Below are 104,428 nucleotides of genomic sequence, written 5' to 3'. Positions count from 1 at the left end.
TTTTATTTGAGAGAGAGGGTGAGACAGAGAGCACAAGCTAGGGGAGAGGCAGAGGGAGAGAGAGAGAAGCAGGTCCCCCACTGAGTAGGGAGCCCAATGTGGGGCTCAATCCCAGGACTCCGGGATCATGACTTGAGCCAAAGGCAGACACTTAATGACTGAGCCACCCAGGTGCCCCTCTTTTTCCTTCTTTTAATGAACATAAAATATATATGTACAGTTTAACAAATGATTATAAAGTGAGTGCCCATGTAACTTCTATCCAGGTCAAGAAATCAAACACCGTTCAGGAGCGTGGCTGGCTCAGTTGATAGAGCATGTGGCTCTTGACCTCGGGGTCATGAGTTTGAGCCCCATATTGGGTGTAGAGATTATTTAAAAATAAAACCTTAAATAAGAAAAAAGAAAAGAAAGCAAACGTTGTTAGCAGTTTGGAAGACACCCCCAAACCAGACGCCTTTCTCTCGACCACCTCTTCTTCATCCACCGAGAATTAAACCAGGGCTGGTACTGAGCTCGCATACTCTGATGAGGTATAAAAGCTTCTGTCTATTTGGATTAGCCAAGGTTTGTGTCATAACAGCTGTTAAAATTTTTGAAGATCATTCCTGTACATAACCACTATCTTGACTTCTGTGTTACCCATTTTGTTGCTTTTCTTTATAGTTTTGCCAATTACAGATGCAGCCATAAATGCCTTTGCCTGTTTTTCAACTTTCTATGAATGACCTCATACAGTATTCACTCTTTTGTATCTTGCTCATTTCACTCAATATTATGTCACTCATATAGCTGTATATAACTGTCATTTTCTTTGATGCATAATATTTCATTGTATCAATACATCACAATTCATTCATTCTCCTGTTGATGGACATTGAAATGGTTTCAAGTATTTGGCTATTATAAATAAAACCTACTATGGGGGGGCGCCTGGGTGGCTCAGTGGGTTAAGCCGCTGCCTTCGGCTCGGGTCATGATCTCAGAGTCCTGGGATCGAGTCCCACATCGGGCTCTCTGCTCAGCAGGGTGCCTGCTTCCTCCTCTCTCTCTGCCTGCCTCTCTGCCTACTTGTGATCTCTCTCTGTCAAATAAATAAAATCTTTAAAAAAAAAACCTACTATGGACACTCTTGTATATGGGTTTTGGTGCACATATGATTATTTTCTAGGATATATTATCCTGGTGGAATTACTAGGCCAAGGTGTTGCAATTTGGGCTCTCCAGAAACAAAAGCTGAGATGGAGTATTGAGTGCAAGATGTTTATTAGGGACTAACACTTGTGGAAGAAAGGTGAAGGAAGCAGGATTGAGCAGTGGAAGAAGATGAACTGAGATACAAGTCTGACAAAGCTTGAGCTGACTTGGTGTGGAACTTGGGAATAAGTAGTGCCCATCTGTGTGTTCTGCTTCAAACCTCACTCAGTTACTCTCTTGCCTTACTCATTCACCTTAGGAAGAGCATGACTTTGAGTAAGGCATCTCTCTGCGGCTAAGGCCGACCCTCAGGGAGCTGGCAGCTTGAGGCTATCTGTTGATGCATTCCCCATACCTGTGCAGAATGTCCTTCCTTGAAGGGGAATCGGAGTGGCTTCTCTGTTTCTCTACCACAATCCATCATAGGGTACATACGTGTTCAGTTCTAGGTAATGATACCAAACTGGTTTCCAAAGTGGTTGTACAACTTACACTCTCAGTTGCACTATATGAGAGTTCCTATTGCTTCTCATCCTTGTCAACTCTTGGTGTGGTTAATCTTGAAAACATTTTAGCCATTCTAGTGGATGTGTACCAGTATCTCATTGTGGCTTCAATTTGAATTTCCTTGAGGACTACTGAGGTTAAAATCTTCTCATACATTTATTGCTTTGTTATGTCTCTTTTTCCCATGTGTATTTGTTTTGTCTTCCCTAGATAATGAGCCTTTTTCAGGTAGGAATCAGCGAACACAGCCTGATGCCAATATTTGTATGCCTCAATCTAATAATGGTTTTCATATTTTTAAATTGTCCAAAAAAAATCAAAGGAGGAATAATACTTCATTATATGAAATTCAAATTTCAGTGTCCCTAAATAAAGCTTTATTGGACCCCATTTATTGTCATGTGTCTACCTATTGTCTTTGGATGTTTTCATGCTACCCCATTAGAGGTTATTGTGACAAAGACCTTGAGGACCACGATGTCTGAAATATTTACTATCTGGCCTTTAACAGAAAAAGTTTGCTGATCTCTAGTCTAGGTTACTGGTTCTAAAGTGTGATCCCTGGGCCAGTAGTATCATTATCACCTGGGAACTTGTTAGAAAGGAAAATTCCAGGGCGCCTGGGTGGCTCAGTTGGTTAAGTGTCTGCCTTTAACTCCAGTCATGATCCTAGATCCTGGGGTCAATTCCTGCGTTGAGCCCCTCATTGAGCCCTGCCTTGAGCCCCACAAGGAGCCCTGTGTCGGGTTCCCTGTTCATTGGGGAGCCTGCTTCTCCCTTTCCCTCTGCTGGTCCCCATGCTGGGGCTCCCTGCTCAGTGGAGAGCTGCTTCTCCCTCTCCCTCTGCTGCTCCCCCAGTTTGTGCTTTCTCTTGCTCTCTGTCAAATAAAAAAATAAAATCTTAAAAAAAAAAAAAAGAAAGAAAGAAAGCATGGGAGCCTGGGTGGCTCAGTCATTTGAGTGTCTGCCTTCGGTTCCCATCATGATCCCAGGGTCCTGGTATCCAGCCCTGACTGGACTCCCTGCTCAGCAGGAAGCCTGCTTCTTCCTCTCCCACTCCCCCCTGCCTGTGTTCCCTTTCTTGCTGTGTCTCTCTGTCAAATAAATAAATAAAATCCTAAAAAAAGAAAAGAAAAGAAAAGAAAGGCAAATTCAGGGTCCTGGGATCGAGTCCCGCATCGGGCTCTCTGCTCAGCAGGGAGCCTGCTTCCCTCTCTCTCTCTCTGCCTGCCTCTCCATCTACTTGTGATTTCTCTCTGTCAAATAAATAAATAAAATCTTAAAAAAAAAAAAAAAAAAAGAAACTCTGCGATTGGGGCACGCTACCTGAGTTTTAACAAGCCCTCCAGGTAATGCTGATGTGTTCAAGTTTGAGACAATTGGTCTAGGCGCTGGACAAGGACCTAATCCATTTTCTTTGCAAGTCATCATAGTCCTTCATGTTTTGTTCTACCCATAGTGGGCAAGCTATAAAAGAGCCTTCAAAAGTGTCCTATAAATATATTTTTGTGCATGTGAAATCTGGCCAAAATAGACACCTAAGTCAAACTTAGAGGAGGAAAAATGGGAGAAACCACAGAAGGCAACATAAAACCTGAAGGATATATGTGGAGGGTGGAGGCTAGGGAACCAGCCCCTGGGCCTCTTTCCTTCCACCTCATTTCATGCAGCCTTTTAACAAACATGAATCAGGTATGGTCCCTGTCCTCAAGGAGGTCATGTTCTATGTAGGGTTCTATATATGTGCTGATCCTCTTCTCCCTCATTGACTGCTTCTCCTCAAAACTTACCTTTGATGAAGTGTAATTGCACCAAATTGTTGACCCTAATAGATGATAATGAACAGAAAAAATTAACTTGGCGAACAACAGCTTTGCTTTATTCTCACTTTAGTTCAGGACTGACTTCTAGACTGACTTTCTTATGTCCTGGCTTTTCCCTTGGCTTAGTCTGATGTTGTTTTTTTTCTTCTTGTTAACCACCAGCCATTGCATGCAAATGGCATGCTAAGACAATGTTAAATGTTTTACATGTATTTTTACATTAAATCCTCATAAAGTCACTCTGAATTAGTTTTTTTAATTGTTAATTTAATTCCAGTTAGGTTTGAGTTACATATTATATCCATTTTACAGATGTAAATCTGAGGCTTAGAGAGGTTAAATAATTTGGTAGCATTTGAACTCCAAATCTTTCTGACTCTAGAGGCCTACGTTGGTAATAATTATGTTATTCTGCTTCTAATAATATTCACCATGTGCTTTTAGCAAACCCAATTCAGATTACTTAGCATGTGTTACATATTTTAACACACTTTGGTGTACAGAATTCCAGGTTGGGAAGTGTTTAGAAAATCGACTATATCTTTTTTCAGAGCCAGGATTTGTGTGATAATTTTTATTTTTTTAAGAGATTTTATTTATTTGACAGAGATCACAAGTAGGCAGAGAGGCAGGCAGAGAGAGAAGGGAGGAAGCAGTCTCCCTGCTGGGCAGAGAGCCCAAGCTCATCCCAGGACCCTGGGGTCATGACCTTTGCCAAAAGCAGAGGCTTTAACCCACTGAGCCACCCTGGCGCACCTGTGTGATAATTTTTTTTAAAAGATTTTATTTATTTATCAGAGAGAGAGAGGGGGAGAGAGCGAGCACAGGCAGACAGAATGGCAGGCAGAGGGAGAAGCAGGCTCCCTGCTGAGCAAGGAGCCCGATGTGGGACTCGATCCCAGGACTCTGGGATCATGACCTGAGCCGAAGGCAGCTGCTTAACCCACTGAGACACCCAGGCGTCCCTGTGTGATAATTTTTAAGAGTAGAAGAATTCTTTTACATACAACTTAAAATGATAATGTCAAAAATAGCTCCTTTTTTTAAAAAGATTTTTTATTTTATTTATTTGACAGACAGATCACAAGTAGGCAGAGAGGCAGGCAGAGAGAGGAGGAAGCAGGCTCCCCGCTATGACCCGAGCTGAAGGCAGAGGCTTTAATCCACTGAGCCATCCAGGCGCCCCTCAAAAATAGCTCCTTAGCCAGGTAACATTGTAAATAGCCCAGTAATTTATATTCCTTCTCTTATTTTACACATTAAATAACTACCTTGTGTCTTTGGTATGAAACTGTTCTTTCCCTTTTTTGACTCATCCTGTCTACTTGTTCCTACTCCATCTGTTAGAGATTATTTCAACCTGCCTCATTTTGAGCAATATTTTTCAATTAATCTTTAAAATGTTATTTATTCACTGTATAAGTATAAACACCCTCATCAAGGAAAATTAGAAATCATAGAGGGACAAAAATAAGGAAAAAGTTCATCCATAATCCCACCACCTTCCTACAACTACTGTTAACATTTGGAGTAGAACCTTTGAGACCTTTTCCTTTGTGGAAATCTATTCGTGTAAACAGTTTCTTCCTTCCTTTCTTTCTCTTCAAAAATGTGATCATTCTATTTTTTTTTGCTTGCCTTTTTTCACTTAACAGTATATTAGGGACCTCTGTCACCACGACTGCAAAGGAACAGGGAGCAAGAGGGTCACAAATTGGCTCTTACACAACTGGCCTAGGAGAGAGACATCTATTCTACTCTTATCCTATTAGGCAGAATTTGTCATATTGACTTGCCTTGATGAAAATAACTTGGGAAATGGGGAGAGACACATGATTATATAACGTGAAGCTATAAACATCCGAAAGACTACTAATATAATATAGAGTGATCTCCACTAAATGTGGAGAATATGACATAGCCAGCTTTTTGGTCTAAAAATGGGAAATACAACCAAAAAGAATACTGAAGTGGCTACTTGTTAGAAGCAGGAAAAAGATAAGGCAGTGTTGCAGTAGAGGTTTAATGAATATATATTTTAACATGATTTCGACTGTTGAGACTCAAATACTTTATTTTTTTCAAATACTTTATATACACATAATGAAACAAATAAAATGAAAAACTAAAAAAATGGGGAAAAAAGATGTTAGCAGCATATTTGCATGCCAACAGATACGTATTTCCATAATCCTTCATAATGATTGCATAGTATTCCATTTATGAATGTTTTGCACATTTTGCAAACAATTCCTCTTGCACATTTCTATTGTTTCAGTTAGTTTTTCCCCAACCCTGTACTGAGTCCTAAGTCCCATCACTCTTCTGAGAATTTACTTTGGGTACAGGCCATGCAAGAATCCCAAGTTATTCTCTAACCTCCACCTTACAGCAACTTTTCTGTGGAGCTAAAGAAATTATCTGGCTGTGCATACTATCAGAGCCTTAAGAGGGACAGTGCCTCCTCATAAATCCAGAGGGAACACTATGGAGACAGATGGCAGAAATATTTTTCAATAATTTTCCCAATATGATTTCTACTGTCAAGGAGGAAGCCCTGTGAAGAACAGAGAACTTAATAAAGGCAAAGTGGAGGGGTGCCTGTGTGGCTCAGTCAGTTAGGTGTCTGCCTTCGGCTCAGGTCATGATCCCAGAGTCCTAGGATTGAGTCCTGCACGGCTCCTTGCTCAGCAGGGAGCCTGCTTCTGCCTGCTGTTTTCACTGCTTGTGCTCGCTCTCTTGCTCTCTCTCTCTGACAAATAAATAAAATCTTTAAAAAAAATAAAGGTGAAGTAGAAAGATGAAGTTTGGAGCCAGCTGGTCTGGGATTTGAATCTGGGTTTTGTCACTCACTAGCTGTGAGAACTTAGATAAGTTATATAACCTCAGTCTCCATTTTCTGATCTGTAAAACAGGGATCATGACATTTATTTCATAAAATCACCAGCAGGATTAGCAATATTCTACATAAGGAACCTAGCACAGTGCTTAAGAAATTGTGGATGCATACTGGCTATTACGATTACCTTTTCCTTAACATACAGAGCACCAAGGAAATATCACATTTTCAGAAATTCCACTATCATAAATGTCTTCAAGAAGAATGGTGAGAAAGCTTACTGCTGTGAACAGAATTGTTACTATAGTTGTAAGCAAGATACTGTGACCAGAATCCCTTGTACCAGCTTCTGAACAACATTGATAAGTGGAATTACAATGTAGTTTTAAGTCATACTGTGGTTTCAATGTAAGAGAATGAACACCAAGTCTTTGACCTTGCCTTCATGAACTTTATAAAAGTACTTAAATCAGGGCGCCTGGGTGGCTCAGTGGTTAAGCCGCTGCCTTCGGCTCAGGTCATGATCTCAGGGTCCTGGGATCGAGTCCCGCATCGGGCTCTCTGCTCAGCAGGGAGCCTGCTTCCTCCTCTCTCTCTCTCTACCTGCCTCTCTGCCTACTTGTGATTTCTCTCTGTCAAATAAATAAATAAAAATCTTTAAAAGTACTTAAATCACCACTGCACATGCATTCTGGCAGCTACTGACAAGTTTGGCTATATAAAAATGACTACTGAATAAATTCTGCAATATTCACAACTCGACAGAATGGATATATTGTTCAGTAGATTAAGATTGGTCTTGAGGTTCTCAAATATGGCCCCAATGTCCTCTATAAAAGTTTGCTTTGTTTTCCTACCTTACTGGAGTATAGCAATTTCAAATGAAAAGACAAAATAGGAGAAAGCAGTAGCAGATAGAGCAAGGTGTTGAGTAGGTTCAGAAACGAGGTGACTCTTGTTGAACAGAGTCTATAGATCATGAATTTTAGGCAGATTTGCAAATAAGGATAGCACATGCTCTGTAAATAGCAGCTGTTGCCACAAGCCAAAGGGCAATATTTACATGAATCCTGAAGCAAGGTCTACGGACCAAGCATTGACCTTTCCAACCAAACGCACTACTTGGTAGCAGTTTCAGCAATGTCATGCTGAAAAAGGAAGGATCACATTATACATACATGGAAAATAGCCAAAATACAAATATGTTCTGTCCCCCAAATTAATTTCTAAATTTTTTTTGGAACTTGGAACACATTTCCACAGAAAAGCTATTATAAAGAAATGTGAGTTTCCCAGATGTCCTCATAAAAGTACATTTAGCTCAGGATGTAACCAAAATACCCTACATTGGCAATGAGAAATACAATGTAACAAAGTATTTTCACTAGCAGGAACACACCAGTACATAACAAGTATTTACTGACCCTCCTTTTCATCTGAAACCCCAGGCAAGGAAAGGTGAATTCTATCCCCCATAGCTACAGTTTGGTGAAAAAGAAATCTTCCATCCTGCTTGTCTAAAAGTATCCTTCTCAAGTCAGGTAAATGGACGAATTGCAGAATCCTTCTCTTTTTGTCCTTCCTGAACGGAATTCCCCACCGAATGACTTTTAATGACTGAGGAGACAGAACCAATGGTGGGGAAGGGGTAGGGCGTCTAACTGGAAGTCTCAAGCTTTTATTTGGAGACAGTTCCAACTCTGTAGCTCATTCCTTAATACATCTGCACATTTAATAGAAAAAACAGTGTTTTAAGTGATCAGTTAAGTGACTTAATTCCATCCCACTTTTTGACTAAGGCTGATGTTCCAGAAATATGAACCATTGTTATACAGAGAATCCCTATACCCATTGTATAGTACACAGGTGTACTTCAGGATGGGAAACAAGGGAAAATGATAAGAACATAATAAAAGCAAATCAGAGCAAAGCTAGCACCACCATTCTCAGTGACACACTCCTTCAGTCACCAGTGTCTTGCTCCTTTCCTCTAAAAACTTCTCTGGGTAAAACCAGTCCCTGGATGGGACCTCACACTCCTTCATGCTAAGGTCTAAATGACCCATAGAAACTAAAATGTCACAAGGATTTTGCATACTAAGGAGTGGCAGGTTTAAAACAAAGGAATTTAGGCTACTGTCCCCAGGAAAAAGAGATATTTGGGGGACAATTGTGTGCTTTCCTCCCATTCACATAAATCATACTTGACTTTAGTTGGTAATTTGTGTTGAGGGAAATTAATCATGATTTTTTTATACTTTGAAAAGCATTTGTTTCATTTTGGAAATTACAGATCTTGTGATCCTGGTTTGGTCTGCTATTTTTTTTTTAAGATTTTATTTATTTATTTGACAGACAGAGATCACAAGTAGGCAGAGGCAGGGAGAGAGAGAGACAGAGAGGAGGAATCAGGCTCCCTGCAGAGTGGTCTGCTATTTTTGATGTGTTTTCTGTGTTTCCTACCTAATGACTGAAATTTAAAAACTAAGATGTAAATCTTCCCATTTTTGATCAAAATAAATAGAAATAGAAACAATAATATTTAATAATTGACCTTGCATAATGTTCCACCCTTTACAAAATTCTTTCATATCCATGATCACGCATATTATTGGTGTTTAATTACTACTTAATAACAGGGGTACAAAAGGAACACACACCAATAAACTCACAGTAATTCAATCCAATTACTAATATTGGGTACCTACCATGATTTGCCCCACGTTCTGTGAGGCCCTTCACTTTGTCTCCCTGCAGGGGTTTTAAAATTCAGTAGTGAAGGCAAAAGAAGGGCTCCTGCACATTGGCCATCTGAGAAGTATCAGAGTTGCAAATAGAGCAATATACATAAAACCGAAAAGTCACGCTTTGCCTTGTAAGAGAATGTTTGCAGCTGCAATTAGGAGATTCAAGGAGTTCTTCTGCAGAATTTATAAAGGTGGGAATAGCACCACCAATCCCTCTTTGGAGACCTGGGAAAGGGCAGTCCCCGGAGGGGTTCTGGGCTTTGCAAATGGTGAGAAAGACCTTTTGCCTTGCAGTTACTAGCAGAGGAAAAGTTCTTTGTGCAAGAAGAGGAGAGCGCCTCGAGGTACAAAGAGCAGATTTAAGGGAAAGAGGATTCCTTTTGCACACATCTGCGAGGGGAGCTCAGGCTGACTGTTGGGGGCGTGTGGGAAAGGAGATTTTTAGGGAGCCGCGGGCTTGTGGGTTCCCGCCTCCACCCCAGTCCGCGCCCCACACTCAGGCAACAGTTGGTCGTGCGGGGCCGGCCCGGGCTCTGGGTGGGGAGGGGGAGTCTCGCGATCGTTGAGGGGGGGGGTGGAGGAAGGGGGGAGGGTGACGGGGGGAGGCCATGACGTAGGGTGGGTGGACGGAAGTGGGGCAGGGTTGAGGGTTATTTAAAGAAGGGGGGGCTGAGCGAAGGGGTTGGAAGCGGAGTGATTCCCCACCCCTGCTCCATCTAGCTCTTTCCAGTGCAGCCACTGCCGCCGCCCAGGAGCCCTCGTCCCCTTCCTCGTCCCCCTTCTCATTCCCGCTCCAACGCCATGGAGCCGGACTCCGCTGCAGTGGCAGCCACCGTGGCACCCGCTAATGCGACCGCCACAATCGTGGTCATAGAGGACGAGCAGCCGGGGCCATCCACCTCTAAGGAGGAGGGAGCGGCCGCCGCGGCCACCGAAGCCACCGTGGCCACGGAGAAGGGCGAGAAGAAGAAGGAGGTAAATAGGAAGGGGGTGTGTGTGTGTGTGTGTGTGGTGAACAAATCCTGAGTCGGGCCCCTCCGAGGGGCCCAAGCCCTGACCTTTTGGCGCCGACAGGTACCGGCGGAGCTCCGCGGGGATGGGGGCCGAGGGCGCGCTGGGGGTGGGGGGCGGCGGAACAGTCTAGCATTCGTTCCCCTCCCCCTTTCCTCCTTGCCGCCTGGAGGGCGGGGCTGGGCACGGGCGCGGCGCGGGGTGGAGGGTGCCCGTTATCCTGGGAGCTGGGGGCTTTGGAGCCCCTCGACAGCCCCCGGCCCCATTCACATTCCCGGAACTGGGGTAACAGGGTGGGGGATGGGGCTGTGCAGGAAAAAGCCTCCGCCTCTCCCTCTCCTCTAGCTCGCTCCCTCTCCCCCCCTTCCCGTCGGCCTCTGCCTGGGAAATCTGGGCCCTTCAATCCCACACCCGCGCAAAAGGGGTTCTGCTGGGGCTTTTTTTTTTTTTTTTTAAATTTGAATTTTAAGGTGCTGGTGGTTGGGAGGGGGAGGACGATAGGAGAGGCTTGTTTTTTTGAATGGCAATGTCGGCCTTTTAGGTGGCAGCAAAAAAATCATCCCTTGTTCGTTTGGTCCCTGCCTGCTGAAGCGGGGCTGTCACCCCGAGAAAATGAGCTCTCCGCATCCTAGCCCCCCTTCCCCCGCAATCCAAACCCCAAACTGAGGAATCGTGGACGCTGGCTTAGGAAAATTTCCAACGTGTGCACCCTCACCCTCTCCTGCCCCGCCCCCGACGGTATAGTGTTTCACTCCAGGGCCACCCAAATGGTCCCCCAATCCGGCCCCAAGCCTTCCAGGCTTCCGCCTCCCTCTCCTAGTGGGCGCTGCTGGCTCCTGGACACACGCAGGCTTTTTATTTTTTTTATTTTTTAATTTTTCTTTAACCCAGCGTCGCTAGGATGAGCTGCTTCTAACATACGTAAGGGAACCGCTTAGACACATTATTAAAGCCAAATCCAGAAAATATGTATTATTTCCATAAGGCATATCTCATATGGACCAAGACATTCAAATAGAACTATGAAACACGTTCAGATTTGAAATAAAAAATAGGATGGGACATAAGGATTGTTGATGTATAATGAAATTGTAGAATGGATCGTTTATGGGTGGATTTCTTTCTGTTTATGAGTAGACGTATCACAATTAAAAAAACGGTAGGTAATTAAAATTATGCTTTAGAGATCTCAAGTGGCTTTGTCTGAATCATTATCTGATAGGATACGACCAAATGAAAAGCTTTTGAGGGAAAGTAACACCTTTTGCCGTGAATTAGAGTGATTTTGAATGCAGCAGTTGTTTAAGTGACATATTTTACTGTTATAAGGTTGACTAAACAGAAAGACAATTGTAGTGTTAAGTGAAAACCATAGAAAACATGCACATTTTAAGATCTATGTGGTACTTGGATCAATAAGACAATATTGTAGAGATGGGTCAAATGCCAAGTGTCAATACAAAATCACATATTGGAGAATTCAGACATGAGTCTAGGTGCTTTTTATTCGTTAGACTGGGCAGAGGTAGGGGCTAAACTTTCACATGGCAGTGAAGGTTGCTGAATTTCAAGATTGTGTAAATTTTTTGAATTGTGAGAAGATTGGGAGTCAATAAAAAACCCCGTGTAACAAACACTGAGCTGATACATATCTATTAATGAATTAGGTAACCTCATCAGAAATTGCCCTGATAATACCTCATTTGTCTGCTCAGCTTAGGGAAATGAGATGTTGGATGGCAGGAACTTTCTGAGTACCTGAAGTTTATTACTCTAGTCACCAAATCTTTTTTATTTTTCCTGAAAAAGCTAAAGACTACTAAAACATCTACTTAAGTTCTTTCATTTGTATCATTCCTTCAAATAAAGTAATTTGGCAAACATACCCCCCAAATCTAAATAGATTGCTCACTCCCTTGACTCCTTAAGTGATGTACTGAAAGTGCAGATTAACCTGTTCCTCATGTTCATTAGTTATTGTGCTCTGGAAGTTTATGCAGGAGGCTGTTTCCCCTCAATTAAATAACCGCTTCCCAGACATTTCCAGTATTGTGTTGATTCTCTTAATGATTTTTCTCTCTCCTCCTCCAATTGTAAGGCTGTTAGCTATCATTCTTTAAACACTTCATCTACTTTGATCAGAAAGAATTTATAATAAAGGACATCGATGTTACAAAACCATAAAACCATTTAAAACTGTAAAAATACAAAGAGACAGAAGTACAAGTGATGCAGTAGGTAGAGGGAAATCATTAGCCCTGTGTGTAAGGAAAAGGGATGTTACTGTGGTGGACTCATGTTTTAGTCCTGGGTTTCTGCCATCCCTTCTTGCTTTTACATTGTGTCTTCTTCTAGTGATCTTTCCCATGTCATTTGCTGCTGCTTTTATTCTCTGTAGTATAGCAAGCCAGATTATCAAACTTGCTAGAATTGTCTATCAAATAAAGAAAATAGGCTCTGAAGAAGTGCCTCTTGTGATGCGTAATATAGATGAGATTTTGTAGATTGACCTGTGACATTCAGCTACAGAAAGGCATTTTTGCTTACCTTCTGGTTCTAGAATTTACTTGGTTTAAGTGATAGTTGGATAACCTAACACTGGAAGTTGGAGTTGCTGTTTTTGGTAATGAAAGCATCAAGAAAATGGTCATGGTCTTTAAGACAGGGCATCTTGATGACCTTTTGGTATATTCTTATGGCATCTAAACTACCAGATAATAAAATCCATAAGAAATTCATTAGATTATTTTAGTCACTATTTTATCTTGTGTGAGAAGTGTACTTTTGAAAATATACAAAGGAGGTTTAGAAGGTAGGTATTTTAAAATTTGTTGTGGAAGATAGTGCCAATTAAGTAATTACCTACAGCTTTTAATAGCACTGCTCAAGATTAGGAATTTTAATCAGCATATAATTAAATTTTATAGTATTCTACCACAAGGTAGACAAGAGTATTGAGTGAAATTTTTTCTAATTAAAGCTTTAATTTTTCTATGAGTAAAATCTATGTCCTACATTATTAGATATACACTTGTGTATATGAGGGGAAGTAATTTTGACTGTTTTGAAAGTTGAAAACTGGACTTTATACAGCTTTTCAAGTAATGGTAAAGGTGTGTGTGTGTGTGTGTGTGTGTGTTTACCCAGTTTTTCTTTACTTGTTGCTTTGAAAATAAAATCAGATTTAGAGTATATGTGACAGTTTGAAAGTGTGGGGTTGAGGGAATTTTAGCAGTTTTCTGTTCTTGCCCATCCAGGATTATATTAAAAACACCCCACATAGACGATATATACATATGAGGTGCTTAAATCAAGATGGCTATTATTTGGGTTAAGAATAATTGAACAGTACCTGATCAGTGCTTCAAAGTGGAACTCTGACAAGGGTCAAATTCCATAATCTTTGTTTGGATTTTCTCAAAATAGAAATTTCAGTAAATGTTGGAAGACATACTCATTAACTATCGGAGTCATGTCTTTCTTACATTTAAGATCACATTTTGTTGATTTAGAACCTAAATTTTTGGAAACTGGTCGACAAAAAGTCATGATAAAATGGCTTTAGTTTTCACAGATTTGTGTTTTGATTTGTGCAGTCTGTGTTAAAACAAATGCTCTTGGTTCTGGTACTAAGAGGTAGATTTGTGTTTTTATTATTTTATTTCTCCATTTCTTACAGGAAATGTGGTGTATTTTATATGCCTATTTGTATTTACAAGGACAAGTTTATCTTTACGAAGGATGGTGTGCATAAAATAACCCTCCAGATAATTTCAGTATTTTTAAGAAGCTGACTTATGCCAGTTTTCACTAAATTACAACTTTTTAAATATCAAAAGTTAATAGTTGATAACCTTGAGAAACTGCTTCTATGAAATGTTTATGTAATATGGTTGAAAATACTTTTCTTTCCAGTTGGAGAAAATTAACATAAACCAAAAGTTAGAAACTGTACTGTTTTATTATTTAAATAGGAATGAACACATTGCATTACATTAAAAAGTTTTAAAGTTCTGATTAGAATATGAAAACAATAAAAACGTGTCTTTTCAGGAACAGAAACCACAGTCTTCTTCTGAGAGTCTGGCTTGTTTCCATTACATAAAGAAGTGTTTCTGAGAATTAATATTTACTTTCCTTCAATATTTTGGTTTGTGGTTGATAATATTAGCATATTCTAGATTTTGAATCTTCTATTCAATGGTCATAGGCTTTTTTATGCTTTAAATTAAAAAAAGGTGAAAAAGGTCAGTGTTTCACCTTTTGGTGTTTAATTAATGTTATTTCTCTGGCTTTAACAAGTCAGATTTTTTCATTGGACCTCAGCTGCACGGAACTGGATTAATTATAAGCCCTGCTTCATGACATGCTCTCATCCTTGGTCTATGTGTTGTCCAGTTTCATTTATTTATTATTTAATTACTTTCACTTTCTTCAGATGCAAATGTTGACCACTTTTAAGATCTTGCTTTGTAATTTGATGGCTTATTTTTTTTTGAAATTTTAGAAAAACGTTTCTTCATTTCAACTCAAACTTGCTGCTAAAGCTTCTAAATCTGAAAAGGAAATGGACCCAGAATATGAAGAGAAAATGGTAAATATATTCTTGGGTAGGATAGTAAATTACCATAGTTGGTTTTTTCCTTATTGAAGAAACTCAGTCTTAAATTAGTTTCACCATAGTTGCTTTTTACAGAGGAGATGTGAAAGATTGAAAAAGTATCAGTGTATGTATAATGAATATAGGGTCCTAGATTTTAGAATTGGAAAGTAATTTAATATATAATCAATTATAATGGATTTAAAAAATATATTTTTTTTTATTTGAGAGAGACAGAGCACAAGCTAGGGGGAGGGGCAGAGCAAGAAGGAGAGGGACAAGCAGACTCTCTGCTGGGTGGGGAGCCTAATGCTGGCCTTGGGGCTTGAGGTTTGATCCCAGGACTCAGAGGTCATGACCTGAGCCAAAGTCAGACATCCAATGAACTGAGCCACCTAGACAGCCCCATCATAATAGAATTTTTATTGAATAAATGAATCTCTTTGTTTTCATATGAAAGAATAAGGATCAGAGAAACTATGTGGACTAGTTGGGAAGAGAAGTCTCATCTCTTTACTTTTGTTAAGTGCTCTTTATCCCATAATAAGATTTTTAAAAATATTTTATTTATTTGAGAGAGAGTGCAAGAGAGAGTATGAGAGGGCACAGAGGAGTGAGAGGGTGAGGGTGAAGCCGACTCCCCGCTGAGCAGGGAGCCCATCTGAGATGATCCCAGGACCCTGGGATGATGACCTGAGCTGAAGGCAGATGCTTAAGCAACTGAGCCACATAGCTGCCCCCAAGATATTTTTTTAAAGATTATTTGAGGGGTGGGGGAGGGAGAAGGAGAGAATCCTCAAGCCAACTCCCTGCTGAGCCCAGAAGCTGGTGTGAGCTCCATTCCAGGACCCTGAGATCATGACCTGAGCTGAATCAAGAGTCAGACACTTAACTGACTGAGCCACGCTGCCACCTCCATCATAAGATGTTTTAAGCTAAAAATACTGTCTCCACTAAGTGAACATAATCAGTGGCAGCATCAGTATGGCTGAAAGAAAGCAGGTCACAAAGCCAGACTGATATTTTTTTTCTTCTTCTCTTCTTGCTTTGGATATATTAATGTTATACATTGTAAAGCATGTAATATAGTAATACATTTTCTGGAGGAAAGGAGATTAGCCCAATACCTGGAAACATTACATATTTAAGCAGTATAATCTCAGTTATGCCCACCTACTGCTTTGCCATAGATTTAAATTAGTTTTTATTAAAAAAAAATTTTATTCACTAAAATCCATATTTTAGGGGTGCCTGGGTGGCCCAGTGGGTTAGCCCTCTACCTTTGGCTCAGGTCATGATCTCAGGATCCTGGGATGGAGCCCTGCATGGGGCTCTCTGCTTAGTGGGGAGCCTGCTTCCCCCTCTCTCTGTGCCTGCCTCTTGTCTACTTGTGTTCTCTCTCTCTCTTGTCAAATAAGCAAAATCTTAAAAGATAAAATCCATACTTTAGCTTTCATTTTAGTTGGAACTGAACTTTTTGGTTGAGGGGTTGTTTTTGCAATAATATAAAAATAAGTAGAGATGAAGTCTATTTTTTGGCTGTTCCTAGTGATTTTACCAAACTCCATGCCTAAATGTCTAAGGTCACGTCTGATGCAGACAGTTAATGTTTTAACAACTCTAAAAACAACATTCCAGTGAGGGTAACATAAAATGGAAAAGTTTGGCCTCCTTCCAACTTCTGGTCTGAATGTACTTGTCTAATTCTTGTGTTTATGTTAAAGAACTCTTGTACTTTTCTGGTGTTATTAGTTATGCAGCCTTCATTAGCAATCAAATATTCTCTTTCCTGTGGTGAGAAAGTGATTGGGAATTAAAAAATCATTTTCATTTTTTTCTTTATTTAGAACGATGTATATATCTTCTGGTTTTCTAAGATTTTTTTATTGAAGTTCTATTTCATTAATGTGGTATAAGTTATACATCCTTTTATAATTTATTGAGAAATTATAAAACACACCAATTTTTAACAGTTAATATATATTAACTATTTTTACTTACATGTGTGTATATATTTTTCCTCCAAATTGTGCTCACTTTTTATATTATTAGCATAAAGTACAATTTTCCAGGGGCACCTGTGTGGCTCAATCATTTAAATGTCTTGACTCTTGCTCAGGTCATGAACTCGGGGTCCTGGGATCAAGGCCCACATTGGGCTCCATGTGGGGAGTCTGCTTGTCCCTCTGGCCCTTTCCCCACGCTTGCACTCTCTCTCTCTCAAATAAATAAAATCTTTAAGAAAGTGCAATTTTCCAGATCACTGTAATTGAAGGGAGAAATATTTATTACATTATTTTACCATGCATTCACAGTATTTTGAGATAAGATGATGCTGTATTCTAAGATATTAATTATTCCTAGATGCATAGCTAATAATTTATATTTCTGTATTTAGAATATAGTTTATATTATGATGCTTTATTTTGTTCACTAGGAAAAGAAAATCGTTATGTTTTGGAAAGAAGATTTGCTTTTTGGCCCTGATTCTTTAAGCAGGGTACTTTTAATTGGGACATTTACTGCTGTTAGATCACTTGGCTTCTCTCCAGACTGTCTGAAAACGTCATTTTCAAATTCTGCTTACTAGCTATGGGAACTTGGGCAAGTTAGTTACCCTCTCCCTACTTTACTTTTATCATCTGTAAAATGGAGATAATATTAGTACCCACCTCATAAGTTTACTAAGAAAATTAAATGAGCTGTATGTTTAAAGTGCTTAGAACATAGTGCAAAGTAGCAGGGCAATTTAAGTGTTTGTTAAATAACTTCGAATAAGAAAGAGAGTCATTACTTGTTCTTTTGTTTTGTACATTAGAAAGCAGACCGAGCGAAGAGATTTGAATTTTTATTAAAGCAGACAGAACTTTTTGCACATTTCATTCAACCTTCAGCACAGAAATCTCCAACATCTCCTCTGAACATGAAATTGGGACGTCCCCGAATAAAGAAAGATGACAAGCAGAGCTTAATTTCTGCTGGAGAGTATGTTGGCATCTCTCTCTACTTTATTCCCTCTCTTCCTCCTGTTTCCACCTGTCCCTCCTCTTATATTCTCATTCCGTCTTTTCTTATTCAGTATAATTCTGTATTTAAAAAATAAGGTTATTGTCAGTATAAATAAGTTTTGGAAGCAACAATTTTTCCTCACTAGAAATCAATAAAAATGTATGCTGGTTCTATCAACTTCTAAGCAAGACCTTAGAACTCACTTTTGTTTTCATGACAGACATTAACAGTGTACAGTAGTAGCTTAATTGACAGCTTAATATTTGGGATGAATATAAGGATATTTCTTTTCATTTCAGCTACCGCCACAGGCGCACAGAACAAGAAGAAGATGAAGAGCTACTCTCAGAGAGTCGGAAAACATCTAATGTGTGTGTTAGATTTGAGGTGTCACCTTCATGTAAGTATCTCATTATGTTGGTATTTTTTTTCTAGTTTGGTCTTAGAAAAATTATTCTTGATTGTATTTTTTTTAAGATTTTATTTATTTATTTGACAGAGAGAAATCACAAGTAGATGGAGAGGCAGGCAGAGAGAGAGAGGGAAGCAGGCTCCCTGCCGAGCAGAGAGCCCGATGCGGGACTCGATCCCAGGACCCTGAGATCATGACCTGAGCCGAAGGCAGCGGCTTAACCCACTGAGCCACCCAGGCGCCCTCCTGATTGTATTTTTAAAAATATTTTATTTATATATTTGAGAGAAAGATCACGCATGAGAGAGCACGAGGAAGGGGGCAGAGGAAGAAGCAGACTCCTCACTGAGCAGGGAGCCACCAAGGGGGCTCAATCCCAGGACCCCAGGATCATGACCTGAGCTGAAGGCAGAGGCTTAACCAGCTGAACAACCCAGGCACCCCTGTATTTGACTGTATTAATGAAAGTATGAGACATTTTGATTTCTTTTTCAGATGTGAAAGGAGGACCACTGAGAGATTATCAGATTCGAGGGCTGAACTGGTTGATCTCTTTGTATGAAAATGGAGTCAATGGTATCTTGGCAGATGAAATGGTAAGGAGTCGATAGCTAAAAGCACAATATCGGTTTTCAATTTTTAAGTAAATTTGAAATACCTGAGCTGTATTGCCTGCCCCCCTCCCCTGCCCTGAAGGCTAACTGCTTTATTTAGTTACAATGTAAAAGGCATTTGTAAAGTCTAGAATTGTTTCTTTAAGTAACCTCAAGAACATCTACTTTCACAGGCTACAAAATTCTTAGTGCATTTTCCCCATATGGTTTAAAAGACCTCCTTGTACTTTTGTTTTTGTTTTGTTTGCACTTTGGCTTCCAGGAAACTCAGAGCCAAAATGAATGCCAAAATGGAGACCCTGTGTGACATAATGGCCAGCCCTTCTTTATTTCTATTTTATTATTAACGTTCCATGTTTTCATTGTAGGCCACCTGAAACCTATTTTCTTTGTAGGTGACCTGAAATCCTTTTGGTAATGAGGTGGGGTATATAAACCAAACACTAAATGAGTGGATGAATAAACCAAACAATAAATGATGAAAGTATGAATGAATGAATATAAGCACCTCAATATGTGAGCAGTCAGAAAGTGAATAGATAGAATAAAAAGAAGAGCAATGTTGGGTCCTGATATAGCAGAGTCCTGATATACCAGGTAGGACCTGGGAAATAAGGAATAATGGGTATATAAACAAAATGACCAAAGAGAAAAAGTAAGGCATTTAAGATGCTAATTCAGCAGATCAGGGGAATACATGAAGGCCTAGATTGGTATTTTAAGACCAAATGAATAAGATAGGATTAAGGGGGAGGAGTTCTAGATCTTTATGACCCAGTGATACTCATATTTATGTGACTCTGGAGCCATATTTGTAATTACTCTTATCCAGAAGAGCCATATGACAATTTATGGCCTATAATATGTAGTGTAGTAGTTGATCCCATAGATGCTGAGGAACTGTTAGATGTGTGGCAGGAGGTCCTTTAAATCAAGGGTCTGTAGGTCCTTATATTTAGTATTCTGGGTTGGAGACTACAGTTAGCTCAGAGGAGGAGGAGCTTGGTTAATTGGATAACAGAAAGACCGTGATTACTTGCCCCAAGCTCCTCTTGGCTGCAGGTTGTCTACCGGATCTAAAGATCCTTAATACTGAAATTATGCTGACACCAGATTCTTTTTAATTATTAAAATTAGGAAAAAAAAATCAAGAAAAAAATTGAAAGTAAATCATAATTATGCTACATAGAAATAATCACAGTTGACATTTTGGCATATTTCATTTAGTATTTTAAGTCCAAATGTATTTATTTTATATAGTTGAGATCATATTTTACATATAATATGATCCTCTAATTTCTTCACATTCACACATTTTCTACATAATTCAAATATTTGTAAAAATAATTGTTAGTTCTATAATAATTAATCATGGGAAGTTACCATGGTTCTATTCATCTTCTCCCTTATTGCAGGTCATCTGGATGGATGTGTAGTATAGATATTGTATATTTAATATATATGGGTTGATATATATGTACATATGGTATGTAATAATACTGTTTTGAGAGCCCTTGTAATTTAGTTTCTCTGCACCTTTCAAATTATTTCCAGAGGATTCCTAAAAATGGAATTACATGATAAAAGAATTTTAAATATTTTAAAGTTTTGATGCATCTCATTAAGTGAAACATTAGATGGGATAAACCCTATAAAAATAGTTTAAGTCTGGGTTTATGAAAGCAAATATATACCTTGCATAGAGATAAAGCCAGAAACTCTTTTAAAAGACCACACATCATAGAACATCATTCCCTTTCTTATCAGTTAGGTGGTGGGTTTGTGGCGTTCAGTATGCTGTTTTTTAAAAAGTTCACCAGACCCGGTGATCTCTAAGGCCCTTTCTGGCTGCAGAGTTGTTTTATGTTCTGTTCTTTTATGGTTCCATAGGTCTTCAAGGGTGTGAGGTATAAGTACAGAGAGCCACAAGTCCCTTGAAATGCATAGTCTGAATATTTCACAATATATAATATATAATATCATATATAATAATGTTGGGAACAATGGGAAAGAAAGACTAGTATCTAAGCAGGCTGGTAAAGGAAATGAGTGTGAAACATACACAAAATTCCTAATTTTGCCTCTAGAAAAAATTATAAAGTAGACTCCTTTAAGAGGAGTAACAAAGAGCTTTCTAACTGCAAGTCCCCTGGTTTCTTTTTGTACACACAGTAAGTACAAATTGGAATTGTTATTCACTTAAAAAAACAAAAGTCTTTAAATTTTTCCCTATGTGACATAGTTGACAAATGTCTTTTGTAATGTTATTATAATAAAATGTTTTCATTAAATAAACACTTACGAATTTTTTTTTCTTTGTAATGATAATGCAGGGTCTTGGTAAGACTTTACAAACGATTGCTTTGCTCGGTTACCTGAAACATTACCGAAACATTCCTGGACCTCACATGGTTTTAGTTCCAAAGTCTACTTTATACAACTGGATGAATGAATTTAAACGATGGGTCCCATCCCTCCGCGTTATTTGTTTCGTTGGAGACAAGGATGTGAGAGTAAGTGAGAAATAGGTTTAAAGAGGCCATCGAGAATAACATCATTTCTGGGGTTAAGTTGTATGCTATTAACCATAAAAGACATTGAAGTTGACTGCTACTAGTAAGTAACTCTATGTTAGGCTCTGTTGTAAGTGCGTTGTAAGTGCCTTTTATGTATTAATTAATTCTCACAACACTCCTGTGAAGTAGATGTGTTGCTTATTAATAACAGACAGTCCATTACTTTTTAAAAAGATATTTATTTATTTGACAGAGAGAGACACAGGGAGAGAGGGAACACAAGCAAGGAGAGTGTCAGAGGGAGAAGCAGGCTTCCCCCGGAGCCCAGTGCGGCACTTGATCTGGGAACTCTAGGATCATGACCTGAGCTGAAGGCAGTTGTTTAACCAGCTGAGCCATCCAGGCGCCCTAGGAACTTGGTCTTTGTAGCTGAGTTTCGCCAGAACTACAGTAACTGAAAGCCAGAATGAAACAGAGTTAACTTGAGTCTAAGAAAACGACTTTGTGACATTAGTATAGACTAGAGGGAGAAGCAGGCCACCCTGGGATCGCCACCTGAGCCGAAGACACACGCTTAACAGCTGAGCCACCCAGGTGCCCCCAGACAATCCATTACTATGCTTATCCGCATTTAATTTCAACTAGGTCATTAACCTCAACATTCTTGAGTTGCATTTTGAATAATTTTTTATAAAGGAATTCCTTATCTACAGTGTGTCTTTTCAGTGACTCTATCATTTATGCTGTTTTGACACCAAAACTGTAAATTTGCATGACTTAATTTATGCTTAAATTTTTCACTTTTGACTTTGACTTGGTATATATGTATACCTGTAGTGGAATCTTTTCTTTATACCTTGGAATCTTTTCTATTTGTACAGAGAGCCTTGTGTTTTGTGTTTATGCGTAGACACAACTTTCAGTTTTGGTCTTTGAATAGAAAAATACATATCTGCATACATTCTTAGATATTAGAAATTCTGAGCTCTTGCTTAAATTATCCATTTGTCAATGTAGTAGGCTACAATTATTTAGGACTGTAGAATTAATCTAAAAGAAATAAATTATGCAAAAATATCAAAATGAATAATCAGCTTAGAAAGCATATTATTAAACTTTGCCTTTATTTTGCCTACAGAGGACATAGTTTAGAGTAAATTCAATTTTACATATTTAGTTAGGTTATCAAAAGATATCCTCAAAAGAATGGTAACATAGGGGTGCCTGGGTGGCTCAGTGGGTTAAAGCCTCTGCCTTCGGCTCAGGTCATGATCCCAGGGTCCTGGGATCAAGCCCTGCATCAAGCCTGCTTCCTCCTCTCTCTCTGCCTGCCTCTCTGCATACTCATGATCTCTGTCTGTCAAATAAATAAAAAATAAAATCTTTAAAAAAAAAGAATGGTAACATAATGAATTATGTAATTTTATTCTTATCATTTTGTTTGAAGAAAAATTACTTAAATTTATTTAAATTTAACTTATAAATAATTTAAATATTGAAATAATGAGCTCATAAATTTAGAATTACAGGCCTGATTCTTCCCTATGCCTAATATTTTTCAGTGGCGAATTAGTCACTCAGAGCTCGCTCTTATCACTGCTGTTCTTTTTTCCTATTCTTTTAAAGATTTTATTTATTTATTTGAGAGAGAGACAGTGAGAGAGAGCATGAGAGGGGAGGTCAGAGGAAGAAGCAGACTCCCTTGGAGCTGGGAGTCCGTGTGGGACTTGATCCCAGGACTCCAGGATCATGACCTGAGCCGAAGGCAGTTGCTTAACTAACTGAGCCACTCAGTCACCCTCTTTTCTTAAAAAAAAAAAAAAAAAATTCTTTATTAGAGAAAGAGAACAGGAGTGGCAGGGGGAGGGACAGCGGGAGAGGGAGTAAGAGAAGCAGACTTCCTGCTGAGTAGAGAGCCAGAAACAAGGCTCTATCCCAGGACCTGGAGATCTCAACCTGAGCCAAAGGCAGACACTCAGGTGCCTCTCACTGCTGTTCTTTGATGTAATGCCAATCCTTATAAAACTTTACATTTCTAAAGTACTGATTTTTGGCTGAAATTATTTCTTGAAGATCATAAACAAAAGGGAAATATGCTATGCTTGTGTTTTCATGTGTCTTAGTAAAATTGTCAGTTGTTTTCAACTATCTTATATGGAATCCAAGGATTTCATGAAATACCTCTGAGTGTTTTGAAGAAAGAGTGGATGTATTTAATTTGTGACTGTCCTATCTCTACCCCAGGGGAGACTGGAATTTTACTGGCAGCTTCAAAATTTTTTAACCTTGAAAACCAATCTTCAAAGTCAGTGTTTTTCATATTGCTACTTGTTAATATCGGGAATTCATGTTGGTGGTGACAATTTTTTAAAACATTGAGATACAATAGAATGGAAAATGGCACAGTGTTTCACACATGGTGGGGATATGTACTGCTCCTTTTTTTAAGAATTGCAACCTAAACTATAATTTTACTCTGGGCCATGGGCGAAAGAGTTTGTAAACTGGTAATTATTAATAACATAAATAATGTACTATATTCAACATTTAGAGATTGATGTCAGTATGTATAGAGAAAATCCAGATTATTACTTATAGATAGATTTTGAATCTTGGTGCCATATGGGATAGATATATTGGGTCTTTATAGTTCCTGGTCTTTTGTAAACATTTTATGAGGTCAATATTTTATTAAAATTTGATGTCGATTATAACAGGTATTTGATTGAGTTGGGTAATTCTTAGTAATACTGTTGATCCAGTTTGATGCTAATGTAGTCCTCAAGTATATAGAGGTATGAATCCCAAGTAGGGTTTTTACATATTTTTTAAGTAGGCTCCACATTCCAGTGTGGGACTTGATCTCATAACCTTGAGATCAAGAGTTGCATGCTCTACCAACTGAGCCAGCTAGACACCCCCTAACTTGAGTTTTGGCCCCTTCCTTTTCTACTCCGGAGTCATCAAAGATCTTGGACATGGAAACAGGAGATCTGGTTTTAGTTCGAGAGTTGCCGTTGACTGTGTGACGTTGAGTGACTCTTGAAGGGCCTTAATTTTGTCACTTATAAAGAGAGCTTTTGGATTATATGATACTAAATATTCTGTCACACAAATTCAAAGTAGGGGTAATTTAATTTAAAAATATGCATATGTTTTCATGAAACTATAGGAGGAACCATTAAACTGAGTGTTTCGCAAAATCAAAGAAAGATAAAGTGTTGGCAAGACTAAAAGCGGTCTAGCACCCTGGTTCTCTCTATGTTGCTCCCAGTTCCCTAATGTCTTAATTACCTTTTTAAATATGACCACTTCCCAGAGTGCAACCTAGACCTCTAGAAAGGCCTTTTTTTGTTCTTTACTTTAGTCCAGGCGATTCTTTTATATATATGGGCATTCAGTAAATACTTGTTGAATGAGTCCACAGTGTGTTTGGTGTGTAACTGACTTTATGAAATAATGAGTTTGCAGTGAACAGTTATTTTGTTTTTGCACTGTAATTTCAGATTTACAGTACTAATCAGAACTTTCTCAATATAGATTTGGCTGCTCCCTGTTAACTTCTGTGGTTTTATTTTGACCTGTAACATCTGGAATTCAGTTTGTACAAGTTGAAAATGCTCTCAGTCAGCTTGGCTACTATTTTGGCCACTGTCTGGAAAGATTTAAAAATAGTTCTAAATAGTATCACTATTTTAAATAGTCTCCTGTACTAGATAGAGCAAGTCCCCTTTATAAAATCATACCTGTAGCCTCAAAACAACATCAGGAAGTTCACAAAAGCATTGATGGGCTTTCATAACCTTAACAAAATATGTGACTCATTCCTGCTAGAAAGGGAAGGAACATATTAAGAGATTTCAAAATGTTGAAATCACTCATGTATATTAAGTTCCTTTCATTTGTTAATCTGTGTTGGTAATAGTTGGTAATGCTTGGCTCTTGGTAAGAACATGGTTTTCAGAAGGCAGTTTACTTTGCCCATTTCTTTTTAGACTGTCTTATGAAGAGAGCTTAGTAATGTAGTCCTCTTCTGGTGATAAGATTTTCTCTGGTTCATTGGATATGCTGTAGTCATTTTAGGGAAGCATTTGCTTCCTTTGTTAACGAATGGATTAATATTAATGAGTTATTAATTAATGTTAATGAATGTATTAATATGTCATCTAGATAATTGCCCACAGATGTGTCTTTGGGCCTTGGTTTTTCTATCTTTAAAATGGATGAGACTAAATGATTCCCAAGTCTCTTAGAATTATTAATATTCTCTTGATGTTTTAATTCTGTGACCATCTTATCAGTGTGTTTTAATATGAGGAACTTTGTTTTGCATTAGGCTGCTTTTATTCGTGATGAAATGATGCCAGGAGAATGGGATGTTTGTGTTACTTCTTATGAGATGGTAATTAAAGAAAAATCTGTATTCAAAAAGTTTCATTGGCGATACCTAGTCATTGACGAGGCTCATAGAATAAAGAATGAAAAATCTAAGGTAAGCCAGTTTTCAATATCATTGTTAAAGTTTTCTTTTAACTACCATATCTGTTTGTTTGCTTCTGTGTATTCAGCATTAAAAAAGGTTGGAAGATTGTGATTTTATTCACAGAATATGAATGAAGTTAGTTTTAAAAATTTTTTTTAAAGTTTAAATTATTGAATATGAGGCAAATGAAGATTGAGCACAGTTTTTAATATAAAGAAAATTAAGTGTTCATTTGCTATATCTGTTGCAGCCTAACTCTGTTGTGATACAGTATTTTAGTATTTTGGTAATATTTGGTGTACAAAAGTTATTTGCATTGATTTGGCTTTTATTGAGGAGCCTACCAGCTTATATGTATTCATAAGGATTAGAAAAAAGCATTCGTGGAGTTATCTGATTTCTGTGAATTAGAGTATGGTGTTAATTTTTTTTTTTTTTTTTTTTTTTTTTTTTTTTTTTTTTAAAGATTTTATTTATTTATTTGACAGAGAGAGATCACAGTAGACAGAGAGGCAGGCAGAGAGAGAGAGAGGGAAGCAGGCTCCCTGCTGAGCAGAGAGCCCGATGCGGGACTCGATCCCAGGACCCTGAGATCATGACCCGAGCCGAAGGCAGCGGCTCAACCACTGAGCCACCCAGGCACCCGAGTATGGTGTTAATTTTGAAAAATATCAATATTTCTTGCCATTCAACTCCATCAACAGTAGGAAAAGCATCAGTTATTACGATGAATCTCTCTTTGGATCACTGGGCTACTTTGGGAGAAACAGGGACAGAACTGGAGGAAAACCACCAGGTGGATGATACTAATTTCAAATTGAAACTAATACCCAATAAAAAAAGATGCATGTTAGTGAATAATTGTTTGAGTGTTATAAAAATGTGCATTTTTTATTGATAAGGTTGTTGTTCTTTTATGCTTTTGTGCTTTGATTTTCATAGTCTTATATTTAGAAAGTTAAACTAAGATAGGAAAAATGGGTGCAGCTCTGGTGTTTAAAAACTGTCACCAGGCCAAGTTAGAACTTGGCTAGGTATGTAGATGAACATGATTGGCAGGGAGAAGGAGATATTATTGTGTCAAGTGACTAGTCTGGATTCCATGGAGTTTTGACTGTTTCTGTGGACCCAAAATGGAGAAATACATTTTTTGAAGTGAGGGAGGGGTCTTAGGTAAGACTATGATTTGCATTCTTGTAGGTGTAGAAATGCCTAGAATATTTTGTTTAGTTGTGATTGATTATGGCAATGTCACCTGAGCTAGGATATTTTTCTATAGAAAAATAATGTTCAAGTTTTGTTTTATTCAAAACATGGTTGGATACAGAACTGAATTTTGAGAATTCTAATAAATAAAGTAATGTTAACATAACTGTTATTTTTCTAGCTTTCAGAGATTGTTCGTGAGTTCAAGTCAACCAACCGCTTGCTCCTAACTGGAACGCCTTTGCAGAATAACCTGCATGAACTCTGGGCTTTACTCAACTTTTTATTGCCTGATGTCTTTAATTCTGCAGATGTAAGTTTAAGTCATATGTTTTAAATATAATTTTCTTATGTTCATAGACTTCTGTTTTCAAAGCATAGAATGTAGATTGAAATTTATAATTTTTTCATTTTTAATTCTTTGTGTGTTTCAGTTTTCTCAGAAAAAAGCATTCTTAAGCACAAATATTTTAAATGGGGTTATTTAGAGGAATAATATTTCTTTTCTTTGAGATTATTCTGCCTGTTAAACTTTGCCTATATTGCACTACTGTCACAACTTCTGAAATGAGATAGGCTGAGTTCATAATTGTAAATTCAAAATTTTCTTTTAATTAAATTGGAAAGGCTTTTTATATACTAGTTTGGCAGGTGGAGTCTTTAAAATGGTCTTTGATTATTGTAGTCATTAACATTTGGTGAGTACTAAAGAGCTCATAATTAATGTGTGATTCAAAAAAACAATATTTTGTAAATGTGTGATTTACATTGTTTTTATCATTAAAATAAGGTTAAGTTAGTGCAGCAAACTGAATTGAATGATGTAAGGACTTTGGAGCCTTATTTTCCTCATTACTGATATTAATTGGTAATAAAAAGTACCAAGTTCTGTTATCCATTGATTTATATACCTTATCTTGCTTTGATTTATTTTTATTGTTTAAAATTTTTGTTGTCATTATGTGCCTTCAATTTTATATTCTTACTTCTACTCCAAACTCTTTTTAAAAAATTACTGTGGCATGTTAGTCACTATACAGTAACTTTTAACTAGATGTAATGGTACTATGGTATGCGGAAGCCTAATAAAAGTATTTTAAGGAAACAGTGCTGGTGGAGTTCAAATTTTAACTCCCTCAGTATTTTAGCTATTTTTGAGAAATAAATAATATTGACCATCACAGTAAACGTATTTTTGAAAGTGTTTTTAAAATTAAATACTGTTGTGTCATTTTACAGGAATTTATACAGTATCGAGTTTATTTAAAAACAAAAACAAAAACAAAAAACCAGCCAACCACCTGTGTGCTTACTGCAGTATTTTCACTCTTCCACAGGACTTTGACTCTTGGTTTGACACTAAAAATTGTCTTGGTGATCAAAAACTTGTGGAAAGACTTCACGCAGTAAGTAATAGGCAAGAAAATTTAGTAATTAAATATATATTCCAAGCTAGAAAACAAACTGCCATAGAATCTGAACTTGTAGGTTTACCTCCTGGCTCAGTCTCACTGTGTCTCCCTCACAGTCATTCTGACAGCCTCTTTGGGAAATAAACTCTGCTCTCTTTTTAGCCTGTCTAGGAAAGAGCCTTTTTGCTTTAGCTCTTCTGCATGGATAATGTGGTCCTCTCCAGTAGAGGCTGTTCATATTCCCATACCCCACAGGTGCTTAAGATGGCATCTGTATTTTCCTAGTTCCCCAGTGCCACTTGTAAGCCACTAGTTCTTCACCATCATGTATAGAACTTATCCTTTAAGGTGAAGTTATCTTGCAGATCCCCCTTCCACCCTCTTCTCTGTCATCCACTCTTCTTCAGGTCACCCCTCACATTCATTAAATACCAGTTTTCAATTCTTTGATAACAACTTCTTGTCTCCTTTTTTTAGCTCTTTCACGCATGTTACTCCCTTCTGTACTTATTCTATTACCTTACAGAGACCTCCAGTCCTTGGATCCCTGCTTTTTCTCATCCATCACCTTATTTCAGACTTTACTTTTTAAGTAATCTCTATACTAAACATAGGGCTTGAACTCACAACCCCAAGATCAAGAGTTGCAGACTCCACCAACTGAGGGAGTCAGGTGCTCCTGTTGTTATTTTGTTATTTTCTTCTCTATCAGACAATGAGTCCATTTTCTATCCCTGGAACCATGCTTTTGCCAATACTCCCAAACTTTCTTGTCCATCTGCCATTTCTTCCTGGAAGCCCGAAACCAGAATACTGCAATGTCTTTGTCAATCTGGGTTAGGATTCTGCTTCTACCACTTACTAGCAAAGTGACTTGTTCTGTACTGGGGCTGTTCAACACTGATAAAGAAAGATATACAATTGTACATGTTGGAACAACTCCAGTTTCATGTTCTATAACATAAGGTGGTGTTTGATGATGTCAGCAATCCTTGAACATGGCCTTCTACAGCATTCTTTCCCATTTCCAGTAACAGCTGCTTCAGACCTTTCCCAATCACTCCAAGGCTTCTATCCCAGATACTCTCTGCTCCCCCTCCATTTTCAGTAAATTACATCATTATTTTCTCAAAGAAAAAGAAAAAGGAAAAGTTACTAGGTAGGAACTCCTTCAAGGATATCCCCCTTCCAAGGATATATGCCTTTGTGTTACCTTCTTTCCGAAGGGAAGAGGTATTTTCTTTGGTCACTAGCTAAGTCTTCCGACATGAACTCTGGATCTCATTTCTCCCTGTTTCCTTATGGGACCTTTCCCCAAAATTTATCCATTTTACTGACTGATTTTTCTAGCTTTCACTCTATATTGACTCTTTGTACTAAAATGTAAACATGCTCAAGTATGTGCTGTGTTATAATCCAAACCCATACCCATACACACGCACACTCATGCATGTACAAAATAGTACTCTCTTCACACTGTGTGTCTCTAGCTGTGATTCTGGTGTCTTCCCTTGATAGCTAAGCTTCTTGAAGAAGTGGTTTATTTTCTCCATCTCCACTACCTAATCTCCTATTTACTCTTGCCTCATTGACCACTGGCTTCTATCCATCCTACACAACTGAAACTTATCTTGGAAGGTCTTTAATCATTTTCTGGTTGCTGAATTCAGGGTATACTTTTTGCTAGGTATTTTGGCTTCTCTGCACTGGTTAGCACTTCTATCCACTCCTGCATGAAACCCTTTCCTACCTGGTTTCTGGTAGGAATTAGATTCTCTTCTTGGATTTTCTCTTACCTTTTTGGCCACTCATATTATTCCTCTTTATGGGCTTTTCTTTCTCAGTCTGCCCCTGAAAGGTTAGTGTTTTGTAGGGCTTTGTCCTTGACTTTCTTTTTCATATGTGCTCTCCCTGGGGATCCACTCCTATGGTTACAGCTACCACCTATCTACTTATAACTCCCAAATTTATCTTTCCATTATTTCTTGTCTAGTTCCTGTATATCCTACTGCCTTCTAAGTCTTTCTCTCTAAATGTCTCACAGGCAGTTTAACTCATAAGGAATCTCTCTTGGACAATTTTAGGAGGCTCAAACCAGAGATCAGAAGTTGTCTTTCACTCTTTCCTTTTCCTTACCTCCCATAGATCTCTAATAGTAGTGGCTACTGTTTACTAACGTCTACTGTGGTTAAGCTCTACACAAATACTACTATAAATTTTCATGGCAGCTTTGGAAATAGGTATCATTATCCTCATTTTAAAATGCTTGTAATAGACATATACCATAATTTTTTCTAATGAATGGATTAGGAAACAGACTCAGAAAAGTTAAGGAACTTGTCCATGCTTACAACGGCTAACCAGGGACTGAGCTGTTTGTAGAATCGGTTTGATCTGATTTGAATTTGACTTCTACCACTTACTAGCAAAATGACTTCAGTTAAATTAATAAAATTGAAGGGTGCCTGGGTGGCTCAGTCATTTGGGCATTTGGCTCTTGGTTTCAGCTCAGGTCATGATCTCAGGGTTGTGAGACTGAGCCCCACTTTGGGCTCCTCACTGAATGCAGAGTCTGCTTGAGATTCTCTACCTCTTCCTCTGCCCCTTCCCTTGCTTGTGCTCTCTCTTTCTCCCTCTAAAATAAATAAATAAAATCTTAAAAAAAATAATCACATTTCCCTTAAAGATTTATTGTAAGGATTTAGTACTCTGGATTGTAAAGTTCATAGTGCACCGTCTGCCACACTGCACATACTCTACCGGTGATGGTAGCTCTATTATTTTCCTGTGATAGAATTTGTCTCGCAGGTATATACTGATTATTTCATCTTTTTTCTCTAGTCATCCATATCTTCCTTAATACTGAACCATTATCTCTTAAATCATATGTTTAACTATTTTGAAATGGCCTGCATTTTTATCTCACTTCTAGAGACTCTCTGATCCGTACTCTGACTTAGATTTCCTCTAAGATTCAAAAATATTATTGTTTCACTTAGTGTAATACCTTCTGGGTCCATTCATGTCGTTACAAATGGCAAGATCTCATCCTTTTTATGGCTGAGTAACATTCCATTGTGTGTGTGTGTGTGTGTGTATGTAATGTGTGTATATATAATATATATTCATACACACATATATACACATGTATACATACATATACATGTGTGTATGTATGAATATATGTATACACACGTATATATATAGAGACCATATCTTCTTTATCTATTTATCTGTCAATGGATACTTAGGTGTTGCTTCTGTATCTTGGTTATTATAAATAATGCTACAATAAACATAGGGGTGCATATATGTTTTCAAATTAGTGGTTTCTTTTTCTATGGGTAAATACCCAGGAGTGGAATTACTGGATCACATGGTATTTCTATTTTTATTTTTTTGAGGAACCTCCACACTGTTTTCCACAGTATCTGCACCAATTTTTTTTCCAACAGTGTATGAGGGTTTCTTTTCTCCACATCCTTGCCAGCTCTTAATATTTCTTGTTTTTTTGATACTAGCCATTCTGATAGATGTAAGGTGATATCTCATTGCAATTTTGATTTGCCTTTCCCTGATTATGAGTGATGTTGAGCATCTTTTCTTCATGTGTCTGTTGGTCATCTGGATGTCTTTTCTGGAAAAATTTCTGTTACCATCAAAATTATTTCTATACAGAGGGGCACCTGGGTGGCTCAGTGGGTTAAAGCCTCTGCCTTCAGCTCAGGTCATGATCCCAGGGTCCTGGGATCGAGCCCCATGTTGGGCTCTCTGCTTTGCAGGGAGCCTGCTTCCTCCTCTCTCTCTCTCTGCCTGCCTCTCTGCCTACTTGTGATCTCTGTCAAATAAATAAATAAAATCTTAAAAAAAATATTTCTATACAGAATAAAGAAGCAAATGTTGTATGGCAGTAACCTTTTTTTTTAAAAAAAAGATGCTTTCATGCTTATTCAATAGTTAATTATCTTGTTGTCTTACATTTTAATGTATTTTGTGCCATCAAATTATGAATATCTAATTTAGGGCCCCTGTTCTGATTTTTTAATGGGCCATTTGTTCTTTTTTATTGAGAAAATTGGCAACTGGTATTGATAGTGTTTTTCAGGTTATGCACTGGGAAGTAAATTTTGCATTAGGGTGCTGTGGTTTAAATATTAAATATCTTACAAACTTTTATAAAAACTATCACTTTTTTAGGTTTTAAAACCATTTTTGTTACGTCGTATAAAAACTGATGTAGAGAAGAGCCTGCCTCCTAAAAAAGAAATAAAGATTTACTTGGGACTGAGTAAAATGCAACGAGAATGGTAAGCTATTTTATTTCCAAGGAATTCATTTATGTGTAAAGATTTATTAAAATCTAGCTTTGTAGCTTTCTCCAAAGCTAAATTTAAAAGAAATTTTAGTTGTGCCTTTAGATCAAAATTTACATTTTCTATTTGAATAACAAGTTAAGTAGTTCAAATATTTTGATAAAAAATTGGTATTCACCAAAAACATTCATTTTATTTAGCCTTTGGGAAGGAGCATGGGCTTTGAGTCTATAGAACTGTAATTTGTTTTTTTAAAGTAATTTTTAATTTAAATTTAATTAATTAAATGTTATTGGTTTCAGAGGTAGAGGTCAGTGATTAATCAGTCTTATACAATACCCAGTTCTCATTATATCACATGCCCTCGTTAATTATAAGACCTGTATTTGAATCACATACTTTGCCCCTTTGTAGCTATTTAGCTTGGGTAAATTATATAACTTCAGTTTCCCTTCTATAAAATGGGGATAATAGTACTTAGTTTGTCGAGTCAATGTTAGGATTAAAGAGGCTAATGTCACTTGCGCATTTTTTTGGTATTGCTTTTTCCATCAGTGTAAGTAGTAATAACCATAATAATAAACATCAGTAAGATGGGTGAGAGTAGTGATTGTAGATATTATAAAAATAGATGCTGAATTGGTTTGATAAATACAGGCAAAGCAGGAAAATGACAAGAGAAGATACAAAGAACCCTAAATTAGACATGCTTATGTAATAATGCTGCTAAAAGAAGCAAAATGTTGTGGGGCACCTGGGTGACTCAGTTGGTTAGGCATCTGACTCTTGATCTCAGCTCAGGTCTTGATTTCAGAGTCATGAGTTCAAGTACTGTGTTGGGCATGGAGCCTACTTAAAAAAAAAGAAGAAAAATGTTGCTGATATAAACAAAATTAGATCACTTATAATATGTAATGACTTCTCTACTATTGAAACCAGTATAGGATGGTGGTGAAGAGTATATTTCTCTAAATTCAGATATAAGATCAAACTCTGACTTTTTCCCTTTCTGTGGCCCTGAGTAGGTTTTTTTTTTTCCTTCTCTTACTACTGCCTGAATTTCCATTCATAAAGTAGGAGTGATTCTAGTACATACCTGGGAGTTGTTGTGAAGATTTAACAAGATGATTTATATAAAGCCCTTCACATGGTACCTGGCACTTTCATTCAATACAAGTTGGCAGTTATTATAATTAAATATTAATCACTGTTCAGGTGGATACATAGGTCTATTTTTACCTGGGTAAAGGTCAACAAAAGAGAATGAAAAATGTTTATGGATCAGAAAAAAATGCCTTATAAAAATTAGGTATAAGAAATTGTGATTGTTTTTAGTTCAAACAAGTAAAAGTTGGATGCCAACTTTCAGCAAATATTTATTTATTGAATAATTAATTATCAGATATGGTTATCTGAATAGTTAATCAGTTGATAGCAATTTGTAGCAATGACTAAAGCAGGAAGAAACAGGTTTGTAGGCAACATACAAGTTAAAATGTTCAAGAGTTTCTTAGTTTTGCTGATCAGATTTAGTCTCAAAGTTGAATTTGTTGTTTATCCTAGATAGGACTCTATGCTGATCACCAAAAGCATGTTGCTTGATGTCACTGAACTTTTTTTAGATTGCTGTAACTTTTAGTATTACAAACAGTGCTGTGATGAACATTATTCCACTTATATTGCTATCTACAAAGGACAAAGTTGCAGATGTAGAATATTCACATTTTAAAACTTTTTATCTATCTTGTCAAATTGCCCTTCAGAAAGAGTGTACTAACATATCCATGTCAGTTTATAAGATCTTCCTATTTCACCACATGTTCACCAAAACTATTTTTTACTTTTTCTTTTCAAATTTTTATTTAAATTCCTATTGGTTAATATATAGTATAATATTGGTTTCAGCAGTAGAATTTAGTGATTCATCAACTACATATAATAAATGATTAATTATAGTTAAAAATTTTAGGTATACAAAAATCCTGATGAAAGATATTGATGTGTTAAACTCTGCTGGCAAGATGGACAAGATGCGACTCTTAAACATTCTGATGCAGCTTCGGAAGTGTTGTAACCATCCTTATTTGTTCGATGGTGCTGAACCTGGTCCACCTTATACCACTGATGAGCACATTGTCAGCAACAGTGGTAAAATGGTAGTTCTTGATAAACTGTTGGCCAAACTCAAAGAACAGGGTGAGTTACAAATCTATACATTAACATGAAATGACTTTTTATATTAGTGCCTTGTGTATGAATAACATTTTCCATATCATCATTCATTGATTCATTCACTCCTTCAGCAAATATTGAGTACTTACTATCTGCTAGGAATCGTCTTGGCCTTGGACAAACTCACAGTGTAGTGAGGAGGAACAGTTGTAGTTCATTGTGATAAGTGCCATATGTTGAGAAACTGAGAGTTGGGGAAATCTTCAAAAAAGCGACATTTGTAGTGAGCCTGGGAGAATGTCTAGGAGTAAATCACGGGAAGAATGAGAGGGAAGCATTTCACAGGACAATGAAACAGAAGCATGAAAAAAGGGAATGCAGAGTTTACAGTATTTGGGGTAGAGTGGCAGTTGATGAATCTGGAAAGCTGGATGGAGCCAGATTATGAAAGGCCTTTTCAACATGCTTTAAAGTGTGGACTGTTTAGAAGGTGGGGAGGAAGGTTTGTTATAGAAGATTTTGCTGTGTCAGCTGACACAATCAGACTTGTATGTTTGGAGGAGAACCTTTGAAGCAGTACAGGACTTCTACTGAGGATGAGAGTTGAGAAACAGGAGACTAGTTGGGAGACTATTGCAGTAGTCTAGTAAAAGGTTGTGTGTCCCGATCACATCCTCAGGACAGAGAAAAGGCAGACTTTAAATCATCTCAGTACGTGTGGAAGGTTTTGAAATCCTTAAACATGCATAACTTAGCAATGTAGAATTCTGTAGAGCTTTCCTCGAAGGTGTATGTGTATGTGTTTCATGAAGTGTTCATGTACTATATATTTATATTACATGTGACGTTTGCTTATGTGTTTGTAATTTTCAAATTAGTTTTTATACAAGTTGAATAACTTGCTTTTTTGGGGGAAATGTTTTAGGTTCAAGGGTTCTCATTTTTAGCCAGATGACTCGCTTGCTGGACATTTTGGAGGATTATTGTATGTGGCGTGGTTATGAGTATTGTCGACTGGATGGACAAACCCCACATGAAGAAAGAGAGGTGAGGAAAAGAAAATAAAACTTCAAAAATCAGAGTTAAGTTAAGCCATGTTTCTCATCATTACATAGTTTTGAACTTTGGCCTTTTAATAAAAGAGCTAGGTGTGTTGAATTTCTCCCTAACACCTCTCTGTCTCTCTCAGATCTTCAGTTTGGCTTGCATTATACTGACTCTTTACAAAGCATCCTTTTCAAGGTCTTCAAAGACATCCTTATCTAAATGATACTATACCATTACACCCTTAACTCTTCTAACTACTGCTATCTCTGACCTTCTGGTTACTGTTTCTCATTCTACTATGTAATCTCTGATTCTTCCATTTTCTTTTCTTGATTTGCTTCCTACAGTAGACCCTCGCCATTTGTGGAGTTTAACAGTTGAGATTTTTCCAGTTTATGAGCAACCATAAAGACTCATGAAACAATAATTTGTAAAGGAAATAATCTCAGTGTTAGATTTTTGTAAAACCGAAATTGGACAACATAGGTATAGGTGCTTATCATGCATTTGTATCTTGGAATACCAAAAGGCTGGTGTATAGGACTGAGTTACTTAGCCAGTGAGGAATCCTAGCTAGCACCCAGTGTCTTTCTCAAATTTGGGAGTTCTTACAGATCTTTAGATTATCCCTCACGAATGTCACGGGTCTAATGTTAAATACTTTTTTGGGGGGAGGGCTTTGCTAATTTAGCTTCACTTTTCTGTGGTCCTTCAAGGCTCTGTCTTTGGTCTCTCTTTTAAGTCTATCCTCATGCTCTGGGCAAATATTGTGATTTCCTGGTATAGTGGAAAATGCATTGAACTTGGTTTCAGAAGACCTAAATTTCAGTACCAGCTCTACCACTTTGTAGTATATGCAAGCTATTTAATTCTCTGAGCCTTAGTATCTTTATTATCTAGGCTTCTTTTTTGACAATATTGTGAGGATTGTTGGGTATAATAGATATGAATGCAGTTTTAATTTTTTTTATTTTTAAAAATTTTTAAAAAGATTTTATTTATTTATTTGACAGAGATCACAAGTAGACAGAGAGACAGGCAGAGAGAGGAAGGGAAGCAGGCTCCCTGCTGAGCAGAGAGCCCGATGCGGGGCTCGATCCTAGAACCCTGGGATCATGACCTGAGCTGAAGGCAGAGGCTTAACCCACTGAGCCACCCAGGTGCCCCTGAATGCAGTTTTTTTTTTTTTTAAAGATTTTATTTATTTATTTGAGAGAGAGACTGAGAGAGAACATGAGCGAGGAGAAGGTCAGAGGGAGAAGCAGACTCCCCATGGAGCTGGGAGTCCGATGTGGGACTCGATCCCCGGACTCCAGGATCATGACCTGAGCCGAAGGCAGTTGTCCAACCAACTGAGCCACCCAGGTGCCCTGCTGAATGCAGTTTTTAAACTGTAGTTTAGAATATACTGCATGTCATGAAATTGCACACAGGCCTTTTACCTCTCAGCTTTAGGGCCCCATTTCAGGCTGCAGACTTAGTCCATGTCCCTGTCCTTCTCTAACTTCAGTGAGCACTCTGTCCCTTGTGTGCTTCCTTATTGAAGCTTGGTTATAGTATAGGATAAGGTCCATAGCAGGCATACAGGCACTTTTCATACTAAGGGTTTCCCTGCTACCCATTTTGGGGAAATTTTTTTTTAAGATTTTATTTATTTATTTGACAGAGAGAGAGACACACACACACAGCAAGAGAGGGAACACAAGTAGGTGGAGTGGGAGAGGGAGAAGCAGTCTTCCTGCTGAGCATGAAGCCTGATGCGGGGCTTGATCCCAGGATCCTGGGATCATGACCTGAGCCCAAGGCAGATGCTTAACAACTGAGCCACCCAGGTGCCCTAGGGAAATATTTTTGATAACGTTTACAAATAGGGGGTGTTTCAAACTTTACACTGGTTCCTGCTCTATAATAGTTCACTTTTTCTAAAATCGTAACTTGAAGCTTGATTGGCTTTTGCTAATTTATTCTTCAGAATGGGTTTCTCCAAATCCACATTAAGCACAAGCCATACAGTGGTATTCAAAATGACCCTTTTTCCTGGAATGAAGATGTTACTAAGGCAGAAAAGTAGGTGCTTTCTGACCTCAAATAGCCAATTTACATTTCTGACTGATCTCCCTGCTTATGAGCAATGTGGACTTCACCAAATTATACCCAAATTTTTCTGGTTTCTTAAAATTTCAAATAATTTCTCCCTTCAGAGATATTGAATTAAATATGTTAACTTTAGGTACAGCAAAGTCAGAGCTGTTATTTTATTTTCTTTCTTTTGTTCATTCTTCCTTTTTTTTTTTTTTGAAATGCCCCACTTTTCCATTATACTTTTGTCCACATAGTCATTTTGTCTATTTTCCTATTAAGAAGGGGAAGCCACATTTGATTCCTTAATCTAATTATTTGCCAGCAGTTCCTTTTCAGTAGTTCTCAGATTTGCCCTTTCTTCATTGCTACAGCTAAATTCAGCTGGCTGAGTCTCTCGTCATCCTCTGACTCAGTTCCTATAACCTTTACTTAATTGGCTTCCTCACTTTTATAGAGAAAGGATCTAACATTTGTCAAGCAATGACTCTAAGCTAGGCAATGTATAGTTCCAATTGAATTCTCCTAGCAGCTCAGTAAAGTATAATTTACTAGTATTTTTTTCTACTTGAAACTGTCTCAGAGAGGTTAAAAGCTTGCTTAGAAACACATATATAATAAATGGTAATGATTAACACCAGGTTTTTGCTATTTCCTCTACACCAAATTGCCTCTCACTACACCATGCTGCTTTCTGTACTGTGCCCTCTACATGCTATATGGACTGTGGCAGTGTCACCTTCTCTGCTGCAACTTTCGACCATGCCATTCCATTCATTAAAAATTTGACTTCCTGTATTTTCTGATCATAAAAGTAACATATGATTACTGAAGGAAATTTGCAAAATAAAAGTATTTCTGGCCAATCTATTTTTGTATATATAATTTATATAAGTAAGCTGATATTATATTATATATACTATATGTAAAGTTTGGTAACATTTTTACTCGGCATTATGTTGTTCTTTCCTATACCAATAATAAAATTTATTGTAAAAATAATTTAAATATATTACATCCAGTGGACATACTATAAATAATTTGTCTCCCAATTGTTGATCATTTAGGTTGTTTCCAATTTTTCACTATTATAAATAATGGTAAAGTGAAAGTCCTTATACATAAATCTTTGTGCACATTTCTGATTATTTCCTTAGGATAAATTCCTAGAAGTGGAATTACTGGGTCAAAGGGTATGAACATTTTTAAGACTCTTGATGCATATTGCCAAATTGCTTTCCAGAAAGGTTGTACCAATTTCCATTCCCTGCAGCAATGTATGAGAGTGCCCGTCTCACCGCCCCCTCGTCAACATTGAGTATTATAATTTTTTAATCTTCAAAAAATGGTATTATGTTTTAATTTACATTTATTTGATTACTAGTGAGATTGAACATTATTTTTGTATTTATTAGCCATTCGTATTTGTTCTTCTGTGAATTGTCTGTTCTTTTTTTCCTATTTTTTTGTTCATTCTTTTATTGGGGTCTTAGTGTTTCTTTCTAATTAATTTGTATGAGCTCTTTATATAGTAAGGATATTAACATCCCATTAATTTTAAGACTCTTTACTAAATTTCCCTGGATTACCTTATTGAATTTCTTCATTACTTTCCTGTTTGCCTCTTGTCATCATATGGAAATAAATCCGCTTAACCTCCCCTTTATCCAGTTCTCTCATTCACATTTCTGAACATTTTTCTTTCTCGGTTGGTCTTCCAAACTATACCTTCTTTGTTAATACTTTGTAAACTAATGGGAATGAAGTTGAGTTAGCTGACATTTTATCTTCTAGATATTTTTCAGCTCTCCCTCAAAATATTTTCACTGTTGTTGCTTTAAATAATTTAAATGATTTATTGCTTGCCTAGTTAAATTTGTCTATGCGATTGTTCTCAGTTTGTCTCTATTGATGTAAGCTTCTAAATATTAGGAACTTTATGTAATATAATTTCTACAGCAAGTCACACAGTATAGTATATAGATATATGCTTAAGTTTTTGAGATGGAAGAATAGCATAAAGTGGGCTTTTGAACATGTATGTTAAAAATATTTTTTTCTTAAGGACTCTGTTAATATAATTTTATTTTTCTTTGTTTTCTTCCATTTCCTGTATCTATTTAAAAAAGGAAGCAATAGAGGCCTTTAATGTTCCTAATAGTAGCAAATTCATCTTTATGCTGAGTACCAGAGCTGGAGGTCTTGGAATTAACTTGGCAAGTGCTGATGTGGTTATATTATATGATTCAGACTGGAATCCACAGGTTGATCTACAGGCTATGGTTAGTAATCTTTAATGATGTCAGAAATTTATTTTAGCTGGGAATACTACTGTTATTTATGAGGCTCAGATGTAACTTATGATAAAAGGGCAATATTTGGGAGATTTTCTAGATGTTAAAATAGATTATCTTGGAAAACAAAGATACTGTGCTATTAAAAAACAAAAAAGGAAACTAAAGCAAATGCACACACCCCAAATCCAGATACAGCATTTGTGTGTCTATTTTGGCATTTATCATGAAACAAAAATGTGTTTTCCTATTCCTGAATATTGAAGAGGACATACACATATGCCTTAATGAAAAGGGTGACCTGTTGATATTAATTCTTCTGGATAACTAGATATATTAAAATCCTCAGCACTAAAATTGGGAGAGGTATTTCAACTTTTGTAATAAAACACTTTGGATGAGGAAATAAAAAGATAACAAAGGAATATATTCCAGGAAAACATTTGATACCTAAGGACACCATTGGAAAATATCCTATCCTTTTTTTAAAGACAGTTGAAGAAACTATTTCTTTTACCTGTCATCATGCTGTCATTTATTGAAGTAGAGCTACAACTTCTGCCAGTGTGACTCATATTTTGAGATGAAGAAAAGTAATTTCAGAAGTACAAAGATGCAAAATAGCTATGCACTCAAAATCTCAATAATTAATGGGATAAATTACTATTTTTGGAAGCAATTAAAGTCATATGTTAGTGAGGCATAGCTTTAGAAGTCCTTCCTTTTAAAAAATTATATATATATATTTATATTTCTATTTTTTGGTGCTGAAACCTGGGAGGAAACTACCCACCTTCCCCTTTTTTTGGTAACAGAATTAAAAACATTGACCATCAGGACATTTTAATTTTTTATTTTTTTTTTAAAGATTTTATTTATTTATTTGTCAGAGACAGAGGGAGAGAGAGCGAGCAAGCACAGGCAGACAGAGAAGCAGGCAGAGGCAGAGGGAGAAGCAGGCTCCCTGCCGAGCAAGGAGCCCGATATGGGACTTGATGCCAGGACCCTGGGATCATGACCTGAGCCAAAGGCAGCTGCTTAACCAACTGAGCCACCCAGGCGTCCCTAATTTTTTAATTTTTTTTAAAGATTTATTTGTATTTGTAGAGAGAGAGTGCCCACATGTGTGCACATGCATGAGTGGAGTGAGGGGCAGAGGGAGAGAATCTTCAAGCAGACTCCCTACTGAGCACGGAGCCTGATGTGGGGCTCAGTTTTATGACCCATGAGATCATGACCTGAGTGGACACCAAGAGTTGGACGCTTAGCTGACTGAACCACCCAGGCATCCCAGGACATTTTTAAATCACAATGATTTTTTATCATTATTTCAGCATGGTACTAAGCTACCTGTTTAATATGACTCAATAGAAGTAAGTCCCGGTAAGATACAGGGTTACTAAACTGGAAAACTTGATAGCACTTCATTTCATTGAAATTGTATTGAAATTGAAATTGAATTAGTATATCTTTCATGATTTACTGATTTGAGTTTGAAAATTTAAATTTGTGTAGAGGTGTTACATTCTCATTTAGTGTGCCTTGTTGAAATTGTTACTGAGCTCTAGTGTTTTTATATTTAGTTCAAAGGCTGTTTTGAATCTTTCTTCTTTGCTTTGTTTTTCTCACCTGTCCTCCTCCCTTCTCCTATTTGCTCTAGCAGCTTCTGTGTTTTAAAAACACTCCCCCTAGCATTTTTTGTATTGTCAGAACTTGCCATCTGTCACCTTTACCAACTATAAAGCATAGGACTAATTCTAGACCACTATCTAATAAGGATATTAATATACCATTAATTTTTATTACTTTTTATTATATATCCCTGAATTGCCTCCATAAGCAGAAAGAACTGCTTGATTATGCAGACTTTTACCACCATAGCAACACTTGCTAACTACTTTGCCCCTCACAAAGCTACTTGATAGTGTGGAAGATGTTTGCATTCAGTGGCTTAAAGTTGCTTAGTAAACTCCCTCTAGTCCTCGTCTTAAAGGGGCTTTGGCTGTTGCCTTTCTGGAAGTTTTCTATTTCTAGTATAGTATAATACTGGCAGATTTTTTTTTTTTTTTGGTCACAGAGACCTCTAGATAGAACTTTTTCTTTGAAAAAAAAAAAAAAGATTCTACTTATTTGACAGAGAGGAGAGAGAGCACAAGCAGGGGGAGTGGCAGGCCGAGGGAGAGGGAAAAGCAGACTTCCTGCTGAGCAGAGAGCCAGAAGGGGACTTGATCCCAGGACCCTGAGATCATGACCTGAGCCAAAGGCAAACACTTAACTGACTGAGCCACCCAGGCACCTCATAGATATTCTTAATATTCATTATCCTTCTTTAACAAGTGGCATGTCTAGAGAGCTCAGAAACTAATTTTATATTCAGAATTTTATAGCATATTGTGGCTGTACTATATATTTTATCCAAAATACCAGATATCTTATATTAGGATTCTATCTTCTAGGATCGAGCACATCGTATTGGTCAGAAGAAGCCAGTACGTGTGTTCCGTCTCATCACTGATAATACTGTTGAAGAAAGGATTGTAGAAAGAGCAGAGATAAAACTGAGACTTGACTCAATTGTTATACAACAAGGTAATTATACATGTAAACTTAATTAGGTGTTTTTATCCCCCAAACACATGGAATTTTCTTTAAGGGAGATTATTCTTATTTTTTTAAAGATTTACTTATTTATTTTAGAGAGAGAGCAAAGCATGCGTGTTGTGGGGGAAGGGGTAGAGGGAGAGGGAGGCAAGCAGATTCCCTTCTGAGTCAGGAGCACAATGTGTGGCTGCGTTCCAGGACCCTGGAGATCATGACCTGATCTGAAATCGAGTTGGATGCCTAACCAACTGAGCCACCCATGCGCCCCGAGGAGATTACTTCTAAAGTTGACTAAAATTTGCAAACTTACAGGAAAAAAGTCAGTTTTTTAAAAAGTGCTAATTTAGATCTGTTTAATTTAAAGCCTTGCATTCAGTATATGGAATAGATAGCTGAACATCACTAGCTTATAGTTGAATGCTAGTGGCATGTCTCCTGAAGTACCTGATATTATTTAGCAGGTAAAATGTCTTGTTAAAAAATTTTTTAGGGGCACCTGAGTGGCTCAGTGGGTTAAGCCTCTGCCTGTGCCTCAGGTCATGATCTCAGGGTCCTGGAATCGAGCCCTGCTTTGGGCTCTCTGCTCAGCAGGGAGCCTGCTTTCCCCTCTCTCTCTGCCTGCCCCTCTGCCTACTTGTGATCTCTCTCTCTCTCTCTGTGTCAAATAAGTAAAATCTTAAAAAAAGTTATTTTATAGATTTAAGACTATTTATGAGAGAGAGAGGCACTTGCACATACACACACACACACACACACACACACACACACATATGCATGGGCTAGTGGAGGTTGGGGAAGGGCAGAGGGAGAGGGAGAAGTGGAACCTGATGGACATGAGACTCCATCCCAGGACTCTGGGATCATGACCTGAGCTGAAGGCAGACACTTAACTGACTGAGCTACCCAGGCACCCCTAAAATTTTTTAAAACACTTTCTAGAGAGTGCCTGTTAATAGAAAAACATTTGATCTGAAAAATGAATTTTGAAAATGAAAAAAATGTTCTGTTCTTCTGAGTTTTACCTGAATTTTATGGAAGGAAACTCATATTGAAATAGAAGGTATGGTAGAAGAAAAACTTGTAGGTATATTCATTAATAAAACTTCATTTTTTAAAAAAAATTTTTATTTATTTATTTGACAGAGTTCACAAGTAGGCAGAGAGGCAGGCAGAGAGAGAGAGAGGAGGAAGCAGGCTCCCTGCTAAGCAGAGAGCCTGATTCGGGGCTCGATCCAAGGACCCTGGGATTATGACCTGAGCCCAAGGCAGAGGCTTTAACCCACTGAGCCTCCCAGGTGCCCCAATTAATAAAACTTTAAAGCTCACTAATTTTCTCTGCTTATAGAGCTTTACTTATGGTTAAATGTGATAGAGTCTGATTAGAACTATTATGCTATTCTTTCTCTAAAATATAATTGAATGTACACAACTTTTATTTTTATTATTAGGAAGACTCATTGACCAACAGTCTAACAAGCTGGCAAAAGAGGAAATGTTGCAGATGATACGTCATGGAGCCACCCATGTTTTTGCTTCTAAAGAAAGTGAGCTGACAGATGAAGACATTACAACTCTTTTGGAAAGAGGGGAAAAGAAGGTCAGTTTTAAAATGGCATTTGTTTTCATGATGAATTGCTTTAAAATCAAAGTACTTCAGCATGCTTAATTGGATTCGTGTTGTTTCAAATGCATGTTTCAAATGACTCCTATTCTCTCTAAGGATTTGTAGATTTTTATCCAAAGGTAGTTTAGGGTTTTTTAGTTTGATTTTTGGTAAGAAAGACTAAGAACTAGAGTTTAAAATTGAATGACCTTATATCTCATGTTTATTCAAAATAACGTTGGTATTTACTTGAAAGCCAAATAAATTTCATATTCAATCACATATATCAGGACCACATTTTCACAACACACTGGATTACATTGCATTAACTGAAAATCTTTTGTCAACATTTCATGAAATACTAAAGCATTATTTGTTAAAGTGTAATAAACTATTTCAGAATATTGTAATCTTGTGTTGAATTTACTTTTTTTCAAATTATTTTGCATAATTTCAAACATAGTAAAAGAAGACAGAAAATATTATATGGCTACATCTTCAGGGATAAAAGATTTTAAAGAAAGCCTAATTGAGAATACTTGAATAACCACATAAATATTTAAAATACTTGGAGCAAGTTAAATTTATATTCATTTAATGTTAGCCTTGCATTCTTACCTTGTAAATTAACAGAATGGGTATTTCATGTCAAACCTGACTTAAAAAGATAGAGAGCCCACAGATTTTTATAAGTAATTCAGTGATAATTTTCTAATTTCAATGCATTGAACTGTAGACTGCAGAGATGAATGAACGCTTGCAGAAAATGGGAGAGTCTTCTCTGAGAAATTTTAGAATGGACACTGAACAAAGTTTGTACAAGTTTGAAGGAGAAGATTATAGAGAAAAACAGAAGGTAACTTTTTACCCTCAGCCATTAGACTCTCAAATTAGCAATTCTTCCCATAACTATTATTAAAAAACACTGACGGGGGCGCTTGGCTGTCTCAGTCAGTAGAGCGTGTGACTATTGATCTTGGGGTTGTGAGTTCAAACCCAATGTTGGAGGTTGGGTTTACTTAAATAAATAAATTAAATTAAAATAATAATTTAAAAAACCCCACTGGCATTTACCTACTACAGTGTTCTGCTATGGAGTGAAATTTGATGTAGGTCAGATTTCATGTAGTTGCTATCTTTAATAAATTTTGATGGATGGTGATGATGATGATGATGGTGATTACCATCATCCTTCTCATCATTTGTGCTGCCTTTGCTGCTGCTGCTACTATTGTTTTTGAGAAACAGGATAAGATTATGGTGGAATTCCTGGATTTTGAAGCTGAAATCCTAACTGTATCACTAGTTAGGTGACTTTGGGTACTCATTTTTTTCCACTATCAAATGGAGGGTATAGTAATATACTGCATGGACAGCAAAGATCCTTTGAAAAAAATGGGAGTTTTATTTATTTTGTTTGAAATTGTAAGAGCTATAATTAAAAATTTTAATTTTTAAAAGAAATAGACTTTGAAAATGACTTTATTACAAAAAATAGTACAGAGTTCACATATATCTTTCACTGAGCTTCCCCTGATGTTAACAATTTACATAATCATAGTACATTTAAATTAACATGTTTTCTCCCTAACATTCTTTCCCTGTTCCAGGGGATACAATCCAAGATCTCACATTGCAATTTTTAAAAATAGCTTTTTTAAAAATTTTATTTATTTTTTTAAAAGATTTTATGTATTTATTTCAGAGAGAGAGAAAGAGATCACAAATAGGCAGAGAGGCAGGCAGAGCTAGGGGGAAGCAGGCTCCCTGCTGAGCAGAGAGCCTGGTGTGGGACTCGATCCCAGGACCCTGAGATCATGACCTGAGCCAAAGGCAGAGGCTTTAACCCACCGAGCCACCCAGGTGCCCCAAAATAGCTTTATTTTTAAGAGCAGTTCTAGGCTCACAACAAAATAAAGTGGAAAAATTAGAGTTCCCATATCCACCTGCCCCAAATAAACAAAGCCTACTACACTCTCAATATCTCACATCAGAGTGGTACATTTGGTACAATTGAACCTACATTGACACATCATTATCTATCCCCAAAGTCCATCTTTTACGTTAAGGTTCACTCTTGGTATTGTATATTCTGTGGGTTTGGATGAATGTGTAATGACATGTATCCACCATTACAGAATCATACAGAATAGTGTTACTGCCCTAAAAAGTCCTCTGTGCTCTGCCTATTCATTTCTCTCTCTCTATAGCCTCTTACTTTCCATAGTTTTGCCTTTTCCAGAATATCATGTAGTTGGAATCATACAGTATATAGCCTTTTCAGATTGGCTTCTCTCACTTAGGTATATTATATGCATTTAAGATATACTTTCTTGTTTTTTTTCATGGCTTGATAGCTCATTTCTTTTTGGTGCTGAGTAATACTCCATTGTCTGGATGTATCACAATTTATTCATTCATCTATTGAAGGACATCTTGGTTGTCTCCAAGTTTTGGCCATTATGAATAAAGCTGTTAGAAAAATCCATGTGTAGGTTTTTGGGTGGACATAGATTTTTATCTCCTTTGGGTAAATGCCAAGGAGCATGATTGCTGGAGTGTATGATAAGCTTGTGTTTAGTTTTGTAAGAAGCTGCCAACACTTCTTCCAAAGTGGCCATACCATTTTGCATTCCCATGAGCAATGAATGAGAATTCCTGTTGCTCCACATTCTCACTAGCATTTGGTGTTGTCAGTATTCTGGATTTTGGTCATTCTAATAGGTGTGTAGTGGTATCTTGTTCTAATTTGCATTTCACTGACAATAAGATGTTGAGCACATTTTCATTTGCTTATTTCCATCTGTGTATCTTCTTTGGTCAGGCATCTGTTCAGGTCTTTTCCCTTTTTTAAAATCAAATTGTTTTCTTATTGTTGAATTTTAAGAGTTCTTTTTATATTTTGGTAACAGTCCTTTATAAGATGCAGTTTGCAAATATTTTCTTGTCATTCTGTGACTTTTCCTCTCATTCTCTTGCCCCACCTTGTTTTTTTCCTGGCTGTGTCTTCTTAGGCTCTTGAAATTTATGTTAGTTCTCAGTCTTCCTTTGTCTTTCATGATCTTTATACTTGAAGAGTATTGGTCAGTTAGTTTGTAGTTTGTCTCTCATTTTGGGTTTGTCTGACATTGTCTCATGATTGGATTGAGATTATATATTTTTTGGCAACAATGCCATGGCAGGAATGTTAAGTCTTCAGTACATCTTACCAGAGAATAGAAGATGTTGTGTTGTATTACAGGAAATAGTAATCTTGTCACTTAGTTGAGGTGGTGTCTGCTGGGCTTCTTTACTGTAGAGTTACCATTTTCCCCTTTGTCCTTGATAAATATCTTGGGGAATACATTCCTCAAACATATACCCACTGATTTTAGCATATGTTGGTAGCATTTGCCTGCAACAGTTATTGTGGTGTTTGACTAATAGTAATTTTGTATTTCTTTCATTCCATCTACATTTATTAACTGGGATTTTTCTGTAAGGAAGACCTGTCTCTTCTCATTTATTTTGTACTCATTTATATCAGCATGGACTCAATGGATATTTATTTTATTTTTTTGAGTTATAATACAATTTTATCATTGTTTTGTTTGCCGAAATTGTTCTGTAAAGCTGTTATATTTTTAACTCACAGAAATGAATTTTGTTAAAATAAGAAAGCTTATTTTTGGATATTGATTTTACTGAAGAACGAGAGGTGAGCCATTTTAGTTTGCATCGCAACTAGTATGCTGATAATGCTTTGTTGCTATCATTATATTTGGTAGTTTTTAGTGTCTTGACTTACATGTATCTAGTTGTTCTATCTATAACCTTAATTTAGACTGCTTATGTTTTATTCTGATGAGGTGAACATGATGATTTGCATGAAAAGGTAGAAATTGTTTTTGAGATCTCATTGTGTGATACAAATTTTTAAAATTTTACAGTTCTTTCTATCGGGTTATTGGTATTAAGAGTGTTTTATAAAGTGGAAAAATATTAAACAGTGAAGGGTCTAAATATCAGTGGAACTTCTAATCTACATTCTTAGAGTAAATTAGACTTACTAAAATACTTGTCTATGTCTAATATAGCAGGTTTCCTGTGCTTCCAATTCCAGTAAAATAATGTACAAATATAGAGAAATTTTAGTAATAATTATGATTACTTATATTTTTATAATTGAATGACAAAATCAGATTTAAAAATATTCTGACTTGACATTATCTTTTATCTCTGGCTTTTCATATTTTCTAGATAGGTTCTTAAGATAGATTCAAATTATCCTTTGAAGAGAATTGAAACCTACAAAAATATTGTTTATACATAAATCATGGGAATTACAATGAGGTAGATTTTCATATAGGATTTGTTGAACCAGTTGCATATTTTATAACCATGCCTGGTAAATTAAGTCATAATGACTGACATTGATCCTGAAGAAACTGACCTGAATTAGTTTGTATCAATGTACTCTTATCTAAAACAAACTAATTCAGCATGATTTAGTGTATTTGAAAGTTTGGGAATTGGCCCTAAAAACTTATTCCAAATTTGAATACCTAGACCTGCATGTAAGTATGGGTTAAATGGCCAATACATTAAGAACTTAAATTTGACTAAGTTAACTTTAATTATTACTGATTTATTTTCATTCCAGTTGAGACGAATGACGTAATGGTCATCGGTAAATTATCTTTTATATTTCTATCCTCTCACATTAATCCATTTGAGGGAGGGAACAAAACTGCTTTCAGTGCTCTGAGTATTTTTTATTTTATGTGAACTCCCATTATACTATCTCATAGACTCTTAGAGTTAAAATAAACTTAAAGGTCATTTAGTTTAACCTTTTTGTAATTAAGAAATCCCATCTGTAGGGCATTTATCCAGCTTCTATTTGAGTATGGTCATACTGGGAATCTACCTCCTTTTGGGAGAGTTCATGTCACTGTTTTATATTTTTTCGTTCTCAAAAAACTTCTTATTTGACTTATAGGTTCCTTGATGGGAGAGATTATTTCATTCAGCTTTGTATCCCTGACATTGACTTATAAATAATACAATAGGTACTTAAGACATATTTGTTAAATTATGTCGAGTAGCAATCTACTTTCCACATTGGTTTTAACCTTATGGATCAACAGAGAACTGTGTTCTTTTCTAGTTGATACGCTTTTACATATGTGAGTGCCATGATATGTCTGTTTTTAGTCTACTTCTTTGGACACTGTGAGAGTCTGTAGATCTCTAACCATCCTAGTCATCTTAGTTTATCATCCACTCTTAAACTATGATACTAAGGTTGGAATTCCATCCTTAGATAAGATCAAATAGAATGGGATCATTAATTGTAGATTAGTGGCCTCTTTTGTGTGCTGGTACTAGGATAAGCACTGTGAAATCAGGAAAAACACCTGAACTGGAAAACCATCCTTATAGACTCCAGAATTTTGTGTTGTCAGTTTAGCCTATTGGCTTTTAAATTGTATTTTCTAGCTGATACTGGGGTAGAGTTTTGTAGTGCTACCTAATCATCATTGTTCACTCAACTTTGGGTGTTTAATAATAATTTAGGTTTAACTCCTGGCAGTTTATCTAATGCCTTAATTTATGTGGTCACATTTAATCCTCAAAGATAGGTATTACTCTTCCCACTTCACAGAGGGAGGAATTAATCTTCCCCAAGTTATACAACTGGTACAGTGGCAGAATCTGGTTTCAAATTCAGGTCTTTTCTGATTCCACTGACCTTTTCCATAGCTACCTTACCAAGACCTTATTTCAGTTTAAAATTTCTCTTGATTTGAAGGGACATATGCCTGTCGTGTTGATATTCATCATTTACCCCTTTCAGCTACTTTCTAATTCATACACTTAACTCAGTTACCAGAGTCAATGTTAGTCTTCTATATTAAATACTATTTATTTCTCCATAAAATACTAACCAGATTGTGCAAATTCTTCTCAATTACTAAGGAAGAACTAAGTTTTTAATAACAACTAAACTTACTTATTAAAAAAAAGAAAACAAAAGCATCCTTGCACCTAAACTTGGCATATACAGTACAGGGGTTTGGAAATTGGGATGTAAAATTGTGACTTCTAAAGTGCAAGTTTTGCTTTTTCTGAATGGCTTTAGTTTTTCTATGCTTCTACAACCTTGATGTGTTTGATCTTTAAAAACATTTTGGAATAATTAAATTCCTTGTTCTTATGTATAGCTTGGGATGGTGGAATGGATTGAACCTCCTAAACGAGAACGCAAAGCGAACTATGCAGTGGATGCCTACTTTAGAGAGGCTTTACGTGTCAGCGAGCCAAAGGTTCCGAAGGTAAAACATTATGGTAAAACATGTTCTGTGACTTAGATTGACTTATATCAATGCAACATTATAGTCCTTAAAATACAACATTGATGTATAAAATTACTTGATGTGGCCCCACAACATAAAGGGATGTCATTGTATTTATTTTTCTATATATAAAAGAAATAGTAAAAGAAGTATGTTCACTTTATGTATTGAAAACAAATATGTATGTAATGCATTTTTCTCCCATAGGCTCCAAGACCTCCAAAGCAGCCAAATGTCCAGGATTTTCAGTTTTTCCCACCACGTTTATTTGAGCTCCTAGAAAAGGAAATTCTTTATTATAGGAAGACAATAGGCTATAAGGTAATTTTTCAAGTTTTTATTTATTTAATTTATTTAAAAAATTTTTTTAGATTAGTATAATATAATCTTTTAAGCTAATATAATTTATAAACCAGACTAGAAAGCATTCTATTTTAATGTAAGAGAACATAAAAGTAAATCAAAATAGTGATGTTTCTAAAGCTAAAGAGGAGGGGCGCCTGGGTGGCTCATTGGGTTAAGCCTCTGCCTTCCGCTCAAGTTGTGATCTCGGTCCTGGGATGGAACCCTGCATGAAGCTCCCTGCTCATTGGGGAGCCTGCTTCCCCTGCTCTCTCTGCCTGCTGCTCTGTCTATTCGTGATCTCTCTCTCTCTGTCCAATAAATAAATAAAAAAATCTTAAAATAAATTAAAGAGGAGGTTTAATTAGGAGTCAAGCATTAAACTACTAAATCACCAGTAGGAGCATCACAGAATGGGATTAATGGAGAATTATCCAATAATTCAAAAATGATAATAACATATATTATTGTAATAATGCTAAATATTTGAGTAATGAAAGAATGTGTAGAAAGAACGATAGGCATATGTTTAATTAGAAGTGAATATATGATAGATGACAGGAAGTTTTTAATCCTTTTCCTTAAAATGACCAAGGAATAGTACTTTTGTATTTATTGTTCTTGGGTTGATGAAAGCCCTATTGGTAGTTATATTTGATTGTTGCCACTTAGGTGTTCATGATAAGTGTGATAATGAGTTCTATCATTTTAAAATGATCTTTTGGAAATGAAGATTATTATTTATATAGATAGGTAGGAACCTGTTTTTAGTGAGGGGAATGTTTGGCACCCTAAAGGTATCATACTGAGAGATTAAGCATACCTGGTATTTCTATATGCTGAAATTGACTTTCCAGTGAATGGAAAGGGATAACCAAAGGTGTAAAATTCAGTAGTAAAAGCAAAATTATAAAAATATTAATACTATAGTAATTTTATGAAGTTTTCTATTTTATGAATTGGAAGCTGTGTTTTAAAATTTATTTTGTGAACCTTTATCACAAGTGGAACAAAGCCCAATTATTTTGATTAGTAGCTGTAATGTGCCGAGAAAAGCTTCATGTGTATCAGGTACTTAATTCATTTGTATTTTGGAACTAGAGTGGATCTCTAGAGTGTTTGTACTATTTGTCCAGAGTGAGAGCATTACTCTTTGAAATGGAACAAAAAAGGGTTGCTTGCTATTTATGTACCAAATTTCAATATACACATAAATAGGAATAAGAAAGTGAATATAAGTTAGTTATAATCTCTTAGGGATATACAATTACCTTTGAATGTATTTAACCAACATGACTGGATGAAGTCTGTCTTTGGAAGTTGTCAAAGAATAAAAGTACCATGGTTGAACATTCAGACCAGGAATTAAATCACTTTCAAAGAAAGTGAAAATGGTGATATACCAGAAGAAACAGGAAATTGTAGATCCAAAATAAAAATGAAAACAGTAAAAGTTAATAAAGTAGTAATATTTCATGAGGTAAATAAATATGTATTATCCCACTAAAAGTTATATAGATTTTAGGTTTAGATCATTGTTTTGTTACTTTTGTAGATTGCTATTAGTGAGACTTAGAAAAATTGAAATGTTAAGCCCAGTTAGTAGTCAACCAAATATCTGTGTAGAGCATTTTATGATTTATGAAATGCTTTATTACATACATCATTGATTTCTAACAGCCCTGTGAGATAGGTGTTATTATCACCTCCATATAAGAGGTGAGGAGACTGAAGTTCAGAGAGGTACTCGTTCAAGGTCATATAGCTAACAGGAGTGCTGGTCTCCACTCCAGTTTCTCAGTGTTCAAATGTTACGCTCTTTCCACTCAGACATTCTGTGCTATTTCTGCATGTGACATAGCCCTGCTGCTTTTTGCAGCCCTAAATAAGGACTGTGTTTATAGTGGTGTGACTTCTTGTTTGGGAGGTGAGCCAAGTAGTAGTCAAATATCAGCAATAAAAAAAGTCCTCTCTGCCAATATGACTGTTTATGCTCCTTCTTTGGAGATTCTGAGATTCTGTTCCCTGCCATAGTACAGCGCCCACCACATCCTGGCCACAGCTCTGGTTTTAATTCAAGTAGTTCCTTTCATTACAGGCAGTTTGTGGTTAGGGGTGAGGTCTCATAATCACAGTTGAGTGGTGGCCAACTGGAAGGAGATGGAAGAGAGAGAAACCTCAGAAGGGGGAGGAATGAAGGGACAACTGCAAAAGATGACAAGGAGGAGGCAGGTGGAAGAAGGGAGAACAGGGATGAATGAGGAGAGGGAAGACCACATGGAATCGATGCGATGGCACCTGACTCTTTTCTCTTCCTCACCTCCCAGAGATACATGACAGGAAAAGGGTGTATGAGTGAAACAAGGGCTGCTTTTCACTTAAGCCATACTTGTTGAATACTCCTCTGGGTCAGGTCCTAGGCCATGCATTGGTGATAAAGTAGTGAAGAAGAAAGACGAGGTCTCTCAGTGCACGGATTTTGTGCTCTAATGGAGGAGACAGATATTAAGCTGACGCTACAGAGTAATGACATTATTTGTTTTCTGTGCCTACAGAGGGTGCTATGAGGGAGCATGACAGTGTGTATCTAAGGTGGATTGGGAGATCAGGGTGATGGTCCCTAAGGAAGTGTTATTGCACTGAGATCAGAGAGACACACAGGAATTAATCAAGGGAAGTGTGGGAGAGAAGAGCTCGGGCAGGGAGACCATAGGTTGTATTAGGAAGGACAACGGCCCCTTTGGAAACTGAAGGCAGCCCAGTGTTGGTAAGGAGGGAGAGGGGTGAGATGAAGTTGGTGACTGAGTAGTCAGACCATCTGAAGTGCTGAACATTCATTGTAGGTCACATTAATTAGGTTGAACTTTAGCTCTAGAGCAGAGGAAAACCACTATGGTTTTTTTTAAGGCAGATGGATGGGTGGGTGGTAAAATACTAATAGCAGATACTTATTTCGTCCTTACTTGTGTTGCTTTCTGTTCTGAGTTCTTTCAAAAGATTAGCTCATTATCCTCATAACAGCCCGGAAACTACATCCCTGTTCTATAGATGGCGAAACTGAGGCACATAGAGGTCGAGTAATTTGCTCTGGGTCAAACAACTTTTAAATGGTAGAAGAGGATCAGATTTACATTTTTAAAAGATCACTCTGGCTGCAGTACAGAGAATGATGAGTTTATACAGGAAAACCAGCTAGGAGGCTGTTAAAGTGTGAAAAGATGAGAGAAGATGGTGGTGGCTTGGAGTATAGAGATGTGGTGGGGGTGGTGGAAGGCAAATCCAGCCCCTTCCACTCTACTAGCCCTGTGCTCTATCCTCATTTTGAGTTGTCTCTGTATCATCTGAAGACTTGCCTTGTGCTCATATATATGCGTATTTAGCTGAGGATTTATGAGACAAATTAAGAGTACATTCTGGATGTTGGCTCTTTTTGAACCTTGTCTCTTCCATTCTTTACCAGCGGATGCAGACCTGAGCTAAGGTGGGTGCTTTAATTAGGTAGGTGTTGTGTTTGAATTCACAGTAGAGACGGATGAGCATGGCATGCTAGTCATCTGCAAAATCTGCTTTTTTTTTTTCAGGGATGTTGTGATATTGGTAACTCTGATACATATCTTCTCGAAGATACCTAATGTGTTTTTTTTTTTCCCACTATAGCTCCAGAAAACTCACCAGAACCACAGTGTTAATGGAGCAATAGTTTATTCTCAGTTGAACAGAATTGTTACAGTGCAGTTACCTGGTATTCTCTATGCATAGTTAGGTTCTCAGAAAGGGACTCCTTTCCACCCTCTGCTTAAAGGATTGCTAGCTCAAGGGAGAGAGATGTAGTCTTAGAGCTGGGGGTATTATGGTGTATGGTACTGTTCTGTCAATTTTGAGTCCCCATAGCCTTACTCTGTAGTGATTTTGGGTGGGACAGCAACGGGCTCAGTACTTTTTTAAATTTAAATTTAAATTTTAATTAACTAATTAATTAATTAAAAAAGATTTTATTTATTTATTTGACAGAGCGAGATCACAAGTAGGCAGAGAGGCAGGCAGAGAGAGAGAGGAGGAAGCAGGCTCCCTGCCAAGCAGAGAGCCTGTTGCGGGACTTGATCCCAGGACCCTGAGATCACGACCTGAGCGGAAGGCAGAGGCTTAACCCACTGAGCCACCCAGGTGCCCTCAGTACTTTTTTTTTAAAAATAGATTTTATTTTCATTTATTTGAGACAGAGAAAGAGAGAGAGAGAGAGAGAGCGTGCACGTGCGCGTGCGCACGCACACACACACACACACACACACACACACACACATGAGTTGGGGGGGGAGGGACAGAGGTAGAGGAAGAAGTAGACTCCCAGCTGAGCAGGGAGCCTGACCAGGGGCTCAGTCCTAGGACATTGAGGTCATAACCTGAGTCAAAGGCACATGATTAACCTACTGAGCTACCCAAGCACCCTGGGCTTCGTACTTTTGAAGCACTTGGTAAAGAGCATTTTTCTCCAGATCTTGCTTATTTGCATTTTTATTTTCTATTTTGTTTTCCCTCCCTGATATCTAACATAGCAAGGTCACAACTCTATTGCTCATGATAATATCTGGAAATAAGGAGTTTTGTTTTATTTGAGGCTGAGAAGTATTGTTTGTTTTGCCCTAACCACTTGGTGGGTAGCAGTGTATTATGTGTCAATTCTCCTTGCTGTCTAAGCTTTGACCTTGTTGCAAGTTAGACACATTTAGCAGTTTTATTGCTCTTGCAACTTAAAGGAGTTAATGTATTTAATCATTGTGTTCCCTGAAATCTTCTGTTGGAAGAGGAGGACTTAACTGAAATTTCAAGTGTAGAATTTAAAAATCCAGAGGATCTAGATAGAAGTCCCTTGAGAAATCTAAGACCTGGAGTGAAAGGCTTTTGCCATATTTGAAGTGAAGAAAGCTGTAAAACATTCTAACATTTTTCTTCATAAAAAAATTCTTTAGGGACAGATAGAAACATTTGACAAATGGAGGAAGTTTCATAATCTTTGTGAGTTTGGGTAATGTGCCATTGTGAGCCACCTTTTTGCCGTGGTAGAACAGTATAGTGTGTGGATTTCAGTTTGTGTGCTGCCACATTTAATTCATTTTTCCATGTTTCTATGAAATGTTTGCTAAAACTTGTTCTAGCCAAGACCAGAATTTTCTTCTCACTTTTCCATAGAACATAGCTCTTTATTGCAAATTCCTTAGTGTCTGACTAGAAATCCAAGTAATCATTGAGTTGTTTCCTTTTGAAAGGTAACTGATTAAATTGTGGCTGTATTAAGTGTTGCTTGAGATAGCTTTTAGGTATCTCATTAGTATTGTTAGTCTATAATTTGTCTACTTGATTTTTTAAATAAAAGATTTTATTTATTTATTTGACAGAGAGAGATCACAAGTAGGCAGAGAGGTAGGGAGAGAGAGAGAGGAGGAAGCAGGCTCTCTGCTGAGCAGAGAGCCCGATGCGGGGCTCGATCCCAAGACCCTGAGATCATGACCTGAGCCAAAGGCAGAGGCTTTAACCCACTGAGCCACCCTGGCACCCCTGTCTACTTAATTCTTACATAGCACTTTGAAATCACTCCAGGAAGTTTAATGCCGACAACAACCTCATGAAATAAAAAATGAACAGCTTTTAAAAATGATGAATATTAAGAGGTTTTTTTTCTTGTGGGAGGAGGTACAGGAATATAGGGATTTTGATTCATTTCTAGTTTTAGAAATTTTACCAGTTATGTATTTGAATTAAAATAGTTGGCATATCCTGGTGGTGGGTATTAAGGAAGGCATGTATTGCATGGGGCACTGGGTGAGGTGCATAAACAATGAACTGTGGAACACACACACACACAAAAATAAAAAAATGTTAAAAAATTAAAAAAAATAAAATAGTTAACATAACATTGATGAAGTCATTCTAAAGTTTTGTTGTATTAAAAATATGAGCAGTGGATGTGAAAGTAGTAGTCTGCCATGGAGCCTAAAAACTAATGGTATAATATAATATAATATGATTTTGCTTTTATTAAAGTTCAAGGGACAATTTTTAGTATTGGGGTTATGTACATAGGAGTAAACAGTTTATTTTATGTGGGTATGTTTCTAGGTCCATTTATGTTTTCTGGCATAAAGTTCAGTGTTAATGAAATGCTTTGTTAAAATATGGTTTATTGGACATGAAGTATTTGAAGCTATTTGATAGAGAAATACCTTAAAATTAAAGAGGTTTTTCTTCAGTTAACGTTTGAAGCCAAAGTTATTTCACATACCAGCAAGGGTCTGTTAAACTTTTAAAGCTATGCCTATAATTTTTTCCAAACATTTTGTTATGAAAAAAATTGTTAACATACAAGAATATTGAAATAGTTGTATAGTGAAATCTATATACACATCACATATATTTTCCAATAAACATCTTACTGTATTTGCTTTGTCATCTATTTGTCCATTCGTCCAGCCTCTAGCAAATGGATATCCAACTTTTTTAAAAAAGATTTTATTTGTTTATTTGAGAGAGAGTGAGTGAGAGAGAAAGTATGAGAGGGGAGAGGGTCAGAGGGAGAAACAGACCCCGCTGAGCAGTGAAACCCTATGCAGGATTGGATCTCAGGACTCCAGGATTATGACCTGAGCTGAAGGCAGACACCCAACTGAATGAGCCACTTAGGCACTCCTGTCCAACTTTTTAAAATGCATTTCAGAGTTGCAGACATAAGTATATTTCACCCAGAAACACTTCAATGTGCCTATCATTAGCCAGAGTTCAATATTTATTTGATTCTTTTCTTAAGGTAAAATTTGCATATAATGAAATGTATAAACTTTTAAGTGTTTCATTCGATGTATTTTTACAAATGTATATGCTGACATAACTGGAACCTCTAGAAAGATCTCGAACGTTTCTGTCACCCCAGAAATTGCCTCTTCCCAGTCAATATCTAGACCCACTCCCCAGATAGATTAGTTTCTTCCCTAGAATTTCACATGGAATCATACATTATGTGCAAGGTATCTTCCCCTTAACATAATGTTTTTTGAGATGCATTCATGTCCCATTATCAGTGGCTCATTCCTTTTATTGCTGAGTATGATTCCATTGTAAGGCTATACACAGTTTCCTTATCCATTCTCATGTCGGTGGACATCTGGGCTGTTTTATGGTTTTTGGCTATTATAAGTAAAGCTGCTGTGAACATTTTTGCAAAGGTCTTTTTATAGATATACAGGAATGGAATTGCTGGTGTCTCTCTAATTTAAAAATTAAATTTAGTTATTGAAAAAGTTACCCAAGAAAATAAAAGATAAAAGTTATTATTTTTTTAAAGATTTTATTTGACAGAGAGAGAGAGATCACAAGTAGGCAGAGAGGCAGGCAGAGAGAGAGGGGGGAGGCAGGCTTCCTGCTGAGCAGAGAGCCCGATGCGGGCTCGATCCCAGGACCCCGGGATCACGACCTGAGCCGAAGGCAGAGGCTTAACCCACTGAGCCACCCAAGTGCCCCAGATAAAAGTTATTTTTAATTATGCTTATCACTAGCCTGCATTTCATTTTTAATTTATACTTTCTTTTCCATTTCCATTTGTTACCATCCTAGGCCAGGTGGTCATACCTCATTTCTAGATTGTGACCATTCAGCTGGTTCTCTTACCTCTAGTTGCTTCCTTGCTTCAGTCCATCCAGCACAGAGCTTAGAAGTGAAAACACTATGTTTTGGCACTTTAGTCTTTTACTGAAAAATCTCTAGTGGTTGCTGCTGTCTACTGTATAGCTTTTTTTTTTTTAAGTAGGCTCCGTGCCCGGCATGGGGCGCAGTGTAGGGCTTGAATTCACAACACTGAGAGCAAGACCTGAACTGAGATCAAAAGTCAGATGCTTAACCGACTGAGCCACCGAGATGCCCCCACTGCTGTATAATTTCAAAAGCCCCTGTAAATCTATCTCAACCTGGTCTTGTTTCTACTCCTTTTCAATATAAACCCTGTATGGTCCTTCTTGGCTTTGCTTTCACCATTTTTGCTCATACTGTTCCAACCTAGAATGTTGTTTCCGTCTTCTCCATTTCCCCAAGCCCTTAGATTTCAAAATTCCACAACTAGGTTGTGAGCTTCCTGTAGGTAAGGATCATGTCTACTGCTTTTATATTCCAGTGAATACCTGTCATAGTGCTATGGACACAATAGACATTTAATCAGTACTTATTAATTTGTGTGGTACTTATGATTGCAAATGAACGTGTTCTTTCAGTAATTCTTTTAAACCTAGTTAGTTTATATTTATTTATATTTATTTTATATTTATTTATATATTTATATTAATATAAACCCAGGGGTTTATATTTAAAAATCTACTGGATGCAGTCGTTTTAAAAAATATTTTTTTCGGGATGTCTGAGTGGCTCACTTGGTTAAGCGGCTGCCTTCGGCTCAGGTCATGGTCCCAAGGTCTGGGGATCGAGTCCCACATCGGGCTCCCTGCTCCTTGGGGAGCCTACTTCTCCCTCTGCCTGCTGTTCTCCCTCTTGGGCTCACTTGCTCTTTTCTCTCTCTGACAGATAAATAAAATCTTAAAAATTTTTTTTTTCAAGTTGCCATGCTATAGTTTCAAACTCTCTGAAAATGTATATCAATTAGGGAAGTGTACTCTGAAACATAACTACATTGTAGTAAAACCATGACTATCTGATAACTCTAGGGAATGAGGTGTTTGTGGTAGGTGTACATATCAAACAGTGGAAGGCTAATGTCAATCCTTTTCATGTTTAATGGAATCCTATAAAATATACCACACATGTTATGTACCGGCTATCTTTTTTTTAAAGGGTTTTATTTATTTATTTGGCAGAGAGAGATCACAAGTAGTCAGAGAGGCAGGCAGAGAGAGAGGGGGAAACAAGCTCCCTGCCGATCAGAGAGCCCGATGCAGGGCTCGATCCCAGGACCCTGATCATGACCCGAGCTGAAGGCAGAGAAGCTTAACCCACTAAGCCACCCAGGTGCCCCTGTACCTGCTATCTTAAATCAAGGGTGCTACATTGTTACTGCAGGTGCACATTAGAAATGATGTGAGGCTTTGGCCTGAGTGACTTAGTTTGTCCCTGCCTACAATGAATGCTGTTCCGTATTGCTGAGCTGTAATGGTTGTCTGTGTTCACTGTGCCACATGGAACATAGGGGCCACAGCTTTGGGATACAGGTGAATGGCTTATTGCTTACCTATTTGGAGAGCTGAGTTTCTGTCCTCAGTCTTTTGGACTTGAGCTCTCTTCTCAGTTGGCAGTGTATTTGTAGTTCTGTATCTAAAACACTAGAGTTTCTGTTGGTCACTGCTACTGTAGCTTTTTCTCTTGATTGCTGGTTCCATCATAACTGTTTGTGTGCTCTGCTACCCTTTCCCTTTTATATATATATTCTCTCTCTCTCTCTCTCTCTCTCTTTTTTTTTGGTTCTTCATTATCTTCTCACTTCTTCCAGTCTTTACTTTTTTTTTTTTTTTTTTTTTTTTTACATTTTATGTGAAGATGCTCTCCCTTTCCATTCCCTGGCAAGCAGTAAAAGCACTTATTTCTTTTTGCATTTTGACCTGATGAGAGCATTCAATACATACTTCAGGTGCATTGCACTGCTCTCTCCTGGTCTGTATTGCCAGGTGAATATGGGCTCTTTTTATACCGCAAAACTTTTTGTTTGTTCTGGGCTTGAGATTTTATTATATAATGTTGGTGTTGGCATAATGCCATTATTGTTACTACCCTATATTACAATATTACAATGATGTATTTTGTTCCACAGTTATAATTACTTTTAAAAATATTTTATTTATTTATTTGTCAGTGAGAAAGAGCACAGGCAGGAAGAGTGGCAGGTGGAGGCAGAGGGAGAAGCAGGCTCCCCGCCAAGCAAGGTGCCCGATATGGGACTCGATCCCAGGACGCTGGGATCATGGCCTGTGCCGAAGGCAGCCGCTTAACCAACTGAGCCACCCAGGTGTCCCCACAGTTATAATTAAATCTAGAATATAATGTGGCAATTAGCAAGGGGTTTAACCCTAAAATACCATGCAGCACGTTAAGAATGGTTTTTATCTTGGTAATATAATTGTACTTAGATGTGGAGAAGATTATATGTCATTCTGGTATGACTTTATATTGTTTACTGTTGAAATAACTCTAAGATTGATATATAAATATACACTGTTAATTAATTTTTCTCAACAGTTTACTTATAATTCATCTCTTGATTTATAGGTCCCAAGGAATCCCGATATTCCAAATCCAGCTGTGGCTCAAAGAGAGGAGCAAAAAAAGATTGATGCAGCTGAACCTCTTACACCAGAAGAGACTGAAGAAAAAGAAAAACTTCTTACCCAAGTAAAATATTTTAAGTGACTGAAGTGTTTCTAATTAACTGGTAGAAAAAAAAATACAGAACACATTTACCTTTTATTGTATGGGCTGATTAGACACATCAACCACACACAGGGCTATTTTGTAAACATACATTTACATCAGCTATTCCTATTTTTTATCCTGTTTATAGAATACACCCATTTGGAAATGCTAGGAAATACATAAATGCAAAATATAAGTGTCAGTTATTTCTATGAAGTCATACATTTTATCAATTATGTTAACCATGTAAGACTCCTGATAAGCAATAAGTACTAGAATATTCTTGAAAGTTTACATTTATTTTATTGATTGTAAACTGTCCTCTGAAATTATACTCTACTAATCTTTTATTTAATTTTCAAAATGCCTTTTATCTTGTCTTGGAAAGAGCTTTAATGTAACAGTGAGAGAGTTCTGAAACTTTGTAAGGTGATTATTGTATAATTAAAAGCTAATAGTTACTAAATATGGAACGTTTTCATTTGAGCAAAATAATAATGCTTTCTGGTCATTGTGGCTTTAATAAGTCTTATGAGTGTAGAAACAATATACAAATAATCTATAGAAGATGAATAATCCATAGGAGATTAAAAAATTATAGCTTAAAAAACTTTTGCAAGATAATAAACAAACATGTATACTGTATGAAACCACCTTAGTGTAGAAAGATGCCAGCAAGATTTATTTATTCAACAAATTCTTTTGAACAATATGCAAGGCACAGTGCTAGGAAAGTTGCCACATTAATTATTGAGAGGTAGTTTTTGTATTTATGTCTTATTTATTATATAGGTTTCTTCTTTGTTATGATGTGTAATTTTACTGAATGAATTTTTACAAATTATATTCATAAGTTTTTGAGCCAAATGCCTGGAAGTTGTAAAGTTTAGTTTGCAAATGTAATTGCAGTTGGCCATTAGGACTTACTGCAGAATAAAATAAAACATTTAAATATTCATGTTTTATTTTCACGATTTATTTCCTGAACATAAAAATAAAGTTATGGTCTTAGAATGCTACTTGGCTTGCAGTATATGGTGAATGTATACTATATTGTGAATATACAGTATCAACTGAGAAATTGCTCTAGTTTGTAATTAGAAGTAAAATCAATTTTTTTGCCCCTCCTAGTAGTTGAATTCACCTTTAAACACTTTCTCTGGTGACTTAAACAATTAATCTTTTAAAAATACCATGGCAAAGATACAAAATGTGGGGTCATCTGAAATCTTCATCAGCTAAAGGCTTGAGATAGAGTCTTGAACAGCCAGGGAGGGATATCACATTGTTATGGGTTTGGATATAAGGAATGGAAAAAAATTCTTGGTTTTATGACTTCACAGACATACTAATAATACCAAAGAGATTTAGGACATGATTGGTTAAACTGTTCTGTCTTTTAATAAAGAAAGTGAGTGGGATCAATAATATTCTGTTTATAGAAATTCTATTTATGAATACAATTTTGAATAGAAATGATTTATTCACAGTACAGTTGATCCTAGACAACATGGGAGTTAGGGTGTTGATCCCCTATGTAGCTGAAAAATTTCCTGTAACTTTTGACTTAAATAACATCCTACTGTTGTCTGGAAGCCTTACCGATAGCATAAACAGTTGATTAACACATATTTTTTATGTTACATGTATTGCATACTGTATTCTTACAATAAAGTAAGGTAGAGAAGAGAAAATGGTATTAAGAAGATCATAAGAAAGAGAAGATACATTACAGCACTGCACAGTATTTATTGAAAAACCCATCTATAAGTGGGCCTACACGATTCAGACACATGTTCTTCAAGTCACCTGTAGTTTGGAATGATGTGAAGAAGAGCTTCACATTTTTTTCTGCATTCTTATTTTTTCCTCTGTGTTTTTTGATCTAATGCGATCACATTCCTTTCGTAATTTACATAGGGAACAGATCTTTGAAAAAAACTGCTTAAGTACTAGAATATCAGGGTTTTATTATTTGTATTAGCATTTTTGTATCATTGCATTTGTATTTTAATGTAGGCATCTATTAAATACGGAATTAAAAACTGCACAATATCTTGGAACTACAAATCCATTCATAATACTTGGAGAGAAGTGCATTCTCTTCATGATAGAAAAGCAGTTATTTTTATAGCACTCCACTTCTCTTTCTAAAAAAACCTGGGATTTTGTAAGGAGGGGCACTTTAAGGCTTTTAAACTATTTTTAATGTATCATTGTATAGAAAGTAAAACAATAAATGGGTTTGCTAATTTAAGTTGTATTGATAATGCTTAATTTCTGTTCACAGGGATTCACAAACTGGACTAAGCGAGATTTTAACCAGTTTATTAAAGCTAATGAAAAGTACGGAAGAGATGACATTGATAATATAGCTCGAGAGGTGGAGGGCAAATCCCCTGAGGAGGTCATGGAATATTCAGGTTTGTATATGACCTTAAAAATAGTATTTAACTGTAACCTTATTCATTTCTTTAGTGTCAATTTAATTGTATCATTGTTCAGAGATTTTCTAAACTTTTTACAAATAAAGTGTAAGTGAAAATATAAAATATAATTGTATTTCCACAAAAATGGAAATTATCTAATTATCTAAATTATCTAATTATTGATTAGAATTAGATATTTAGAAATCATCTAAAAAATTATCTAAATGGACTGCTATTATCATCAGTAGTTAGCTAATAGAGATAAGTAAAGCCCTAATGAAACAAAGGTAGCTATTGAATGAGCGTTGAAAAATTTAGTTTCCCACTTTCCCATCTCTGGAATTTGGTCTTCTGGGCAATTCAGATCTGAGACTTTAGGTTCAAAGGATTGGCTTAGTGTCTTTCTAGGTCATCCTTGAAGTAGAAAATTCCTCTCAGGCCATTTTATATCTTCATACACCCTCAGGGTTCCAGTCAACTCCAGGCAGGTCACGTGCATTCCATTAACTTGGGGCAAGCTGGAATAGATCTAAAAAGCCTGGTTGAATAAATCTTTTGATTGGCTCTAGAATCATCTCTCTTTCTTACTCAGCTGTGTCTTTGGTCTTGAAGCATATGGAGTTAATACTAATTCCCATGTCACAGCACATCCAACCTCAGGCTTCTGAAACAAATCTTATTAAAGATAGGTAATTATCTCTAGCAAGTTTTCTATATATAGGATAGCAAGTTTCTAACTTCCAAATAGGTTGAACTTTCACATTTAGTCTGAATATGAACTGTTTAGAGTCTAGAGCATTTTTTCTTATTGAAGCAATAATACAAAGGTTTAGATTTCAGTGTTAACCTCTCAAAGTCTATTTAGCTTAACAACTGAAATTCTGTGTTTTTTTAGTGGTAAAGAGCAGGGAGGAAACGTTATAGTACTAATAATTACACTGACAATTGACACAAGTTAGGAACAGCTTTTAATTTATCTAGAGTGTTAGTGCTTGAAGAAATCCAGGTTCTTTGAGAAAAGATGCTTTTTATTTTAGAAATCTGAAAGGGTTTCTGGTGATTACCAGGGAATTTTGAGGCTGATTATATTGAGTTTTTATTTCATATAACATCAAATTTAAGAACTACCTTTTCCTTGATTCCAGCATAACATTACTATTACTCTTAAGCTTTACCATATAGTTTAGGGCATTTGGGGTCTTAGAGAGGGCAAAAATAGATGAGAGAGAGAAATTCTAGTAGCAAGAATAGAATGAAAAGAGTCTAAGATTTTGTGCAGAGAGATTTTTCTGAAATAGAATTTTCTTTAAAATAGCATCAATGTGTATGAAATTGTAAGAAAACAAGTGATTAAAAAAATACCATGTCAGATGTTCTGGTGGCATGACTACCTCAGGACAGCTTAAATAGGGTCATGTTAGAGAGTAGGGAGATTAGAATGACTTCATGTAGCTTGTTGTAATAAAAGAAAATACAATTGGCTGTTTGTGGGTATATCATACATAGCAGGCATTTATATGATGAGTGAATAAGTAGAATGAAAAATGAACAGAGGTGCTTATGAAAGTCAGAAGGTGCCAGTTCCTCATGTGATGCTGAGATGGGTGGTTAATGTCCAGTGCAAAGAAGAAAATGGCCCACTACGGTACAAATTCTGTGCTCTTGGCTGGATGTTTCCCCCTCAAATTTCTATGTTGAGATCATAACCCTCAGCGTGATGGTATTAGCAGATGGGGGCTTTGGGATAGGTCATAAAAGTAGAGCCCTTATGAATGGAATTAGTGCCCTTATAAAAGACCCCAAAGAGCGCTCTTTCCTTTTCCACCATGTGAGGACACATTGGGAATACGGTCATCTATGAACTAGAGTGTGGGCTCTCACTGGACTTGGCATCTGCCAGCACCTTGATCTTGGAACATCCCAGCTTCTATAACTGTGAAAAATAAATGTTTGTTGTTGAAGCCCCACCCCCACAAAAATAAATAAAAGTCAGAGAGCTCTAACATTCCTTTTATGATAGGCTCTAAAAACGAAAAGTTTGAGAAGGTAGAGTATGGTATTAAAAAATCTTTCACTGAAGTCATAACATGTGATATAATACAGCCAAATTATTTGAATCATACATAAAATTTGGGTGACTTTGTTGGGTTTTTTGTTTTTTGTCTTTAAGAGAAAAGGCTATTTTAAGTAAGTTTAGAAAACAAGATACAGGTCATTGGAAATATTATAAGTATAGTGAGTGGTTCCAAAAGTAAAGCAAGTTTTGGTATAAATTGCTGTTTCTTAGGAAGTTTGAGTAATCTGTTGATAATGGGTTTCATTTTTTTTAAAGATTTTGTTTTTTATTTGATAGGCAGAGATCATAAGTAGGCAGAGAGGCAGGCAGAGAGAGAGGAGGAAGCAGGCTCCCTGCAGAGCAGAGAGCCTGATGCGGGGCTCGATTCCAGGACCCTGGGATCATGACCTGAGCCGAAGGCAGAAGCTTTAACCCACTGAGCCACCCAGGCACCCCAGTGGTTTTCATTTTTGGTTTTGCATGCTGGGAAGCTATGTTCTTTAAGTTTATATGGTCACCGTCTCTTCTTTTTATATGTTTGGTCCTTTCTGTATCATGTTTGAATGAACACATAGCTTAAATTAGTGTCTGTAGTATCTTGAAATTCTAGTCATTTGGTGTTGATAACTAAAAATTCCATATTTCATGAAAAGAAATACATGAATTATTCTTTATTTTTTATTAATTCTTTGTTATCTTAAAGAATTATTAGGGATCTTAATTCTTTGTTTTATAGCTCCTTGGATTCATTTGCTTAAGATGGTAGTAAAGTTACTGAAAAGTAATAATTCTGTTTTTCAGCTGTCTTTTGGGAACGTTGCAATGAATTACAAGACATTGAAAAAATTATGGCTCAGATTGAACGTGGAGAAGCAAGAATTCAACGAAGGATCAGTATCAAGAAAGCCCTGGATGCCAAAGTACTATGTTTCATAATTTTCAAATTATTATTAGACTATTTTAATTGACAGTATGATTAGCTTTGAGTTATTGCACATTTAGCTAAAATCACTATTTTGTTTAAATTTACAGATTGCAAGATACAAGGCTCCATTTCATCAGTTGCGTATTCAGTATGGAACCAGCAAAGGAAAGAACTATACTGAGGAAGAAGATAGATTCTTGATTTGTATGTTACACAAAATGGGCTTTGATAGGGAAAACGTATATGAAGAATTAAGACAGTGTGTACGGAATGCTCCTCAGTTTAGATTTGACTGGTTTATCAAGTCTAGAACTGCCATGGTATGTATTCTTTTCTTACTTATTTCCTTCAACTTTTTATCTTGAAAAATCTCAAATATTGTATATTCTTCATTTAGATTCTCTAATTGTTAACATTTTGTCCTCTGCCCAGATACGTACTTAACATACATGCGTAGAATCTATATATACATATAGAATCTGTATTTTACATTCAGAAATACAGAAATATATCTATATTCAGAAATACAAACCTGTATCTGGTATTCATAAATCTACAAATCTAGATTTCTGAGCCAGTTGGTAAGTTGCAGACATCATGAGTGTTCATCTCTAAATACTTCAGCATTTATCTGCTAAAAATAAGGACCTTTTCTTACATAACCATAATAGCTTTATCCTACCTGACAATGTTAACATTGATTCAGTAATGTCATGTAGTATACATTCCCCGTACAAAATTGTCCAGGTGTTCCCAAGGCGTCTTTCAACTCTTTTTTTAAAATTGATGATCCACGCAAAGTTCACATACTGCATTTAGTTGTTGATTCTCTTCAGTCTCTTTCAATCTACAACTTTTTCTTTTTCTTTTTGTTTTTTATGACAGTGGCTTTTTTAAGGTGCCTGGGCTTATTGTGTTGTAGAATGTCCCACATTAACTCATTTGCTTATTGTTAAATTTAGGTTAAGCATTTGGGGCAAGAATGTACATAAGTGATGTGTACTTACCACATCACATCAGGAGGCTCGTTGACATAGGTTGTCCGCTCTTGGTAATGCTAAGTTTGATCACTTGGTTAATCTGATGACCACCAGAGCTTTAAAGGTACCTTCCCCCTTTGTAATTAGGCAGGTGATACTTGAGGTGGTATGAATGACCTAAGGATTTGTTTTTAATGAGAAGGAATTTTTGTTCAAGTTGAATCTTTAAAAGAATATGATACAAGAGAGAATAATTAAGTAGAAGAGATATTTTAGCTTTGTGCAATTTACTTCATTACTTTCTAACATGAATTCTGTTCCTGTTAAATTCTACTGCTGCTTGACAGTGTTCAAATTGATACTGAACACTTTTTTAAGTGCAACACATTTTTAATGTTAGGATTGTCAGTCTTTTGTCAGCTGAGGTAATTAAGACAAAATAGATTTATATAGCCTAAAAATTAAAAGAACCAGAAACAAACAATTTAAACAATGGACATTTTATTTTAGAGAGGTAGAGAGAGAAATGGGGGGAGAACAAGACAGAGGGAGAGGGAGAGAGAATCTTAAGCAGGCTCTATGTCCAGTGCTGGAGCCCAACGTGGGACTTGATCTCACAACCCTGAGATCGTGACCTGAGCTGAAATCAAGAGTTGGCCGCTTAACTGACTGAGCCACCCAGGTGCCCCTGAACAATGGACATTTTTAGGTAGTTGGTGTTTATCATAAGTGTTTTCTTGGCCTAAAGTGTGAATAGGGGTATGAAACAGTGCTTAATACTTTATTTGATTCATTTTATATTTTCAGTTCAAGCTGAATAAAAGGAAAAGAAAAATCTGAGTTGCTATATTGAAGACACTAATTTGGGTAGATACTTTATAAGATCAAATATTTCTTAAAACTTGAACATAAATTTAGAGTGGTCTTGGATTATTAGAATGTTTATGGAATGCATAATGCTGGAGAGCTAGTAAATACTTTGGATTAAGCCAGGATTCAGAAGGAACTAGAGAAATTGGAATGATGGACAGGTTACGTCTCACAACATGACATTTAATAGGGATAAATTTATTTATTTATTTATTTATTTTGAATGTGTAGAAGAATATTTATTTTTTTAGTTAGTTCAGTTAGCCACTGTATGGTACAAAATTTAAAGTGCTATGCTTGGGGCACCTGGGTGGCTCAGTGGTTTGGGCTGCTGCCTTCAGCTCGGGTCATGATCTCAGGGTCCTGGGATCGAGCCCCGCATCGGGCTCTCTGCTCCGCAGGAAGCCTGCTTCCCCTCTCTCTCTCTCTCTGCCTGCCTCTCTGCCTACTTGTGATCTCTGTCTGTCAAATAAATAAATGGAATCTTTAAAAAAAATAATAAAGTGCTATGCTTACACCAAAGAATATGAAGAGGTATATATGTTAATAAGATATAATAGGAAGATCGAATTAAAAATAAAAAATAATCTGTAGCATGAAAAGCTGATGTTTGAGAGAGGAAAGAGTTGTTTAACAGGGTACTTTAGATGATTGCAATAGATTATTGAGGAACAATGTAAATAGCTTTTCTATTATTTTTGAAAATGAGATTCTCTTTTGACTGAAGACTTTGGCAGTGAGCTAGTTGGTCTTTTAAGGTATCTTCTAGCACAGTGCATTTATGACCATGTTTAGCAGAGAACTCCTTTGAAAAGCCATGAATTTAAAAATTTTAGCCATTTGGAGTTTTATGTGTGTAATGATCTCATGTAGAGCAGCATCAACAGCTTGTAAAAGACAAATGCCTACCTGCATTTGTCAATGAATCATGTTTCAGTTCGTAAGTGCCCTTTTATGTGATAGAACATTTGCTGAATTTTGAGTATTATTTCAATGATATCTTACTCATTTTTTAAAAGGTTGAGAGTTTAATGCTGTTTCCAGTTTCTAGAATAATTAAACTAAAGCAGAGGATGGAACAGATTCAAAAGTGCAAGAAAAACCTTACATTATTTGTAATAAGAACATGGCTATAGAACCACATAACTTTATTTTATTTTCTAAGAAAAAACCCTGGTATATTATTATCAACCACTAGATGTCTCTGAACTCCTTTGTAAAGATTCTTATTTCCCTCTGTCTTCTACAAAGCATTTACTTCTTTCTTTACCAAGAGATTTAAATCTCCAATGTATATTTTCCAAAGAGCAGATATTAACTAATTATGTGATTACACAGTGAAACCTTTATTTTGTCTGTTAATAACGAAGATACCTTTGTCCTTCCGTGAGGTGGAATTTATGATTTCTAAAGAATCTGTAAGAACATATTATGGTTTATTTCATATTTAAATATTTTAATCCAAAGCTTTTTGTTAGTTAACTTTTCTGTCATATTGTTTTTATTTCCCTCCTGTTTAGTGGATAATTTATGTTTATATTTCTGGATTTAGAGTATAGGTAATATATTTTAGAACATGTATATAGTTAGACTGTCTTTTTGGAATATTTCATGGCATTATCAGTCATTAAGGAATTAAAGGAATGGATTATTAATAATTCTAGATGATCCCTTTGCCCTGTTATTTTATTTTATTTTTTAAAGATTTTACTTGTTTATTTGACAGAGAGATACACAGCTAGAGAGGGAACACAAGGAGCGGGAGTGGGAGAGGAAGCAGCAGGCCTCCTGCCGAGTAGGGAGCCCGATGCGGGGCTTGATGTGGGGCTCAATCCCAGGACCCTGGGATTGTGACCTGAGCCCAAGGCAGATGCTTAATGACTGAGCCACCCAGGCACCCCTGCCCTCTTATTTTAAATAATTGCTCCTTTATAGTGAATCACATGCACAGTCTAGGAAGAGGAACTTCCTCTTGAAGAAGGCAGTTGTATTTTCCAAAGTTAATTTGTTTGATTGAAAAATCCTATCTTAGAACTACAAAGGTTGTAATTTGATACATTATGTGAGTGTCACTGTGTTCAAATTAAAATCTTACTGAGTAAACTTTAAACTTAGCTTTACTAAAGGAGCTGTCTTTAAAAAACATAGTTTTCTTAAAGGTGACTCTTTTTCCCAGAGATGCCAATAAATAGTGTGAAATACTTTGGAAAAAAGTGAGAACGTTGATAGTTATATTTTATTCAGCCATTTCAGAGTACTGAATATGTGGCTTCTGACTTAACTAACAGTCTTACAGTGCTTAAAGGCATGAACCTCCTCTTCTAAATATGTCTCACTTTGAAAGCCTTCAGCTAAAGTATGAAGATTTCTTTGAGGCTCTTCTCCATTTAAAAATGCTGGCTATACAAAAGAGAAAATGAGTTTTAGTTCTATTTCTATGTGCTAAAAAGATTGTGATTTTTTTCTCTGAGGACTTGTGTGGTCTTTAAGTAAGTAATCAGTCGCTATTGAGCGTGCATAAACAAGTAGGAAGGATGTGATCAATTTAGATTTTTAAGCTCAGAGCATGTGAATCGCCTTACCATTTTCTTGCTAAGAAAGATGTCTTATAATGGGGTCTTAATCTTAGGACTTTCAAAGATCAGAATTAAAAGGACTTTACTAAGTGACTATTCGGAAATGAATACTCTGTGTTTATGTAGTATCCTTTATGTAATACTTGCCAATCTGTTTACTAACATTAGCTCATTAATTTTTTTGCCATTCCTTTTAGGGAGTGAGTTTCAGGGTATTATCTCCATTCATTTAGTAACAGACTTAATGTGACTGGGAGATGTGAAAAGAATCTGAGAGATTCAAAAGATCTAGCACGTTATTCAAGTTTACTGGAAAGGGCATGTGGAAGATACCCAATGTTTAATTCCTTAGACCTCCTTAGGTGCTTTTAAGGACTTATAGGAGAAAAGGCAGAATTTTAACTCTTTGAGATGAAGAACATTTCTTTTTTTTTTTAAGATTTTATTTATTTATTTGACAGAGAGAGATCACAGGTAGGTAGAGAGACTGGCAGAGAGAGAGAGAGAGCGGGAAGCAGGCTCCCTGCTGAGCAGAAAGCCCCATGTGGGACTCGATCCCAGGACCCTGAGATCATGACCTGAGCCGAAGGCAGCGGCTTAACCCACTGAGCCACCCAGGCGCCCCGAACATTTCTTGATATAGCCATTTATTGCATCATTTGCAGGGTTGCTTTGACTTTTAATTTTAGTCCAAAAACATTCTTGCCTTTTAGCCTCTGAAGAGTTTTTTCTTTCTCCTCTCAGCCACCTCAAGAAGCTGTGTGCTCATTTGCCTGTAGCCATGTACCTTGGAGTTGAATCAAAGTATTAGTAATGAATTGTTTACAGTTACCCTGTCTTAGGTAGTTAAATGAATTTTTCTGATAGCATCTCAGAGAAAGAATTGTACACGGTCATATACACCATAATAAAATTCTACCTTATTACTGTTTGTTTTCAAATCACAACTCTATTATTAATCAAAGTGTTCCTTATTTAAAATTAAGACAATGACATTCCTCATTAGAACTGTAGGAGAAAAAAAATACTTTTTAGAAAATATTGCTATAGCTTTTTATTAGCTTGCTTCCTTTTTATGGATTTATCTATAGCAAATATTAATTAGGTTATTAGTTTGGGACATGATATTTTATAAATTATCTGTCCAATTACAGAGGATTTTTTAAATAGATACTTTAGAAAAATGAAAGTCAAATTCAAAAATTTCCAACTTGTTCTGTAGCAACAATAACACTTTTGTGCTTATGCAACATAGTCCAGGAAATTTCATACATAATGCTGCTTGTGACATTTTATTTTATATATTAGTACTTAATTGTGTGTTAATACCCAATGTTGGTATCTTAGAGCATTACAATGAAATATGAAAATATGATTTAATACACTATTGGTAAAATTGGTAAACTGTAAAATATATTGATGGGTTATTCTTGACTATAGTATTATTAAAATATGAAAAACAAAATATATTTATGCTCATGGGGTAGTGTTCCTCGTGCATCTAAAAGAATAAAATGTTCCTTTTGAGCCTTAATTTTAGAAAAGGTTCTATACAGAGGCATGTATAGGAGAGGTAGTGTTTACCTTTGCCTTGAGGGTTAGGTTAGAGGAACTGCTTCCCAGAAGAGGTCCTTCTTGGATCTGAGTCTTGAAAAACTAGGAGTTGGCCATGGGACTACATTCCAGGTTGTGGAAATATCATATGCAAGGGTATAAGCAAGCACAGCATATTCAGAAATTGCGGGTAGGTTAGTATGGTAGGGTGTGAGGAGGGAAGTCTTGGGCGATGAGGAAATAGTGGGCTGCCACATTATGAAGGGCCTTGGCTGCTGTTCCGTTATTAGTCTAGAGGAAATGGAGGGAGTCACTGAAAGGCTTTACTAGGGCAGTGACAATGATCAGATTAACATTTTAGAAATAGTGTTCTATGGAAATGGGCATATGTCTACCTCAGTTACCACATAAGCTGATAATATCCAAATTTGTATCTCTGTCTTTCCTCTGTTCCTCCAATTTTTTCCCTTCCCTTGGCTAATATATTCACCATCTGCCCCAGAGTCTTTTCTTTTTTTTGTAACTGCTGCTCTCTTAACCTTCAAGTGAAATTAAGTTATATCTAAAGGGACCAGCAGGACACCTTGCACAAAGTAGATATTTAGTGAATAAACGAGCACGGAACTTTTGTGCTTCAGTTGACTTCTATCTCATAAACTCCTATAGTTGGATCAGATTTAGATAGAAAGTAAAGAAATCTAGCAATGGGTTTAAGTTCTCTTCTTTTCATCTACCTTTTCCTAATGATTGTTTTTGTTTGGCTGTCATCCCTGAAGGCTTTATTATTTCATAAGCTTTTTTTTTTTTATTTGTCAGAGAGAGAGCGAGAGCAAGCACAGGCAGACAGAGTGGAAGGCGGAGTCAGAGGGAGAAGCAGGCTCCCTGCGGAGCAAGGAGCCTGATGTGGGACTCGATCCCAGGACGCTGGGATCATGACCTGAGCTGAAGGCAGCGGCTTAACCAACTGAGCCACCCAGGCGCCCCTATTTCATAAGCTTTAATAGCCTGTTATAAATATGTGTTTTTATTAGCAACTGTAGTATGGGATTGAAGACTGAACTGTTCTAACAGTCTGAAATATGATAAATGCACTAATGGGAGTCCGTTTTATGTATTTTTACTTATGTGTTTTCTTGTGAAGAGATGACAATAACATTTTATAAATAATGATGTGTAAATGGCATCAGTTAACTAAAAGTATCATAACGTTGATACTTGTTAGAGAAATATAGAATATATTTACTGGACTATTAACTCCCATTTAACTGCCAGTATGCTTGGGCCCTAAGATTCTAATATAGAGTGCTGTTGCTTTTTCTTAAAGTATGATAGAGGTTCAAAAGTGACAACCTGGAAAATATACCACAGAATGTACAGTTGAAGGTATTGATTCTTAAAGTAAAGCTAAGGGAGTTAATAAAAGAGCAAAGGAGAAAAACACCCATTATGTTTTACTAAGAAGTGTAGAAGAAAATTCTGACTTTATAGAACTACCTACAAATTTAGAGGCACGAATGTGGAGGGCAATTTATTTATTTATTTATTTATTTAATGCCCTTGTTCATTCACCTGCTTTTGACTTTGAACTATATAACAGGCACAGACCTTCTGTCATTCAGACTTAGGTAGGCTGAGTGTCTAGGATTTTAGTATATAGGAAATGTAATGTGGAGCCTCTTTAATCTCTTTCAATAAGTCACTTCAAGTCTACTGATGCTTTCTGTGCCTTTTGAATTGATGCTTTGAAGCTGAGTGTTGGGGCAAAGGATATTTGAACTTGGTGCCTGGCATGATTGATATTCACTGCACAGTAAGGGGCAATGCTGCTTATTGCAAACATTTCATCATTTATTAAGTAAAGGTAGAGATATATATCCTAGTATTCAAAAGTTGGAACTTGGATGACTTTGCATTGAGTAGAATAACAAACGATTAGAAAGGTATGGAAAACTGAGGCAGCATAATTTGTTTAAAGTAAATCTAAAGGGGCGCCTGGGTGGCTCAGTGGGTTAAGCCGCTGCCTTCGGCTCAGGTCATGATCTCAGGGTCCTGGGATCAAGTCCTGCATCGGGCTCTGTGCTCAGCAGGGAGCCTGCTTCCTTCTCTCTCTCTCTCTGCCTGCCTCTCTGCCTACTTGTGATCTCTCTCTGTCGAATAAATAAATAAAATCTTTAAAAAAATAAAGTAAATCTAAAGACTATAGTTTAAAACAGGGTTTGCCAAACTACAGACCCCCTACCCCGACCTGTTTTTCTATGGCCTATAAGCCAAGAGTTATTTTTACATTTTCAAATGGCTGGAAGAAAATTAAAAAACTATTATGTGATATGTGAAAATGATACAAATTTCAAATTTTTGTATCTGTAGATAAGGCTTTATGGGAACACAGCCACACTCACTCATTCGTGTATTGTCTACAGCTGCTTTCATGCTACAGTGGCAGAGCTGAGTAGCTGTGACAGAGACTGTGTGGTCTGCAAAGCCGAAAATACGTACTATTTGGCTTTTCACAGAAAAAATGTGCGCTCTGGTTAAATGAAGGATGGGTAAAGGGAGAGCCTCTTTAGCCTAAAAGAGAGGTGTTTGGGAGGTCTGGTGGTGATTGTGGTGGTGGCCTGAGAGCTGCCTTGTAATATCTGAAGGATTGTCATACAGAAGAGGGAATCAGTTTGTTCTCTGTGACTTCAAAAATTAGACCTAGAACCCATTGTGGGAAATATAAGGCAGTACTGCATTAGGGAACATTTTCAACTTGTCCAAAGGTGGAATACAGAGCCTTGGAAGGTAATCCATTGGTAGTGCCATCATTGGAAGAATTCAGAAAGACCAGCCAATTAACTAGCAGAGACCCAGTAGAATGGATACAGCATCAACTTGAATGATTTTTAAAGATCCTAATCTTGAGAGTCAGTGACTTTATGAACTCATGCTATTGAGAGTCTGTTATCAAGGGAAGATTTCCAAGTACAAAATACATCTTTGATTACATCACCAGTTCTGCTCAAAAATCCATTAATGAGATCCTTTTGTCAGCTAAATTCAGTAAAATTCCTAAGTTCTTCACTGTTAGTGTCTAGGTTCTTTGCCCTTTGATCCAAACTTAGCTTTATCACTCTTACTCTGTACAGCATCTCCCAAGTACTGCCCTGAAGAAATTTGTTTAACTTTTTAAAAATCCAGTATTTCCCACATGTGTAGCAACACAGTACTTTTTTTTTTTTTTGCCACAGATACTAACACCAGTTTTCCATTTGTCATTTTCTTTTTATTTTTTTGAAGATTATATATTTATTTGAGAGAGAGAGAATGAGAAAGAGAGAGAGCATGGGGGAAGAAGGAGTAAAGGGAGAGGGAGAGAATCTCAAGCAGACTTCATGCTGAGCACAGAGCCCAGCACAGGGCTTGACCTCATGGCCTTGAGATCATGAGCCAAAACCAAGTGAGACGCTCAACTGACAGAGCCTCCCAGGCGCCCCCTCCATTTGTCATTTTCTCACCCTCTTCAGTTTTTTTTTAAAGATTTTATTTATTTATTTGACAGAGAGAGATCACAAGTAGGCAGAGAGACAGGCAGAGAGAGAGAGGAGGAAGCAGGCTCCCCGCTGAGCAGAGAGCCTGATGCGGGGCTCCATCCCAGGACACTGGGATTACAACCTGAGCCGAAGGCAGAGGCTTTAACCCACTGAGCCACCCCGGTGCCCCACCCTCTTCAGTTTTTTTATTGTTTTTTACATACTCTCTTCCTCTTGTGTGCTGTTTTTCTTCCTCCAACTTCATTCTTAAGTCCAGCATTGATTGGGAAATGGTAAAAGATAATTAGATCACAGAATTGTGGAAACAGAGACCACAAGAAACATTCCTTGTAGCCCCAGGAAAATAAGAATATAAAGATGTACACGAATTTAGAAGAATGTGGGTGTGAAAGGAGAAATTGTATAAGGTGAAGGTGCTTTTGACATAATGAAATTTTTCATTCACTGAGTTATTCAAAAAGCGAGTCACCATTTTTATTGATAATCTGGCCTTCTGCCTTGTAATTTCTGGTTTTAGCTAGTGTTCTGTTTATGATACCATCCGTTTAGTCAGTCAGTGCTTAAGCATGTGAATAAAAAATGGGGTTGGTATCTGTAAGGAAAGGTGACATTACATATGCTAGGAAGGTAACATCCATACTGTTCCATTCCTTGGTGCCTTTCTCTTGAGAGGGTATTTTTCTGTGTCTGGAGTAGTTAGTGACATGTTAAAAGGAATGAAGATAAGAACTTATTATACAGTCTATTTATAGTCATTTGGAAATGTTCTACTTCCCTGAATATGAGACAGTCTCAAAAGTATTATTTTTTTCCTCTGAATCACCTTATATGAACCATGAACATGTATCTAAAGATAACTGCAGTCACTGGCAACTATTACTTATTGAGAATAATAACAGCCAGAGGGTATAGCTTAATGATTCAAGAATCAGCTTTACATAAAGACTCTATCTAGTCTCCCTAGAAACCAACAATCAAATCTTATCAGGGCCAACCTAACCCTTTTTATAAAAGATAAATTGGATAACATGCTGTTTAATTTGTATGTGTGTTATTGAATGAAGCTATGAAGAGTATTTGGTCTGCATATTAAAGATACCACTATTGTTTTGGTAAGTAAGGATGTTATTTTTCCTGAATTATTTAACCTTGGGTAATTGGGGATGCAGGAGATAACTTGAATGTGCCAGTGTTTTGTAAGGTTATTTTTAATAAATAGTAATTTTTAAAAAAAACATTAAGGAGAATTTGTTTTTCTGGGTAGACTCTCTTTGGTTTTCTGCCTCCTTTTGGGTTTGAAATTTTAGAAAGTAGAACATGCTTGGGTAGTTGATAATCTTTCCATATGTTTCATTTCCTATGTTGTATATCATTTTTTCTGGCTTATAATTTGAAAGTTAAAACCATTTGCCATTTCTTCAAAGCGTATAGGTTGCCCAGGACCTAAATGTTCATTGCAGAAAATTTGGAAAATATAGTCTAGCATGAAAATGAAAATAATAGTTTAGCATTTGTCCTATGTTCAGAGGTAGCTGCTGCTGACTATTCATAATGTTGTAGTTACTATTCTCTTGCTTTTTTTCTCTATACATATATACTGTAAGATGTGTCTGTGTATTCTATTTTCTCTCTCTTTTCTTTAAAGATTTTGTTTGAGAAAGTGAGTGAGTGAGAGAGAGAGAGAGCACAAGTGGGGGAAGGAGCAGAGGGAAAAGGAGAAGTAGACTCCCCACTGAGTGGGGCCCAACATGGTCAGGACTCAATCCTGGGACTCAATCCCGGGACTCTGGGATCCAGACCTAAGCTGAAAACAGATGGCTAACAGAATGAGCACCCTGGTGCCCCTCCACTTTGACATGATCAGAAATTTAGTTCTCAGTATTTCCTGGCTAAAAATAATACTTCTCCAAACATTCTTTTGTAAATTTTTGTATACATCTCTTACTTCCTTCCTTTAAGTTTCTAGGAGTGGAATTGTTAGTTCTAAAGAGGAAATTTTTAAAATGCTCCATTGATATTCCCAAATTGCTTTCTAGAAAGGTATAGAGGTTTTTTTTTTTTTCATTTATTCATTTTCAGGATAACAGTATCATTATTTTTTCACCACACCCAGTGCTCCATGCAATCTGTGCCCTCTATAATACCCACCACCTGGTACCCCAACCTCCCACCCCCCCGCCACTTCAACCCCCTCAGATTGTTTTTCAGAGAGGTATATAGTTTTTTTTTTTTTAACGATTTTATTTTAGTGACCTCCACACCCAAGGTAGGACTCAAACCCACAGCCCAACATCAAGTGTTGCATGCTTCACCAACAGAGCCAGCCAGGTGCCCTGCAAAGTGTAGTGCAGTAGTCTGTTTGGGATGCCATACGGAATACCACAAATGGGGTGGCTTAAACAGAAGTTTTTCCACAGTTTTGGAGACTGGAAGCCCAAGGTCACAGTGCCAGCAGGGTTGGTTAGTGGAGAGGTCTTTCTCCCTGGTTTGTAGATGGTGCCTTCTTACTGTGCTCTCACGTGGTCCTTTCTCTGCACGAGTGTAGAGAAAAGTATCTCTGGGTGCCTCCTTCTCCGCTTGTAAGAACACCAGTCCTGTTGGGTTAGAGCCCTACCCTTACAACCTCATTTAAGTTTTATTACTTCCTTAAAGGTTTTATACTCAAACATAGTCACACTGTGGGAGTGTTAAGCTTAAGCATATAAATTTTGGGGGACTACAATGCAGTCTGTTAACAGGCAGTAACATTGGCATCCCATCATCAGAGAATGAGAGTTCCCATATCCCCATCTTTTTAAAATTTTTATTTATTTATTTTTTAAAAAAGATTTTATTTATTATTTATTTGACAGACAGAGATCACAAGTAGGCAGAGAGGCAGGCAGAGAGAGAGAGGAGGAAGCAGGCTCCCTGCTGAGCAGAGAGCCTGATGTGGGGCTCGATCCCAGGACTCGGGATCATGACCTGAGCCGAAGGCAGAGGCTTTAACCCACTGAGCCACCCAGGCGCCACTCCATCTTTTTTTTAAATGTAGATTTTAAACTTATCTTTTAAAAAAATTTTATTTGAGACAGTGCATACACGCAAGAGAGAGTGAGTGAGCAGGCATGCACAAATAGGGGAAACAGCAGGCAGAGGGAGAAGCAGGCTTCCCACTGAGCAGGGAGTCCAATGTGGGACTTGATCCCAGGACTCTGGGATCATGACCTGAGCTGAAGGCAGATGCTTAATGGACTGAGCCCGTCAGGCAACGCCTGTATCCCCATCTTATTGCCAACACTGGATCTATACAAATACACATGTGTGCACATATCACTGACAATTTAATAAAGATGGCATTATTTTACTTTGCATTTCTTGGATCATTAGTTTCAGTGAAAAATTTTAAAATATTTGGATGTTTTAATTTTCTGTGATTTCTATTATATTTTTTCCATATTTTTGTTGGGGTTCTTAATTGCCAATAAATGGACATTTTCTTCGTGTGTTTAGCTATTTTGTATGTATCAGACATTTTTGCTTATACAGAATAGGAACTATACTTTAAAATATTATTTATCTATGATTTATCTCTAAACACAGCTGAGTATACAGGGTTAATATGTGTGAGTACCTATATTAATGAATCATATGTTTAATGCTCAGCATACATTCATGAAAACCGTTTATAGTTTGGATGCATTGATTCGCTGGCAGTGAAATACAGGTAGTGGCAAGGTTAATGCAAAATCTTTTCAGCTGTTGTTTGCCTTGCATTAACAAATCCGGCAGCATTTCCTGAGATATGCTCCTCAGAGCTCTAATCCCTCAAGACATCTTCTAAGAAGAGATTTCTGCTGGTTCATTAGCTTTGGGAACTGCTTGCAACCTACATCTCCCATCTAGTGCTTGACGGTGCTCAGCAGGAAGTTAAGTCTCTGAGAAGCCCTGGAGTAGAGAAATCTGTTTGACATTTGTAACCTGAATATTTCCAAAACTTACTTTGGCAATAGGATCTTCCTCTCTTTCCTGTTTATGTGACTTTTGTTACCTTTTAATTTTGAGAGGATTTACAGGAAATTATACAAATATATAGGAAAGCCCTATTTACCCTTCACCAAATTTTAACCAATGGTAACATCTTACATAACTATATTACAGGGTCACAATTAGGAAATCCATATTAGTACAATCCATAGAGCTCATTCGTATTTCATTGGTTATACATGCACTCGTGTGTGTGTGTGTGTGTGTGTGTGTGTGTTTCAGTGCAGTTTTATCACATGTAGGTTTTGTGTAGTCAGCACCACAAAGACTCCCTTATGCTGGTTCTTTATAGTCACACACACTCTTCCCCCTGGGCTAGCTCCTGGCCACCATTGATAAGTGCTCTATTCCTAAACTTTTGTCATTTCAAGAATGTTCTATAAATGGAATAATATGATAAATAACCTTTTGAGATTGGCTGTTTTCACTCAGCATAATTCACTTCGGGTTCATCCAGGTTGTTGTGTGTACCAATAGTTCTTTCCTTTCTATTGCTGAATAACATTTCATAGTATGGATGGACCACCATTTGTTTACCCATTCACCCACTGAATAACATTTACCCCTCCTCATCTTTTTGGTGGAATCTATTAATATCCTGTGTGAATATTGTTCTGAAGTATACCAACTTAAGGAATTCTGTACCACAGAAATGATGCCATTAAACAATTACTACTTTTTAAAGATTATGTCTCAGTTGCAGAAATTAAAACTCTCTTATTATCTGGTTTAGGAATTCCAGAGACGCTGTAATACTCTGATTTCATTGATTGAGAAAGAAAATATGGAAATTGAGGAAAGAGAGAGAGCAGAAAAGAAGAAACGGGCAACTAAAACTCCAATGGTAAAATTTTCAGCATTTTCCTAACTTTTAGGTAGATCTCATTTTTTTTACATAATTAAAATGCCTATATTATGTTTAATGCCACATGATACCTATTATAAAAACTTTTTATGAAGTGCTGATTTGTTTTTGACAGAAAAAGAATATGCTACAACCGCATTCCCTATTTGTTTGTAGAGCATATGGTTAGGAACTCCCTAGTAACAGGGCTCAGTATTTAAAAAAAAAAAAATTCCTCATGACTTTAAGCAGAAGTATAATGCAAGTAAAATCCTTTGAATTGAGACTCTGGTTGTCGTGGGGGAGTAGAAGAGGGTTGGGGGGGTGGGGTGGGGCTGAGGTTGAAACTGGGAGTTCTGATTTGATCAAATAAGTTTTCTGATCTTTGTGGAACTATGAGTATAAATAAGAACTTTGAGCAGACAGCAAAGCTTTATTTGGTTTACTTGGTCATAAATTAACTGTTGAATAATAAGATGACTTGATTTTAATCTAGTCAGGTTGCCTTGTATAGCTACAATTTAAAATATTCTTTAATAGATCATTTTATTTGAGTGTGGTTAAATAAACTACCATATTTCATCAAGTCTAAGATGGCTTCCTCTTGTAAGACACAGCATTATTTTGTGTATCACTAAGTAAAACTGCTGCCAGGTAACTAATTTGTCATCATTGGTAAGATGCATCCTGATTTCAGAGGTGCTAAAGTGAAAAAGTAACGCACATCATAGAATATATGAAATATGGTATTTTAATATCTATCATATGGTTTTAAAAAGTAATACATTCATAAATAGCATTTTGTCCAGAAAACTTTAAGTATTAAGTAGTTCTTTAAGATGAAAGTACATTTATAGTACCATCTGTAAGTAGACATTTGCTGACTATTTTTGATGGGTATTTTATGTCTTTTCTTAAAAAAAAAAATCTTTGGAGGTTATTTTACATTGGGTTATATATTTTGTTGGGCTATATAGAACATTAACTGTGAGTATAACATTGAAGTGAATATTCATGTTAAAATTTTTTTTTAATGCATTTACATCCTAGATTTAACATTGTTGGGCCATTTAAAAATGTGCATATTGGAGCAGAACATTAAATCTGTTTCCATTTTAGTCACAGAAAAGAAAAGCAGAGTCAGCTACTGAGAGCTCTGGAAAGAAGGATGTCAAGAAGGTGAAATCCTAAAGCCTAGAAATAAAGTTTTAAATGGGAAACTGCTATTTTCTTGTTCCCATCTTCAAATGCTAATTGCCAGTTCCAGTGTATTCATGGTACTCTAAGAAAAATCTCTTTGGTTTTGATTTCTTGCATATTTTATATATTTTACAATGCTTTCTACCTGAAATGTGTAGCTTTATATTTTATGCATTCTAGTATTTTTGTGTACTGTATTTTGTGCATTTCATGTCTTCATCAAAATCCTCTCAGTCCTTGTTCTTTTTGAAGCTTGTGCTGAGGTTTTAGCTTTTCTATGTTTTATATGCCGCTGCTTTGAAAGAGAACCTAGATTCTATAGCTGTATTATTGTTGTTTCATACTTTAAATTTATATGGCTGTGGAAAAATGAATTAAAATGATTTGAGGAGAAAGACTTTTTCACTTCTTTGTTGCTTTCTTTTCTATTGAGTATGGGCTTGTATGTGTTACTGCATACTGTGATTAGCATAATAATTGTTTCTTTTGAGGTCATCTAAATATTTTTTTCCTAAAGGAATAAAGGGTGAGAACAGAAAAATATAAAAAAAAACCCTAATATTTGATACTGTGCTTGCTGTCAGTATGCATTACATTTAAATTATTCTCTAAATATTCAAGTGGGAAAATATAATAAAGAAATGTCTATAAGAAATTTAATTATTTCCTGTGTTTTGTGCAGTAGAAAAATAGTTGTGTTTATTGAATTGCATTGCTCACTACTGTGTATTTGGTTGAAAGTTAAAGCTTTGCTTGCTGAATTGTGCATGATCTTCTGTCCCATAGAGCCAGTTCGGAGGAGTCTGGGTGTAACATGTAGATTTATTAACAACTAAGTTAAGAGTACAAAATAAGTGCTATGCATGTAGAAGAAGGGGGTCTGGCTTCTATAGGAATACACTTATGCTCGGATAACAAACAATTTCAAAGTGTCAGAGGTTTTATACACCAAGGGTTTAGTTCTTGCTCACACTACAGATTCCACGCAAGTCAAAAGGATAGGAGAATGGGAGGAGACCTCTTCCCCACAGTCACTCAAGGTTCCAGGCTGACTGAGGCTTCAAGGTTTTGTATTGTCGCTGTACCATCTGGAACATGTGGCCTTTTCTGCTGCTGCTGTAGGAGAAAGGCTGAAGAATCTCATGTAGGTTCTTCATTACCTAGGTCCAGACATGGGACATGTGACAAATGTCCCATCTATTTATATTTCATCGTCCTAAAGTAGTCACATGGTCCTATGTGTGTGAAAGATGGCTGGCAAATGTAGGGGAACAAGCGGAATGTTTTACATTACTGCCTCTGCCACAGGGCCTGTTGGCTCAGGAAAGAACCTGTGTCTCTCACATGGAACTGTTAGCATGTGATTAATCAAAATCAAGGTCAGGTTATAAGGGAACAGGGAAAAATGGATTGGAATCTAGTGTGAAACACATAGCAAATAAGCAAAGTTGGGAATGCAGGACAGTGATTTTAGTTATCAAAACAATGTTTGGATCACTAAAGAGTTGCTCCCTCCCTCTACCAAAATCCTTTACATTTCCTATCCGATTCTGTCTCCGGCAAAAGTTGGGTAGCCATGAAATTCACACCCTCAATCTTCTCATAGGGGTTCTGACACCTAGGAATCGATCTAGAATGACAATCCACTGTCTGCTGGACTCTTCCAAGTCTTCATTCATTGTCTAGATTTCATATTTCTTACTGCCATGCTTCTGATTGGATTCCTTTTACTGTTTCTATTCTTAGGACTTAGAGTCTTGTACTCTGTTGGAAGTTGGGGTGAAATTGAGGTGCTATTAGGCAATGAAGTCAGGATGATACTAGGTCAAGGGACAAAGAGTTACCCAAATCTGTCTTAACTACCCTTTCTGTAAGGTCCACAAAACAGGTGAAGGTAAGCAAAGTAATACTGCAGTACCTGGTGCTTTGACTCCAAACTTCAATCCAGAGCTCATAAACCCAAAATAAAATCTTGGAATTTTCTACTCATTGAGATTTAAATGCTGTAGTTACCTGGGCTACAGAAAATGATACCTGGGAGGGTTTTACTGAAACCTCCAAGTTTTGTGTACTGAAAAGTGAGGGGTGTCGACTCTGATCAATCGGCTTAGCATTTCTTTTCTTAGGATTTAAGATATAGGGTGGGAGCTGATACAATTAGGATCTTTAAACTTCTTTTATGGAAATTTGACAATCTCTGCTTGTTCTTTCCCTGTTAACCCAGAGGGGTTAATAGCTAAGCTGTATGTCACTATCTGTTTTAGGGGAGAAAATCTGAAGGTAAGTTCTTCCAGCCTTTTCATGGGGCCATTTTCCCGATCTTTACATGACTCTTAGGAGATTTTCTTGGACCAAAGAGAAGTGAAATTCAACTCTCCAGGATGTTCAATGAATGCCTCTGGTGTCGTCCTCAGAAACTTGTGAAATGGTTTTATCCATGACATTAACATAAAGATTGTACTATATTTAGTGAAAAATTCACCACCTACTCTATTCCTTATCTTAGATTATGTACAGCATTATTGTTGAACATAGCCTACCAAGGAGGCCCATGCAGTGAACACCAGATGATAGCACAGTCCAAATAATACAATGTTGGAGATACAAAATGCCCCGAGTCTGTATTTGAAACCTCTTATTGTCAGTTCTCACAGAGAAATTAAAGTATGATAGACAATTCAAAAGTCCTGGGAAAGAAATCCCATTTCAAACGAGGGACTGAGACTGATAGGGTAGTAGCCCTAGACCTAACTGCCCTTTTGAGGAGAAAAAGCAGGACATGTAGTTTACCAGCTGCTTGGAGGCCAGGGGAAGCAGAAGAGTGTGTTGTTTTCATGACAATCTTGCAAATGTATAATGATCCAGCCCACCAGCAAAAAAGGTCCAATCAATTGTATGAGAATCTGACCCTCCTGATACCTTATTTGCAGAATGTGCAAGAATGGAAGTGAGTAGAAGAACAGGGACCCTGAGTGGTTTTCTTCACTCAGGACCTCTGTAGAAGACAAGAGGTGAATAGGTTTTTCAATAATCCTCGCACAGAGGCACTTGGAAAGCATCTGTCTTGATCCACTGGGTACTCAGGCTCTAATTTCCTTAGAATCAAAAGAAGGTGGTGAGCTCAGTAATCTCTCATTTGCCTGATAGCTATTTGTATCTCAATCTTTATTGCACAGCTCCTTTATCTGCTGGCTCCCTGGCCTATGAGTGGTTTTGCTATATGGAAAATCTGGGTACTTGTTGCATTATACAATTCCCCCTTGAAATATGCCCCCAAACTGGATTCATTGTCTGAGACCTCCCAGTTAAGAGAAGGTATTGCAGCTATCTTAGGTGCTGGGTGTTTGGTTTGAAAAGCCTGAACTCAACTGGTGAAACTATCTACTGTCTCCAAAATAAAATGCTGTTCTTTCCCAATTACTGACAAAGGTCTCCACTGTGGTCTATGTGTTCCTCCTCTATGGTGCAGTAGCCAATGCAGCCAGCTAGTTCAGATTCCTGTGCCAGTTTCAAGGCCCATGGCAGTGCTGGTGTCCACATCACTTTCTCTGTAGCTGTTCTTACCAAATCCTGAACTCAAGTTGTCATCAAATTTCAAACTTCTGTCAGTATTCTATTCCATGTCTCCTTCATTTAGTTTGCCTAAGCTATCCTGCCCAATTGACAAGGGATACGATTTTCCTGTGGTTAAAATACATGTAGCTAATGCTGTTTGTCATGTCCCCTATCCCTCAGCCTTATCATTTTTGTGTACTCTAGCTGATTTGAACTGCCAGTATCTCTTTGTCTAAGGGCTTTGTCTGAGAACTCCATCAGAGGCTTTGGAAGGTTTTTCTACCCTTTGTATGATAGACTGGGGAAACCCAAATTAAGACACTCACCTTGTGTACATAGCTCTTAGCCTTCAGTTATTTCATTAAAAGGTATAGAGTGCTTAAGGAGAGTAATGACCGTATATCATTTATCTGTTCTTAGAAGGTCTACCCCTCTGTGGACACTTAGTAGGTGATAGGATTACATCAGGATATTCTACCCTGGTACGAAGTGCTGGGTTCTGATTTCTCTATGTAAACAAAGGAAACTTTCTCATATAACCAACAGTTATGGCATTGGGAATTATCATTAGGCAGAGGTGAAAGGGTTCCCAAGCTTTTGGTAAGGCCAAAGCTAGTGCCCAGTCTATGGTCTCTGGAAGTGTTCTCTGTGGTAGTTGGTGCCCCTTTCCTGTAGCAGTGGTCCATTTAGATAACTGGACCAAGCGTTGCCCTTTCTCCCTATACTATGACATATAGCCAGTACAACAGTCTGGTGGTACCAGGCTTTTTAATCTGTTGGCCTGGTGACCAGTTGATTTGTTCATTTCCTGATACATTGCTTCCCTACTGGGGAGAATTTCATCTAGGCCATTGTGGTCAGATTCAAGCTGTGCATACCCACTGGCTTTCAGCCTTGTCTTCCATATTGCCAAGACATGTTTTGTTAATTTCTCATCGTGTTCCCATGAGATCCATTTTAGAAGTTGTTCAAATAGTACTACCAAATTTTGTGGTCCATTTTTGAGGATTTCTATATATGGAAAATTGATGGTGAGTGTCATGTAGGTGCAGTTATCTACCTCCCATCATGAACACAGTTTTGAGCTAATATATTTCCTTTAGTGATAGAGATCCAAGTCTGTTTACTATATCTAAGACAGTAAAGATCTTTGCATAAGGTCTTGTCTTATCTAGAATATTTGGTATGTGATCATCATCATCATCAGTTGGGATTGATACCTTATTCAGTTCTTTCCTAGAACCCAACTATAAGTCTCCAAATGCCATTTAGTTTTTGTACTGGCCATATGAGGGCATATGGCCTCATATGATACACCCCCGGGTGGGTAAAATATGATAATTTACCCATTTTTTTCTGATCACCAAGTATTCAATCTACTCTTTCTCAGTATGTGTTGGGTGTATTGTTCACGGTTAGGTAGATGGACTCCCATACCTTTGTGAGAGATGATTACAATTACATCTGGTTATATTTTTGTAGGTATGTCCTTTTTTCCTTCATGTATCTATCCATCTATCTTGGTTTCTAAGATCTCAAGCTTTAATCTTTCTCTTCATTTCTTAATTCTTTCCTAGTTTGCCCCCCCCCCATCACAACTAAAACTCAGAGTATCTTGTGGTTAAGAGTTTCAAAATACCCTATAATTAATGTACCTGCTGACTAAGGGCCTCCCACTATTTCCAGGCCAACCCATTTCTCAAAGCCAAGGCATTCTGGGTACAGGCATTACTAACTATCTTTTTGACTTTTTTCTTTCACTACATTTTCTTCTCCACCTCAGAAAATCTACTTTCACTGTGAAGCAAAGGCCTCAATTTCTTATTAGTGAATTCTACCTGCAGTGATTGTATCCACACTCTGAAGCCTCTGAAATCCAAAACCATAATTATGACATTTGACCAGAGCTCACTGAAGATACCTGATCAAGAAAGCCATTTCAAGGAATGTATTTTCTCCTGAATAAGCCTTGCAAATGATGAAGGGTTATTTTTGTTACTCTATTCCTTTATCTTCTTTCCACAAATTTGTAGATTAGGATTTAGATATTGCTCAAGTCAGAGTCAACATGAGAACATATGGTGGAGAAGGGACTCTGAAAATTTTAGAGAAGGTTCCCCAGAATTTCCTCTTGCTGTCGTTCTCTCTTTATCCCTGGATGCAGGTTAAAACATGATTAAGAGAGTTAGAGTTTGGGCCTGCCATCTAGTTGGCCATGTGATTATTTATATCTACCAATCCAATAGGCCAAAGGTGCTTATTTTAGGAAGATTTTAGGACCTTGCTCTTCCTGTAATTTGAAGTCTACCCTAGCTCCTAAAGTGAATATTTGCGCCAATACCAGCACCTGCCTGTTACACACGGGAAATTATATTCTGGGCCTACAGAAGCAGTACTTCAAGTCGGAGGACTGAACCTCAGTCTCTTTAGAGGGACTTTGCTCTCCAAATGTCAGTTCCTGGGGCACATATTTGCTTTGTCTGCTGAGATCATGCCCATGTTAGGGGTGGAGGTGAGAGGCAAGTACTGTTAAGGAATGAAATTATGATGGTCATAGGCAAGGGGACTCAGGAATACTTAAATTCTGCCTTGACCTTACCACCTCTTTGTGTTCCACAAGGGATTTGTGTACATAAAAAGAAAAGAAACATAGTAGCATTCTATTAACTGGGATTTTTGTTCCAAACCCTGGTTTAGTGGGCTACTGAGGTGTGCTGGAGCATAATGAGATTTAGGGTAGAGGCTGCTTGGAACTCAGAACCAAAGTAAGGTGAATTGTTTAGCATTTCCTTTAAGCCAAAATCAAATCTCAAAATTTGCCATTCCAATGAGGAAAAAAACCTCACAACTACCAACTCCAGAGGGAATGAATCCAGAAAGAGGCTTTCTCTCTCTATGGGATTGTTTAGATTCCCAAAGCTCTACCCATTTAGAAACTCCGGTTCAAAAAGTGTTTGGGAATCTTACCCATCAGTTCAGCACTCCTCCTACTTGTGTAGGAGGATAGGGAGAGGATCGCAGAGGAATTTTGAACCCCTTCCCCTGGAGGCCAGTATGAACACTATGCTTATACTGTTTCAATGCTTAACTTCTATAGTCAGGTCAAGTCCTACAGCTTGTGGTTGATACATGTTGATACGTGGCTGGAACACGTGGCTGGAACATTGACTAATACAAAAAGTGTTACAAGAGGTACTGTTACAGAAGAGGTACCCTTACAGAATGCAAACTTGGTAACTTCTAACAAGAATCGTATCACCTATGTGGGATTTCTTATCACCTATCATATTTTGTGATTATTGGTGAGATAAAATTTGTCAGTGAATAATTGTTTATGATACAACGGTGTCACAGTATTTTGAGTTTTCTCTTCTGGGAGAAAGGTCATGTTTGCCAGTCATGATAGTAGGAGAAAGAGTGATGCTTTTCATATGCTATTATAAATGCACATATACTGCTAAAATTTGAATATGCATGGATTATGTTTCTAAAAATGTTTTTATTTTGTAATTAAAAAAAACATTGTAAACTGTGGGTGAATAATTTGCCTGCCATAATTTTCCTCACGTGGAAATCTTCCACAATGTTATGTGGGTGCTGGAGCATAGCAAGCTGCACTGCCCAAACCTTGTAGAACTGGAACTAGTGATTGTCTCTCCCAGGATGCAGATTTTAGAATTAATACACTGAAGGAAACATTTGGAAGTGAATTCAGAATTGTCAGCTTCAGCCTTTGAAGACAACTAATCTTGGTTTTATTTAGGTTCTGTATCAGTTAACTTTTCTTGCATAACAAATCACTCTAAAACTTGGTGGCCTGAAACAACCATTTATTTTTATTTTTATTATTTTGTAATCTCCATGCCCAACATGGGGCTTAAACTCCAAACAACCCCAAGATCAAGAGTTACATGCTCTACCAACTGAGCCAGCCACATGCCCCAAGACAACCATTTAACTTGCAATTCTGTGGGTTGGCAATTTGGGCTGGGCTCAGGTAGGTAGTTCTTTTGTCTTGACTGGGCTCACTCATGTGTCTTTGGTTAAATTCTGATCAGTTAGGTGACACTGGTTGTGGTGGTTGACTGATTGTTGGCTTGGTCAGTGGGGGTAAGACAATATTTCTTATTGTCCAATGGGTTAGCTTGGCCTTGTTCACATGGTAGCCTGGCAGGGTTCTAACAGAAAGAGCAAAACTTGCAAGTCTCTTGAGACCCAGGCTTAGATTTCAAACACCTTCTACTACATTCTTTTGGTCAAAGAAAATCATAAAGCCAGACCAGATTCAAGGGATAGAGAAATTGATTCTACTTCTAGATGGGAGATGCTGCAAAATTACATTGCAGAAGATCTGGATATAAGATGAGTGTGGAAGGGAATCTATCACAGGCTCCTTCTGTTAAGGTGTCCTGATTTATAGTTAGTGTGTGACTTACAGTCATCTAGTAGTATCCCAAATTATAACATTTGAGTCCCCATGTGCATAGCTTAGTGGAAAAGTCATAGTCTATCACTTAGAGCCTTCATTCCTGATATGTTTTTGAAGGGTACAGATATATTTTATTTTTGACTCTGTTTTAAACTAGTAGTCTTTTTGATCTAGCAATTTGGACCCCCCATCTATTTTGGTCCCAAGAATATTTGGACTCCACGTTTCTGAGTATAAGCAGTTTTATCATAATCATGCTAACAGAGATAAGAGACTGCTAGTCGTTTCCCAATATATATCTTCTTGCTTAGAAATAAGAACATCTATTTTCAGTTTTTCCACACTGACACTTGGCTAAAAGCCTGCATTACCCAGCTTCCTTTGTAGTGAGGTAAGACATACAAGTTTTAACTTAAGACATACAGGTTTTGACCAATGAGTTGTAAAGACAAGTAACATTGCAACTTTTGGAAAGTGTCCTGAAAAGAAGTTTTCTTCATCTTTTCTTCTTTCTTCCTGGTTGGGATGAGGACTTGATGGCTGGAGTTCAAGCCACCATCTTGAATTATATGGATGCACATCAAGGATGGTGTAGCAACTGTATAGAAGGAGCCTGGGTCCCTGATGACCATGGAACAGCCTTCCAGTCCTGGGGTATCCCCACTTCCAGACTCCTTTATATTGAGAAATAGTTTTCCATCTGTTTAAGGCACTGTCTTACATTTTGTTGTTATTAGTATATGGAACTCTATCCTAATACCCCAGTATTGATGATATTTTATTGAGCAAGCTTTTGTTGAAACAGATTCCCTTAAGCCAACTAAAGTCCTTGATGAATTTTCTAAATTGTAAGGTAAACTATTTCCATTTTTTTCCATTTGTAATTTTATTCTACTGAACGTATTTTCATTGGGATTGGTTAGTTTCGTCTTAACTTTATAGTAAGGGTTTGCCTTATCAATAAATTCTTTTTCATAGTAAACTTTACTTGGCATTGTAGATTTTTGATTTGTGGATATGATTTTCATCAAGGTCTGGTTTCTCTGAGTCAAACTTTACAGATCTTATTTTTTCAAGAATGTGTGATTTTTCTGTAAAATTACAGCCAATAACAAAATTTATCATGTGCAGTTTCACCACTTTTCATGTTTTTCTATGGTGGTTATTTCCACCAAATCTACATTTTCTCAGGTTAGTTTTCAGAGTGGCGAATGTTATAAATGACATGTAGTTTTTAGTTTTATGTTTCTAATAAATTTTAATATGTGCATATTTAGACATTGACCATCGGGTCATTGGTTAGTTCTACCTGCTATATATTTTTAAAAGATCTTATCTATTTAAGATGTTTATAGAAAGAAAGCATGTGGGGGGAAGGAGCAGAGGGAAAGGGACAAGAAGACTCTACACTGAGTTCAGAGCCTGATGTGCGGCTCTATCCTATGACCTGAGCCAAAATCAAGAGTTGGACACTTGGGGGTTCCTGGGTGGCTCTGTCATTAAGCATCTGTCTTCAGCGGAGTTCATGATCCCAGGGTCCAGGGATCGAGACCCACATCAGGCTCCCTGCCCATTGGGAAGCCTGCTTCTCACTTTCCCACTCCCCCTGCTTGTGTTGCCTCTCTGCTGTGTCTCTCTCTGTCAAATAAATAAATAAAATCTTTTTAAAAAAAAAGTATGGATGCTTAACCAACTGCACCACCCAGGCGTCCGCCCCTCTACTTGATATATTTTTATGACTTGGAAATTGATACTAATTTCTTGGTGATTCCATGAGGAATTTGTGAGCAACTCCCCTCAGATGTTCCAGAATTTTCCCATTCTTCAGACTGGATCTGTGCTATTGCACATCCATACTTATAAATATAAGTGATCTGTTTCTGGCAGTCTCCTTTAGTGCAAATCCTCCTAAGTCAAAGTTGTAATTACCATTATGTTATTTATTTATTAACATATAATATATTATTAGCCCCAGGGGTACAGGTTTGTGAATCATAAAGCTTACACACTTCACAGCACTCACCATATCACATACCCTCCCCAATGTCCATAATCCAACCACCTTCTCCTTACCCCCTTCCCCCTGGCAGCCCTGTTTGTTTTGTGAGATTAAGAGTCTCTTATGGTTTGTCTCCCTCCCAATTGCATCTTATTTCATTTTTTTCTTCCCTACCCCCAGACTCCCCACTTTGCCTCTCAAATTCCTGATAACAGGGAGAGCATATGATAACTGTCTTTCTCTGACTTATTTCACTCAGCATAATACCCTCATATTCCATCCACGTCATTGTAAATGGCAAGATTTCATTTCTTTTGATGGCTGCATAGTATTCCATTGTAGATATATACCACATCTTCTTTATCCATTAACCTATTGATGGACATCTAGGCTCTTTCCATAGTTTGGCTATTGTGGACATTGCTGCTATAAATATTCAGGTGCACGTGTGCCTTCAGATCATCACATTTGTATCTTTTAAAAAAAAATTTTATTTTCAGCGTAACAGTATTCATTGTTTTTGAACCACACCCAGTGCTCCATGCAATCCGTGCCCTCCCTAATACCCACCACCTGGTTCCCCCAACCTCCCACCCCCAGCACCTTCAAAACCCTCAGGTTGTTTTTCAGAGTCCATAGTCTCTCATGGTAAATACCCAGTACTGCAATTGCTGGGTCGTTGGGTAGCTCTATTTTCAACTTTTTGAGGAACCTCCATGCTGTTTTCCAGAGTGGCTGACCAATAGTGTGGGAGGGTTCCCCTTTCTCTGCATCCTCGCCAGCATTTGTCGTTTCCCGACTTGTTAATTTTAGCCATTCTGACTGGTGTGAGGTGGTATCTCATTGTGGTTTTGATTTGTATTTCCCTGATGCCGAGTGATGTGGAGCACTTTGTCATGTGTCTGTTGGCCATCTGATGTCTTTGCAGAAATATCTGTTCAGGTCCTCTGGCCATTTCTTGATTGGATTGTTTGTTCTTTGGGTGTTCAGTTTGATAAGTTCTTTATAGATTTTGGATACTAGCCCTTTATCTGATATGTCATTTGCAAATATCTTCTCCCATTCTGTCAGTTGTCTTTAGGTTTTGTTAACAGTTTCCTTTGCTGTGCAAAAGCTTTTTATCTTGATGAAGTCATAACAGTTCACTTTTGCCCTTGCTTCCCTTGCTTTTGGCGATATTTCTAGGAAGAAGTTGCTGCGGCTGAGGTCGAAGAGGTTGCTGTCTGTGTTCTCCTCAAGGATTTTGAAGGATTCCTGTTTCACATTGAGGTCTTTCATCCATTTTGAATCTGTTTTTGTGTGTGGTGTAAGGAAATGGTCCAGTTTCATTCTTCTGAATGTGGCTGTCCAATTTTCCCAACACCATTTGTTGAAGAGGCTGTCTTTTTTCCATTGGACATTCTTTCCTGCTTCTTCAAAGATTAGTTGACCATAGAGTTGAGGGTCTATTTCTGGGCTCTCTATTCTGTTCCATTAATCTATGTGTCTGTTTTTGTGCCAGTACCATACTGTCTTTATGATGACAGCTTTGTAATAGAGCTTAAGTCTGGAATTGTGATGCCACCAACTTTGGCTTTCTTTTTCAATATTCCTCAGGTTATTCTGGGGATTTTCTGGTTTCATATAAACTTTAGGATTATTTGTTCCATTTCTTTGAAAAAAAATGGATGGTATTTTGATAAGGATTGCATTAAACGTATAGATTGCTTTAGGTAGCATAGACATTTTCACAATATTTGTTCTGCCAATCCATGAACAAAGAACATTTTTTCCATTTCTTTGTGTCTTCCTCAATTTCTTTCATGAGTGCTTTATAGTTTTCTGAGTAAAGAGTCTTTGCCTCTTTGGTTAGTTTTATTCCTAGGTATCTTATGGTTTTGGGTGCAATTTGTAAATGGGATTGACTCCTTAATTTCTCTTTCTTCTGTCTTGCTGTTGGTGTATCGAAATGCTGATTTCTGTGCATTGGTTTTATATCTTGACACTTTACTGAATTCCTGTGCAAGTTCTAGCAGATTTGGAGTGGAGTCTTTTGGGTATTCCACCTAAAGTATCACATCACCTGCAAAGAGTGAGAGTTTGACTTCTTCTTTGCTGATTCGGATGTCTTTAATTTCTATCTGTTGTTTGATTGCTGAGACTAGGACTTCTAGTACTATGTTGAATAGCAATAGTGATAGTGGACAGCCCTGCCATGTTCCTGACCTTAGGGGAAAAGCTCTCAGTTTTTTCCTATTGAGAATGATATTTGCTGTGGGTTTTTCATAGATGGCTTTGATGATATTGAGGTATGTACCCTCTATCCTTACACTGTGAAGAGTTTAAAAAAAAATCAAATTTTCAAATTATTTATTTATTTATTTTTAAAGATTTTATTTATTTATTTGTCAGAGAGAGAGAGGGAGAGCGAGCGAGCACAGGCAGACAGAATGGCAGGCAGAGAGAGGTAGAGGGAGAAGCAGGCTCCCTGCCGAGCAAGGAGCCCGATGTGGGACTCGATCCCAGGATGCTGGGATCATGACCCGAGCCGAAGGCAGCCGCTTAACCAACTGAGCCACCCAGGCGTCCCTTAAATTATTTATTTATTTATTTATTTATTTATTTATTTATTTTTAAAGATTTTATTTATTCATTTGACACAGAGAGATCACAAGTAGGCAGAGAGGCAGGCAGAGAGAGAGAGGGGGAAGCAGGTTCCCTGCTGATCAGAGCCCAATGGGGGTCTTGATCCCAGGACCCTGAGATCCTGACCCGAGCCAAAGGCAGAGGCTTAACCCACTGTGCCACCCAGGTGCCCCAACACTGTGAAGTGTTTTAATCAAGAAAGCGTGCTGTACTTTGTCAAATGCTTTTTTAGCATCTATTGAGAGTATCATATGGATCTTCTTTCTTTTATTAATGTTTTATATCACATTGATTTGTAGATGTTGAACAAACCTTGCAGCCCAGGAATAAATCCCACTTGGTTGTGAATAATCCTTTTAAAATACTGTTGGATCCTACTGACTAGTATTTTGATGAGAATTTTTGCATCCCTGTTCATCAAGGATATTGGTCAGCAATTCTCTTTTTTGGTGGGGTCTTTGTCTGGTTTTGGGATCAAGGTATTGCTGGCCTCATAAAATGAGGTTTGAAGTTTCTGTTTTTTGGAACAGTTTCAGGAGAATAGGTATTCATTCCTCTTTAAATGTTTGGTAGAATTCCCCTGGGAAACCATCTGGCCTTGGGCTCTTTTCTGGGGGGGGGGGTGTATTTTTGATGACTGCTCCAATCTTTTTACTGGTTGTGCTCCTGTTCAGGTTTTCTATTTCTTCCTGGCTCAGTTTTGGTAGTTTATATGTCTCTAGGAATGCATTCATTTATTCCAGATTATCAAATTTGCTGGTGTATGGTTGCTCATAATTTGTTCTTATAATTTTTTATATTTCTTTGGTGTTGGTTGTGATTTCTCCTTTTTCATTCATGATTTTATTAATTTTGGTCCTTTCTCTTTTCTTTTTGATAAGTCTGGCCAGGGGTTTATCAATCTTATTAATTCTTTCAAAGAACCAGCTCCTAGTTTTGTTGATTTGTTCTACTGTTGTTTTTTTTAAGATTTTATTTATTTGCCAGACAGAGATGACAAGTAGGCAGAGAGGCAGGCAGAGAGAGAGAGAGAGCGAGAGAGAGAGAGAGAGGAGGAAGCAGGCTCCCCACTGAGCAGAGAGCCTGACGCAGGGCTCGATCCCAGGACCCTGGGATTATGACCTGAGCCGAAGGCAGAGCCTTTAACACACTGAGCCACCCAGGTGCCCTTGTTCTACTTTTTTTGGGGGGGGGGGTTCTATTTCATTGATTTCTGATCTGCTCTCTCTTGTTTCCCTTCTGCTGGGTTTAGGCTTTCTTTGCTGTTTTTTCTCCAGCTCTAGTTGTAGGGTTAGGTTATGTACTTGAGACCTTTCTTGTTTCTTGAAAAAGGCTTATATTGCTATATACGTTCCTCTCAGGACTGCCTTTGCTGTATCCCAAAGGTTTTGAACAGTTGTGTTTTCATTTTCATTTGTTTCCAGAATTCTTTTCAATTCTTCTTTAATTTCCTGGTTGACCCATTCATTCTTAGTAGGATGCTCTTAAGCCTCCATGTATTTGAGTTCTTTTCAACTTTCCTCTTGTAGTCCAGTTCTAGTTTCAAAGCATTGTGGTCTGAAAATATGCAGGGAATGATCCCAATCTTTTGGTACCAGTTGAGACCTGATTTGTGACCCAGGATGTGATCTATTCTGGAGAATATTCCATATGCACTAGAGAGGAATGTCTATTCTGTTGTTTTGGGATGGAATGTTCTAAGTATATCTGTGATGTCCATCTGGTCCAGTGCGACATTTAAAGCCTTTATTTCCTTGTTGATCTTTTGCTTAGATGATCTGTACATTTCAGTTGGGGGTGGTGTATTAAAGTCCCCTACTATCATTTATTAATGTTGATGTGCTTTTTTGATTTTGTTTTTAGTTGGTTTATATAGCTGGCTGTTCTCATGTTAGAGGCATAGATATTTAAAATTGTTAGATCTTCTTGTTGGACAGACCTTTTGAGTATGAGATAGTGTCCTTCCTTATTATAGTCTTTGGCTTAAAATCTAATTGATCTGATATAAGGATTACCACCCCAGCTTTCTTTTGATGTCCATTAGCATGCTAATTTTTTTTTCCACACCCTCACTTTAAATCTGGAGGTGTCCTTGGATCTCAAATGAATTTCTTCCAGACAGCATATATATGGGTCTTTTTTTTTCCATTTTGACACCCTGTGTCTTTTGATTGGGGCATTTAGCCCATTTATATTCAGGGTAGCTACTGAAAGATGAATTTATTCCCATTGTTTTGCCTGTAAGGTGACTGTTACTGTATATTGTCTCTGTTCCTTTGTGGTCTATGTTACTTTTAGGCTCTCTCTTTGCTTGGAGGACCCCTTTCAATATTTCCTGTAGGGCTGGTTTGGTGTTTTCAGATTCTTTTAATTTTTGTTTGTCCTGGAAGCTTTATTAACCTCTCCTATTTTCAATGACAGCCTACTTGGATATAGTATTCTTGGCAGTAGTTTTCTCACTTAGTGTTCTGAATATATCATGCCAGTCTTTTCTGATCTGCCAGGTCTTTGTGGATAGGTATGCTGCCAATCTAATATTTCTACTATTGTGTGTTAGAGACCTCTTGTCCTGAGCTGCTTTTAGGATTTTCTTTCTGTCACCGAGACTTATAAGTTTTACTGTTAGATGATGGGTTGTGGACCTAACCTATTTTTCTTGATTTTGAGGGGGGTTCTCGTACCTCCTGGATTTTGGGGCCTCTTGCATTCACCAAATTAGGGAAATTCTCTACTATAATTTGCTCCAATATACCTTTTGACCCTCTCTCTTCTGGTATCTCAATTATTCTAATATTGTTTTGTCTTATGGTATCACTTGTCTCTTAAAATCTCTCCTTGTGGTCCAGTAGTTGTTTCTCTCTCTGTTGCTCAGCTTCTTTATTCTCCATCATTTGGTTTTCTATATCACTAATTCTCTCTTCTGCCTTATTTATCCTAGCTGAAAGAGCCTCCATTTTTGGTTGCACCTCATTAATAGGTTTTTTCATTTTAACCTGTTTAGATTTTAGTTCTTTTATTTCTCCAGAAAGGGATTTTATTTCTCCAGAAAGCAATTCTCTAATATCTTCCATGCTTTTTTCGAGCCAAGCTATTTCCTTGATAGTCATCTTTCTAGTTCTGACATATTACTAATATCCATATTAATTAGGTTCCTAGCTGTCGGTACTGCCTCTTGTTCTTTTCTGCCTGGTGAGTTTTTCAGCCTTCTCATTTTATCCGGATAAGAATAGATGAATGAGAGAACAACATACTAAAAGGGTAGCAACAACCCCAGAAAAATATACAGTAACCAAGTCAGGAGAAACCCCAAACTGGGAGGACACAAAAGGAGGAAGAAAAGAAAAAGAAACCATTTTAGACTGGTGAATAGAAGGGAGACACACACTTGCTTTGGGTGTATTTTGGTCTTCTAGAAGATGCTACTTCCCAAAATGTTAAAGAAAGATAAATATATATATATACACACACACACAAATAAGGGCAAACACAATGAAGTGTTGGAATATGACTGTAACAGTGAAAATTTAAAAAGATTCTAAAAAAGGAATTTATAAGAAAAGAAGTTTGAGAAATGAAAAAGAAAAGGAGGAAGAAATATGATCAGGCCGGAGTCAGAACAAAGTCATGTGCTAGATTTAGGGTACATTTTAATCTTTTAGAAAAAATTGTATCCCAAACTTTTAAAGAAAAAAAATCTCTATGTGTTAAATACAATGAAAGGATAAAATGTGAGTATAACAATGAAAATCTAAAAAGATTTTTAAAAAGGTATTGATAAAATAGTTAAAAACATTAAAATAGGAAAGAGGAACAATTTTAAAAAATAGAATCAGAAAAAATAAATTTAAAAAGATTTAACTTTGAAAGACTAAAGGAACATGGGAAAAAAGCCATGAATCCTATGTGCTGCATTCCACTAGCTCTGGAGTTCTGCAGTTCTCTTTGATCAGTAAACCTGGTCTTGTCTGGATGTTCTTGCTGATTTTCTGGGTGAGGGGCCTGTTGCAATGATTCTCAAATGTCTTTGCTCAAGGCAGAACTGCCTTGCCCTTGCCAGGGGCCAGGCTAAGTAATCTGCTTGGGTTTGCTCTCAGTAGCTTTTGTTCCCTGAATGCTTTCTGTACAGCTTCAGAGGACAGCAATGAAAATGGCATCCTTCCAATCTCTGGCCCTGTAGGAGGATAGAGCTCAGGGTCCCACTCCTCAGTGCACCCTCAGAGAAAAGCAGTCCATCCCTCCTGTCTCCCTGGTCTCTGGCCATGCTCCATGCCCACTGGGCCTCTGACTGAGTGTTTCTATCTCTGGCACACGGCCCCGTTTGGAGTCTCCAAACCCAGCAAATTCCTGCAGCATGATCTTGAGTCACTTGTCCCAGAAGAGGGAGGTGAGTCTCCTCAGATCTGCTGCTTGTTGGGTCCCTGCTTGAAGAACAGTGGCCTGACTGTGCTGCAGATCACAGTTAAAGTAACCCTGACCTGAGAGCCCACTGCTAGGCTCCCCTGCTCTGATATCTGGGAGCTCTGCACACTCAGACACCCCTGATCCTACTGTGACCCCACAGGTCCTGAGACCACACTGTCCCTGCAAGGGCTCCACCCCCTTCTTAGCTTCTGGAGCGACATCCCTCAGTGGAGCAGCCTTCTAAAAGTTCTGAATTTGTGCTCCACTGCTCTCTCACTTGCCAGTAGCCAGCCCCTCCCCTGATGATCTATCTTCCCAAATGTTGCTTTGGACTCACTTCTCCGTAACTCCTACTTTCCTGGAAAGTGGTTGATTTTCTGTTCCTAGAATTGATGCTCTTCTTCACTTCTCTCTCCTGTTGAGTTTGTAGCTATTCAAAATGGTTTGTTAACTATCTAGCTGAACTCCAGGACCAGATGATATTTAGGACTCTTAAATATCATCAAAGCTCCTCAGCCATCTTGCTCCTCCCTCTCTCCTTTTAGTTTTGTTAATTGTTTTCTTTGCTGTGCAGAAGCTTTTTAGTTTGATGTAGTCTCAATTGTTTATTTTTGATTTTGTTTCTTCTGCCTCAGGGCACCTATCTAGAAAAAAAGTTGCTATGGTTGATGTCAAATAAATTACTGCCTATGTTCTTTTATAGGACTTTTATGGTTTCAGGTCTCACATTTAGGTCTTTCATCCATTTTGAATTTACTTTTTGTGTATGGTGTAAGACAGTGGTCCAGTTTCTTTCTTTTGGATGTTGCTGTCCAGTTTTCCCAGCACCATTTATTGAAGAGACTTTTCCCCATTATATATTCTTTCTTGATTTGTTGATGATTAATTGACCTTATAATTGTGGGTTTATTTCTGAGTTTTCCGTTCTGTGGGAAGCCTTCCATCTGTAAACCCAAGACAGAGGTCTCTGCATTCTGTCCCTCCTGGCACCTGGATCATCAGCGTTCTTCATGTGCTGATTGTGATGCACATACTCCCTTCTGCGATTAGCTGCTGCCACTTGTGTCCAACCCTAGTTGCTCTCTTCTTTTGTGTATGTAGTGATAGCTTTGTCATCATCTTTCCCATTCTAATTTCCTGCTAGGAAAGGACTTACTCCTGCTTGTATCAGTCTTTTTGTGTTTCCTAACTCAAAATCCTAAGACTGGGAATCTGATTGGTTGGCCAGGTTATCTTTTTGTGTTAGGCCAAAAAGCATTGCTGGCTGGCCTCTGGTTTTTCATCCCTTGGATTGTGAGTCCATACTGAGTTCCATTGGCTATGGTCTGTCTTGGTGGCTGTAACCAGTGAATGTCCGAGTCATATGGTATATAACATGGTAGACTGGGCAGCAGGGTTTAAGTGTAGGGTAGTTAGGCCAGGGGCTTGGGTTGTGGCACTCACTAATGGATATTTTAAGTATAGAATATTGACTGGCAGGATTAGTTTTCAGATGCTACCTTCCCTACTGGTTATTTTTCAATAATATAGTAATATTTAATAAAATATTAAAATATAATATACATTAAAATATACTAATGGTAATTATTTGCTAGCTAGTACAGCTGTACTGGTTATTAAAATACTGAATACCAAAAAAAATACTGAATACCTCCTAGTGAGAAGTAGGTTTTTTTCTGAGCCACTTCAGTGTTTCTCCCACCCCTGCTGACTTGACCTCTCACTCAGAACCCCAAGATCTTCTTACTACCCAGCAACTAAAGAGTTAATTTGTGGTATAGCAGAGGACTCCAGGCTTCTGTCCCAAGGTTAGGGTTGGCTTTCATTTTGATTGGCCTAGTGCCACAGTGATTATTAAATATTTTGAATGCTACTCCTGTGACTTGCAAGGAAAGAGGATTCAAAATTCATATTGCAGAAGGCATATGTACAGTATTTTCTCTGTGTACTTGTGTAAGTATAGTTGTAACACATTTTGTAATTCAGTTGATTTATTTTAAAGCAATTTCAATGTGTCTGTCTATAAGTTTTGCATTTTTAAAAACGTTCACCACTTAATATGTAAAAAAAAAAAATCAGGTGTTTAAAAAAGCATTTTTAAAGTGATAATCTTTCCCTAGGTTCACTCTTCTATTGCCAGAAAAATTAATTTTGGTCACAAATCAGAATGAGTTGGTTGCCTGTTAGTATTATATTCTAGTAAAATTGACCTATGGGGGGAAAATCCCCTTTCCTTTACAGAGAAGAACTGATTTCACAGTAGAAACAGATTTATTAGAATCTCCTACAGGGCTGTGATGGAAAACTACCCAAAAGTAAACCAAGCATTGTTGAATGTTTTCATTCCTGGTAAGGATTTGGCATGATGTATAGTGTCTGGCCATCATGGATCAGTGCTGATCCACGGACTGAGTAAATAATAGGATTCAGAAATGAACATATGTTCATAGAACATATGAGGTCTTAAGCTAGAATTTGGCTGATACTAAAATGTGTAGGATGCAAAGTATTGCCCTGAACTTTCACAGAACAAAATTACATTTGGTTTATTCTTCAGTAGTTGAAGTGTGTTTGCTGAAAGAAACTACATTATGTAGTTCAAATTCAAAGAATGCAGACTTTTAGTATTTCAGAGGGAGTCAGGAACATTATTCAAGAATTGTCTCCTTTTGCTGACCCCTTCAATATATAAAGTAATAAAAATGTCTCACTCAGATTTATTATGATATGAACCGTGACTCTAAAGCAACACGACTCTTTTTTGTATGTGACTTGTGGAATGAGGGTGATTATTCTAGAATCATAAACAATGGTTATTCCTTTTGGGGGAAGTAAGTAGTCTAGTGAATAGACATTTGATTAGAACTCAGGAAACTCAGACTCAACTTCCACACTCCTGCTGGGCTTTGGAGACAGGGAGAAGTATCATGGTATAGTGAAAAGAGCACTGGTTTTGGGATTCAGAATCATCCAGGGTCTAGTCCTAGTTTCTCCACTTACCACTTACAAGCTATGTGGGGGTAACCTCTCTGAGCATTAATTTGTCCATCGGTAAGGTGAGGATGATCTATTCAGGGCTGACATTCAGCTGATACTTAGCCAGCATGAGTGGAGAAGCTGTTTATTGCTGGACTCTGTTCTGATTTGGCCAATGTCTACTCTGACGGATGGATGCCCATACAGTACCGGTTGTTAAATATTTTGGCTATTACTCTGAATAAGCCTCAATTGGTAGGGTTATTGAGAACATCAAATGAAATATATATGAAGTTCCTAAAATACAATGATTACTTATGAAATTTTAGTTTTATATTCTTCCTTTTTTTCTATAGAAGTTTTAAAAAACATGTATTTCAACTTAAATAAAGGAAGAGAAAATACCTGACACTTGTTTTTACTGTGATATTAAGAGAGTAAGGGGAATTGTTTATCTCTTATATTTATTCAGGTTCCATTAAGCAAACGTTAAATTCCTACTCTGTGAAGGGTCTTTGATGAGTTCACCATCTAGGAAGAACAATAGATGAATAAACTCTGATTTCAACCCAACAGTTTTAAGAGTTAATGTGAACCTATAAGTTTCCTTTGTGCAAATTTAATGAGAAAGATTTCATCTGGGCAGGTCCAGCCTAGCTTGGCAACTGAACTCAAGATGGACTTCAACTCCCAGTTACTCTCCACTCTGTGTGCCTTTATGTAGTGCACAAACTGCACAGTTATATACTATGGCCCTGAGAACTGTTACAACAGAGTATAGTATATAGTGTAGCCAAGAGCTATAGGCCTAAAGTGGTGGGAAGGACTGAGTTTTGCCAGGCAAATGGCATTGGTCCAAATTACAGAAGAAGGAGGAAGCTATAGGATGTGTATAAAGACAAAGATATATGCAGGAGCTGGGAGATAAGGGGAATAGTGAATATTCCTACCAGATCATATGTTTGTACTCCTTGTTTGAAGAAAGGATGCCAATGGAAGCTGTATTTACAACCTCTCTAAACAGTTTACCATAATTACAGTTAAATACTAGAATAACTTTTTGTGTAAGTTAATGTTTCTTCATTGTTCTGGGATTAGATAGCATGCTTCATTTTATTTCTTTAGCTTCTTGAAAAAGATTTATTTAAGTAATCTGTACATTCCACATGAGGCTCGAACTCATGACCTGAAATCAAGAGTCACATGCTCTTCTGACTGAGCCAGCCAGGTGCTCTGCAAGCTTCCTGTTTTAAAATTTTCATTTATATTCAAAAAATTATTTTTAGTTGATGAGAACACACTGTCTTCTAAGGTTAATTATTTGAGGTCCTTTAGTTCTTTTCTATTTGGCTTGTGCCTAGACAAAGATCAGTGATCAAAGAAGGCTAGAAGATTCAGTGAGACATTTTTTAAAAAAAATCTGGAGACTTTTATCATTGAATTATGAATCTATGTTTGCTTCACAGAATATTACATCATAGACTTACAGAGCTTGGAGATTTTTGGAGACCTTTGAGCCTAATCTAATTTCAAAATGACTTTTTTGTTCTTCTAAAAATGATACATGGTCATTATTTTAAAAAATTTAAGCAGTTCAAAGTAAAAAGTTGAGGGCTACAACCACCTGAATTCTTACCACCCTGATACAAACACCATTAATGTGAGGTTTACAGCATTCTAAATATCTCATTGCAGGTAGATAGGTGATAGATGTACAGAATCAATTTTTTAAAAAAAATTTGTATCCTATTATACATATTTTTATTAAAATTACTCAATGTACTGTTACTAGAAATTAATGCAATACAAAGAAAATGAAAAAACTATACACTTCCAAAAAACATTTATTACCCATAAGGTATATCAGTTTCTAATAGATCCCTGTATGAT

General features: G+C 37.1%; 1 protein-coding gene across 7 annotated transcripts; it reads left to right on the top strand.

Annotated features, from left to right (window-relative positions):
- The first annotated feature begins 9,739 nt into the window (after positions 1 to 9,739).
- Positions 9,740 to 82,950, top strand: SMARCA1 (SWI/SNF related, matrix associated, actin dependent regulator of chromatin, subfamily a, member 1). Of its 7 annotated transcripts, none has more exons than XM_059157446.1 (25): positions 9,740 to 10,088; positions 14,632 to 14,718; positions 17,543 to 17,709; positions 18,033 to 18,133; positions 18,641 to 18,741; positions 21,093 to 21,272; positions 25,612 to 25,767; positions 27,146 to 27,277; positions 28,302 to 28,370; positions 32,574 to 32,683; positions 34,659 to 34,885; positions 35,787 to 35,908; positions 39,145 to 39,180; positions 40,117 to 40,269; positions 42,738 to 42,870; positions 44,331 to 44,479; positions 45,222 to 45,341; positions 50,692 to 50,802; positions 51,031 to 51,144; positions 61,417 to 61,539; positions 63,851 to 63,983; positions 66,847 to 66,965; positions 67,078 to 67,290; positions 81,243 to 81,353; positions 82,473 to 82,950. In XM_059157446.1, the coding sequence occupies exons 1-25, from the start codon at positions 9,915 to 9,917 to the stop codon at positions 82,542 to 82,544; spliced, it is 3,213 nt and encodes a 1,070-aa protein (XP_059013429.1). In that variant the 5' UTR covers positions 9,740 to 9,914; the 3' UTR covers positions 82,545 to 82,950. The 7 variants fall into 7 exon arrangements, with proteins under 7 accessions (XP_059013429.1, XP_059013433.1, XP_059013432.1 ...); XM_059157450.1 differs by having other exon boundaries at positions 82,404 to 82,950; XM_059157449.1 differs by having other exon boundaries at positions 81,243 to 81,384.
- The last annotated feature ends 21,478 nt before the right edge of the window (positions 82,951 to 104,428 follow it).

The sequence above is a fragment of the Mustela lutreola genome, chromosome X, assembly GCF_030435805.1.
Source record: "Mustela lutreola isolate mMusLut2 chromosome X, mMusLut2.pri, whole genome shotgun sequence".
Lineage (NCBI taxonomy): Eukaryota > Metazoa > Chordata > Mammalia > Carnivora > Mustelidae > Mustela > Mustela lutreola.
The sequence above is the reverse complement of the archived record's forward strand: the minus strand, read 5'-3'. Positions and strand labels throughout refer to the sequence as shown.

What these genes read in the sequence shown, in the direction of transcription:
- SMARCA1 (XM_059157446.1), top strand. Translation starts at nt 9,915, where the DNA reads ATGGAGCCGGACTCCGCTGCAGTGGCAGCCACCGTGGCACCCGCTAAT. An exon ending in ATGTCTTTAATTCTGCAGAT is followed by an intron (nt 27,278 to 28,301) that starts GTAAGTTTAAGT and finishes ACTCTTCCACAG; the next exon opens with GACTTTGACTCTTGGTTTGA. An exon ending in ATTATAGAGAAAAACAGAAG is followed by an intron (nt 45,342 to 50,691) that starts GTAACTTTTTAC and finishes TCTTATGTATAG; the next exon opens with CTTGGGATGGTGGAATGGAT.